This window comes from Hevea brasiliensis, chromosome 8, assembly GCF_030052815.1.
Source record: "Hevea brasiliensis isolate MT/VB/25A 57/8 chromosome 8, ASM3005281v1, whole genome shotgun sequence".
Lineage (NCBI taxonomy): Eukaryota > Viridiplantae > Streptophyta > Magnoliopsida > Malpighiales > Euphorbiaceae > Hevea > Hevea brasiliensis.
This window is the reverse complement of record NC_079500.1, coordinates 79,802,569-79,946,747: the sequence shown is the minus strand read 5'-3', so window position 1 is coordinate 79,946,747 and position 144,179 is coordinate 79,802,569. Positions and strand designations below refer to the sequence as shown.

At 34.7% G+C, this 144,179-nt stretch overlaps 1 protein-coding gene across 1 annotated transcript; it reads left to right on the top strand.

Moving 5' to 3' along the window:
* The first annotated feature begins 59,697 nt into the window (after positions 1-59,697).
* On the top strand, positions 59,698-125,090 carry LOC110657662 (exocyst complex component EXO70A1). The gene is made up of 12 exons (XM_021814972.2): positions 59,698-59,982; positions 60,598-60,693; positions 82,205-82,410; positions 91,836-92,084; positions 98,207-98,345; positions 98,418-98,630; positions 111,863-112,068; positions 122,490-122,690; positions 122,862-122,961; positions 123,718-123,827; positions 123,942-124,088; positions 124,588-125,090. Exons 1-12 carry the CDS (start codon positions 59,821-59,823, stop codon positions 124,703-124,705), a joined length of 1,947 nt encoding a protein of 648 aa, XP_021670664.2. The 5' UTR covers positions 59,698-59,820; the 3' UTR covers positions 124,706-125,090.
* The last annotated feature ends 19,089 nt before the right edge of the window (positions 125,091-144,179 follow it).

Below are 144,179 nucleotides of genomic sequence, written 5' to 3'. Positions count from 1 at the left end.
TACATAACCATAAATCTTCATTATTTACATGAACCTCAAAATACATTACATAAGTTCATTTACATATGAGAAAATAGAAATTTAGTTACAAAATACCAAAATGACACCTAGTTACCAATGCACTGCAGAAGTTGAGGTGACACGGACACTGTGCAAAACTGCAGGATAGACTCACCCAGTCTGCGGTCTACTAGGCTCACGATCTGTATCTCCAGAACCTACGCGTGGCAAAAGCAACGCGCTAAGCAATAATGCTTAGTGGTGCAATAATAAAATAAAAGAAATAGCAAGAAAACAAATATGTAGTGAATGTATATGTTTTATTCGTTTTGAATTTGTACATCATTAACTTTGTCCACTTTCATTCATTTGGTTGCCCAAGTAACCTACACTAGACGACTGGACTGGATAAATGGGTAAACTGGCACTGGATATCAAGTACCTCGGGCCGTCACACCATCGGTCACATATGCATCTCCCGGTGTGCAACAGAATAGCTAACAAGCTGTAAATAATATCAGGCACAAGGCCAAATCTCAATGCAAGGTCAGAATGGCTAAAAGCCATAAAATCATAGAATGGCATATTGCCATGTGCAGTACTGCTAACTGAACCCTATTGGCATGCCAAACTATCCAAACCAATCTTGTTAGGTATACTAGGGCATTTGATACTTTTGAATTCTTAAATTTTTGAATTTCAAGTTTTGGTGTCACTATTCACCTCATTGGTCAACAAAAATGTTGACTTTTGAATAGAAAATAGGTACATTAATTTTAACACTCCCAATGTACCACATTTTACATTTAAAACTTGTTGGAATTGAGCACCCATACCATTTCTAAACTTAAAACCAATAGGGCAGAATTTTCAGTTTTTGAAGCCAAAATTTACTGTTCCATTAAGCACTGTTGAAGTGGGAATTTGAGGAAACGGTAAACATGAAAGTTGTCCCTTATTTTGTCTAGTTGAATTTTCTTTTTTGAATCACTCCATTTGGAGTTTTTTAGCTCCAGATATGGTCCAAAAACCACAGCTGGCCGGATTGGAAAAACTGCAGAATTACCAAATCTACAATACCATGAACAGTGACTATGACTGCCATTTTGGTTAGGTTTTGGTCATAATTTAGGGTAGGTTTCTTCATGAAAGTTGTTTTTCTATGTCTTAACTTGTTGCTGTAAAAATTTCAGGTCAATTGACCATTTCTACAGTGAGTTATGGCCAAATGAACAGTTACTGTTCATTTGGTCATTCTGCAGAATTGGCTTGCAGGGTACCCGGATTGGGGCCAACTTTTGGTCCTCTTGATTTGGTCTTTTGGGCATGGTTTCTTCAGCAAAAATGTGCCATTATAAGTCTAATTTCATGTCCAATTGGCCAAACACCAATTGGACCAACACAGCCAAAGATATGGCAGTCCAAGTGGGCTGGAATCACAGCCATCCTGCTGCACTCACTAGGCAGCATATTCATTCACTTTGCCATGCTATATTTCAGTCCAAATTATGGTCAAATTTCCTCAAATGGTCACTAATTGACCATTAGAATGTTCTTTAACAATTTCATAAGCCAAGTCCACATTTTACTCTCATAACCCTAGTTTCCATTATAAATTTTCACAACATACCTTAATTACTAACTCATTCACTAACCACATGCATACATGCTTTAAACATGATCTCTAATCCACTTTAAGTCCATCAAAACACTCCATCATTGTTCCTTCCTTAGGGCTGCCGAAATTCATGGTAGGAAAACACACAAATTTGGTTCATTTAATTCATAAATTCATGTTGATTTCAAGTCCCTAACATGGAAAATAAGAGTTTTAAGTAGATAGGTGCACTAACCTCTTGTAGGGTAGATTTTTCCCAAGCTTAACTTTACTTTCTTTCCTTTTCTAGGCTGCCAAACACTTTCCCAAGATGAGTGGACAAGTTTTAATGAAAGGGGTTTAGGGTTTAGTGGTGTAATAAAGAGAGAAATAAAGCTTTTTTGTGGAGTTAATGGAGGTTTGGGCAAGGGCTAGGTTTCGGCTGGTTTGGGGGAGAAGATGGCTGCTGTGTTTTTTTAATTTCTTTTGGTCTTATTTATCTCTTTTATTAGTTAATGAATTGGTTGTTTAATTATAATTGGAGGAAACTTTTAAATGACATCATAATGATGTCATATTTGGCATTTTATTTCATTTTTTTTTTCTTTTCATCACTACTCATTTTCAATTTAATTTTTAGTTATGTTTATTCATATTTTATGTCATATTAATTATTTACTTAACTGGACAAGTAGGCCAAAATCGTCTCTGAAGGCGAAATGACCAAAATGCCCTCCGTTTGGCTTAACGGGTCAAAATTGTCTGTACTGATTGAAAACTTTTTCTAAATATTTTCTTGGCATTCTAATGCCATAGGGACCTCAATGACCCTTCTCTGGAGTCCCAAAAATTATTTTATGAATTTTCTCTCGGGTCTAGGGCTCCTAGTTGCGAGAACCGCAACTTCCCTCTGGGTTACCCATCGCTTGGGCACCGGCTCATTTAACTTGGTTGTATTTTATTTCTAAAATTTTTACTAAATTTTTCTTATTAATATTTGAGTTAATTATGGTTCCTCACTTTAGTTTAAATATTTTTTTCCGAACGTTCTAGCTATCCGGACCGACACCGGTCACCGGAACAGTAGAATGTACGGAGTTGCTACCGGGAGGGTGTTACAACTCTTCCCCTCTAATTTAAATTTCGTCCTCGAAATTTACCTGATGCAAACAGTTGAGGGAACTGTTGCCTCATCGTCTCTTCACTTTCCCAAGTTGCCTCCTCGGTGTTGTGGTGCCTCCAAAGCACTTTCACCAGTGGAATCTGCTTATTTCTCAACTCTTTCACTTCCCAAGCCAGAATCCGTATAGGTTCTTCTTCATATGTCAAATCCGGCTGTATTTCAATTTCTTCCCTGGAGATGACATGTGAAGGATCTGAGCGGTATCTTCTGAGCATAGATACATGAAACACATTGTGGATCTTGTCCAGCTCTGGAGGTAAAGCTAGCCTATAGGCCACTGGACCCACACGTTTAATGATTTCATATGGGCCAATGAACCTAGGGCTCAACTTACCTTTTCTTCCAAACCTCAGTACTTTCTTCCATGGTGACACCTTGAGGAACACTTTGTCGCCAACCGCATATTCTATTTCTTTTCTCTTCAGCTCGGCATAAGATTTACTCGTCTGCGAGGCAACTTTCGATTGGCTTTGATTAGTTTCACTTTCTCCTCGATCTGTTTCACTAGGTCCGCCCCACCGCTTTGTTCGCCCAATTCAGTCCAGCACACTGAAGTTCTACATTTCCTCCCATACAGTGCTTCATATGGGGCCATTTGGATACTAGCTTGGTAGCTATTGTTGTATGCAAATTCTGCCAGTGGGAGGTATCTACCCCAACTTCCCTCAAACTCAATGACACAACTCCTCAGCATATCCTCAAGGACCTGACATATATTTCATGTTATTATTATCATTTTAATTCAATATTTGTATCAATTCCATTGGTTTCAATTGTTTACCTGGATTACTCTTTCGGATTGCCCATCCATCTGAGGATGGAAAGCTGTGCTGAAGTGGAGTTGTGTAACCAAGGACTCATGCAACTTCTTCCAAAATCTTGATGTAAACCTTGGGTCTCGATCAGATATGATGGAAAGTGGAATTCCATGCAGTCTAACTATCTCACTGATATACAATTCTGCTAACTTCTCCAGTGAGTAGTCAGTCCTAACTGGCAGAAAGTGTGCTGACTTCGTCAATCTATCCACTATCACCCATGCTGCATCATGTTTCTTCTGGGTGAGAGGTAGACCACTTACAAAATCCATGGTGACCCGATCCCATTTCCATTCAGGTATGCGTATAGGCTGTAGCAAACCCGATGGAACTTGATGTTCTGCGTTGACTTGCTGACATGTCAAGCATTTAGTCACGTAGTCAGCTATGTCTTTCTTCATACCAGGCCACCAATACTGAAGCTTCAGATCATGATACATCTTTGTACTTCCTGGGTGCATAGCATATACACTGGTGTGTGCCTCTTTTAGAATACTGGCCTTCAATTCCCCATTATCTGGAACACACAGTCTTCCTTTGTAATACAGACACCCATCTGCTTTCATCTCATAGTCAGTTGCTTTTCCCTCTGAGATTTTGCTCATAATAGCCATTAGCTTCTCATCTACCTTCTACCCATCTAAAATCTGCTGTAACAGGGTTGGCCTCACTTGTAACTCAGCCAAAATAGCTCCATCTCGAATCAAAGTTAGACGGGCATTCAATGATCTCAAAGTTGTCATGGATTTTCTGCTCAAAGCATCAGCAACTACATTTGCCTTCCCAGGATGGTAGTCAATTACACAATCATAGTCTTTCAGGAACTCAATCCATCGCCTCTGTCTAAGGTTGAGCTCCTTCTGGGTTGGCAAGTATTTCAGGCTTTTGTGGTCCGTGTAAATGTAGCACTTTTCACCATACAAGTAATGCCTCCATATCTTCAGTGCGAAGATAATTGCTACAACCTCTAGATCATGGGTAGGGTAATTCTGTTCATGTGGCCTTAGCTGCCTGGAAGCATAAGCGACCACCTTCCCCTCTTGCATAAATACACACCCTAACCCATTATGAGAGGCATCACTGTAGACCACGAAGTCCTTTCCTGACACTGGCTGTGTTAACACTGGTGCCTCTGTCAACATAGCCTTCAACTTCTCAAAACTGGTCTGACACTTGTCATTCCAGTCAAATCTGACATTCTTGTGTAACAACTTGGTCATTGGAGCAGCTATTAAGGAAAATCCCTTCACAAATCTCCTGTAATACCCAGCTAGCCCCAAGAAACTTCTGACCTTAGTTGTATTTCTGGGAGGCTTCCATTCCATCACTGCTTCTATTTTCTTGAGATCCACCCTAATCCCATCAGCTGACACTATGTGTCCAAGGAATGCAATCTCATTCAACCAAAAGTCACACTTGGACAACTTAGCATACAGCTTCTTTTCTCTCAGGGTTTGCAGAACGATCCTCAAATGTTCATCATGTTCTTCCCTGGTCTTCGAATACACCAAAATATCATCAATAAAGACCACTACGAACCGATCTAAGTATGGATGGAAGATACGGTTCATAAGGTCCATAAATGCCGCTGGTGCATTTGTTAGGCCAAAGGGCATCACTAGAAACTCATAATGCCCATATCGGGTCCTGAATGCAGTCTTTGGCACATCTACATCCTTCACCCTCAACTGATGGTACCCTGATCTGAGATCAATCTTAGAAAATACTCCTGCTCCCTTCAACTGATCAAACAGATCATCAATTCTAGGCAACGGATATTTATTCTTCACAGTCACTTTATTCAACTGCCGGTAATCGATGCAAAGCCTCAAAGTCCCATCCTTTTTCTTTACAAACAGCACTGGAGCTCCCCATATTGACACATGGGGCGTATGAACCCCTTATCAAGCAACTCTTGCAACTGAGTTTTCAACTCCCTCAATTCCGTGGGTGCCATCCTATAAGGAGCAATGGAAATGGGTGTTGTACTCGGCAGTGTCTCAATAGCAAATTCAACTTCCCTTTCTGGTGGCAAACCAGGCAAATCTTCAGGAAATACCTCTAGAAAGTCTCTTACTGTGGGTATATCACTCAAGTTTGGCTTAGCCTGCCTAGTATCCACCACATGTGCTAGGTAGGCTTCACAGTCTTTTCTCATCATTCTTCTTGCAACTGTGGCTGAGATGACATTGGACAAGAAATCTGTCCTTTCACCCACAACAGTGATCTCATTACCCTCTGAAGTTTTCAGAGAAATTATCTTCAATTTGCAATCAACTATTGCCTGATGACGTGACAACCAGTCCATTCCCAAAATCACGTCAAACTCGTGGAAGGGCGACTCAATTAGGTCTGCCAAGAATTCATACCCCTGAATCCTTAACGGGCAACCCTTGTATACTTTGTTCACCACTACACTATGGCCCAATGGATTAGTGACCAGAATGTCTTTGTCACTCTCCCTAACTAGTATCCCCCTTTCTACGGGTAAGTCGATGCAGATGTATGAATGAGTGGATCCTGGATCCACCAATGCATGCACAGGTGTATTGTAGAGGGAGAACGTACCCCTGATGACGTCCGGGGCATCTTGCTCCTCCTGAGCTCTAATGGCATAAGCTCTTGCAGGTGGTCTGCTGTCAAGCCTCTCTCTCACGCTCGAGACGCAGCTCTCGCACGGTCCCATCGCCGATTTGCGATTTCCTACCCTTTGTGGTGCAAGAGCAGTCCATCGCTTGTGTTGGAGCAAACAGAGTAGTTCTGCGTGACGCTTCTTCAACCGATGCTCACAACCCACACCTTAAGCAGCACCAGCCACTCTCCAACACTCCCCTTATGCCATTTCAAACAAAGGTGGACATGCGTAAGATGTTGAGGCTGGTCCTCAACCCCATCCTCGGAGAGCCGCCACCGATGGTGTGGACCGACTCTCTTAGGGGTAAATCGTGGCTCAGGCCTCGAGACCGACTCGACCTTGTGGCTGGCCTGAACTCTGTGCAGATGGACCCTTGAATCTCTTCCCAGATGCAGGAGCTGAACTAGACTGACCTAGGCCCCTCTTCTGCTGTCTATCCCTTCTGGTCTGCTCACTGATTCTTACTTTTTCAACCTTTATTGCAGCTTCCACTAACTTGGTAAATTCTATGATTCCCCGGGCAGTGAGCTGGATCTTTATGTTGTCATTTAGTCCCTCTTCAAATCTCTTACACCTTTCAGCTTCATTAGGGACTATCTCCCTTCCGTAGCGGCTTAATCGAACGAATTCCTTCTCATACTCGGCCACTGACAACTGTCTCTGCCTCAGATTAATAAACTCTCTTCTTCTCTCTTCCAGGTATACAGTACCCACATATTTCTTCTTGAATTCTAAGAGAAAGAAGTCCCAAGTTATAGCTTCTGGCTGCACTTCACTGGATACCGTGTCCCACCATTCATAGGCATCATCTTGCAACAGAGATATGGCAGCCTCTAGGTTTTGTTCAGGAGTGCAGTGGAGTTGTTTTAAGACTCTACCTGTTCTATTCAACCAATTTTCGGCTGCAACAGAATCATCTTCTCTCTTGCCAAAGAAATCCACTGCTCCAAACTTTCTTAGCCTTTCCAGGTGTGATTTCTGCTATGGAGCTGGTGGTGGTGGTGCTGGTGCTGGCATTACCCCAGCCATTTGTCTGAAAAATTCGGCCATTTGCTGGAACATGGCCTGTGGAGGCTGAGCAGGCTCTGCTTGAGCTAGCGGAGCAGGTTCTCCCATACCCCCAGTCTCAGCTGCTACAGGTGGAGCATGACTCTCCACTTCCTCCTCAACTGCTCTCTGTGACGTAGGGTCCATATCCTATTCAAAATAAGAAAGACAAACAGATCTGCATTAGTGTCACCTCGACTCTTACAAATGCAATGCATGGTATGGACTCAATCTAGGCCCAGAAACGCCTAAACCGTGCTCTGATACCACTAAATGTGACACCCCTTTTCCATGTACAGTATACCCGAGTAAGCAATGTCACACGGTGTACCGGCACACTCTAATATACCTTAATTAATTTTTAGCATGCTTTTGAATATAACTTGTGAAATATAATGTATTTGTGCCATTTATCGAAATTTTAATTTATTTGAGGTTCCGAAAATTTTAAAGAAAATTCGGCAGAGTACCGGCTAAAAATGGAGAAAACAGTTCTTCGGAACCTGTGAAAAACGGTTCCAATAACCATATTCAATCATCTCAAACTCCAATATCATCACAAACTCAATATTTTTCAACATCATGTTCTCAATCATCATTTCTCAGGGTACTCATATATAAACAACAAATAAATACTCAAATTACTTCCATACATAACCATAAATCTTCATTATTTACATGAACCTCAAAATACATTACATAAGTTCATTTACATATGAGAAAATAGAAATTTAGTTACAAAATACCAAAATGACACCTAGTGTCCTACCAATGCAATCGCAGGTTGAGGTGACACGGACATCGTGCGAATCGCAGGATGGACTCACCCGATCTGCGGTCTACTAGGCTCACGATCTGTATCTCCGGAACTCACGCGTGGCAAAAGCAACGCGCTAAGCAATAATGCTTAGTGGTGCAATAATAAAATAAAAGAAATAGCAAGAAAACAAATATGTAGTGAATGTATATGTTTTATTCGTTTTGAATTTGTACATCATTAACTTTGTCCACTTTCATTCATTTGGTTGCCCAAGTAACCTACACTAGACGACTGGACTAGATAAACGGGTAAACTGGCACTGGGTATCAAGTACTTCGGGCCATCACACCATCGGTCACATATGCATCTCCGGCAGGCAATGTAACGCCTAACAAGTCAGAATAATATCAGGCACAAGGCCAAATCTCAATGCAAGGTCAGAATGGCTAAAAGCCATAAAATCACAGAATGGCATATTGCCATGTTCAGTACTGCTAACTGAACCCTATTGGCATGCCAAACTATCCAAACCAATCTTGTTAGGTATACTAGGGCATTTGATACTTTTGAATTCTTAAATTTTTGAATTTCAAGTTTTGGTGTCACTATTCACCTCATTGGTCAACAAAAATGTTGACTTTTGGATAGAAAATAGGTACATTAATTTTAACACTCCCAATGTACCACATTTTACATTTAAAACTTGTTAGAATTGAGCACCCATACCATTTCTAAACTTAAAACCAAGAGGGCAGAATTTTCAGTTTTTGAAGCCTAACTTTACTGTTCCATTAAGCACTGTTGCAGTGGGAATTTGAGGAAATGGTAAACATGAAAGTTGTCCCTTATTTTGTCTAGTTGAATTTCCTTTTTTGAATCACTCCATTTGGAGTTTTGTAGCTCCAGATATGGTCTAAAAATCACAGCTGGCCGGATTAGAAAAACTGCAGAATTACCAAATTTACAGTACCATGAACAGTGACTGTGACTGCCATTTTGGTTAGGTTCTGGTCATAATTTAGGGTAGGTTTCTTCATGAAAGTTGTTTGTCTATGTCTTAACTTGTTTCTGTAAAAATTGCAGGTCAATTGACCATTTCTACAATGAGTTATGGCCAAATGAACAGTTACTGTTCATTTGGTCATTCTGAAGAATTGGCTTGCAGGGTACCCGGATTGGGGCCAACTTTTGGTCCTCTTGCTTTGGTCTTTTGGGCATGGTTTCTTCAGCAAAAATGTGCCATTATAAGTCTAGTTTCATGTCCAATTGGCCAAACACCAATTGGACAAACACAGCCAAAGATATGGCAGTCCAAGTGGGCTGGAATCACAGCCATCCTGCTGCACTCACTAGGCAGCATATTCATTCACTTTGCCATGCTATATTTCAGTCCAAATTATGGTCAAATTTCCTCAAATAGTCACTAATTGACCATTAGAATGTTCTTTAACAATTTCATAAGCCAAGTCCACATTTTACTCTCATAACCCTAGTTTCCATTATAAATTTTCACAACATACCTTAATTACTAACTCATTCACTAACCACATGCATACATGCTTTAAACATGATCTCTAATCCACTTTAAGTCCATCAAAACACTTCATCATTGTTCCTTCCTTAGGGCTGCCGAAATTCATGGTAGGCAAACACACAAATTTGGTTCATTTAATTCACAAATTCATGTTGATTTCAAGTCCCTAACATGGAAAATAAGAGTTTTAAGCCATAACTCACTCAAAACAGGTCCAAATGAACATGAAATTTATATTATTGGAAAGCTTAGATATAGGGCTATAACTTTGGTAGAGACCACCAAGCCCAAAAATACCATTAAGCAAGTCAAATTGATTGCCCAATTTGGGTTACAAAAACTACCCAAATTGACTTGGACTTAAAAATGACCTAATAGTGCAATAAAAGTGCAACTTGACCAGCCATAGTAAAATGACCATATCTTGGTCTACACAACTCCAAATGACCTGAAGTATATCCCTTTGGAAAGCTTAGACATAGAGCTACAACTTTGGTGAAGATCACAGAACTCAGAAATGTCATTTACTAAGTCAAATTGCTTGCACAAGTTGAGGTAACAAAACTGTCCAGAATCATTGCAACCCAGAATTTGACCATATGAACAGTAGCCATTCAATTGGCCATAACTCACTCAAAACAGGTCCAAATTACCTAAAATTTATATCAATGGAAAACTTAGACATAGAGCTAAAACTCTTATGAAGAAACCAAAGCCTAGAAATAACCAGAACCAAGTCAAATTGATTGCCTAAGTTAGGGTACCAAATCTGCCAGAATTAAACTTGACCTAAAAATGACCTAAAGTTGCATTGAAAATACAATCTGTCCAGGTTTAGTAAATTGACCATATCATGGTCTACACAACTCAGAATGACCTGGAATCTACGCCAAAAGTTCAATACAACATAGAGCTACAAATTTGCTTCTTTAACTAGAAGACAAAAACCAATGAAAATAGGACATCTAGCTAGATCAATCTAGCATACCAACACTGAAAAATTGACATTATCATGTACTAAGTCTTAGAAATAAAATTGTCAATAAATGCCAACTTGTGAGAATTGTAAATTGCACTATACTGGCAGCATATTGAAATGCGAATTGTGACATGTTGATACTAGAATCAACTGATCTATGATGTATGAAAAGGTCAACATTTTCATTGACCAATGAATTGTGTAATGACCAGTAAACCCTAAAAATAAAGTAGCAAATATTTGATCTTGTGATATGCCCTAGTTGCCTAATTGACTAGTTTGGATAGGTTGGCATGCCAATAGGGTTCTGACAGCTGTATTATAAATGGCTTCATGCCACACTATGTTTTATGGCTCATTATGCCACACTATGATTTTAATAGCCTAACGCTATACAGATTATGTTATGATACTCGGCTTATTGGCTAATTGTTTATATGGCTTTTTAGCCCCACTGTTTACACACCGGGAGATACTTTGTGACCGATGGTGTGGCCCGAGGTACTAGGTACCCAGTGCAAGTTTTCCACTGTTTGCACACTAGAAGATACTTTGTGACCGATGGTGTGACGGCCCAAGGTACTAGGTACCCAGAGCTAGTATATTCGTTTATCCAGTCTGGTCAGTGTATAGGCTACACGAGCAGTCAATTAAAATATTATTCAATTCAGGTAGTTAAGTTAAGTTAAGTATAAGGAAATTTCAGTACAATTAAATTAAGCATTGAATGAAATGAGTAAAAGAGATTAGCAATAAAAACATAAAAAAAAAATACAATTTGCAGAACTGTAGAGACTTAAAATATAATACAGTTAGAATAATTGATTCCTGGATATCCGAATTATGATGTATTTCTTTCTTTATTTGTATATATTATTTCTTGTTATATTATTGCACCACTAAGCAGAAATGCTTAGCGCGATGAAATTGTTTCCTCGCGCAAGTACTTAAACTGAGATTTTTAGAGTCCAGATCTGCAGAAGTGTCAGAAGAGTTCAGGGTTGTCACCTCCTCAGCAATGCATGTAGATAGGGCCCATATTTACACATGTTATGTATTTTGTTCATTCTAAGTATATTGTAAATTATTTGTATATCCTGTACTTGGCAAACTTATGTAATTAGTTGGCAAATTATGTAAGATAATGAAATGTAAGAATTCTGATATATGAGTTAAGTATCTGATCATGATGATTCTGATTGAGAGTGAGTATGAGAAATTTTGAGACTGATTCTGAGTTGTGAATTTGAGTATATATTAACATTGTTTTTGGCAGGTTCAATAGAACTGTTAGTCCAAATTATAGTCGGCACTCTGGTGGATTATCGTTAAAATTTTTGAAATTTCCAAATTAGTCAGATTTTAATAAACAGTAAAAATAGCCTAAACCTTAGATAAAGTTTTTGAACAAGTAAATCAAGAACTGTAATGAGATCAGCTAAGATCAGGTGCTCTGGCACTCCGTGTGACATGCCTTGCTCGGCTATACTGTAGTCGGGTGAAGAGTGTTACATTTAGTGGTAACAGAGCACGGTTTAAGCATTCCTAGGCACAGATAAGTAGAAAGAAGTAGCGTGCATACATACATTGCATTTATAAGAGTCGAGGTAACACTAATGCAGATCTGTTTAATTTTGATTATTCTTAGTTAAGATATGGACTCAGAGTCGCAAAGGGTATTAGAAAAAGAAGTAGAAAACCTAGTTCATGAGGTTATAACGTAGCGACTATGTAATGTTCTTGATTTTGTATTGTAAGCTACAGATTACAGTACTGACATGGGATTATTATGTAGAGCTACGTGCTTCTTCATGGTACAATAAAATAAGAATATTTGTAAGTAATCTATAAATTGATACAGTTACGCCCGAATAGAATACTATTACGAGAAATAAATATGAAAATTTTAGTTAAAAATTTAAAACTTTAGAACTAGCCTATCGAAAGACTACTCTTGTAAGGTAGCTAGAGTCAGTGACTCGGTTACATTAATGTGAACTACCTGTACCATAGTAATTGCTATAACCTTAAAGATATCAGTACGAGTTATCATCCTCAGACGGATGGACAGTCAAAATGAGTAATTCAGGTAAATTCTAAAACTCATTGAGTTCCTGTAAACAATGAAATGAAATGATAATAATAACCTGTAATATGTGATAAGCCCTCGAGAATATACTGAGAACTTGTGTCATTGAATTTGAGAGGAGATGGGACAAATACCTCCCACTAACAGAATTTGTATACAATAATAAGTGTCAAGCTTGCATACAAATGACACCCTATGAAACACTATAAGGGAAAAAGTGCAGAACTCCAGTACGTTGAACTGAGTTGGGTAAAGATATCTAGACATTGATATAGAGTCTTATAATTATTTTCATATTTTTGTCAGAAAACAATGATTTAGGTATTTGAAAATATATTTAGAAGTGGTAGTGTTATTCCCTCTGGAAGCAAGAATAGATACCTTCCATTGATAGAGTTTGTTTATAGTGATATTTATTAAATAAGCATGAAAATACCAAGGTATAAGGTCTTGTATGAGATAAATGCAGAATACCTAGACAAAGGGTAATTTAATAGAATTAGAATTGATAAAAAAGACTGAAGGACTGGTAAAGAATCCTAGTATGAGAGATCAAGAAACTAATGAATAATAGAATTTCATGAGTAGGAATACTAAAGGTAGAGGAAAACAATGATGAGAAAGTGAATAAAATTATGAGATAGTGATAAGCTCAGTTATTTGAATCCGATGAATTTCGAGGACGAAATTCCTTTTTAAAGGGGAAAAGTTGTAACATCCTTACTTGACGTCGTCATATGTTTCACTATTCCTACGGCTAATGTCTGCCCTAGAAAGTCGGAATGTCTAGAACTACACTAAATTGACAGTGAGGAAGCATAAAATAATGAAATATGTGATGAGAAAATTAAGAAAAAATAAAAGAGATGAAATGTGACTAAGTTAAACGAGTTGAACCCATGGCGATGGGTGACTGCACTAGGAAATTACGGCTAGGACTGTTGATTAGCCCTGGACTACGGGAAACCCTGGAAAATATTTTCGGGACATAAATAAAGGCCTACTGAGGTATAATTAACATTAGAAATGTCAAAGAAAAATTAATGAATTAGTATAAAGAAAAATGAAAAATCAAGAAACCAACAAAAAATCGGTGTTACCGAAAAATCAGGAATACAACCCGCAAAGGGGCATTTTGGTCATTTGACACCTAGAGTTGCCTTTTGACCTCAATGTCTATTAAAAATAAGTGGTATTAACGTTTGAAGATGTCATGAAAAATAAAAATGTGGTACATTATATGAATAGTGGAAGAAATGGGGCACAAATGCAAATTATGGAACTTTAAGTAATTTAATCATTTAATCTTAGTTAGTGCTCCACTAACCTCAACTTATGGGACCTATATAAACTATTTTGGACAAAACCTTGAGTCATCTTCAACCTTTAAACACTCCAACCGATTGAATCTCCATTGAAACTCCATAGCCAAAGCTTGAACAAACCTCCATGCACCTTAATTCAAGCCATGTTTCTTCAAACTCCCTTCATTAAAAGTGGTCCTCACATCATGGGCAGTAAGTAGGTAGCAAAAAAGAGAGAAAATATCAAGGTTTAGCAAGCTTCAAAACAAGGTTAGTGCTAGTTTTTCATTCCTTGCTTCATTAAAGTTTGTTTTAAGTTTGAGATGAGTTGAATGGTGAAGAAATTTGAAGGTTTTGATGAGTTATTGATGTGTACAATTTTTGGTAGCCATGGGAGCTCATATTCTTTGAATTTTTTTTCTTACATTAAATTGATGGGAATTAGTGTTGATTGAGTTAAATTGAAGTGCTAGCCAATTAATTCCCATGTATGTGTAAGTAAGTATTGAATTTAGGGGTTTTGGAAAGAAATTTGGAGACCTTAGCAAACTGCCATTTTTGGTAGCCTTGAAGTACATGGATTGGTGCTTGATTTCATGAATTAAATTGATGAATTATGATAATTATGGTTTAAGGGCAGTATATGTGAAGTAGTGGTGGAATTGTATGTAGTAAAAATTAAGTGAATACATGTATATATTGTGTTGAATTTGATTGTGAGAATTAGGGTAGTAATATGTGTATTGAACACTTGTGTATGCTGCCCAAATTGACTAACTTGAGACTTGATGAATGAGATTATAAGTGCTATGAATACTATATTGTAGTTTGGGAGGAGAAGGATTAAACATTGGAAGTGCAATTTGTGTGCAGGTTGTGTGATTGATGAAGGCAGTGTATAAATTAGGTCATAACTGACTTTGTGTGACCCCAATTGGTATGAGGCCAATTGGAAGTAAAACTAGACCTAAATTGGACCAACTTTTAATGTAGAAAGCTTGCCAAAATTCTGTCTAGAAAATGAACAATTCAGTGACCTAATCCGGATTGGTAACTTGAAACCTATAATTTTTGACCATATGAACAGTAGCCAGTATTTTGGCCATAACTCACTCAAAACAGGTCCAAATGACTTGAAATTTATATCATTGGAAAGCTTAGACATAGGGCTACAATTTTGGTAGAGACCACCAAGTTCAGAAATGTCATTAAGCAAGTCAAATTGATTGCCCAATTTGAGTTACAAAAACCGGCCAAATTGACTTGGACTTAAAAATGACCTAATAGTACAATATAAGTGCAACTTGACCAGCCATAGTAAAATGACCATATCTTAGACTATATAACTCCAAATGACCTGAAATTTATCCCGTTGGAAAGCTTAGACATAGAGCGACAACTTTGGTGAAGATCATAGACCCAGAAATGTCATTTACTAAGTCAAATTACTTACACAAGTTGAGGTAACAAAACTGTCCAGAACCATTGCAACCCAGAATTTGACCATATAACCAGTAGCCATTCAATTGGCCATAACTCACTCAAACAGGTCCAAATTACCTGAAATTTATATCAATGGAAAGCTTAGACATAGAGCTACAACTCTTATGAAGAAACCAAAGCCCAGAAATGACCAGAACCAAGTCAAATTGATTGCCTAAGTTAGGGTACCAAATCTATCAGAATTGAACTTGACCTAAAAATGACCTAAAGTTGCATTGAAAATGCAATCTATCCAGCTTTAGTAAATTGACCATATCTTGGTCTATACAACTCAAAATGACCTGAAATTTATGCCAAAAGTTTAATAGGACATAGAGCTACAAATTTGCTTCTTTGACTAGAAGCTAAAAACCAATGAAAACAGGACATCTAGCTAGATCAATCTAGCATACCAAAACTGAAAAATTGACATTATCATGCAATAAGTCTTAGAAATAAAATTGGCAATAAATGCCAGCTTGTGAGAATTGTAAATTGCACTATACTGGCAGCATATTGAAATGCGAATTGTGACATGTTGATACTAGAATCAACTGATCCATGATGTATGAAAAGGTCAACATTTTCATTGACCAGTGAATTGTATAATGACCAATAAACCCTAAAAATAAAGAAACAAATATTTGATCTTGTAATATGCCCTAGTTTGCCTAGTTGACTAGTTTGGATAGGTTGGCTTGCCAATAGGGTTCTGACAGCTATATTGTAAATGGCTTCACGCCACACTATGTATTATGGCTCATTATGCCACACTAAGATTTTAATAGCCTATTGCTATACAGATTATGTTATGATACTCAGCTTATTGCCTGATTGTTTATATGGCTTTTAGCCCCACTGTTTGCACACTGAGAGATACTTTGTCATCGATGGTGTGACGACCCGAGGTACTAGGTACCCAGAGCTAGTATATCCATTTATCCAGTCTGGTCAGTGTATAGGCTACACGAGCAGTCAATTAAAATATTATTCAATTCAGGCAGTTAAGTTAAGTTAAGTATACGGAAATTTCGGTACAATTAAATTAAGCATTGAATGAAATGAGTAAAAGAGATTAGCAATAGAAACATAACAAAAATATAATTTGCAGAACCGTAAAGACTTAAAATACAATACAGTTAGAATAATTGATTCCTGGATATCCGAATTATGATGTATTTCTTTCTTTATTTGTATAAATTATTTCTTATTATATTATTGCACCACTAAGCAGAAATGCTTAGTGTGATGGAATTGTTTTTTCGCGCAGGTACTTCAACTAAGATTTTTGGAGTCTAGATCTGCAGAAGTGTCAAAAGAGTTCAAGGTTGTCACCTCCTTAGCAACGCATGTAGATAAGGCTCATATTTACACATGTTATGTATTTTGCTCATTCTAAGTATATTGTAAATTATTTGTATATCCTGTACTTGACAAACATATAAAATTAGTTGGCAAATTATGTAAGATAATGAAATGTAAGAATTCTGATATATGAGTTAAGTATCTAATCATGATGATTCTGATTGAGATTGAGTATGAGAAATTTTGAAACTGATTGTGTGTAACACCCCTATGTTCGGTAGTGCGTACTACTGTTCCGGTGACCAGTGTTGTCCGGACAGCTAGAATGCCTAGAACTACACTTCGAGATGAGTGAGGAGACATAAAATAATGAAATACAAAAAAAGAAAATACAAGAAAAATAAAGGAAAAATAATAGTAAAGAAATGCAACCAAGTTAAGCGAGCCAAGAACCTAGTGATGGGTGATCGCATCGGGAAGTCACGGCATGGACCGTTGACTAGCCCTGGACCGCGGGGAACCCTGGAAAATATTTTTAGGACTTAAATAGACCCCTATTGAAGTATAAATATCATTAGAAATATTAAATGAAAATTAAATAATTAGTACAAAGAAAAGTGAGAAATCGAAAAACGGACAAAACCCAGTGTTACCGAAAAATCGAGAATACAACCCGAACAGGGGCATAGTGGTCATTTGACATTCCGAGTTGTCTTTTGACCTAAATGTCCATTAAAAATAAATAATATTACACTTGGAAAATATAATGAAAAATTAATTTAGGGGTACCTAATATAAATAGTAAAAATGGAGGGTAAATTGACTAATTAACACATTTAAACATATAATATAGTTTATAATTGGTGAGTGGAGCACTAAGGATTATAATAACCATTAAATGGGCAGATTTCTCCACTAACTAACTCATTTTCTTCAAGCTTCCAACAATGGCCGATTGTCACTCCCAATTCTCCATGGAAAATTTTCCATGCAAAGCTTAATTCTCTCCCATTTTCAACATAAAATCATAAATTCTCTTCATTAAACTTGGTCCACACCTCTTGGGCAAATTATAGGGAACAAAAAGGAAGAAATTTGGTGAAGATTTGAGAAGTCTCATCCATAGGTAAGTTTGAGTTTTTGATTGTTGCTTTGTTAAAGTTTGTAAGGGTGTTGTGGGTGTTTGATTTATGGAGAAATTTTTTAGTTTTGATGTTAAATGGGAATGTGCACTTTTGGCAGCCATGGAAGCACCTTGAAGGTAGTTTAATTGTGCTTGTAAACTGTGAATTAAATGATTGATTAAATGTATATTGTGTAGGAAATTGTTTGGGTAATGTATACTTAGTATATGTAAATGTAAAATGAGATTTAAAGCTTGGAAAGTAATGGAATGTAAGTGTACCGTTATGGTAGTTTGCTAACTCTTGAGGAATGCTGGAATTCATGCTTGGTTTATGGAATAATGATGTTAAAATGTGTTGGTTGTTATGGCAGCTTGAGTGTATGTATGGTGGTGTGAAGTGGGACATGTAAATGAGCATGAATTGGTGATTGAATTGTTACAAATTGAATTGGACAAATTCTGCACTTGTTGGTGCACATTGAATGTAATTGTAAGCTGCCAAAATGACCTATAATATGTTGTAAATTATTTTTAGGTTGTGGTACAACCAGAATTAGTTTGAATGTTAAGTTTGGTGAGTGTTAAAAGTGATGCTTGATGTGTATGCAAGAATTGCAATAAGGCAGTTTGAGTTTTAGGCCTAGAACTTTAATTGTGTGGCTCCAATTGGTATGAGACCAATTGGAGGTGAAACTAGGCACAAAATGTGCCAACTTTCATGAAGGAAGCTTGCCAAAATTCTGCTTACAAGGTAGCTTGAAAAATGACCAAATCCAGATTAAGTGCAAATAAGGCCTGAAAATTGACCATTTGGGCAGTAGTTAGTGTTTAGGCCATAACTCACTCAAAATAGGTCCAATTGACCTGAAATTTTAACCATGAATAGTTAAGACCCATATCTACAAGTCTTATGAAGACACCAAAGCCCAGAATTGACCATAAGCAACTCAAACAGCTTGCACAAGTTCGGGTCCAAAAACTAGCCGAACCTAAAGTGACCTAAAATGACCAATTTTGGTGCAATTTGACCAGCAATAGTAAAATGACCATAACTTGGTCTACATAACTCAAAATGACCTGAAATTTTGCCCCGCGTTCCATAAGACATAGATCTACAAGTTTATAGTTTTGACCGAAATCCAAAAACAGAGGGAACTAGGTCGTCCGGCTAGGTCAAACTAGTATCCCGGAATCCAGCAAATTGCAAAAAAATGCAGTATACACGGAAATGAACTTGGTAACAGGTACCAACCCTAAAATACTATCGAATGTGACATATTAATAACATTAAAACCTAATTTACCTAGAATGCATCGAGGGTCGACATATTAGGTTGACTAAGCAAATATTAGAATTCAGTGAATTACTTATCAAGCATTATCGTTAGAGACAGTTTAACTGAATACTGAAACACTTCAAATTGTGTTTCTCAGTTAGCAAAGACTCAGGAAAAGGGATGGAAACACTGAATCAAGACCAGGAGACAGTTATCAGAGGTTTGTGCACAACAGCTATTTCTTTTGAATTTTTCAATTGAAATGAATTATGACTATTTGTACATTATTGTTTTAAATTGTGGAAATGTGTTTGAATGAATATTTATTGCTTGGAAAGCATTGTAAATGGTTTGAAATTGTGAAAATTTGTTTGAATGATATTGATGGATACTGATTGATTGAAAATCATTGGAAATTATTTGAAACCACAGCTATCATGTATATTGATTGTATTCCTCGCTAGCTTGCCTAGTGGGACGAATTGAATTCCCTCTCTGGCTAAAGTGTTGAGATGTGTGCCTGTTGAGGACGAATCGGATGAGTACTCATATTTTTGCTAGCTAGCTATGTTATACCTCATTAGCCATCGGCTTTTGGGACGAATTGAATACCTCATTAGCCATCGGCTTTTGGGATGAATTGAACTTTGAAACATGATTTCAAGCTGTGTGTGATTTATTGATACGTATTGTAAGATTTTGAAATGGAGTTTAAATTCTTATTGACATTCACTGTCTTTTAAATTTAACTATGTTTTGATTACTGAGATTTATTGTGATATTGTGTTAAATTCCTTATGACATTATTGTCTTGAATTTATCTATGGTTTTAAGTATCCATTATTTATTTAACTTATGAATTGAGATTTAAAGTTGTATTTGGTTAATGTTGTGCACCACTGAGACATTGTCTCAAATGATAGCTTTATTCTTTGTCGCAGGTAGACAGACGGACAGGGCAGCAGACTAGGCTGCTAGTACATCCAGCGAGAGATTATCAGGTATAATGAGTATAACACATTTTGCATTTTGTACTGTAATGTATGTCCACTGTATGTACATAGTGTTTTTGGTTTTGAGCAGTTGTCAATTAAAATTGTACATTGAAGTTGTAAGTAAATTATGAGTTATTTTGACTTGTAAAAATTGTATTATATTTCTTTTATCTCAGTCTTTGAAAAATCACGGTGGATTTGAGTTGAGAAATATGTTGTGCTGAGAAATATGTTGGAGTTGAGATTTGGAAATATATTGAAGTGCTTTTTACAGGTTTTCTGAAGAACTGTTTTATCCAAAATACAGATGGCACTCTGCCAAAATTTTTACAGAAATTCCAAATAATTCAAATGAGTTAGCTGTTTCACTTCAGTTCACAAAAGTTTTTAACACCTGTAAATAGTGCTCACCACTGTAAAAGAAGTAAGAAAAGTTTTTAAAATCCCTTGTAGTGTATTTAATGGGTTATCAGTAGACGGAGTTGGTAATTCATTAGGTATACTACGGGATCATGTTATGCCTTACAGAGAGGTAGGGTGTGACATTGTGAGTTATGAATTTGAGTATATATTGAAATTGTTTTTGGCAAGTTCAGAAGAACCATTAGTCCAAATTACATCCGGCACTCTAGTGGATTATCGTTAGAATTTTTTAAATTTCCAAATTAGTCAGATTTTGATAAACAATAAAAATAGCCTAAACCTTAGATAAAGTTTTTGAACAAGTAAATCAAGAACTGTAATGAGATCAAATAAGATCAGGTGCTCCAGTACTCCGTGTGACATGCCTTGCTCGGCTACACTGTAGTCGGGTGAGGAGTTTTATAGGTAGTCCATACGTTCCACTATTCTGACGACTAATGTTTGTCCGAATAGTCAGAATGTCTAGAACTACACTTAAATGATAATGAGGAGACATAAAATGATGAAATAAATAATAAGAAAATACATGAAAAACTTAGAAGAAATAAAAGACATGAAATGTAATTAGGTTAAATGAGCTGGAACCGTAGCTATGGGTAACCCTATCGGGAAGTCACTACATAGACAATTAATGACCCCAAACTGGTGAGGGACCCCAAGAGATAATTTTCAGGACTTAATTAAAGGTCTACTAAGGTACAAATGATATTAAATATGTCAAAGAAAATTTATTTAATCGATACCGATGAACATAGAAATTAAAGGAACCGTTGGATCAGGAATTTAATCGGTAGTACCGAAAAAGTTGGCCTATGGCCCGAAGAGGGGCATTTTGGTCATTTGGCACCTAGAATTGACTTTTGACCTAAATGTCCATTAAAAATGAGTGGTATTAAAATTTTAAAACCCCATAAAAAGATGAAACCATATGTGTTGTGTAATTAAGGAAAAATGAAGGATTATTTGAAATAATTAAAACCTTTATTATTATTATTATTATTATTTAAATATTTAGTGGGGTATATAAGAGCACATGCAGACAAACTCCACTAATTTCATCTTCTTCCTCAACCTTCTCATCCATGGCCGAATTCCCTTTCTCCTCCATGGCCGTTTCATGCAAGCTTCCTTCCTCCATTTTTATCCATGGCCGTTTCATGCAAGCTTCCTTCCTCCATTTTTATGCCAAGAAAATTTATCCTCACACTTTGGGAAGACTATAGGCAGCTAAAGTAAGAAAAAATTTGGAAGTTTTATAAGGTTGGAAAATTCTTGAATCAAGGTTAGTGCTCAATCTTCCTACTTTTCTTCCTAAATTCTTGTTTTGAGCTTCGGATGAATTGATATGTTAAGAAACTAGATGAAAATTGATGAGTATTTAGGAGCCTTGAATTCAGCAGCCATGGAAATTAAAGGAGTTTGATTTATTTTTACATATAAATGATGGATAGTGATGTTGATTTAGGTAATTAGATGTTCTAGCAAATTGATTTCATATGTATGTGTAGATTGATAACTTGAATTAAGGTTTAATGATAATTATGGAGACTTTGGGTAATTATTGAAATTGGTAATTTGAATTTATTTGATGAGACTTGTGTAATTGCTTCACTTTGGCAGCCTAAAAGCATGGGATTTTGCTTAATTCATACATGTAAATTGAGATTAGTGATGTTAATGGATAGGTAATTAAAGTTACATGTGATAGAAATTTGATTGAATGTGAATTGTTGACTTTGACCATTTGAATTAGGGTTTTGAATTGATTATTGGAGATTTGATGTAATTGCTAGACATTTGATCAAATTGAGATTTGATTGATGATAATTAGAAGTGCCTTATATGCAATTTGAAGTTTGGGAGTTAGAGGAATGCAATTTGGGAGTGTTCTTTTGTGCAGGTTGAGAAATTTTTGAAAACAGTGTGTATTTTGAGCCATAATTGACCTTGTGTGACTCCAATTGGTATGAGGCCAATTAGAGGTGAAATATGAACTAAAACACTCAAATTTCCATGAAGAAGCTATATCCAAATTCTGCCTAAAAAGTGACCTAAACTTTGCCCTAATCCGGATTACCATTTGGTGAACCCAGAAAATTGACCAAACGAATAGTGTTCATTCATTTGGTCATAACTCACTCTAGACAGGTCCAAATAACCTGAAATTTATACCATTGGAAAGCTTAGACATAGGACTATAACTTTTATAAAGAGTACAAAGCCCAGAAATTCCATTAATTAAGTCAAATTGCTTGTCTAATTTGGGGTACCAAAACTGTCCAGAACCAAAACAGCCCAGAATTGCTAGACACAAGCTACTTGACCAGTTTTGGCAAAGAGGCCATAACTTGGTCCATAGAACTCCAAATGCCCTGAAACCAGTGGAAAATTTTTGATATGACATAGACCTACAATATTGGTAATTTGACCAAAAATCAAAAATTAAGGAAACTAGGTCAATTAGCTTGATTAAGTTGGCATACCAATTTTGGAAATTGCATAAGTGACCATTGACTCCAGAATAGTCTTTTAATGATATCTCCCACTAGAAATCTTCAATTGAAATGAGTCGTACCATTCTGGAAACCTAAGAAACAGATCTTCAACTTTATTTTAGACATCTTCCTCAACTTATGAATGTAAGAAGCTTAAATATTGGGTTAAAACTACTGACCTAATTGAAATCCTGTTGCAATAAGATACTTGAGTCCAGTCCAATAATGTAGCTATAATTAATTCTACAAGAATTGAAAAATTGCAACTAGAAATTTTGAGTAATCATAAGACATAGGGCAACAAATCCTATGAAGAATACTAGGCCTAAATGTTGTTACAACCTATCCAAATAAATTGGTCAAAGTATGTTACCCAAACTACCTAGTTAAGGTCCAGAATTTGCAACTAAACAAGTTATGGTTATTTGACCATAACTTGAGTTCTGTAAATTTACATGATTCAAAAAGGGAAATAAAGAAAAGACATAGAAGAACAACTTCTATGAAGGAAATGTGGCCAAACAGTGCCCATAAATTGCTTAATTTGATATGCAAAATTAAGATACTAATACTGAATCTAAAGAAAGGTTCATGAAATAAATTATGACTTATCCATAATAAGTCACCCTATGCTAAATTACATGAAATAGGTATATGGGATCTACTTTCCCACAATACATGGACATGAAAATTCTATTAAATAATTATTAATACTTAATTGCCTATAGTAAACCTTGGCTTATATATATATATAGTTGGATCGATTGGTATAACAATTAGGGATTACAAATAGCAATACTGCCTATATGGAAAATCAATTCTACAGGCTATATGCCTGCCCTTAGGCCATTGTGCCTAATTATATTTCTGGCTTTAAAAGCCTGCTCGCTGGCCTTGTACTTGACATGACAGATGTATACAGGATAGACATATGGCTGTCTAACCAGTATACTCCCGTGTATCCAGCATTGTAATCTGTTATAGGTTACTTGGGCATTAATATAATTAAAAAAATGTCTAAGAAAAGAATAAATGAATAGATAAGATATTGATATGACTTTAAAAAGACAGAGAAGGAAATAAATATACAGATAAGATCCTGATAAGTAAATTATTCTCAAAGTACAATGAAATATATAATTGACCTAGAAATGCAAAATTCTACATAGAGCTATTACTTTTAATTATTCAGTTATTATTCTTTTAAAATTATGCACCACTAAGCAATTTGCTTAGTGCGTTGATTTTTCCATCGCGTAGGTACTGGAGATCAGCAGTGTCACACCTTACCCCTCTGTAACGCATGACATGTTCCCGTAGAATACCTAATGAACTACCGAACTTCACCTACCGATAATTCATTAAGTACACTACAAGGAATTTTAAAACTATTTTCTTACATTTTGGAAGTGGTAAGCATTTTGGTATGAATTAAAATCATTTATTCAAAGCTTAAAAATTAGTAAAAATTTTTGTCCATTTTTATTTTTCCACAAATTTTATAAAAATTTTGACAAAGTTCCGTTTATATTTGAAGAAAACAGTTCTTCAAATACCTGAAAAAAAGCACTTCCAATAATTTTCTCAACTCCCAACCTCCAAATAATCTCAAATCAACATAATTCAAATCATTCCACAGTTCAACCAACAATTTATCAACTTAAGATATTTCATAATTCCATCCACAGTGCATAAAGTATGAAATTCATAAATATAAATCTTAATTTACAGAAGAAAATCCAAAAATAATATTATTACAATTTATTATACAACTGCTCAACTTTACATTGATACATAAAACATTACAATATTTACATCAAAATTAACTACAAGGGTATAAAACAATACCCGTACAAAAAGATCAGTGTAGCCCTTAATTCAATAGCAGCTCACTCTGCTACTTTCTCTTTGCTTTTATCTGCGACAGCAAAATAAGCTATCGCTGAGTATAAAAATACTCAGTGGTGTACAATAAAAATTTTAAATACAATATATAAATCATTCATTAACAAAACACAATTTAGATATTTCTCAATCACATTTCACAAATTATCAAAACTCATAATAACACAATTTAGTCAAATAATTCAATAAACACAGTGTTGCCAAGTCATACACAACTAAAGTCATGACACAAAATTTTCGATCAATGCCGTGTTGTACACCACGACAAAGCTATCTACAACCCCACTAATCGAAATCAATGAGGGAGGCAGCTAGCTAGCTAATGAATACTCATCTGATCTACAACCTCAACTGGTAAACCAGAGAGGGAGAAAAAATAATTAATCTCACCCCATAAATGGAGGAGGAATAATAAGGCCCTGTCATGCTAAGTGTGAATTAGAAAATCAATTCAAAATAATTTAATCAAATAATTTGTGAGAAATCTGATCAATTTCCAAAGTCATATTTGCGATCATAAAATGGCAACACAATACATAATTAATCACAGAAGTCAAATTTTCAAGGATAAAATATTTAAATAAGAATTATTATGCACAGACCTAACGTGAGTCACCTCTAGGCTTTGACTCAGTCTCTCAGACCTTCCAAGTCTTTTTCAGCTGAAACACATAGTTTCACAATGTTTCAATACCATAACTTAGCATAAATCTAAAAATAAATTCAATTTCACTTTTATCTAGCTTATATCTGCTAAACTCGACGTTCTTTAAAATTTGTGTTTCGGGGTTACTATTCACTATACTATTCAAGTCAATTTGTTGACTTTCTAAGGCTTAATAGGTATGGGAACTCCGACTTTACCCACATTGTAACATCCTCCCCGTAGCAACTCCGTACATTCTACTGTTCCGGTGACCGGTGTCGGTCCGGACAGCTAGAACGTCCGGAAAAATATTTAAACTAAAGTCAAGAACCATAATTAACTTAAATATTAATAAGAAACACTTAGAAAAAATTTTAGAAATAAAATACAATCAAGTGAAACGAGCCGGTGCCCAAGCGATGGGTAACCGGAGGGAAGTTGCGGTTCTCACAACGAGGAGCCCTAGACCCGGGGAAAAAATTATAAAATAATTTTTGGGACTCCATAGAAGGGTTATTGAGGTTCCCATGGCATTAGAATGCCAAGAAAATACTTAGAAAAAATTTTCAATCGGTACAGCCAATTTTGACCCGTTGAGCCAAACGAAGGGCATTTTGGTCATTTCGCCTTCAGAGGTGATTTTTGGCCGACTTTTCCAGTTAAGTAAATAATTATTATGATCTAAAATGTGAATAAATATTGTTGAAAATTGAATTGAAAATGATTAGAAAAGAAAAGGAAAGAAAAATCCATAAAAAGCAATTTATGACATCTTTATGATGTCACTTACAAGTCCCCACCAATTGCATTCAAACAAGCATTTTTAAAACACTTAAAAGAGACTAAAAAAATGGACTAAAGGGAAAGAAAAATGTGAGCAGCAGCCATTCTTCTTCTTCTTCACCAAAACGTGATTTTCCCCTCCCTCCATTGATGAGCTTGGCAAGCTCATGAAGCCCTAAACTCCCACCATATTTCCTCAAGTTCTCAACACAAAAATTTATTCTAGAAGCTTGCTAAGGTGTTTGGGAGCAAAAGGGAGAAGAGAAATTAAAGTTGGCAAGCTTGGAGATTCTTCAAGTTGAGGTTAGTGCAACTATAAACATAAAACTCTTAAATTTCATGATTTTGGACTTGAAATTTAGTAAGACTTGTAATTTAAATGAACAAAAACCTATGTGTATGAGCTCTTGAATGTTGGCTGCCCTAGAAAAGGAATATGTAGGAGTATTTGATGAGCTTAGAGTGAAATAGAAACCATGTTGAAGTTATAAACATATAAGCAATGCATTGGTAGTTACTAAGATACATGGCATAAACCATGAATTTGAATTAGGGTTTGGAAAGGTGAAAATGTGACTTGGCTTAGGAAATTATTAGAGAGCATTTTAATGGTCAATTAGTGACCATTTTAGGTAATTTGAACAACAAATGGACAGAAAAATGAGATTGCAAAGTGAGGATTGCAGGCTGCCCTAGGACAAAGATAGGGACTGAAAATTCAGTCCCTTTGCACTGCCATAACTTGGGCTGTGTTAGTCCAATTGATGTTTGGCCAATTGGACATGAAACTAGGCTTATAATGGCACATTTTTGCTGAAGAAACCATGCCCAAAAGACCAAAGCAAGAGGACCAAAACTTGGCCCCAATCCGGAACCCTGAAACTGCCTCTGCAGAATTGACCAAATGAACAGTAACTGTTCATTTGGCCATAACTCACTGTAGATTTGGTCAATTGGCCTGAAATTTTTACAGCAACAAGTTAAGACATATACAAACAACTTTCATGAAGGAACCTACCCCAAATTATGGCCAGAACCCATCCAAACAAGTGGTTCCAGTCACTGTTTATGCACTGTAGATATGGTAATTTTCTGCATAATGCATATCCGGACAGCTTGGGTTTTTGGGCCATATCTGGAGCTACAAAACTCCAAATGGAGTGATTCAAAAAAGAAAATTCAACTAGAAAAAATAAGGAAAAACTTTTATGTTTTACATTTCTTCAAATTCCAACAGTAACAGTGTCCAATGGAACAGTGAAGTTGACTCACCAAAACTGAAAATTCTGCTTGTGTTGGTTTAAACTTAGAAATGGTATTAACACTTAATGCCAACAAGTTTTGAATGCCAAATGTGGTATATTGGGAGTGCCAAAGTCAATGTACATATTTTTTATCCAAAAGTCAACATTTTTGTTGACCAATGAGGTGAATAGTGACACCAAAACCAAAAATTGGCAATTTTGCCAAAATGACCTAAGCTTTGAGAAAGTGACCAAAACTAACAAGTTTTAAATGCAAAATGGGGTACATTGGGAGTGTTAAAACCAATGCACCTATGTTCTATGAAAAAGTCAACTTTTTGTTGACTATTGAAGTGAATAGTGACATAAAAACTTGAAATTCAAAAAAAATTGAAGAATTCAAAAGTTTCAAATGCCCTAGTAGGCCTAATGTGATTGGTTTGGATAGGTTGGCATGCCAATAGGGTTCTGATAGCAGTACTGCGTATGATATATGGCTTCATTGCCATTACAGGATGTGATAGCCTATGGCTATACTGATTATGATGTTTTACTTGGCTTTATGCCTTATTGCTTATATGGCTTATTAGCCATTATGTTTACACACCGGGAGACACATTGTGACCGATGGTGTGACGACCCGAGGTACCTGGTACCCAGTGCTAGTTTACCCGTTTATCCAGTCGGGTCAATTTGTATAGGTTACTTGGGCATGGAAACGTATAACTGTAATTGAACTGATTGTTAAAGAAAATACGAAAACTAAATATCAGGAATGATTACGATAGAATACAAAGAAACTTAAAAATTCATGAAGAAGTTAATATCATAAAACGTAATTAGCCCTCGACTAAACACTAAGTTGGTAATTATTCAGTTCTTATGAACACAATGGCTAAGAAATTATGATTTTTATATTGCATATTATTTCTTTCTATTTTATTATTTGCACCACTAAGCTTTATGCTTAGCGCGTCGCTTTTGCAACGCGTGAGGTATGAAGATTGACAGCGCCAATGAGACCATAGATTCGGTAAGGCGGTTCACGATTACGCATAGTGTCTGTGTCACCTCACTGTCAGCAGTGCATTGGTAGGACGCTAGATGTCATTTTGGTATTTTGTAATTGATTTTATTTTCTCATATGTATTTGAACTTATGTAATATATTTTGATATTCATGTAAATAATGAAAAGTGTGGTTGTAAATGGAAAAGTGAATGTTTATCTATTATATATGCATGGTATTATATGAGATGGATGAATGATTGAGAAATGAATGGTTGACAAATGTTGAGAACTGAAATTGAGAAATATTGATGAGATTTTGATATTGGAGTTTGGAAATGATTGAATGTGAATATTGGAAGTGTTTTTAACAGGTTCCGAAGAACGGTTTTCTCCATTTTTAGCCGGTACTCCGCCGGATTTTCTTTAAAAATTTTCGGAACCTCAAATAAATTATAATTTCGATAAATGGCTTAAATAAATTATATTTCACAAGTTATATTCAAAAGGAAAAATAAAAATGAATTAAGATAAAATAGAGTGCTCGGCACACTGAGTGGCATAACTTGCTCGGCTACACTGTAGTCGGGTAAGGGGTGTCACACACATACCACATTTTGGTCACCAAACTTGTTGGTTTTGGTCATTTTCTCAAAACTTAAGTCCTTTAGGCAAAATTGCAAATTTTCAGTTTTTGTGCCTTACGTTGTACTGTTCCGTTGGTCACTTTACTGTTAGAATTTGGTAAAACTTTCTCCATAGAAAATGTTTCCTAATGTCTTAAGTTTATTCTTATTTTTGAATCACTCGAATTGGAGTTTCGTAGCTCAAGTTATAGCCATTTGAACCATGGCTGCCTGATTGGACTCAACCCAGATTTTCTAGGCAATTTTTTGGTGCTGGCAGTTTTAGGTCACCAATTTGGGGTAGCCAAATGACTTGGTTAATGGCATAATTTGGGTTTGTGTTCTTCGTGAAAGTTTTAGGTCTATATCTCATCTAATCACTGGTAAAATTTCAGGCCATTTAGACCTTCCTAGCTCAAGTTATGACCAAATGAACAAACACTGTTCATTTGGTCAATTTGCACAGGGCAGACTGTGATTTTTCAAGTTTGGTCAATTTGTTCACTAGGTTTTGGTCACTTTTTGTGCATGTTTCCTAAATGAAAATTGTGTCATTTAGTGTCTATTTTCATACCCAATTGGTCTCATGCCAATTGGACTTGTAAAATTTCATTTTTGATCCCTCAAAGGTAACTTGGTCATGCTGCCCACACTCCATTCGAATTTGGCCTTAACTCTAACCATTCCAACACACTCCATTTAGTCACCATTGACCATTTTCCACTTCAAATTAGGTCCAAGACATCATTCAAATCCATCAAACCATACAAATATACTCCCATACACATGTTGGCCGAATTTCAGTCATGGTCCCTCAACAATTTTTTTTCTTTTCATTTAAAGTTTATTTACAAGCTCAATAAGTTAGAAATGTAAGAATCAAACTAAAATTATCAAATTTGCTTACTAACCTTTCTTAGAACTCCAATTCCTTCAAATCTCTATCTTTTGTATTTCTTTCCTCTTTCAATCTTCTTCTCAAGTGACTAAAACAAGCTCTAATGAGGTTTTTATGGAAGCTATTAGGGTTGAGTGAAGAAACTTAAGCTTGAGTGCAAGCTTTAATGGAGGTGTAACCATGGAGAAGTGAGGGAGATGGGAGACGGCACTTTGGATGAGAAGACCAAATGGTATTTTTTTTCTTTTCTTTTCTTTTAAGTATTTTGTCTTATGGAAGACCAAAAAAATCATTTTAATCAAATTATTAATTATGGGATTTATGGCATTATGCATGATGTCATCTCTCTACACCTTTTTCATTTTCTTTTTTTTTCTTTTATTTTTCTATTAGTTCTTTAATTTAATTCCCGACTCCGAAATTTTCTTTTCTCCAATTTTATTTGATAGTTAGATCAGGAGTCAGCTCTCGGGGTCAAATGACCAAATTGCCCCTCACCGGTTCAACCCGGCTTGCAAATAATTCAATATTTCTTTCGGCTCCCTGACCTAATTATTTGACTGGCTTAATAGTTCTTTTTCGTGATTTTCTCTTTTCCACTGTGTTCGTAATGGTCCTAAGGACCGCAGCGTCACATTTTACGATTCGAAATTTGAGTTTAAATTGACTTCGCAGTCATTCCCGAGAAGGTCACCCATCGCTGTGACTCTCGGCTCGTTTAACTTCTTATGTTCTATTTTTCTTGTTTATACTTAACTAATTGGCAATTACTAATTATTTGTGTTTATAGCTTATCTAGTTGTCTTAAGTGTGGTTCTAATCCACTTAATTATCCGGTCTGACTCCTGTCACCGAAATAGTGAAATATACCAGGCTATATAAATGGGGGTGTTACAAGCAGCAGCCACAGTAGTGCTCTGTCTACGTCTGACCAGATCTGCTATAATCAAGAGTTACCTCAGTAGTTTGCATTTTATTTTGGTAGGGCCAGCATTTTGGTTCATGTATAACGAGATGTATGTTAAATTTGAATATTGTAAATAAATGTAGTTATATTTTGAGACTATAAATAAGTTTGTGAACTTTGTATATAAATTTCCATATGAATGAGTGAATGAAATGATAGGATATCACATGTGAAAATATGAGACATATATATGAAATTATTTTTAATAGGTGGCTAGTGGAACCCGTCAGGTGCTAGTAAAACAGAGGAGACTCTGCCCGGGCTACCACAAATAAATTGTGATATAAAAGAAAAAAAAAATTCACCACATATTTTAGAAGAAGTTTAAAATTGACAATTAACAGGACAAGACAAGATAGGGTGCTCTGGCACCGAATGTGCACGCCTTACTCGGCTACACTGTAGACGAGTGAAGGGTGTCACAGTTCGGCTATCCCAAGCTTACGTCCTCTCCTCAAGGCCCTCCTTGAGAGTTAACTCCACTAAAATTTTTCTTTGGGTGAAGAATAAATCCTTTACAATCACCACAAGAGTAAACCCTTGCTCTTTTACAAATCCTTTTACACTCAAGAGCTATTTAAAGCTCTATCACACTCAAAATTATAATAAGTGCTCAAAACAGCCTTGAATGAACTCTCAGAACAAAGAATTTACAACTCAAATATCAAGCTCTCAACATTAACTATGGTAGCTCAAGTTCTAGAAAGAGGGAATGAAGAAAATCTTTAGAACACAATAAATTTCCAAAAAGATTATTGTTGTAAAACTTGCTTCCAGTCATAAATGGTGCCTATTTACAGTTTTTGCAAGAAAATAACCGTTGGGGTGCATTAAATGCAAAACTAGCCGTTCAACCACCCAAAGCTCTATTTTATAGAGTTGCAAAAACTCAAGTTCGGCTGTCGAAGTTATTTACTTCGACTGCTGAAGGTTGAAGTGCCAAAAAATAGCTTTTGAAAAGTCACTTTCGGTTGCAGAAATTCCCACTTTCAACTGCCGGAGTGCTCTCTGGACAAAATAGCTTTCAATGCTCAAAAACCATGCTTTAAAGAATGAGCTTCAGCGGACAAACTTCCCACTTTTGGCTGCCGAAGTGCTCTCTAGACAAAAAGTGTCAAAAGGACACCTAGGCTTTGAAAATGCATAACTTTTTTACCGAAACTCAGATTTTCGATCCGTTTGAACCGTTGGAAAGCTAATTTGATAAAATTTTCAATGAAAACACTTTAAAAAACAAATTTGCATTTCTCAAATGTGAAAATTTCATTTTACTCCCCCTTAGTCAAGAAAAAGTTATAAGTAAAAACATTAAGAAATTAAGAATTTAAAAAACTCATAACTTTTTTATCCGAACTCGGATTTTTGATCCGCTTGAACCATTGGAAAGCTAATTCAATGTATTTTACAACTAAAATACTTTTCAAAATTAATTTTGCATTTTTGAAAAATTTATTTAATTTTCCCTTAATAAAGAATTAGGTGAAAACTAAGTTGAACAATATATTCTTAGTACTACCTAGACTTAAGCCAACGCAATTAATAAAATGAGATTTACTAGATATAAAATAAACAAAAGTTATATTGTAGGGTCCTATAAATATTTACTTCCTTATCTTGCTCTTTCTTAACCTTGATTTGAAGTAATTTGACAATTTTGAATCTAAGGCCTACAAACTCAACACAAACACTTTGAAAGTATATTAATAGCATACTAATTGTTTATTATCATTAAAACATTGGTTAAGACACTTAGGTCCAACATATCATTTCAAGAAGCATAGAAGAAGTGACACACACATAAAATTTCCATACTACAAATTGAAACGCAAAATCCAATTTGTAGAAACAATAAACTTTTGATCTGAAAACTAGATTCATACCATGCTCCTCCGATTAAGAAGAGCTAGATGAAAATTTCACCCCAAAATTTTAGTAAGCAAACTAACTTGCAACAACCCACCACAAACACCTTTTTTTTAACTTAAAATTATCTCTATAACACAATTGACCAACTCAAACTTCAATTATCTAAAAGCTTTTCTAAATTTTGATAAATGAGTTTAGGAGATTAAGAAGCTATCTGAGCATAAATGTACAAATTCAAATTCCAAAAAGAGAGAGAGAGAGAGAGAGAGAGAGAGAGAGATCAAAAATGGAGTTAAACTGAATTGGACAATTAACACCCTATTTATTTACTAAATTGAGAGCAGAAGAAAGGCCAAATTGAAACTCATAAAACAGCAGTATTACAATCCAAAACATATTCCTAAAGTAGTGCACACTTCATCATCTATCATTATTTTAGCAACAAATAAATTTAAAAACAAAATAGAAAAACAAATTTTAAGAAGCATACAATCCACACTTAAAGAAAATACAAACATACAATCCAAACTAGCACTCTAAACAAAATTAAAAAAACTCAAAGCGCAACCCTATTGAACTAGGATTTCATGAAACAACCAAAATTCATGCTCAAACCAAGCCAAATCTATAAAATAGAGAGGAAATGAAGAGAGAGGGAAAGACTAACCCTGCAAGGTCACCCAACTGGAAGTGGTACAAGAAGTAATTCCTTCTGCAGAACTGTTCTTCGTTTCCTTAAACTTGAGTAATAGCTCAAATTTTTCATTTGTTAGCTCCTGGAAATCACTTCCTAGCTCTTGTAGTTTGACTTTCAATGATTTAATCTATCTTATCATAATTCCATAACCTCATTCTATGGAGTCCATTTCTGCTGAATGATGCCTTTGTTTCAAAGATTAAGACAACTTTACTTTCCAACTGATTTTTTTTTTCTTTTCATTAGCAGATAGCTTGCATTTATAATTGTTATACTGGCATGTTACTTTGATTCTAGAACAAACTTGAAGAAAGAGAAAATAAATGATGGTTGAATATTCATCTCCAATAAGTAAATTAACAAGAAATTCTCCACCAATTACCCATAAAATTTATGGTTCAATGTGCCTCAATATTCTTCATATCTTTAATTATAGGATTTTTTTTTTTGTCTAAACGTAATTTAATGTGAAATCAAGGCACAATAAAAATTGAGGTCCCTTGTAGGCTATAGATTTGAAATAGTCAAAGAAAGCTCATTCATACTATTTCTTTGTTGTTTTCATTTTGATGAAGTTGCATGTTCTAAAATTTTATTTTTCATTTTTTTTAATATTATTAATCTTGTAATTATTAGCCATAGTCTAACTATATCATATATAACTCTTACTACTAAATTAGATAGCTATATATGTTTTATTTTTTAGTTGTTATCTTTAAATTCCTTCGACATTGCATACTTATTTTTTTTAATCCATGTAAATTAATTGAGTACAAATTTTTATATACATGCGTTATTTAAGTTATAAATTATGCAGTGCATATTATTTTGATTGCATTTTAATTTTATGTTTGATTAAGCTATAACTTTAAAATAGACCTTGGAGATGCATATAAGCCTATATTTGGCTGTATGTCAATTTGAAATCAAATGCATTTAAATTTAAAATCAAAATTAGATCATAACTTATCAAAATTTAATTGGTTAAAATTGATATTGAATTAGATCAGGATTAAATCATAATTGATCTATTTAATTTTTAGTCAACTTAAAAATTTTATTTTTTTTTAAAAAAACAAAAATTATGTATTTAATTAAAATCGAAACTGAACCAAACTTGAAAATAACTCTCAAATATCAATTTTTGATATCTTGATCGATTATGTATGCTCTGCCTTTTATGTATTCCTCAAACTTCAATTTAATCAAAAATCATTTTAATATTTTTATTAAACATAAATAAATGTATTTTGTTTTAATCATAAACAATTATGTACCAACAGTACCCTGTGCTCTTGAATATTATGAAAATGGCATATACTTCCTTTTAAAATTATACTAAATATAATAAGTACTAATATGGAGTTCATTGCATACTATCAAAGGAATATTTCAAATTGCATTGCTTCTCATTTCCTTTTATTTCAAATGAGAAATTATTATTTTTATAATAATTAATTTTTAATTTCGTAATAAATAGACAAATTACTAAGTTTTTTTTCTTTGTCAATTACTTATTGTGAAGTTCTCCTAATGTTTCTTCTAAGAGTGTCACATTTAAAAAATATAACAAGTTCAAGGAGTTTATATGATTTAAGAGCCAACTAACTAATTGATTAGTTCTAATAGTGTTTAGTTTCCTAATGTTGTCAGTAGTGATGACTAGAATACTTGAGATGTTTTCTTTCATGTTATGTGTTTTTTCTTTTGTAGTTTGAGCATAGCAAGAATTTGTTGCTTTGATTGCATGGAATAAACTTATAATAAATGTGTGCATAACAACTTGTTTAAATATTTTTTTAGAACATGGATATCCCCAGGAGTTGGATGTATGCTAGGAAGCTTCCAGATGAACTATTGAACCTAGAGTTTCTTCGTGGGTTGGAAGCATTTATCAATTTTGCTTGTAGTAAGCCGGAATTCATGGACGGGAGTAAAATAAAATGTCCATGTACGAAGTGCATAAATCGAAAGTATCTACCTGCGGATGATGTCAAATTTCATCTTGTTAGTAAGGGCTTTAGACCTAATTATGTAAAATGGATTGCACATGGTGAATCATCAAGTTCTTCAACATATGCCATTATGGACAATGTTCCAAGGCAAGAACGTTTCCAGGGTGACACTAACCCGTACCGTAATATGGTGTTTGATGTTGCTGGTCCCCATTTTCAAAACATTGCAGCAGATGTTCCTTCACTAGATAATGAAGTTGATAATATGGAAGAACCGCCAAATCTAGAATCACAAAAATTTTATGATATGCTAAAAGCAACTGAAGAGGAACTTTGGCCTGGTTGTGAGAGGCATTCACAATTATCTGCCGTAACTCGAATGTTGCAAATTAAGTCAAAAAATCATTTGTCCGAGAAATGCTATGACCAGATTGTGAATTTTGTGAGAGAAGTATTACCATATGAAAATAAGTTTGTTGATAGTTTTTACAAGACGAATAAGCTTGTACAGTGATTGGGTCTACCTGTGGAGAAAATTGATTATTGCAAGCTTAGTTGCATGATATATTGGGGAGATGATAATATTTTAACTGAATGCAAATTTTGTGGGCAGCCAAGATACAAGCCTCAAAGGGGATCAAATAAGGCAAATGTAGCATGCAAGAGGATGTATTATTTTCCTTTGACACCAAGGCTTCAGAGACTCTATGCTTCTGAAGCAACAGCTACAAAAATGCGGTGGTAGGCTGAGCATAACATGGAAGATGATGTCATGTGTCATCCGTCTGATTCTGAGGCATGGAAGCACTTTAGCCGCACCCACCCAATGTTTACAGCTGAAACTCGAAATGTCAAGCTAGGATTGTGTACTGATGGATTTCAACCATTTAGACAATTAGGACAGCAATACTCTTGTTGGCTAGTAATAATTACCCCATACAACTTACCGCCTAGTATGTGCACGAAGGAGCCATATTTGTTTTTATCGATAATAGTACCTAGGCCATAGAATCCCAAGCACCGATTAGATGTCTATTTGCAACCACTATATGCTGAATCAACTCAGTTATGGCAAGTGGGCGTGCAGACAGATGATGTATCTAAGAAGCAGAATTTCCAAATGTATGCTGCTCTTATGTGGACAATTAGTGATTTTCCCGCTTATTCAATGTTGTCCGAGTGGATCACTACTGGAAGATTAGCGTGTCCATACTGTATGGATTATTCAGATGCATTTTCATTGAGTTATGGAGGAAAAATTAGTTGGTTTGACAATCACAATAAGTTTCTTCCACAGAACCATCCATTTAGACGAAATAGAGTAAATTTCCTTAAAGGAAAAGCATGCACAAATGAGTCTCCTCCAATTTTAAGCAGCGAAGACACTTTTTTACAGGTAGAGGATTTAGGACTTAGGAGGGTAACGGATATTGATGGTGACGCGGTCAATGCTGCTATAGCCAGAAACACTGGTTGGCGAAAAAGGAGCATATTTTGTGATTTACTATATTAGTCTTCCAATCTCATTCGACATAACTTAGATGTCATGCACAGCGAGAAAAATGTCTTTGAAAATACTTTTAACACAGTGATGAATATTGAAGGGAAGACAAAGGATAATGCAAAAGAAAGAGAAGATATGACACATTTATATCGCAAAAAAGAGTTAGAGAAATATGTGCGAACTAGTAAATACCCTAAGGCTTGCTATACTCTTGATAAACAGCAAAAGCACAAATTATGTGAATGGGTGAAAAGCCTTAAGTTTTCAGATGGCTATGTGTCCAACATGGGAAGGTGTGTTGACATGCAGAAGTACAAGCTTTTTGGTATGAAGAGCCACGATTGTCATGTGTTTATGCAGAAATTATTACCAATTGCATTTTGTGAGTTCCTTCCAAATACAGTTCGACAAGCATTGACAGAGTTGAGCTTGTTTTTCAAAAATCTTACTGCTACAAATATTAAGGTGCAAAATATGGAGCGTCTGGAAACAAAAATTCCCATTATTATTTGCAAGTTAGAGCACATATTTCCTCCTGCCTTCTTTGACTCGATGGAACATATTCCCATCCATCTACCGTATGAGGCAAAAATTACAGGACCGGTACAATATCGATGGATGTATCCTTTTGAGAGGTAATAGAAAATTGTTATTTTCCTTTTATGTTGCAAAACTCATCATAAACTTTCTCTAACTCATTTGAATATGGTGTTTTGTATTTTCAAATTTCTAGGACACCTAAAGAAAAATGTAAAGAACAAAGTAAAAGTAGAAGGTTTAATATGTAATGCGTACTTAGTTGAAAAAGCATCTAATTTTTGTGCGCATTATTTTGAGCCTCATGTCATAACAATGGATCGACAAGTTCCCCGCAATGATGATGGTGGGGGTAGTGATGAAATCGAAAGAACTTATCAATATTCTAGTATCCTGGTCGACATATGGCAGAGCTAAAACAAGATGGTTAGGAGATGATGAATATAAGGCTGCCCATATATACGTCCTTCTAAATTACCCTGAAATTGGCATATATTTGAAGTAAGTTTATAAAAACCCTAAATATAAGTTAAATCTCTCGAAAGTCATTTGTGAATTTGCCTTTTCCACTAACAATTGCCCAATTTATTTATGTGTAGGATGTTTTCAGACTGAACTGGAATAAACGTCACGTAATATCAGTGATGTAGAAGTTAATGAATTAGTAGAACAAAGATTTTCAGATTGGTTCAAATCTTATGTAAATCTAGATTTAGATAAGCCATTCCATTGTCTAAATGTAATTAGTAACTTTATTTGTGATAATAAGGATTTAATTCTCTTTAACTTATCAGGCAAGGAGTGCAAACATTGACAATAAATTCATTAAAGATTTAGCACAGGGACCATTGAAAAGGAAGATATCATAGCCTGTGTATTTCATAAATGGATAAAGATTTCACACAATCAATCATGGTGTTAATCAATCCACGATGAATAGTGGAGTTTGCATTAGGGGATCAACATATGGTGACACCACTAATGATTACTATGGTGTATTGAAAGAGGTAATTCAACTAGAGTACCCTGCATTACTAATAAAGAGAGTTATTCTCTTCAAGTGTGAATGGTTTGATATAACTCCAAATGTGGGTATTAAGGTCCACAAACACCATAACTTGGTGGACATCAATCACAGAAAAAGATTGAATAAATATGAGCCATTCGCACTTACTTTATAAGCTGAACAAGTGGTTTACATCCCTTATCCAAGCTTGAGACGAAACAAGGCCGAGTGGCATGCAGTGTGTAAAGTGAAGCCTAGGGCAATTGTTGTCATGCCTCAGATAAATGTAACAGAGCCAATACCTGAACAAGCATTCCAAAATGAGGCAGTACAAGTGTTACAAATTGATACAGAAGTTATAGGTGAACAGATTGGACCCCTAGACGATCCAAGAGGTGAACCACTAGAGCTTGCATCTATTGAAGAAGAGGAATAACCAGATGAAGAAGTTTTACTTTCATCATCAGAAAGTGAAGAAGAAGATGAAGATGAAATTCATGTTTATGACGATGATAGTGATAGTGAATAAATTGCATTGTACTATATAGATAAATTGTTGATGTAGTTAATATTTTGTCATACTAATTTGGCAATGCACTTTGATTTACTAATTTGTATATTGTAGTATTCTTCATTATGTTATTGTTTTATTTTTTATGAACAGTGAATTTGTCATAAAGGAGATGCATATAACAGTTGTACAGGCCAATATGCCAATGTTTTTATTGCAGGTTGTGTTGTTGAAATTTGGAGAAATTCAAATTTGAGGGGAGACTCTACCTAATTTTTAGTGGAAAATAGATTTTTTTTTCTTTCAAATTAACATTTATTCTCATGTTTTTGCGTTGTACAGATATGGTGCGGGACAGACATACTATTAGTGTTTCCCAAACACCATTTACTAATGAGGAAGCTGAGCCTTTGACACCTCATTCACAATGGTCAGTCCAAGCTAACACACCCATGGTTGGCCAAGAGGATACACCTACATATGACCAAGAGCCTTTACCTAATAGTTCACAGGGTTCTCACCCTAAACCAGAATTAGAAATTGATTTAGCAGGGCGAATCCGCCTTCGAATTCGAAAAGGAAATAAGTGAGTTAAACAACTAAATTCTACTTGGTTTATAAATGAAATTGTTACATGTGTTAACTCTCCATATCTTAATTTCATGTGTAGGTTTTCTGTCGGATCTGTAGCGGCTCGAGTGATCATGAATTCCTTTAAGCAGCGGATACACCATGCAGGTGTCATGTGGAAGACTGTTCCAAAAGAAACTAAGGACTTTTACTGGAAGGAATTCAAGGTAACATCTATTTCATTTTTTTTTAATTATTATTTTTGATATTTTTAAATATAGAAATCACCAACAATATGCACTATTACATATTGCAGAAAAAATATTGCTGGACTACTGCTAAGGAACCAGGGGTAAAGGGTTGCTGGCAAGCAAAGGCTGCTAAACGATACAAGGACATGATATCTGATTTCAATGCAAAGAGAAAAAGGCCCCAATATGTTAGTGAAGAAGCATGGGCTCGATTTGAGCAGCACTGGGAGGACCCTTCTGTCATTCGATGATCTGAGACTAATTCGAGAAACCGTCGTGGTGCTATAGATGGTTTAGGGTTATCCACCCACAAAGGTGGATCTATATCATTTTAAGAATGGTCCGATAGAATAGTGAGCTTTTCATAAATAGATATTAGATATTTAATTTTCATCTAAATTTAAATTTATTTTCCTACATACATATTTAGTTCATTAATTATTATATAATAAGCAAATATGATTATTGTTGATGGAATTGTCACAAAATAATTGTTTGGATGGATCTGAGATTGAGTTGTTATATATTTATTGATTTCTGACAGGACAAAATATCAAAAATATGGGGGAAACTCTGTCCGTTTTTTTTTTTTTTTGGAAATAGATTTCTTAAATTTATTATAGTTTATTCTTGATAACTGTTTATTTATATGTTATAGCAGAAAGATTTGGGTCGAAGGCCCAATTGGTATGAGTTGTTTGTTCAAACTCATACTCGCAATCATGACAAAGAAAGATTTGTGGACGAAAAGTCCAAGCAAATAAATGTAGGTACTTAATTATTTATTTCAAATAAATTAATTTTTCTATTGTATCATATCATGAATTAATACAAATTTTTCTATTTTTTACATACAAGAAGCGATAGTGGCTAGAAGGGAAGAGCTCCAACAAACTACATCGAATGCCATTGATGAGAATCAAATTTATTTGGATGTTGTTGAGGCTGTCCATAAGAGACAAATGGTGTATGGGCTTGGATCAGAATAATCTGACATTTATCCTTCACATCGAGCATCTTCTTCTAGGGGGTCGTCATCACATGATCCTCAATCTACTGTTTTACAACAAGAAGTAGAACATTTGAAGAAGCAACTTGAAGAAGAGAGGCAACAGAGGCAAGTAGAGAAGCAAACTATCACGGAGCAATTTGAGACGCGTTTGGAAGACATGAGACAATCAATGTTGGAGGAGATAATGAGATTAGTCAGAAGCTTACCAATACCCCTACCTCCAACTTCGCCTCCACCTCCACCTGATCAGGATTGATGGTTTTGTATCTTAATTTTAACTTATTAAACTTTAATATTTTTATATTCCAAGTTTATATTTATTTTATAACATGTATGAAGTATTATTATTAATAATATTATTGGATTTTATTATTACTATTATTTGCATTTGTTATGCATTATTGATTTTTAAGCCATTAATAATTAAAATTTAATGCATAAAATTATTTTAAAAAAATTTAAAAAATTTTACCGACGAAACAAAATGGTAGGTAAAAATTATTAAAATTATAAATAAAAAATTACCAACCAAAACTATTTGGTAAGTAAATATTTTTTAAAAAATAATAAAAAGTTACCTACCCAAAAAAGTAGTAGGTAAATATTTTTAAAAAATCATTAAAAAATTTACCTACGAAATAAAGTGATAGGTAAAATTTTTTAAAAATTATTAAAAATTATTACCGACCAAAAAATTGGTTTGTAATTCTTAGTCGCTAAACCTATTTTACCTACCATATCTTTTTGGTCAGTAATTAGTAACAAAAAGTTGAGTCAGTAAATGGTCGATAATTCATTTTTGCCTACGACTCTCCCACGAAATTACTTACGAAAAAATCTTAATTTCGTCGTCGGTAAAATTACCTACGAACACTATTTTGTCGGTAAAAATCACATACATGTGAATTTATGGACGAAAAAAATTTCGTCTGTAATTCGTTGGTAATCTTAATTAGCTATGAAATATAAGCAAATTTGGTCGGTAATTTTCGTTGCTTTTTTTTTTTAATTTCTTGTAGTGTTCCTTGCTTTCCACTCCTTGTTTTTACCTTTTTGTCCAAAATTAGGGTTTGGGGTTCCTTATAAAATTTAAAAGAAACGGAGATAAAATGAACAAAGATAAAATCAACTTCAAGAAATTTAAAGTCTTGGGCTGCCTCTCAAGTAGCGCTTGTTTATAGTCTTTAACTTGACTATTCCTCTTGACTTATGATTGTGCAGGTGGGTTGCTAAAGGAGTATATGGCTCCTTTTTCTATTGGCTCTCTCGATAAGTATGGTTTTAGCCTTTGCCCATTGACTTTGAAAGTTCCCAAAGTCTCATTCCATACTTCTACTGCTCCATGTAGGAAGACTTATATAACCTTGAAGAGGCTGGACCACCTAGACCTTAGCTTTCCTAGCAATAGCTTTAGTCTAGAGTAAAAGATTAAGATAAAATCTCCTTCCTTAATTTCTCTTCTCATTATATGCTTATCGTGCCAGCTTTTATTCCTCTCCTTAAAGATCCTTGCATTTTCATAGGCATCTTGCCTAATCTCTTCCAATTCATTGAGTTGTAAAAGTCTCTTCTGTGCAGCAGATTTCAGATCGAAATTGAGGGTTCGAATTACCCAATAGGCTTTATGTTCAAGTTCGACAGGGAGGTGGCATAATTTCTAATATACCATGCAAAAGGGGGTGGTTCCAATAGAAGTTTGAAGGCAGTATGGTAGGCCCATAATGCATCATCCAATTTCAGGGATCAATCCTTCATTGAGCAATTTACTATTTTTTTGAGGATCCTTTTCAATTCTCTATTTGAAATCTCCACCTGTCCACTTATTTGAGGGTGGTAAGGTGTTGCCTGTAATACCCATATTTGCATAGCATGGTATATTTCACTATTCCAGTGACCGATGTCGGTCTGGATAATTAAGGGGATTAGAACCATACTTAAGACAACTAGATAAGCCCTGAACACAAATAATTAGTAATTGCCAATTAGTTAAGTATAAATAAGAAAAAATAAACATAAGAAGTTAAATGAGCCGAGAGTCACAGCGATGGATGACCTTCTCGGGAAGGACTGTAAAGTCGATTTAAACTCAAATTTCGAGCCGTAAAATGTGACGCTGCAGTCCTTAAGACTATTACGAACACAGTAGAAAAGAGAAAACCACGAAAAAGAATTGTTAAGCCAGTCAAATAATTAGGTTAGGGAGCCAGAAGAAATATTGAATTATTTACAAACCGGTCGAGCCGTGAGGGCAATTTGGTCAATCGACCAGAGTGACTCGACCTAATCACAAATAAAATTAGAGAAAAGAAAATTTTGGAATCGAAAATTAAATTAAAGAACTAATGGAAAAATAAATAGAAAAAAAAAAAAGAAAATTGAAAAAGTGAAAAGAGATGACATCATGCATGACATCATGCATGATGCCATAAATACTGTAATTAAAAATTTATTTAATTTGATTTTTTGGTCTTCCTAAGGGATAAATTAATAAAAGAAAAAAAATAAGAAAACATTCATCTTCTTTCAATTGCCGTCCCTCTCTCTCCCAAGCTCTCTCTCTCAAAATCCTCCATGGAAGCTTACCCAAGCTTTCCAAAACCCTAAAAGTAACCATCAATTGTAGACTTTCCTTAACAAAAAATTATCCTTGAGTCTTGATTTGAAGATTGGAAGGGAAAAAGAAAGGGGAAAATTTAAGAATTGGAGAAGATAAAAAAGCTTTATTAAGGTAAGTTTTCTTTTAAGTTAAATTAGTTATGTATGCATGGAAGTGGACTTGAAGATGAGGATTTAAATTTAGAAATCTCAAAAATTATGCATGTCTTGTTAAATATGAATTTCGGTCGACTAGGGTTTTGATGTGTGTATGCATGAATTTGGTGGACTTAAAAGTGTATGTGAGCTTGATTAGGTTGAAGAAGCATGTATATAGGCATTGAATTAGTTAAATGCAATAATTTAGTGAGTTAGGGTTTTGGGCACTTAGGGTTTGAGAGCCAAAAATGTGAGAATTGGTCAAATGTTGTGTTTGACCTTGTTTGAGATGAAAAATGGTTATTTGTGACCAATTGAGATGTGTTGGAAATGTTAGAAATGAGTTTAAATTCGGATTGAAAATGGTCAAGCTGCAGGCAGCAGGACCAAGGTCCCTTTGGAGGACCAAAACTGAAAATTTACCAGTCCAATTAGTATGAGACCAATTGGTAATGAAAATAGACACAAAATGACACAATTTTCATTTAGGAATCATGCCCAAAAAGCGACCAAAACCTAGTGAACAAATTAACCAAATCCAGATTTTTGTAGTCTGACCTGTACAAAAATGACCAAATGAACAGTGTTTGTTCATTTGGCCATAACTTGGGCTGGGCATGTCTAAATGACCTGAAATTTTACCAGTGGATAGTTGAGATATAGACCTAAAACTTTCATGAAGAACACAAACCCAAATTTTTCCCTTAACCAAGTCTTTTAGCCACCCAAAATTGGTGACCTAAAACTGCCAGAACCAGTTTGGTGCCCAGAAATCTAGGATAACTCTAATCTGGCAGCCATGATGCAAATAGCTATAACTTGAGCTAAAAAACTCCAAATGGAGTGATTCAAAAAGGAGAATAAAGTTAAGATATTAAGGAACAATTTCTGTTAAGAAAACTTAGCCCAATTATAGCAGCAAAATGACATATGGAACAGTGCAACCTAAGACACCAAAACTAAAAATTTGCAATTTTGCCTAAAAGGCCTAAGTTTTGAGAAAACAACCAAAACCAACAAAATTGGTAACCAAAATGTGGTATGTGGGTGAAATTGGAGTTCCCATACCTATTAAGCCTTAGAAAGTCAATAAATTGACTTGAATAGTACCATGAATAGTAACCTCAACACGAAATTTGCAAGAATATAAGTTTAAACATATTGGAATTAGTTATTGGAATTGTTATGAAGTAAAGATACTGAGACACTATCAATTTTGTGTTTCAGCTGAAAAAGACTCGGAAAGTCTAAGACACTGAGTCAAGGCCTAGAGGTGACTCACATCAGATTTGTGCACAATAAACCCTATTTAAGCATTTTATCATTGAAAAATGGATTTAGTATGCATTATGAGTTTTAAAACTTTTGTGTTGCCACTTTGTGAATAAAAATGTAACTTTGGAAATTGATTTGATTTTTGTATGCAATATTTGAATAAAATTGATTTAAATTGATTTTGGATTCATACTTAGCATGACAGTACCATATTATTCCCCCATTTATGGGGTTGAGATCGATTATTTTTCCTCCCTCTCTGGTTTATCAGTTGAGGTTGTAGATCGGATGAGTACTCATTAGCTAGCTAGCCACCTCTCTCATTGATTTCGATTAGTGGGGTTATAGATTGCTTTGTCGTGGTGTACAACGTGGCATTGATCGGAAATTTTGTGTCATAGCTTAAGTTGTGTATGATTTGGCAACACTGTATTTATTAAATTATTTGATCAAATTGTGCTATTATGAGTTTTGATAATTTGTGAAATGTGATTGAGAAATATTTAATTTGTGATTTATCAATGAATGTTAAATGTACTGCATTTCAAATTTTTATTGTGCACCACTGAGTATTTTTATACTCAGCGATAACTTATTTTGCTGTCGCAGATAAGGGCAAGGAGAAAACAATAGAGTGAGCTACTATTGAGATAGTGGACTTCACTGATCACTTTTTTACGAGTATTTATTTATACCCTTGTAGTTAATTGATGTAAATATTATAATGTTTTATGTATCAATGTAAAGTTGAGCAGTTGTATCATAAATTATAATAATATTTTTTCTGTATTTTATATCTGTAAATTAAACTTGTGAATGTAAATTAGCATTGTTGAATGAAATGATGAAATATTTTGAGATGACAAACTTGGATTAAATTGTGGAATTATTTTAAAGTGGTGTGATTTGAGAATTGGGATTAATTGGAGGTTGGGAGTTATGGAAAAAATTATTGGAAGTGTTTTTCTCAGGTATTTGAAGAACTGTTTTCTCAAAATATAGACGGTACTCTGCCGAAATTTTTATAAAATATGCGGAAAAAATAAAAATAGACAAAAATTTTCACTAGTTTTAAACTTTGAATAAATGATTTTAATTCATACCAAAACACTCACCACTTCCAAAATGTAAGAAAATGGTTTTAAAATCCCTTGTAGGATACTTAATGAGTTATCGGTAGGTGAAGTTCGATAGTTCATTAAGTATTCTACAGGATCATGTCATGCCTTACAAAGGGGTGAGGTGTGACAATGCTTAGAAATGGTTATTGTAGAAGTGACTTCCCCCATCACTAATAATTGCCCATGGTGTGCTACATCTTGTGAAGATATTTTTCTTGAGGAACTTGATCATTACCCTGGCATTGTTTATTAGTGAGGCTATTGCTTCTACCCTCTTTAATACATAATCGACACCAACTAGGATGTACTTATTACTAAACAAGGATGGGAATGGACCCATAAAGTCTATGCCCCAAACATCGAACAGTTTAACTTCAAGTATACCATGGAGTGGCATCTCATTCCTCCTTGAAATGTTTCCTGCTCTTTAGTATTGATTGCATATCAGCACAAAGTTTTTTACATCTTTAAATAAGTTTGGCCAATAGAATCCTGCTTGTAATATCTTTGTTGCTATTTTGGTTATGCTGAAGTATCCTCCATAGGGTAATGAATGGCAATGCTATAGCACATTTTTTATTTCCTGCTCCGGTATGCATCTTCTAATCAGCCCATCATTGCATCTCTTGTATAGCAAAGGTTTTTCCTAGGTGTAGTCTCTTATGTCATGTAAAAATTTCTTCTTTTATTGATAGGACATGTTAGATGGTAAAACCCTACATACAAGATAATTAACAATATCAGCATACCATGGGGTTTGGGAGATCGCTAACAGGTGCTCGTCTGGAAAAAGAGTTATTAATTGGCAGGTCTTTGATAGAGTCCCCTATGTCTTCTTACTTGAGTGTGGAGAGGTGGTTAGCTACCACATTCACAGTCCCCTTTTTGTCTTTGATTTTAAGATCGAATTTCTGTAGAAGAGGAATCTACCATATCAACCTTAGTTTTGGTTCTTTCTTATTTAAAAGGTACTAAATAGTAACAGTCTGTGTATACAATGACTTTGGAACCACACTAAATAAGATTTGAACTTGTCCATTACAAACACTACTACTAAGAGTTCTTTTTCTATGGTCGCATAGTTGACCTGTGCGTCATCGAGTTTCTTGATTGCATAGTAAACAGCATAAGCTTTTCTATTCTTCCTTTGTCCAAGTACTGCTCCAACTGCACAGTCACTTGCATCTCACATCATCTCAAATGGCAGCTTCTAATTTGGTGGTTGCATTATTAGTGCAAAAATTAAGGCCTCCTTTATCTTGCGAAATGAATTAAGGCAACTTTCATCAAAGTCAAAAGGAATATCTTGATTTAACAGGTTGGTTAATGGCTTAGCTATTTTTGAGAAGTCTTTGATAAATCTTCTATAAAAGTCTGCATGTCCCAAAAAGCTTCGTACTCCTTTAACTGATGAAGGCGGTGGTATTTTGTCAATTATCTCAATCTTTGCCTTGTCCACTTCAATTCCTCTTTATGATACAAGGTGTCAAGAACTATCCCCTCTTTTACCATGAAATGACATTTTTTCCAATTTAGAACCAGGTTTGACTCCTCAAATCTTTGTAGCACTTTAGATAGGTTAACTAAACACTTATCAAAAGTGATTCCATAAACAAAGAAATCATCCATAAAAACTTTCATTAGATTTTCAATAAAATAAAAAAAAATGACTATCATGCATCTTTGAAAAGTGGCTGGGGCATTACAAAGACCAAAAGGCATTCTCCTGTAGGCAAAAGTACCATAAGGACAGGTAAATATAGTTTTTTCTTGATCTTCTAGGTGAATTGGGATTTGGAAAAATCCTGAATACCCATTTAAGTAGTAGAAATAGGAATGTTTTCTGAGCTTTTCTAGCATTTGGTCTATGAATGGATAAGGAAAATGGTCTTTTTTGCTGGCACTGTTTAGTTTTCTATAATCAATGCACATCCACCAACCAGTGACTATTCTAGTAGGGATTAGCTCATTGTTTTCATTCTTTATGACAGTTGTCCCATACTTTTTAGGCACTATGTGTATCGGACTAACCCATTTAATAGTAGAGATTGAGTATATTATCCTTACATTTAATAGTTTCAAATTTTCCTTTTTAACTACCTCTTTCATGTTAGGATTCAGTCTCCTTTGATGTTTGATGGTAAGCTCACTATTTTCTTCCATAGGTATTTTATGCATGCAAATGGAAAGGCTAATTCCTCTAAGGTCTTCTATTGTATACCCTATAGTTTTACTATGGGTCCTAAGCTCCCTTAAAAGGATTTCCTCTTCTACACTAGTTAGGCTAGCATTTATTATAATAGGATATTTTGAGTTTGAGTCCAAAAATGCATATCTTAGAGTAGAAGGAAGAGGTTTTAGTTCAATCTATTTTTTGGCTTCTTGTGATTCACCCTTGGGTTGTGACTCCTTTAGCTCTTCCACTTATAGTGCTTGAGCTAAGGGTAGAGGCAGGCTAGCTTCCAAAGATAGTGCATAGGCTGTAATTTCTTTATTGTCATAATCTACTGTATTGCTGTGTACTATATATGCTTCAAGAAGATCTTTAGGATGTCTCTTTTAGAATTCCTCTTCAACTAGGTTATCTATTATGTCAACCCTTAAGCATTTAACAGGATCAAATTTGTGTTTCATTGCTCTGAATAGGTTGAATTCTACTTTCTCTTCTCTTACTTTGAGAGTTAATCGCCCATTTTTTATGTATATGTAACACCCTCACTTTAGCTAGTCTGCACATTCTACTGTTCTGGTGATCAATGTCTGTCCAGACAACTAGAATGACTGGAACTACATGTAAACTAGAGTGAAAATTCATAAATAATTGAAATAATGGTGAGGAAAAATTTAGAAAAAATTAAGCAATGAAATACAACCAAGTTAAATGAGCAGGTACCCTAGCGATGGGTGACATTGACGGGAACTTGCTGTCTTCACAGCTAGAAGTCCTAAACCCGGGAAAAAATTCATGAAATAATTTTTGGGACTCCAAAAAAGATTGATTGAGGTTTCGATGGCATTAGAATGCCAATAAAAATGTTAGAAAAATTTTTAAGATCAGTACAGACAGTTTTGGCTCATTAAGCAAAACGAAGGGCATTTGGGTCATTTCGTCCTTAGAGATGATTTTTGGCCAACTTGTCCACTTAAATAAATAATTATTATGATATAAAATATGAATAAATATTGCTAAAAATTTAATTGAAAATGAGTAGAAAAGGAAAGAAAAGAAAATGAAATAAAATTTAAAATGTGACATAAGCATGACCTAAGATGATGTCATTAAAAATTTACTAGCCAATAATAATTTAACAAGACTAATTAAAAAGGTAAAAAGAGTTAAATTAAAGTAAAAATCAGCCACTTTCTTCCTCCTTCCTCACTTGGCCGATTCACTCCTCTATGGCATCTTCCATTGATGCTCCACTAAACCTTCAATTTCCCTCAAATCTCTTCATATTTTTTTCTATCTCCAAACACAAAAACTTAACCTTGGACTTTGCTAAGATGTTTGGCAACCTAGAAAGTGAGGTGTGAAGAAGTTTAGAAAATCACCAAAAGAGGTTAGTGCTCAATTTTCTCTCTCTTTCTTTGGATTCAATTTTAATAGCATGAAGTAAGCTAGAAATTTGGGAATTTGAGCAAAGATATGCATGTTAAGGTAACTTTTAACTTTTGGCAGCCATGGGTGTGCTAGGGTTTTGATGTTTTCAATTGAATTAAAATGGTATCATGATTGCCTTTGATGAGAAAATAAAGATTTGAAGATCAATTTCTATGTAGAGTGTTAAAATGAAACTTTGACAAATTAGGGTTTGGAGCAAAATTTGGGTTTTGCTCATGTTTTAGTGAATGGAAGTCCTAATGGTCAATTAGTAACCATTTGGCTATGTTTGATGAGGAATTGAAGTGAATTGTGGCTTAGGATTTGAGGTTGGGTATGCTGCCTCATAGAACCTGCAGGGTTGGATGTGAGTCCAACAGGTTTGGACAACTATAACTTGAGTTGTGTAGGTTCAATTAGTGCAAGACTAATTGGACATGAAAATAGACACATAATGCCACAATTTTGATGAAGAAACCTTGCCCAGAAAATAAACTTAGATACCCTAAAAATTGACCAAATTCGGGTAACCAATTCTGGACGTGGTAAAAGTGACCAAATGAATAGTGTTTATTCATCTGGCCATAACTCAGTGTAGAAATGTCCAATTGACCTGAATTTTATATAAATAGAAAGAGTAGACAATTTAGAACAACTTTCATGAAGAACATAACTCTAAATTTTGACAAGAACTTAATGAAATTATCCATCAAAGTCAGGACACCAAAACTGCCAGAATTGGTTTCTGCCCAGAAATTCTGGGTAGATGCCAATCCGGCTAGCCTTATTGAAATTTGTATAACTTAAGCTAGAAAACTCCAAATGGAGTGATTTAGAAAGGGAATTAAAGAAGACACGTAAAGGAACAACTTTAATGAAGAAAAGTTTGTCAAATTCTCACTGTAGAATTGCCTACTAGAACAGTAAACTCTAGCACTCAAAACTGAAATTTTTGTTTTGTTTCATATTGGTTTGAAGTATTGATCGGCAACCAATGCCAACACTTTTGTGAACCAAAATGTGGTAATTTAATGTGGTTAGAACCCATATAACTATTATGAATTAAAAAGTTAACCTTTGAAGGGGAATGGTCAAGTGAATAGTAACCTCAATAATATTAATGCAAAAGACTAAAACTTAAATTGTAAATGATAAGTTATATAAATAGTGTAATGAATAAATGGATCATGTTAATGTATGAATGAGACATTAGTTCTCATTATTGTAGAAAGGAAAAGTACTTTGAGTACAATGGTATAGAAGGATAATTGATGCGAATTGTGATCATATGAATGATCAAATGAATGTATAAATTATAATGATTGCATAAATTATGTAGAATTGTATTTTAGAAATTTATACTTCTGTTAGTAATAGAATTGAGATAATATAAATTATTATTAGAGCTTATAATGAAATAATGAAATAATAAAATATAATAACACTTAATGGTATTTATGTGCCTATGTATTGCCTTGACACGTGTGTCAGATTGGATAGATTGGCATGCCAATAGGGTATTGTTTTAGCAGTACTACGTAAAGTTTTATGCCTGTATTCATGGCTTTATGCCCGCACTCATGGCTTTTATGACCGATTATATGTTATCATGGCTTTTTTTCCATTCTGACTACATACGTGGTTGATGTTCCACATTTCACATCCCATAGTATGACGGCCCGAGGCACCACGATGTCCAGTGCTAATGACCCGTTATCCAGTTTAGTCAGCCTGTCATAGGTTACCTAGGCAGTGTAAATTATTGAAATTATTTAAGAACATTAGTAATTAAAAATATTAGAAAGTATTGAATGAAATGAGAAAAAAAAAAGATTAGCAATAGAAACATAAAAAAAATACAATTTGCAGAATCATAGAGAGACCTCAAATACAATACTCTTAGAATAAAATGTATATTGAATATTATTACTGTAAGGCTATAAACTCAGTACTTCCAAAAAGGAACGAATTAGCATATAAGATAGTTAATACTAGAAATATCATTTTAAATCAAATTGATACTTGAATATTTAGAATGCTTGATTATTTCTTTATTTGTATATATTATTTTCTTATTATATTATTGCACCACTAAGCAGCAATGCTTAGCGCGATGGATTTGTTTCCTTGCGCATGTACTTTGACTAAGATTTTTAGAGTCTAGATCTGCAGAAGTGTCAGAAGTGTTCAAGTTGTCACCTCCTCAGCAATGCATGTAGATAGGGCTCATAAAAGTTATTTTATGTATTTATAATTAGTTATTAATTGTAATGTAAATTATGGTATTGTAATTAATTTGTACATCAAGTAAATTATGAAGTTTGAGAATTTTGATACATAAATTAAGTATGAATGGATATGTATGCAAATGAGTTGCAAGAATTGAATGTGTGATGAGATGATTATGAAAATAACTGATGATTTTATTGTGAAAATATTATTGAAATTTCAAGCAGGTAAATAGTGAAATACGCCAAATGGTAATAGAAACAAAGGAAACTCCATTGGTTTCTCCATAGAAAAATAGTTGATATTAAAATATAACGAGAATAAATTATTAAAGGAATAAAGTAAGATAAGTTAGGGTGCTTCGGTACTGAGTGTGACATGCCTTACTCAGCTACACTATAGACGGGTGAGGGGTGTTACAGTATATGATAGCTCCGGTGGTTGCCATGAAAGGCCTTCCTAATATAATGGGAATCTGAACATCTTCTTCCATCTCAGGACAATGAAGACAATAGGAATAAAGAACTTGCCAACTTAGATGGGGATGTTCTCCAAGATGTCAACTGGGTACTTGATAGATTTGTCTACCAATTATAATGAAATTATTATTGATCTAAGCTCTCCAACATTCAGCTTTTGGCATATTGATAGAGGCATCAGACTTACACTAGCACCAAGGTCACAGAGGGCCTTGTCTATGTTCATGTTGCCAATGAGATAAGGTATAGAGAAGCTTCCAGGGTCTTTGAGTTTTGGAGGTAGCTTGTTTCGCAAAATGGTGCTGCATTCTTTTATTAAAGCAACAGCCTCATAATCCTCCAACTTTCTCTTCTTGGAAAGGATTTCCTTCAAGAACTTAGCATAGGATGGCATTTGAGATAATGCTTCTGTAAAGGGAATGTTAATATAAAGTTTCTGTAAAATTTCCAAAAACTTTATAAACTGCTTGTCCAACTTGACTTTCTGAAATCTATGAGGAAAAAGTAAAGGGGGCTGGTATGGTTCAAGTAGCTTCTTTTTCTTGTTCTCCTCCTCTTCCTTATCCTTTTTAGTTTTCTTCTTTTTCTCTTTTGGTTGGTTATTAGAATTTCCAGAAGTTTCCTCTGTTGGTTTTTATTTTTCTTCTACTGTTTGATCTTGCAAGATTTTACCTCTCCTCAAAGTAACTGCCTTGCAATGCACAAAGTAAGAAAAGCACTAAAAATGATAAAGTGGATCCTCTGCAGGTGAACCTCCAAATTGAGTTTGTTGAATCATTTGGAGCTATATCGGTTTGAGTTTAAAATTGTTGGCCTCCACTGTTGACCTGGTAACACTAGATTGAAATTCTTAGATAGTCAGGGCTCCATAATCCCCTCAAGAGTCTTGGCCTGTTATTGTTGTTGGTGTTAGTAGTATGCCCTAGAGCATATCATTTAGTATGTATCTTGTACATATTTTTATTAATAAAAGGCATTTCCACTTTTCCGTTTACATAATTTATTTATGTGTAATAGAAAAGGTCTATTGATATTTTGTTAGAAATTCTATTCTTAAGTTGTTAAGAATATGAGTGATAATATTTCTAGTACAAAGTATCATAAATAGGTTCACAATCGAGGATACTTTATAATAAGGACATGATTTATCCATAAAGATTGTATTCATGTTTGTCACCAAGTTATTTATATGAGATATAAATGAGATGGAATGGTGAGTCTCATGCCATATAGCAAACATGATATGTACTTATAAATGATAAGTAGGCCGAACCAGTGACACTTATGAGAAGCACATAGAGTTTACTCTTATCAATGTTTTGTCATAAATCATATCAGTGCATATAATCTTTAGACCTGAGATAGTACAGTTATCTTGTATATAGGTAGTTTGAGTTTGATACTGCTTTCATACTTGTACTGTGTATGGGTATATGGGCATGTGTTGGCTCCTACTAGTTATATATGGAGGTAAGTGTTGATCAATATGGAATCTGTTCCTTTAAGTAAATAGAGATAAAATCCTATGTTCATTTAATTATTCTTGATGTTTCAAGTTCCTGGCCAGGACAGATAGATTTATTCAGAAAAGAGTTTCTGATGAGAAAATCTTTTTAATCAAGAACTGGAATTTAAAAAGAATATAATATTCATAGCAAATGGAGTTTGACATAAACCATGACTCCAGCTTGAGTTGGGATTTTGTAACAGAGAGATTCCAGTGCATGGTAACATATGATTATAGGTTCATTTAAGGTAAACCTTATTACTAATTGGGTGGCCATGGCATGCTATGCTAGGTGTTAACCATGGTCAATGAGATGCATAAAATGATTTAGAGAAATCATTTATAGTAAGAAAGAGTTCTGATGATACTAAGAGTTGATATCATATCCCATTGTCAATTAGTGATGAGCCTAATAAGTCACACACATACACAAGTTATCACCTAATTAAATATGATTTAATTAATTAATTAAAGAGTTTAATTGATTAATTAAATATGTTTGGTTTGCAATTAGATTGCAAAGTCCATAGCATGACTTGAAACCAAATCTAGATTATTGGATGTATAGTATAAGTTAAATTTATATTTAAAGTGTTTAAATATAAATTTAATTAATGAGAAATTAATTAATTTATTTATATTTGATATAAATTGATTAGAAGAACAGAAATAATTATTTTAGATTAAGAACTCAAAATTAAGAAACATGGGCATTTTGGTCATTTCACAAGGTGACATGTGGCACCATGAGATGGTGACACATGGCATTACACATAAGCTTGCCAAATGTTTTTAATCATGTAAGATGATTAAAATTAAGATTAAATATAGGTTTGATACTTGGCACAATATGATTGGGTCACTTAAACCTAGAGCTAATCAAAGGGTGACATGTGGTAAGGGTTTAATGTGTTGACCTAGCTATATAAGTGTTGTTATGAATTAAAAATAACACAACCAGCAGCCACTCCTCCTTGGTCACGCCATTTTGAGGCTATCCATCTCTTCTTCTTCATCTCTCATCAATTCAAAGAGATTAGCCATCAATCTCTTAAATTAAAAATTCTAGAAATCATTTCTAGTGTCCTGTTTACATGTTTAATCTCTTAAAAGGCAGAACTTGATTTTCTAAATAATAGAAAAAGCTTTAGAAGCTGTTCAAGGGCTGCCATAAGTGTTCTTGGTATGGAAAAGCTAGAGGGATAACATCTGGTGTCTTGAAGACACATCTCAAAGGCGCAAATACACTGCAGTACATCAAGAGATTAATGTGTTTGTTCTTGATTTAATCTAGGGTTCTAAAATAAATCTGATTAATTTTAAAATCTTAAATGGCAAATACAGATCCAAAAACATATTAAAAGAGCTTTAATATGTTGTTTATCATTGAAATCAAATAGATAAAAATAAATCTTGCATAATGCATGTGACCCTAGGTGAAAATTTTTGAATTCAATGGTATAAACTTGTATTTTTCACGCTTCCGTTCCTTCAGTTAGCCATGACTGGAGTATTAAAAACTGCAGGTTCTGGTTCTTAATGTCTCTTTCCTCTCTTGATGGCTCTTAGAGTCTTATTTATTTCAGGATCCAATTCAAGCAATTCTTCTTCAGGCTTCGTTCTGATCATAAACTGAACAGAGAACCTTGAAAAAAAAAATAAAAAGTAAAATTGAATTAAATAGATAAAATAACAAAAATAATTATCTAAATCAGCTAAATTGCTTATTGCTTGATATTAGTAAAAAATCTTGGCAATGACACTAAAAACTTGTTTGCTGGTTTATAACCTTACATGTGCATTGATCGCGAACAAGTAATACAATAGTAAGTAGAGTATCATTTTCACTAGGAATTTATAAGCCTAAGTACTAAGCTAGACAATAATTTTGACTGTTTAAACTACCAAATCTGTTAGAGATTAATTCTAAATGACCACTATAAATGCTGAGAATTAGAAAAGACAAAGCTATAAATTAGAAGTCAATTGACTAAACAATTACAGAATTAAAATTTCACACCTTAACCTTATTATAGATCTAAATTCACTTATTTAATAGATTGAGAATTATTACTTTGATGTAAATTAATCCTAAGATATCTTAGGTCATCTCTCAAGGCATCTAAGGTGTATTTTAATTAACCTGAACCCTACTTTCGTGACAGTAAATCTTAATTAAAATCCTTTAAACTCTTTTATAAATTATGAGCTTCACTGAGGATGTTAGCCTACCTCTAGTTTAGATTTCCTATGTTCAAAATTTTGATTTCAAATACTAATTTTCACTTTTCAGTTATTCAACTAGTATCTTATATCATGCCTAAATGGGTACCAATACATTGTATACATTAAGAACACAAAAGATTGAATTAAAGAATGAAATTCAAATCCATTAAATAAACTTAGTATGTATCCATAATAGAAAGTAAAAGTGCTACTAGAGTGCTACTCCCCTAATTATAGAATTAAACAAACTACTCACTCATAGTGAGTTTAACAAAAATATTATAATTGAAATAAAAGAACATAAAGCAATTTGAAGAAATAAAACAAAAGAACCCAGAACAAAGATTCTGTAGCCTTGAACTTTTGAAACTTCAGCTGAGAGCCCTTCTCCTTGATGCTGATGCAAATTCTCTTCAAACGACTTAGAAAACTAGGGTTTGCTAAAACGAAAACTAATTCTAACTTGAAAGACTTCTTGTGAAGGGGCTTTTTCTCCTTGTTTGGTCTTTTTGTATTTATATCAAGTGTCTCAGAGTCATGTTTTAGAGTTCCATGAGTCTTAGAAGTCTATTCAAAATGTGTGAAATGGAGTTAGAGTTGCATCAGAAATCAGCATGCTATAAAAGTGTACGGCTTGTGTGGTACTACACGGCCCTTGGCCATGTAAGTTTTTGGATAAATTTGAGCTTCATTCAAGTGGTGGCAGCATGTTACACTGGGGTATTGAAGTTTACATGGGTTATAGTACACAGCTCGTGTACTGTCACCTCTCTTTAGCTTTCCATGTTTTGGTTAGTAGAGACTTATACTAGGGCATGTGAGATACACAGGGTTAGTTACATGACCCGTGTACTATGGCTTCTCATTTTTCTTCAATTCTCCTTGGCCAGAGGGTTACATGGGTTAGGCTTTATGCTTACATTACTTGTGTAATGTTGTGCAGCAACTTTTCTTGTTTCTTCCGCTTTCCAAACTTGTCTAATCAACTTTCATGCCTTGATTATTTGTCTCAAGTTATGTATATTCAGTACTTGGTTATTCGTTATTCACCTCTTGGTATTATTTTAGTGGCTGTAGTATCAATAACACATCAGCAATTTTTTGTTTCACGTTAGCACCTTTCGATGGAGAGAAGACGGAAAGTGTTGTTTGCTAACAATGTGAAATCTCATGTACTATTTTGTTACAAAGTAAACCACAGATAAGTAGTAATTTCCCATTCTCTTAAATATTATGCTAATATTCATGGAATAATTAAAAAAAATAAAAAATCTCAATCATTTGACAAGTTATGATTTCATTTTCTTTCTTTGGTTGACTTTTCTTTTCGAGGCCTTGCCTTAATTCTTTTAAAATTAAATCTTTTATATTTCTTATTATTCACAAATCTTCATTATTTTTCAGTATGATGTTTTGAATTTTTTAAATGACACACTTCTGTATTTTGATTGTTTGATAATTACAATTTTAATCAATTTACAATTGCAATGGGAATACTTCAAAATTTTAAAAGTTTGATTAATTTTGAAAATTTGATTATCTAATGGAACAAGTATGAAAACCTTCAAAATTTGCAAGGCCTGGGAAATTAATCTTATTATTATTATTATAAATTAGTAAATTGGCGATTTTACTGTGAATAGATGAGGAATGACATTGTATTTTTAGTCCAATTGTTGAGAAAATCCTTATATTAGGAAATTTATAAAGTTGAGAGTTAGATATGTATTTTTTTAAAAAATAAAAAATATATCATTTAATTTTAAATTTTAAAATAATTTGATTAATGGGTATTTTTTAATTTTTTAAAATTATATGCCAAGTGAAAATTTTTGAAGCACTATCATTAAGTTAAGTGGCTTAATTTTATAAGTCATTTTCTAAGTTTATGTCACGTGATGATTTTTTAAATACTGTTATTAAGTTTGGTAGCTTAATTTTGATAGTATTTATCTTAACTTATAACTTAATTAAACTAGTTTATAATATCTAAAAATAAACTTACATGTTTATTAATAACACTTTTTTTGTTTGCAAGTTAAACTTATAAGTTAAAAAAAAAAAATTAAAAGAGTCTATCTTTTTATTTTGGTGCTTATAAATTAGTTTGATCAAATATTTTACTATATTATTTTTATTTAAACTTTAAAATTTCACAATAGATTACATTTAGTATTATTTTTTATCATTTTAATAATAATTATTTTTATAAGCTATTTTTATAAAACACATCAAGTACTTGTATAAGAACTTTAATCGAAACTATTTAAAAGTTATACTTATAAGTTCAACGCCTATAAGTACTGAATGCTTATAAGTTAATTTTTAAAAATTAAGCCAAACACTATCTTTATAAGTCACTTTTTAGAGAGCAGTTAGATAAAAGACGCTAAATCTTTTCATCAATTTGTAATTTTATCTTAATATTTCAATTTTAATTTTAGTATTTTATTATTTGACATTGAATGCAGTTGTATCCGATTTTTAAAATCAAATTTGTAATCGGACAACTAAACTTTTTACTATAATTTGTAATTATATCTAAATATTCTAATTTTGGATCATAAATTTAAATATTTGAGAATTATAACCAAAGTGTGAAATTGATTCAGATAAATTTAAATTTTACTCACTAAATTCCTAAATTTTAAACTTTATTATCCAAATCTACAAAAATCCATTTATATGTATATTTTAATGAACTGATTTTACTCTTGTAATTGATAGTCATAATTTTTAAATTAATGAATTAACTTAATTACCAAAATAAAAAATATTTTAGAGTATTTGGTTACTATAATTATAAATTTAAGGCATTTTATTATCATAATATAAGTTTAATGACAAAATTTAAATTTGTCTAAACAAATTTGGGGTTTGACTATAATTATACTTAATTTCAAAGTTGTGATTAATTTTATGTAAAACTAAGAAGATTTGACTAAAATTAATAATAAATATTTGACTTTCATTCTAATTATAAATTTTATTTTAAAAATACACTTAATATATTAAATTAAATATAAGATATTAAAATTAAAATTAAAACGTTAAGATAAAATTACACATTAATTAAAAAGGTTAATATTCTTTTTTCTAATTTTAAGTTTCATATATATTTAAATAGATATCGATAATAGATGCAGATTTATTATTCTATAGATAATAAATGGATAGATATAGGCTTGTTATATTTTGTTCCGGTTACCACTTTTCAATTTTGAAAATAATTCGATTTTGTTTTTTTATTTTAATATTCAAGTAGTCCAATCCAAAATTATGGAAACAGGTAATTAATGAAATTGTGGAAAAAAAAAAATCCATTGTCGGTTTAGATTTTTGGTATAGAATTTGCAGGCAGAAAAAATTACTATGGGAAGACTTCCAAATTGAAAAATGAATACTCGTACACCCTGTCAAAATACTCTCTCCTATATTCTCAAAATAAAATAAAAATAATAATAATAAAAAAAAGACCCTGTCCTACATTTGTCAAACTGGCACTGCCCCTCCTTCTTCTCAATTTCCTCTTTCGCCTAAATTCTCTCCTCTCTCTTTCTTCTGCTGACCAGGAGCAGGCAAGAGAGAAAGAAACATGGTTGTTTCAGTGACGGGCATGGATTCACTCGGCGACAGAGCGGCAAAGATGAGAGAGGCTCTTCAAAAGAGCCAAACTATTACTGATAACGTTGTCTCCATTCTTGGGTCCTTTGACAGCCGCCTTTCCGCTCTCGAGACTGCTATGCGTCCCACTCAGGTAGCCATCATCCCTCTTTCATTCTAGGCATAGATCACTCTCTGTTCGTTTCTCAGGAAGTTGTGAGAAACTATTGAAATCTGGGTTTTTGACATTTCAATGGGAACCTAGATGGGGTTCAAGATTGAGTCAACTTTTTTTTTTTTTTTTTTTTTTGGTTTTCAAATAGGAAAAACGCAAGTCTTCTGCTTTAAGGCATTATCTTTAATATTCTGTGTTTGCTTACACAGAACTGGATCCAGCCATTAGTGTTTAGTTTGATTTTGTTATTGCTTTTAGCTATTGTTATTGTTTTACATTGTTTTCTTATTTTGCTGTTTGATTTCCTGGAAACAGGAGGAAAATTAAAGGAATCTGATTTTGAGCATTAAAAAATAAGCCCTAGCCTAAAAGAATACTGAATTAAATGAACAAAGTCGGCTACTCTGTCCAGATTTCTTCCTACCCCCAATCCCTTATGGTTAATAGATATCTGAAAAGTATAATAGAAAAATAAGATTTTGTTATCTTTGTACTTTCCTTTGTCATTAAACAGAAAATTTATGCCATTTGATCAGTTGATTTTATGAAGTCTTTGAATCAAATATCTTAGTATATCTGGTCTTGTTTTTGTAGATAAGAACACATTCTATAAGGAAAGCTCACGAGAATATTGACAGGACTTTAAAGGCTGCGGAGGTTATATTGGCGCAATTTGATATTTCTCGGCAGGTTGGCTCCATAGGGTACCAGAATTTTGCATTATTGTCTTGTTTCTAATGGATTGCTTATTTGAAAGCTGTTCTTTTTTTTTTTCTTTGAAATATGTTTAGTTATTTCAATGACTTTACTCTAATGCAACTTATATCTTACTTGCCATTGAGATTAACTCAACGTTGTCAAAAGCACTAGGTGCCCTTAAGGCAAGAAAGTCCTCCATCGTCCGAGACACTCGCTTGTCCAGGCGAAATGAGGCACTAATTTGTTCTAAAATAATAAATAATTAAATATATCATGTAAAAAATTCTAACATATTACACAATCAATAAATTGCCAAATTTCATATTCATATTTCAATTTTCATAATATATCATGTGTTTTAACATTTAAGATCAAAAGCATTCCTCTGATAACATAAAATGTTATAGCAAAAATCATAAAGTACATAATATAATTTAAAATTCTAGATGCATTGCTCAATTTCATTTATTATGTCATGCAAACTCAAAATCCTGATTCTCTAGTTATTGTGTGGATGTCAGAAGGTGAAAACAAATCATATTAAGTTTTTCCTTTCTCAACATTTTTTTTTTAATTTCTTGCCCTTTTCTCACCTAGGCAGCGCTAGTTGAAGGGGCCTCGCTTGGAGGCTTCCCATGAGAGGCGCTGGAATTTGCCTTGCCCGAGCGCCTAGGCGAGTGCTCGGGCGCCTCTTGACAATACTGGATTAACTTGGTCAAAGAGTTCCTATTCTTCTCTGTTTGAACATTCTCTCTTCTCTTGTTCGGTTGCTAGAACTTTTGCTTCATTCAATCAATAGTGTTATTTCAAATGTATGTTAATGTAGAGAGTAAGAAGTGTTCAAGGGTGTAGGTTATAGTCTTGATAGCAGCCACTTTATGGAAAAAAAGGCTAAAAGACATGATTATCTCCAAATTCTCTAAATTCTTTAATGTGCTTATATAGGCATGAAAAATGAATATCTTTCCCACATAGAAAAAGCGTCAAATAAGATTTGTGATTTGAAAAACTTAGTAGTACAAAAATTTAATAATTAAAGTGCTTAGTTTTAATATGCTTTGAATTTGATAACTCTTTCTGCTATACTTGTGAAAGAATATATGCTATTAGATTTTTTTTTCTCTTTTATTGGTTATGTTGGAGTGCTTAGGTAGAATGATAAAGCTGACACATGTAAGTTGCATAGTTTCTCATCCTTGACTGCAACTTGTTCTTGTTCAATATGTTATTGATTTATTTAAAATAATAAAATTAAAATATGAATTGCACCTAATTTTCATTATTTTTTTGAGTTGCACCTAATTTTCATTATTTTTTTCTTTCAATTTCATCATGTCTAATGTGGTGCCTGTTTTGTTCCTCTTGACATGATATTGGCTTGATTTGAGAGCTAGAAAACGTAGGAATTGCATGAAGAGTTAATACATGGAAAGAAAGGTTTTGGAGACTGTTTAGAATGAAGTCTAGCTCTATGAACTGTATCTGTGTACACCACTTCAGGCTCGAAGCAAGCGATTAATAATATTATAGGGTTTGATGGAAGGGAATTTGGACCTGAATGATATTGAAATTTCTTGTGAACTTAAGATAAATAATAAGGTTCTAAGCTTCTCACACCTAAAACTACTTTAGTATCAAATCTAGGTGGAGTTGCATTGCATAATCCATTTATTTATACTTAAAACAACTTAACCCTAAACTTTATACCTATGTACTTGTAAGCTTGTTGTAAGCCTATAAGGATTTAGACTTATGTGGAGCTAAAGGATTAATGATTTAACGGACCAACAAGGATTCAAAATCCTTGGGAAAAGGAAAAATAAAGTAAAGAACCCTAAATCGATTCAGCAAGCTATAAAATTAGGCTTACTGACCAAAATAAGCCAAACTTTTGCTTGTTTTTCATTGTTGTCCAAATCATAGTTGCCAAATATAGATTTGGATTGAGAATCAAAATCCTCAAATTGAATCGTAAGATTTGGTAAGAATTTTAGAAATTGATTAAAAATGATATATAGCCATATAAAACAAACACTGCAGGAAAATATGACATTTTGAAAAGCACATTGCTCTTTTTTCTAAAATAAAGCATTTTAAAGTTTAAAATATTACTTGACACTAGTGGCTAATCTAGTCTAACCTAAATTCTAGTTGATAGTTTATTATAAGAAATGCATAATAAAACTAAACAATGGAAAAAGATACTAACTCTTTATAATGTAATAATACAATATAAATTATAAGATTTAGGGTAGATATTTTATCATTTTACATGGTGAATTGATAGAGTTAGGAATCCCTAACAGCGAAAAATTATAAATAACTAGCAATATGAATCAAGCAGAGAAAGATGAGATGGAATGAACCTTGCTGCAATTTTTTTTTTTTTTTTTATAGAACAGAAAGAAGAGACGAGACTAATGCAAAGCAACAATATTTAGATATAAGGAAACACTCAAAGAGAAACTTCCCCACAGAGCTGAATGCTCTGCCCCAAGCTACTCAGCGGGAGAATACAAAATTTTTCCATGTCCCTTTTCATTCCCTCAAATACTTATTTATGCTATTTCTTGTACTGCTGCTTCACATCAACCACCTTTTCACCCTTCACCTTTAATTAGTTGCATAACAGAATTTTGACCCCTTTCCTTTTCTGCCCCTCCTGGAGTCTTCTTGTAACTCCTGGAATACACATGCCACCCTTGAGGTTTTGGCTCCTTTCTTCTCCTTGCTTCCCCATTTGTTATCATGTGCCTATCATTGCCGCCCTGAGAAAGAACAGTCTTGTCCTCAAGACTGAAAGTGGGAAATTGGCCACGTATGTCACTAGAATCCATCCAAGTTGCTTCATTAATAGATTTCCCTTCCCACTGAATGAGGACCTAAGAAACATACTGTCTCTTACGCCAAATATTACATCGGTGAATCACAGCTTGGGGAAAAACCATTGCAGAATCATCGACAACTAATTCGGAGGCAAGGTAGCTATGCCAGGATGATCGCCAACTGTTTTTTCCAACTGAGAGATATTAAATACAGGGTGGACTTTAAAAGTGCAGGGAAGAACAAGGCGATAAGCAACAAGACCTATTTTAGCTGCAATGAGAAAGGGCCCATAATATCTTGCAGCCAGCTTCTGATTAGTACGAGAAGCTACTGATTGTCGCCGATGAGCTCATAATTTGAGGAAAACTTTATCACCCACTTGGGATTCAATAAAACTACGGTGTTTATTATGTTGAACGACCATTTGTTGCTGAGCTTGGTGGAGATTACTTTGGAGTTGGCGGAGATTACTTTGGAGTTGGCGTAACATGGCATCTCGATCTTTCATGGCTTGAGCAACAGTCTCAACACAAATTTCCCCTGGTAAAAATTTCAAAAGAGAGGGAGGGGGTCTGCCATAGACAATTTCAAAAGCAGAATATTTGGGAGCGCAATGATAACTGGTATTATACTAGTATTTAGCCCACGGAATCTACTGGGACCAAGTTCGTGGCTGATCAGAAGCATAACATCGTAAATACAGCTCCAAACTTCTATTGATGACTTCAGTTTGGCCATCCGTTTGAGGATGGTGAAGGAGCGAAAGCATGAAAAATACAAGTTTAGATCATTGAATTAAAAAACTTTTCATTTAGGGTCACATGCATCATGTAAGATTCACTTTTATCTATTTGATTTCAATGATAAACAGCGTATTAAAACTTTTTTAATATATTTTGAATCTACATTTGCCATTTAAGATTTTAGAATTGACAGATTAATTCTTTAGAACCCTATATTAGATTAAGAACAAGTGTACTAACCTTTTTGATGCACTGCAGTGTGTTTAGCACCTTTGGAATGCGCCTAGGACACTAGATGTTGTCCCTTTAGCTTGTCCACACTAAGATCACCAATGGCAGCCTCTTGAACAGCTTCTCAAGCCTTTCCAATCAATTAGAAATTTAGGTTTTGCCGTTTGAGAAATTAGAGATGTATGCAGGACACTAGAAACGATTTCTAGTATTTTTAATTCAAGAGATTGTTGGCAAATCTCTTTGAATTGATGAGAGATGAAAAAGACGAGAAGAAGAACACTCCTAGGGTGGCGGCACCAAGAGAATACAACAGCTTGTATTTTTTGTTCTTTCATCTTTACACTTATATAGCTAGGTCACCACTTAAAACCCTTGCCATATGTCACCTTCTAATTGGCTTTAGGTTTAATTGACTCAATCACATTGTGTCAAGTGTCAAACCTATATTTAATTTTGACTTTGATCGTCTTACATGATTAAAAGACATATGGCAAGCTTATGTGTAGTGCCATGTGTCACCATCTCTCATCATGGTGACACATGTCAATCTGTGAAATGACCAAAATACCCCTGTGACTTAATTTTGAGTTCTCAATCTAAAACAATTATTTCTCTTCTTCTAATCAATTTACATCAAATATAAATTAATTAATTAATCTCTATTAACTAATTTCTCATTAATTAAATTCATATTTAAACACTTTAAATATAAATTTAAATTATACTATACATCCATTAACCTAGATTTGGTTTCAAGTCATGCTAGGGACTTTGCAATCTAATTACAAAACAAACCTATTTAATTAATCAATTAAACTCTTTAATTAATTAATTAATTAAATCTTATTTAATTTGGTGATTACTTGTGTGTGTGTGTGACTTACTAGGCTCATCACTAATTGCAATGAGACATGATATCAACTCTTAATATCATCAGAACTCTTTCTTACCATAAATGATTTCTCTAAACCATTTTATGCAGCTCATAGACTATGGTTAACACCTAGCATAGCATGCCATTGCCACCCAATCAGTAATAAGGTTTACCTTAAATGAACCTATAATCATATGTTACCATGCACTAGAATCTCTTTATTACAAAATCCCAATTCGAGCTGGAGTCATGATTTATGTCAAACCCCATTTGCTATGAATATTATGTTCTCTTTTAATTCCAGTTCTTGATTTAAAAGATTTTCTCATCAGAAACTCTTTTCTGATTAAATCTATCTGTCCTGGCTAGGAACTTGAAATATCAAGAACAATTAAATGAACATAGGATTTTATCCCTATTTATTTAGGGTAACAGATTCCATCTTGATCAACGCTTACCTCCATATATAACTAGTAGGAGCCAATACATGCCCATATACCCATACACAGTATAAGTATGAAAGCAGTATCAAACTCAAACCACCTATATACAAGATAACTGTGCTATCTCAGGTCTAAAGATTATATGCACTAATATGATTTATGACAATACATTGACAAGAGTAAACTCCATGTGCTTGTCATAAATGTTACTGGTTCGACCTACTTATCATATATAAGTGCCTATCATGTTTGTTTTATGGCTTGAGACTCACCATTCCATCTTATTTACATCTCATATAAATAACTTGGGAACAAACATGATTAAAATCTTTCTGGATAACTCATGTCCTTATTGTAAAGTATCCTCGATTGTGAATAAATTTATGATACTTTGTGCTAGAAATACTGTCATTCATATTCTTAACAACTTAAGAATAGAATTTCTAATAAAATATCAATGGACCTTTTCTATTACACATAAATATATTATGTAAACAGAAAAGTGAAAATGCCTTTTATTAATAAAAGATGTACAAAATATATACTAAATGATATGCTCTGGGGCATACTACTAACAATCTCCCACTAGCACTAGAGCCATTCATTACAATACCTTAGACCCATCTTCTCAAGATGTCGGTCTAACTGAGCTTGTGACAAAGGCTTAGTGAATGGATCAACTGGATTTTTCAGCTGATACTATTTTCTGCATGGCTTTATCGCCTTGTCCAACTATTTCTCTGATAATGTGGTAGCGCCTTTCTATGTGTTTGGATTTCTAGTGAGACCGGGGTTTCTTATATCCAAACAACTTCTTTTGTAGCATTTGATGCAGCAATATACTTGGCCTTTGTAGTGGAATCTGCAGTTGTACTCTGTTTGGAGCTCTTCCAACTGACTGCACCTCCATTACAAATAAACACATACCCAGAGGTAGACTTTCTATCATCGATATCTGATTGGAAATCAGAATTAGTATAACCATCCAATTGCAAGTCTCCACCTCCATATATCAAGAATAAATCCTTAGTTCTTCTCAAGTACTTAAGGATATTCTTGACAGCTATCTAGTATTCCAAACCTGGATTGGATTGATACCTACTAGTCAAACTAACAGCATATGCGATATCCGGCCTAGTACACAACATTGCATACATCAAACTTCCAATAGCCGAAGTATATGGAATCCTGTCTATCTTATCTCTTTCTTCAGGTGTCTTTGGAGACATCTCTTTAGAAAGGTGGATACCATGTCTCACTGGTAACAATCCTCTTTTGGAATCAAGCATGCTAAACCTCTTTAACACCTTTTTCAAGTATAGATTTTGGGATAAATTAATTATTCTTTTCGCTCTATCTCTATAGATGCAAATCCTAAAAATATAGGTTGCCTCCCCTAAGTCTTTCATGGAGAATGTATTTGACAATCATCCCTTTATAGTTGTCAACATAGCTGTGTCATTACCCATCAACAAAATGTCATCCACATATAAAACAAGGAAAGTGACAGTACTATCACTAACCTTCTTATATACACATGGCTCATCCTCATTTTTTGATAAAACCAAATGACTTAATGGCTTCATCAAAACGGATGTTACAACTTCTCGAAACTTGTTTCAACCTATAAATGGATCGCTTTAGCTTGCATACTTTGGAACCATCTTGGGATTCAAAATCCCTAGGTTGTTCCATGAAAATGTTTTTTTCAATGTATCCATTGAGAAAGGCTGTTTTGACATCCATCTGCCAAATCTCATAATCATAGTATGCAGCTATTGCTAATAGAATCCTAATTGATTTAAGCATGACAACAGGTGAGAAAGTCTCCTCATAGTCGATTCCTTGCCTTTGGCGAAACCCTTTCGCTACTAACCTTTAGGTCTCTACCTTTCCATTAGAACCAATTTTCTTCTTGAAAACTCATTTGTTTTCTATAGGTACAATACCTTCAGGTGAGTCAACAAAATCCCAAACTTGATTCTTATACAAGGAATTAATCTCGGATTTCATAGCATCAATCCATTTTGAAGAGTTTATATATGATATAGCTTCTTCATAGGTAAGTGGATCATCTCCATGATCTACTTCTTCATGAGTAGACAACTCTTGTTCTTCTTCATGAAGGAAACCATATCTCACTGGTGGGTGAGATACCCTGATTGTTCTACGAGGAACATATGTAGATGTTTCATCAATAGGTGTAGGTTGACGAGATGGATTTATATCTATCTGATCTGTTGGTTGGTCAGAATTCTCCAATTTCAGCTCTATTTGCCTTCCTTTGCCTCCTTGAACAAACTGTTGTTCAAGAAATGTAGCATTTTTACTTATCACAACCTTTTGTGATGTAGGCAAATAAAAATAATATCAAAAATTATCTTTTGGATATCCAACATATTGACCCTTTTCTGATTTTGGTTTTCAATTTATCAGTGTTTAGCTTTTTGATATAAGCTGGACAACCCCAAATCTTAACATGTTTAAGACTTGGTTTTCTTCCATGGCATATCTCATAAAGTGTGGAAGATACTGATTTTGATGGAATCCTATTTAGAATATACAAAGCTGATTATAATGCAAATTTCAAAAGGAGATTGGCATATCAGTATAGCTCATCATACTATGTACCATATCCAATAGGGTACGATTTCTCCTTTCAAATACACCATTCAGCTGTGGTGTTCTTGGAGGAGTCAGCTGGGAAACAATGCTATGCTCTCTCAAGTATTCATCAAATTCAGTACTCAAGTATTCACCTCCACGATCTGATCGAAGAGCTTTAATACTTTTTCCTATTTGATTTTCTATTTCAGATTTAAATTCTTTGAATTTTTCAAAGGATTCATGTTTGTATTTCATCAAATACAAATACCTAAACCTTGATTTATCATCAGTAAAGGTAATAAAATAATAAAAACCGCCTCTAGCCATTTCTTTAAATGGACTACATACATCACTATGTATTAGCTCCAAAATATTTTTAACTCTTAGCTTTTGTCCAACAAAGGGTGATCTAGTCATTTTGCCCTGAAGGCAGGATTCACAGGTTGGAGTAGGTTCAGAACCCAATGTGGATAAAATCCCCATTTTCTCTAGTTTTGTAATCCTATCTTCTGCATCATGACCTGACGTTAAGTGCTAAATATATTTTGAACTTGAGTTGATTTTCACCATGGCATTGCATTCATTTAGATCACTTGCATTTATTTTGTGTTTGTCATTATTATCCAAATAATAAAGACCATCATTCATATAACCCGAACCAACATTTATTTCCAAAATAAAACATCATCTGTGAACTGAAATTTATAGCCATTTCTAGTCAAACTAGATATAGAAATGATGTTCTTAAAAGCATTAGGTACATATAAAATATTATCCAAACACAAAACACGTCCAGACTTGTAAAAAGATTTAGATCCTATGGCTAAAGCTTCAACCGTTGAGCCATCGCCAATCCGGAATCTAACATCTCGAGAACGCAAGCTGCTACTATTTGTTAGTTCATGCATATCATTAGAAATGTGAGAACTGACACCAGTATCTAAAACCCAAGCTGTAAATGAACTATGAGCATCATTAGAATCTAAATAACAAGATATGGACATACATTCCGAAGGTGTATCTTTCTTGTCCTTCAGAGAAGCAAGATACTCTGGGCAGTTCCTTTTCCAGTGCCCATCCTTCTAGCAGTGGAAACACTTTTTTTTTTGCCTCCATCAGTTTTAGTCTTCCATTTCTGTTTAGCTATTGTTTTGGAAGGACTAGGAATATGAGGTTTCTTTTTCTTATTGCCCTTCGTCTTGTTGGACTTTCCAGCAGAAGAAGATGCAATCAAAGCTACCTCTTTTCCTTTATTGCCCGGCATATTCTTTTGAGCAATAACCAGCATATTAAGTAAACCAGCCAAGGTGCATTACTGCTTAGTCATATGAAAATTTGTCACAAAATTCCCAAATTATTCAAGAAGGGACTAAAGGATCAAATCCGTCTGCAATTGGAAATCCATGTTAATGTCAAGATGTTCCAGTTGCTCAATCAGCCGAATCATCTTGTGGACATGATCCCCAACTTTGTATCCCTCAGACATCCTCATGCGGAATAGTTGACTAGATATCTCATACCTAGCATTCCTACTATGCTCACCATACAACTCTTGTAGGTGAAGGAAGATCTCACTCGCACTCTGCATGTAATATAAGATATTCAATTTAATTTAAGTTTTTAAATTTGTTTGAATGTGATTCAAATATGAATTTTTAAATTTGTTTGAATGTGATTCAAATTTGAATTTTTAAATTTGTTTGAATGTGATTCAAATCTGAATTTGTTAAATTTGTTTGAATCATATTCAAATCTGGATTTTTAAGTTGAATATGAGATATTCAATTTATTCTTAGTGTGTATGTTTTATTTAATTGAGGCAATTAAAGTAATTATAACATGAGTCCTCCATTGAGGCAATTATTTTAAGAAATTTTAAATGCTTGCATAAGATGCAATTAATTTAAGAGATTTTTTTAAGAATAATTATTAAGCATGAGATGTTGTAAATATGTAAATGGTTTGGTGGCCAATATTGGATGTACCTGAGGACATTAAAATTATTTACATAATTACTGGCTCAATGGGATCAACTTAACTAATGCAAGATAAGTCAATAATGGATGTACCTGAGATTTTGAGCATTAGGGGCTAGGTAAAGGATTGAACCTCACATGAGATGTGATGGGTAAGGAGTTGCTCACTTATAGTTTATTGTAATTCCAATAATGGATGTACCTGATGATGATTAATAGAATTATAAGAATTCAATCACCCACTAGAAATCCATCCAACTAGGATTTTTGTTTTCTACTTTGGAAGTGTAGGATTCGCTAAGTTAGTGGGAGGACCAATTTGATTAAAAGACCATAATCATTTTGGTTAAATACATGATATATTTATTAATTAATCTGGTTATTTTCTGCAGTTAATTTTTTGATAATAATGAGCACAGAATAACCACCACCATCCAATATCCTTGCAAGCATACTTGATCGAAATAGGTTGACAGGACCTAATCTATCTGATTGGCTAAGAAATTTGAAACTTGTCATGAACCTTGAACATATAGGATATGTTCTAGATTCAAATGTTCCTGGTCCCTTACTTCTAGAGGCCACACAAGAGGAACATGAAACTTTGGACAAGTGGAAGGAGCATGATATGAGAGCTAAGTGTTACATGCTTGCTTCTATGAGTAATGAGTTACAGATGGTAGGTAGAGCTTAATTTTAATTGAGTGCCCATGCTTTGAAAGTGCTTAGTCCATAAATTAGTGATAAAAATTGGATCTACATCACTGAGAATAGAAGTAGGAAAACCATGAAGGTGAACAATCTCTTGAATGAATAAATTAGCCACCCCATAAGCTGTGTAGAGATGTTTAAGCAACAAAAAATGGGCATATTTGGATAAGCGGTCCACCACCACAAGAATGGAGTTTATGCCCTGAGACTTAGGAAGTCTGGTGATAAAGAGAAATGTTCTCCCACACATTTTTTGGAATCGGCAGAGGGTGTAGAAGGCCAGTACGGGCAAGAGATTCATACTTATTTTTTTGGTATAGCAAGCAAGAAGCCACAAAGTGCTGGATGGATTTCATCATACCTTGCCAATAAAGGCTGAAAGCCAAGTGACGGTAAGTGCGTGGAGCACCAGAATGACTACTCGTTGGAGTGGAGTGAATGTCAAAAATCAAGCGAGAGACCCAAGGAGATGATGTCGGCAATACCAGGCGGCCCTTGTAAAATAAATGGCCTTGAATGAGAGTATATGGTGGATGAGAACTCGAATTAAAAGTAAAATATGAGATAATTACTTGAAGAGAAGGGTCATTATGGACGACATCCTTAATTTTATCCAAATCCAGCCATTGAGGATGACTAAGTACATGTAATTGGAGTTCCTCTTCTTCATGGCATTTGGACAGTGCATCTGTAGCGTGATTGGTACGCCCAGGTTTGTAGTGAATAACAAAAGAATATCCCAATAACTTGGAAATCCAGACTTGTTGGGATGGAGTGACAATCCATTATTCCAACAAATGCTTGAGGCTACGCTGATCCGTGTGGACAACAAATTGATGTCCTAGGAGGTATGGGCGCTAATGATGCATTGCCATAACCAGGGCCATTAATTCCTTCTCATAAGCTGAATTTGAGAGAGTCTTTGAGGAAAGGGCCTTGCTAAAATAAGCAATTGGTTTGCCTTCTTGTATTAAGACAACACCCACTCCTTTGCCAGATGCATCACACTCAATGACAAAGGGCAATCGAAAATTTGGCATAGATAAGACGGGCAGAGACAATTGCTTGTTTCAATTGTTCAAAAGCAGAATGTGCTGAAGAGGTCCACTAAAATTACAGGTGGGCATCTTTAGTGGTAAGAGCTATTAGAGTCGAGCAATAAGGCCATAATGATTGATGAAACGACGATAATATCCCATTAACCCGAGGAACCCCTGAACACCTTTAACTGACTTAGGAATAGGCCAATGCAACACAGCGGAAATCTTAGAAGGATCCATGCCAATACCCTTTTGAGAGATAATGTGCCCCAAATAATCAATTGAGGAACACCTAAATGAACACCTAAATGAACACTTCTTTTTGTTGGCAATAAAAGATGTTGCTGTAGTGTTGTTAAAATCAGCTCCCAATGTTGAAGATGCTAGTGCCAAGTTTTACTGTAGACCAAGATATCATCAAAGAACACCAAGACAAAGTGGCTGAAATAGGGTCTGAAAATATCATTCATTGTAGCCTGAAAGGTAGCAAGCGCATTGGTTAAGCCGAACGGCATTATCAAAAACTTGTAATGGCTTGAATGTGTGCGGAATGCCGTTTTTGGAATATTGGCCTCAGCGACCTGAATTTGATGGTACCTTGCAAACAGGTCAATCTTAGAGAAGAAACAAGATCCATGAAGTTCATCTAAAAGCTCTTGGATCACAGGGATCGGATTCTTATTAGAAATATTAGTCCGATTCAATTGCCGATAGTCCACACAAAATTTCCAGTTGCCATCCTTTTTTCCGAACCAATAAAACTGGACTCGAAAAGGGACTATTGCTTGGTCTAATGACACCAACAGTCAACATTTCAACCGCTAATCTTTCAATTTCATCCTTCTGGTGGTTACCATAGCTATAAGGGTGCAATGAAATTGCCACTGTGCCATGTCGAAGAGGAATATTGTGGTCAGTAGTTCGGGTAGGAGGCAGAGTAGTAGTATCAGAGAAGACCCCAATATAGGACTGGAGGAGATGATTTAATTGGTCTTGTTGAGACGGTGTAAGTGATGTAGGTGAAGGCATCGAAGTCATTGTTGAACAATCCCACAAAATAGCACAATATTCAACATCTTGAATTTTAAGAAGAGAATTCAAAGGCACAGGGTATCGCTGTAAAGAAGAATCGCCTTGGAGAGAGACTACTTTCCTATCTATAAAGAAATTCATGGAAAGCTTCTGCCAATTCATCTTGACATCACCCAGTGTTTCTAATCAAGAAATTCCCAAAAATAACATTTACACCACCAAGAGGGAACACAAAACAATCAGGGCTAATGGTAAGAACTCCTAAATCAATTGGTAATTTGCGGCATAAGCTGGAGGACATGTTATGTCGTCCATCACCCAAGCAAACGGCAAAAGAAGTAGGTTCCATTTGGAGAGAGAGTTGCTTAACAAGAGAATCCAACACAAAACAGTGGCTAGCACCACTATCAATCATCACAACAACCAATTGGTTAGCTAGAGTACCAGTAATTTTCATAGTTTTAGGACGAGAGATACCTCCAACAGAAAATAAGGGAAGAGCCACAAGTAAAATGAGCCTTAAGCAGTTCTGAAGCTGTACCCCTTGTAACATCTCCCTCCACCATAGCTAAATCTTTAGGTTCCATAGTTGAATCGTCCTCTCCTGCAATTATCATGCAAAGAGTTTTATTAGGGCAATCATGCAACGGCGAATAAGGCTGCTTACAACGAAAACAAAGGCCCTTAGCACACAATTCCTGAAATTCCTTCTTAGAATATAGCCTGGTGTCCTTTGATTTAGCTGGCAAAGAAGGATTGCGTGAAGAAGCTACTGATGCAGTGGGCATCTTTTTAGAAGGAAGAAGAGAAGAGCGAGCATCTGCTTTGGAATAAGTGGATTTGAGTAGTAAACTGAGAAGGAAATGGGCCTGAATATTTAATGGCAGGTTGAAGCCCATTACGAGGACCCAACCCAGAAAATTGTTGTTTAGAGACATCCATTGTGGGACACAGAGGATGATATCCGCCTGTGAGGAGAAGTTCTCGCTCAATTTCACGAGCAATAGACATGGTGTGGCAAATATCAGTGGCATCATGATTCCGAATGCGGATTCTCAGCTCCTCATGCAAGCCATTCAGAAAATAGCTTAAGTAGTAACGATCTGAGAGATTTGGAAATTGGGTAGCCTTAGCAACGAAATCATCTATGTATTCATTGACAGTAGCCTGTTGGTGTACTGCTGTGAGGTGCTCAAAGGGACTTGCCATCAAATTAGACCATTAACGACTGACAAGTTCAATGGAGAATTGTTCCCAAGATAAATCTGATATACGTTGCTGCAATTAGCATAACCGGTGTAACGCACCACCATCCATGCAAATAAGGGCAGTAGCCAACTTTGATTCAGGTTTGGTGGCATGAATCTCAAAATATTGGTCCATTCGAGCGAGCCAACTGAGGGGGTCGGACCCATCAAAAGAGGGAAGTGCCATTTGTTTGCTAGTATCAATAGAATAATTTGGAGGAATCATGGCAGGGCCAAGGCATGAAGAGGTGTCTTCTACAGTAGGGATACTAGCAGAAGGAGATTCATTAGGGAGAGCACCAACTTCTATCGATACTTTGCCTTTAGCGAGAGTGGTGAGCAAATTTTTAATAGTGACCAGATCAGAACGAATTTGTTCATTATCAATAGTTAATTTGGAAACATTATCTTCTAAGAGAGTGAGATTCCTCTCTGTCGTATCGATGTGAGAATCCATGTGAGCGTTAGACATTGGCAGGTTGGACCACTTGATAGAGTTAGGAATCCCCAACAGTAAAAAATTATAAATAACCAGCAATATGAATCAAACAGAGAAAGATGAGATGGAATGAACCAGCAATATATATATATATATATATATATATATATATATAGAATAGAAACAAGAGGCAAGAGACTAATACAAAGCAACAATATTTAGATATAAGGAAACACTCAAAGAGAAACTTCCCTGCAGAGCTAGATGCTCTGCCCAAGCTACTCAGCTGGAGAACACAAAATTTTTCCCATGTCCCTTTTCATTCCCTCAAATACTTATTTATACAATTTCTTGTACTGCAGCTTCACATCAACCAGCTTTTCACCTTTCACCTTTAATTAGTTGCATAACAAAACTCTGACCCCTGTCCTTTTCTGCCTCTCTTGGAATCTTCTTGTACCTCTTGGAATACACACTCCAACCTTGAGGTTTTGGTTCCTTTCCTCTATCTGCTTCCCCATTTGCTATCATGTGCCCATCATGAATCACCATTAGCTTGGGGGAGTACATTTTGAGCTTAATAAGAGAGCAAAAGTTGATTCTTGAGCAGAGATCGAACTTCTTTTAAAGACAACATGAGGGAGAACAAATTGTATGCTGCTTCACTAGAAAATTCATTATGGGTTAACAAGATGAGGGATTTCAATGTGCAAAGTTTGTTGAATCTAGGGATTGGATTTGAGAAATAGTTTTTAGAAAAACCGATGGTTCTAAGGCCATCAAGTTGTAATATGTAATCCTTCACTTAAAGAGGGGCCGTAGGTGGAGAGAGAGGGTGGGGGGGGTGGGGGTGTTATTGTTGGGTGGGAGAGGAAGGGTGGGGGAGAGAGGAGAGATTTTTTTTTTTTTTAATCTCAATTTTAACTACTTTGACAATTGACATAATTGAAACATAGCACTGTTTTGAGATCAGACCAAAATTGACAAAATTAAAAGGTTCTAAGGTTTTCCTTCTTTATATTTTAACATTGTGCTCTGTCGTTTGCCCTTGGGTTCAAAAAAAGTGATCTTGTTGAGCTAAATGCATGGACCTATCATGAAGTTCCACATTTAAGCCATGGTAATTCCTTCTTAGTGATCCATGTGCATCAGATTGTGGACAATCCACTCATTGTCTAAGGAATTTTGTATTTGTAGCTTTAGGTAGTGATCACTAGATGATCAGGAAGTTCTATTTATTCCTTAGGGAGGGAGGGAATAGGTCAAGTAATAATAGCATTATCATGCACATCTTCATCATTACCAATTGACCATAGTACAATATAAGATCTTCAATATTGAAGACATTATTCATTCTCATTTTATTTGGTAGATCAAGAACACAAGCATTTGAATTGATTTTGTAGAAAACTTTACAAGCAGCAACACTCCTTGATTTAAAATTTTACTAAGCACTCTTATGAAATCTTGAGATCTTTTGGGCACCATTGTTATGAAACAGGATTCTAAATTCCAGGGAAGGGCATAAATTAGAGAGAAATAGAGAGAAAAGGGAAGGGAAATAGAAGGAGAAGAATTATGGAGAGAAATAGGGCTTAGAGAGAAGAGAATAGAGAGGATTAGAGGGAAGAGCTGACTGAAATCTTTATATTTCTTGGATAGGAATCTGTTACAACTCTTTAGTTATTTATACAACATATTTTCTACTAATTGTTCCCACCAACCATAACAACTACTCTAATGACTCTAATAACTTCTATAACAACTATCAGCTCATCTCAATTCTCAACTACATCTTATTATACTCTCTTCACCAGACAATTACAACCCCTTATTCTCTTTATTAGTGTTCATAACATTCCCCACTTCTTGAAATCATTTTTGTATTTAAGAATGAATAAGGAAAGCTGCAAATGTAAAACTGAAAGGAAAGACCAAAATCTTGAATTGGGAGATGAACATATGCCTATATATGAGTAGTTTCCTTGCTAATTTGTCTGTAATACTGTTGCCCCCATATCCAGAAAATGACCATATATTGCAGCAAAAAATGACCAAAAAGAATCAAAATGTTCAAGTCATTTTTTTTCCCTTTGTCCCCTATGAGATGATTTCTTTCTTTGCCTTCTTTATATTCCCATTTATCTTCCATAGAAATTAAGAAATCACAAGAAAAGAATCCCCACTTTCCATTTCAACTAAAGATATGTTGCAAAGCTTTGTTTTTGACTAAATTGCTCCTTATCAAAATACCGCAAAAGAAAATCTTTTGCCTCACTAGCACCCTAGAACTAAAGAACAATAACCCACTAGAGAGCTTTATCAACCCTTCTCTTGCTTTCTGCTTGTCAACTGATGCAGATAATGTTGTATGTAATAGAATAGTAACTTCTTCCTCTCCATCAGCCTTGGATGTTTTACCCATAAGACTTTCATCTTTTAATCTTTTGTCCGTCAATTTCGTATCTCCACTATCCTGCAAAATTTTTGTGTCGTCAAGAAGGATAGTCTCCTTCTTAGCATTGAAATCCTCTTATCTTCTCTTGAATTGTTAATACCAATTCACTGCCACTACTCCAAGAATCTTTAGATATATGGATGTTGGTTCTTCAAGCTTGTATAGATTCCAGCATCTTACCCTTTCGCTCTTGAGCCAAACTATCAAATCTTTCCACTTTTTGATCTAATTTTTCCAAATTTCGCTCCCATTTTTCTTGCAACTCCTCTCATCTTTGAATCCATCTCTCGACACCTTCAAAAATATCCAGCAATTTCTTTTGTTGCCAAGGTAGTAGGTCAATGATTTGATGATCTAATTGTAATTTTTTCTAAGACAATTGAGAAAGAAAATTTGAGGAAGCAAATAGTGAAAGAAAACCAACTGATAAAAGAGTCTAGGATTGTTCCTTAATTTTGAAATTTGGAGAACTTCAAGAATAAGAAATCTGAATAGAGGAAAGGGAAGTGAAATTGAAGAAAAGGAAAAGAAGAAAGGAAGAATGTAATCAGAGAAGGAAGAAAAGAAGAAGAAGAGTAGAGAGAAGAGTAGTTTCAGAAAGAACTTGGAATTTAGGGCTTGCCATGCATCGAGCCATAATTGCAACTCCCCTTAATAGATTTGAAACAATGCCTAATCGAAATCAAGCTCTGATACCATCTGCTTTGAAACACAATTCTCAATTCTAGAGGAGCAGAAATTAGAGAAATAGAGAAAGAAAATGGAAGGGAAATAAAAGGAGAAGAATCATAGAGAGATAATTATAGAGAGAGAAATAGAAGGAGAAAAGAATAAAGAGGATTAGAGAGGAGTTGATTGAAATCTCGATATTTCTTGGATAGTAATCTGTTACAACTCTTTCGTTATTTATGGATAACTTTCAATAATTGTCTCTGAACTTTAGTGGTTGTGACAGAGCTGTATCTTAAAAATAACATAAACGCCTTGAACTTTGAAATTTTGTACTGTTAAATTATTTTGGCTTTCAATGGCCCGCTTATGCAATTCAGAGTGGTGGTGACATGGACAATTCTCTCTCCTCTATGTGATAGTAGCAAAATTAATTATAATTTTCTTCACAAATCAATCATGAAAAAATTTTAACTGTACGGGATAATGAAGTGTTAGATGTATACCAGTTGATTAGAGGAATTTAACCTCTGAAAAATCACAGCAATTATCCATGTTGTCATCACTATGGATTGTCTACAACAGTTTGTTACTTATAAACTGGCATTGATGGTTTTAAGGATTTTACTGTACATAATGTTAAAGTTCATGGGGTTTTATATTACATTTTAAATTCAGGGACATTTTTGTTACAATCCTTAAAGCTCATGGATAATTATTAAAATTTACCCATTATTTATAGAACATATCTTCTCCTAACTATTCCCACCAACTATAACAACTACTACAACGACTATAACAATTCCTATGACAGCTATAAGCTCATCTCAACTGTTTGTTCTTATTCTACTCTCTTCATCATACAATTACAGCCTCTTATTCTCCTTATTAGTATTCATAAATAACCGTAGTTCCTTGAACTTCAGCAATCTGTGCCTTAAATCATCATGTGCTTTGTATTTTCTAACTACTTGTGGCAATTCATAATTGAATTTTGTCATTTGTATAACAAATATGCTTGCTGAAGGCATCTTTGGTCTACGCTATGATAGGTCTCAAGTCTTAATAGGCACTGTGATAGGTCCATAGTTATTAAAGGCTCAAGGTGCACTAAGGCGCCAAGGGGTCCTAGAGCCTAAGCGCATGGCGAAGGCGTGCACCGAACAAGGTGAGGTGCAAAAAAAAATTCAACTTAAAATAAATATGAATATTCCATCAAACTTCAAATAACATAAAACTAAAAATAATAATAACTAATAAGCATTCAAGTACTAATATATTAAAACTTGAATAGTGTTATAATGTTTCATAATTAAAATCAAGCAATTATAAAATAATTACTCTTTAATCTTTATCAAGAGTAGCGTCATAATCTTCATTATCTTCTTCTACACTTTCACCCTCTTAATATTCATTTTCAAAATTAATATCTTCATCATGTTCCTCATCTTTAAGAACTAAAGTAGTATCAACTTTTTTTTTTTTTTTTGAAAAAAAATAATAAGTGGTAGTGTTAAAAATGAAAAAATGGGAGGTTTGTGATTCTGAGTATGTTAATTTGATGAGATTTTGGTGACTAATTATTACCAACGATACTAATTTCAAAAACTTCTAGATCGATAAATTTCGAGTTGAGTGGTAGTGCTTTTTGTCAATGGAAGTACTTGCCGAATGTGAAAATAAAAAAGGCGCATACCTATGGGCATAAGGCAAGAGCCTGGTGAACGTCGCCCACCTTTCTACTGTAGAGGCGCTAGGGCTGGAGCCTAATGAGCCTAGAGCTTGAGGCGCGTCTTTAATAACTATGGATAGGTCTTAACACTTAATAGGTAATGGAAGCAAATCATTGGATATCTAGGAAGCATGTTTAACGCAATTCTGAAGGACTTTGTCTAGTGTTACACTTTATGGAATTACTGTGAGTAAATTCAGCTTCAGGGTTAATAACATGAGTACGAACATGACAATGGTGGAGGTCACTCAAACTTTGATTAATGGCTTCTTTTTTCTTATTAGTTTTGGATGAAAGGATGAAGAAAATTTTGCTTTTGTATTCTACATTCTTTACAAAGATTGCAAAAAGTAACTCATGAACATTGCATAACAATTTGAAACAATTGTTCTACGCAATCTATGAAGTCAAATAACTTCATTAAACAAATGTTTAGCGGTTGAAGAGCATAACCTTTCCAATGCTCTTGTGTTACTGTTATTAGCAATGGAGAGTAGAACCATTATTTTGCTCTTGTATATTCAACAAATTGTTCTTGCAACATCTCTTTTTAATCTTGCCCAACTAGGTTGATTATCATTAGAATGATCTTATCTCTTCCAAAATGACTTGGTATGATGTTGATAATCACTTGAGTTATTTTTTTAATAATTGATGTATAAAGCTGATAATTACTCAAGTTACATTTGATTAATAATTGTTGTAAATGGTCATATTACAAGAATAAAAAGTCTATAAATTATAAAGTTAACTCTCTCTCTATACATTGAAAAGATTCGGTTTTCCCTCCTCTTTTTTTAAAAGAATTATGTAAAATAAATAATTAATAATTTTTGGCACGTTTTGACAAACAATATACCATATCAGATGAGAACATGAAAAATCCTATTAGCAATTTGAGAGTTTTAACATATGCCCCTTTTTTTATTTGTCACAATTGACACCAATGTGAAAGATTTTGTTTACAAGATTGAAAGAGGCTAGAATTGCAAATTTGACCAAAGATTTGGACTTTTTTTTTAATCATTAACCCAAATGTTAAAAGCAAATGTCAATGGGGTCAAGGAAGATATTATTTGGTTGAACTTGCTTTGATACCAAATGGATGTAGATCCAGTTCAAAGAAAATATTAATATGCTCGTTATTTATGTATACTAAAGTGCCAGATACTGTTCCTGGAGCAGTGCAGGAACTTCTCCTTTCACTTTGTTTTGTTTTTCAGTTTTAGCTTCTAGATTTTTTTGGGTTCATTTCTTAACTGATGTGCTTTTTTTTGCTTTTTATGGTCTTTAGGCTATCTAATTAATAGAGTCATTACTACTACTATTATTTTTAAAATCAATAATTAAAAAATTCTTCATTTTTTTTTTCAACTTATACTTATAGTCAGCCTTTTGTATTTTTTTGGTATTAATATTGATTATAGTCAAAGGCAATATAAAATTGACAATATAACATGATATTTATTAATATTTTTATGTTAGCATCTAATATATTATATTTAAGTGTTAAACTTCTGTAAAAAATTAATTATAGTTTTAACATTTGTAATTGTTATTTAACTCAAAAATTATAATTTATAAAATATAAATGCTTTCACCATTTCTTTATTCCCTTCCCTCTTCTTAATTATGTTTATATGAAATTGTCATAAAAAATCATATAAAATTGACAAAATTGAAAATAATATTCTCTATTTGCAATTTTTACCAAGGTTTGAACTAAACTCATATTTTCTAGCAATATTTGTATGAAATTATCAATCTTTGAACAAGAGAATACCAATTAAATATTTAATATTACAAAAATTCTTAAAATTTAAAGTAATTCAATAAGATAATATTATTGCCCTTTGCCTGCCTCTAAGGAAAGCAAGGTTTTAAATATGAGAATTTGAAAATTCAAGAATAAATTTAGGCGAATTACTGAGTTATATTATTTTTTTTTTCCTTCAAGTCTTTTTTTAATGCATTTTTATTGTATTAATGCTGCTTCTTATATTGTTATGTTAACATTAAATTTAACAGTATCATTATAACTTATTATTAGTGTGCAGCAAAGCATGAGTACTTTAGCCTGTTGATACTCTAAATTCCAATTGTTTATTTACCAAGAACAATTTCAAAATAGGAAAATCCACAATCCTAATAAACATTTTCATCCTAATGTAATTATAAAACTCAAACCTTTCATACACGGAAAAACTTAATATAGAATTCTTAATTATTAAAATTTACAAGAAAAACCTAAAAGATCAAAATTAATAACTAGATAGAAGTAGTTCCAAAATTTCCTTTTCCCAGTTTATACAACTCTGTGCCTTACTTGGAATTTTTATTCTAGCAACCTGGATCTATGAAGACATTTTGCGATATATGAACTTATTCTTTTTGAATATTTTCTATAAGTTTTTATTTAATAAGGATTATAACCATACCTTTGTTTTGGTTGCTGCTGTTGTGATCATTAGGCAGAGGCTAAAATACTTAGGGGACCTCATGAGGACTTGGAAAGTTATCTAGCAGCAATTGATCAACTAAGAAGCAACATTCGTTTTTTCAGCAGCAACAAAAGCTATAAGAGCAGTGAGGCAGTGCTCAATAATGCAAATAATTTACTTGCTAAAGCTATTTTGAAGCTAGAAGAGGAGTTTAAGCAGCTGTTATCATCTTACAGGTATGGACTGTGCTATGTTGCTTTTCATGCCATATGTCTGGTACTTCTCATGTTTCTTCTGCTTCTTTAACCTTCAACCAACTGGAACTTCATTTTCATGATCCTTCTGTTTAAAGTTGTAGAAAGAGATGATTCTTATTGATTTCAATTAATCTGTACATGGGTATATATATACAATTGATTCCTATAATTGTGTTCTACTAATTAGGAAGAAATCCTAAATAAGAAATCCTAAATAAGAAATCCTAAATAGGAATACAGAATACAAAATATACAGAAAAATAATATAGTTATTGACTTTCCATAACATAGTGATTGACTTTCCATAACACTCCCCCTCAAGTTGGAGCATAGATGTTAATCATGCCCAACTTGTTACAAATGTAGTTAATCCTAGCTCCATTCAGAGTTTTTGTGAAAATATCTCCTAACTGCTCTCCAGTTTTGATGTGTTCTGTTGAGATGATCTGTTGTTGAATCTTTTCACGAATAAAGTGACAATCAATTTCAATATGTTTGGTTCGCTCATGAAATACCGGATTAGAAGCAATATGAAGAGCAGCTTGATTATCACACCACAATTTCACAGGCAGGGAGGTCTTAAAACCTGTCTCATCTAGTAATTGAAGTATCCACATTACCTCACATACTGATTGTGCCATGGCTCTGTATTCGGATTCAGCACTAGATCGAGAAACTACACTCTGCTTCTTGCTTCTCCTAGACACCAAATTTCCTCCAATAAAAACGCAATATCCAGTAGTTGACCTCCTGTCAACCTTAGATCCAGCCCAGTCGGCATCTGAAAAACATTCAACATTCAAATGCCCATGATTACCATATAGCAAACCTCTTCCTGGAGCGCCCTTCAGATAACACAAGATTTGTTCCCAGGCTTCCCAATGAGCAACAGTTGGGGAAGACATAAACTGACTTACCACACTAACGGCATAAGCAATGTCAGGACGAGTGACTGTAAGGTAGTTCAATTTTCCTACCAATCTCCTGTATCTCTCTGGATCTTCAAACAACTCACTATCCCCTGCTAACAGTTATAAAGTTGGAGTCATTGGTGCGCTAAAAGGCTTAGCACCTAATTTTCCTGTCTCTGTCAATAGATCGAGGACATATTTTCTTTGAGACAAGAAAATATCCTTCTTACTTCTCATAACTTCGATACCCAAGAAATACTTTCACAATCCCAAGTCTTTGGTCTGAAACTGAGTTTGGAGGAAGGTTTTAAGAGATAAAATACCTGCAGAGTCACTCCCAGTGATGACAATGTCATCCACAGACTACCAAGAGAATTAGACCAGCCTCAGATTGCCTATAAAATACTGAGTGATCACACTTACTCTTTTGCATACCAAATTCCTGTACTGCTTCACTGAATCTCCCAAACCATGCTCTAGGACTTTGTTTCAAGCCATAAAGAGACTTTCGAAGCCTACAAACTTTACCCAACTCTCCCTGAGCAACAAACCCAGGTGGTTGCTCCATATACACCTCTTCCTGAAGATCACCATGAAGGAAAGCATTCTTGATATCCAATTGATGCAGGGGCCAATCATATGTAGCTGCTAAAGAGATAAACAAGCGAATAGAAGTAAGTTTAGCTACAGGAGAAAAAGTATCAGAGTAATCAACCCCATATGTCTGAGCATATCCTTTTGCTACAAGGCGTGCTTTTAACCTAGCCACAGAACCATCAGGATTTACCTCATCAGATATACCCATTTACAACCAATAGCTTTCTTACCAGTGGGTAAAGACAATAGTTCCCATGTACCATTAGCATCTAAAGCCTCCATTTCCTCTTTCATAGCATCACACCAGCCAGGATGAGACAGTGCCTCATTAACAGTATTAGGGATAGTAACAGAGTCTAAAAAAGTAACAAAACACCGAGAACAAGAAGACAATTGATTATAAGAAACAAAAGAAGAGATAGGGTAAGTACATGAACGTTTACCTTTACGAAGAGCAATGGGTAAGTTTAGATCAGAATCATGATCAGTATGAGGTACATGATCTCCCAACGAAGTAGCTGGTCGAGGATCTGAGTCAGGAATCTCCAATCTCCTGGAATAAACATGAACAACGGGAGGTCGAGTAGGTCTAGAGACAGAAGGAACAGGCTGTGGGAGAGTACTAGACATTGGTTGGACAGTATATATTAAGAGATCATCCTCCTCCCCCTGACTCTCATACACAGATGAGGGAGGAAAAAATGGAGTGGACTCAAAAAATGTGACATCTGCAGAAACAAGATAACGGTTAAGAGTAGGAGAGAAACAACGGTACCCTTTTTGGAGCCGGGAGTATCCAAGGAAGATACATTTGAGAGATTTTGGATCCAATTTAGTAACTTGTGGACGAACATCACGCACAAAACAGGTACAACAAAAAATACGGGGTTCAATAGGGAACAAAGATTTTGTAAGAAACAAAGTAGTATAAGGAATATCCCCATTAAGGACAGAAGACGGCATACGATTGATCAAAAAACATGTCGTGAAAACTGTATCCGCCCAAAAGTGTTTAGGTACTTTCATCTGAAAAAGAAGAGCACGAGTTACCTCAAGAAGATGACGATTTTTTCTTTCGGCCACGCCATTTTGGGATGGGGTATCCACACAGGAAGACTGATGAAGAATGCCATTTTGTGTCATATAAGGCTGAAATTGTGCTGAAAAGTATTCTTTGGCATTGTCACTTCTTAATATGCGCACAGAAATATTAAATTGAGTTTTGATTTCATTATAAAAGGCACAAAAGATAGAAAACAACTCAGAACGATTTTTCATTAAATATAACCAGGTAACACGAGAGTAATCATCAACAAAAGTAACAAAATAACGAAATCCAGTTTTAGATGTAACAGAACAAGGACCCCAAACATCAGAATGAACTACCTCAAAAGGAGATGAAGCCCGTTTATTGACTCTAGACACAGAAGGCAAACGATGATGTTTTGCAAACTGACACGACTCACATTCTAGTACTGATAAAGACTGAAATTGAGGACACAGCTTCTTCATGGTAGACAAAGAAGGATGACCCAATCTACAATGAGCTTCAAAAGGTGTTAAGGTACTGGAGCAAACAAGTGACCGCGGTACATGATTTTCCAGAATGTAGAGACCACCTGACTTGCGTCCTCTACCAATAATCTGCTTCGTCGTAAGATCTTGAAACAAACACTGGTCAGGAAAAAAGGAAACAGAACAATTTAAGGTACGAGTAAGTTTACTAACAGAAAGTAGATTAAAGGAGAATTTTGGTAGACACAAAACAGAGGACAAAGAAATTGACGAAGTCGGGTTCGCAGTTCCAGAACCCATGACACAAGAAGTAGAACCATCAGCTAAAGTAACAGTAGAGGAAGTGAGATTAGACTGAAAAGCAGATAGAAGACTAGAATTACCTGTCATGTGATCTGTCGCACCAGAATCAATAACCCATTTGGATGAAGAAGACACAAGGCATGTAGTAGATTTACTCGACTCGTGATCGCGATGTGAGGAACCGGTAGGCTTTAGAGATGCACGACATCGGGAAAATTGTGCAAAATCCTCTGCAGATACCAAAATAGTTTTCTCGAGGAAGATATCAGAGAATTCTCTCACGCCATATTTGCCATCCGTGATCGCTGATTTTTTCTCAGAAGGTGCTGACTATTATCTTTTGTATGTCCTGGCTCATGGCAATAATAACTAATGACTCATCTTGAGTCCTGATTAGACCTAGCCTCTCCATTACGCTGATTACTTCTGTTGCCTGTAATTGCTCATATACTTACTCTTCTATTACCTTGTTGTCCATTTGGATTACGGCTAATAAGAGCACTACCGATGTGTTGTGAAGATTGAGTACTCTGCACGAAGGACCCGTGTGAACGTTTCATGCAAAGAGGAAATCTCGATCTTGGAGAGAATCGAGATTTAGCAATCTCATACTCTGAAGGAAGGCTGCAAGAAAACTCATAATCGATTTGCTCCGTTGGGCCTGCTGAACTTTCACATCAGGATTAAAAGGCAACAATACATTAAGTTCCTCATATACCCGTTTAAAATCCATAAAATAAGCCGTGAGAGACTTATCCTCTTTCTCAGCACGGTAGAATGCCTTACAAACATCATAAATACGAGAGATATTCACTTTACCGAATCACGTAAAATCTAAGTAATCCATCAATTCCTTAACAAATTCACAGTGATTAATTAAACTAATTACCTCACTATGAATCAAGTTCCGAAGCTGCAAAAACAATCGAGCATCCTCCCTTAGCCAAGTTTGTCGTGTATCATCAGTGGGTGGATCTTTAGTAAGGTGATCATCCTTATCAATGCTACGCAAATAGACCCTAACAGTCTTACTCCACTCCAGGTAATTCGAACCATTAAGTTTGTGTTCTGTGATCTTAGTCATCACCGGAATCACATCAGAAATAATATTCTTATTGTCTGCCATTTGTTGAGACAAAGAAAACTAACCGAAACGCTAATCCAAAGTGCTTATAGCAGCAAAATGACCCAAAATCACAAATCAAGCAAATACCGAAATAGGATCTGAGAGCCAAATCTCAGAAGTCCTTTAATGGTTATACTGGATCAGGCAACAGCACACGGTGGTGGAATGAGGGGGGTTGAGACGACGCCGGCAATGTTGATCGGGGTTGAAACGGCCGGTCAGCGACCAAGGTCTCTCCTGAGCTGGGTAGTGAGAACAAATAGTCACCCTAGATTGATGACCTGCTCTGATATCATGTAGAAAGAGATGATTCTTATTGATTTCAATTAATCTGTACATGGTATATATATATAATTGATTCCTATAATTGTGTTCTACTAATTAGGAAGAAATCCTAAATAAGAAATCCTAAATAGGAATACAGAATACAAAATATACAGAAAAATAATATAGTGATTGACTTTCCATAACTTAGTGATTGACTTTCCATAACAAAAGTGTCTATTTTGTCTAATCAGATCATCATGGACACAGTTATCTGCTTTAATAACTACCAAAGAAACTGGGTCCAATGGGATGTTGCATGCTTGGGTATCTCTTATTGGGGCTAAAAAACTTCGTATATTTCTTAAGAAACAGTTCAGGGTCCACTTGGTTGTTGTAAGGATATTTAAGATAACTGTAGAAAGAGATGATTCTCCTTAATTTCAATTAATCTGGACATGGGTATATATATACAATTGATTCTTATAATTGTGTTCTACTAATTAGGAAGAAATCTTAAATAAGAAATCCTAAATAAGAATACAGAATATACAGAGAAATAATATAGTGATTGACTTTTCATAACACTCCTCCCTCAAGTTGGAGTATAGATGTTAATCATGCCCAACTTATTACAAATGTAGTCAATCCTAGCTCCATTTATAGTTTTTGTGAAAATATCTCCTAACTGCTCTTCAGTTTTGATGTGTCCTGTTGAGATGATCTGTTGTTGAATCTTTTCACGAGGACAATCAATCTAAATATGTTTGGTCCGCTCATGAAACATCGGATTAGAAGCAATATGGAGAGCAGCTTGATTATCACACTAAAATTTCGCAGGCTGGGAGGTCTTAAAACCTGTCTCATTTAGTAATTGAAGTATCCATATTACCTCACATATTGATTGTGCCATGGCTCTGTATTCCGATTCAGCACTAGATCAAGAAACTACACTTTGCTTTTTGCTTCTCCAAGACACCAAATTTCCTCCAACAAAAACGCAATATCCAGTAGTTGACCTCCTGTCAACCTTAGATCCAGTTCAGTCGGTATCTGAGAAACATTCAACATTCAAATGTCTATGATTACCATATAACAAACCTCTTCTTGGAGCGCCCTTCAGATAACACAAGATTTGTCCCAAGGCTTTCCAATGAGCAAGTTGGGAAAGACATAAACTGACTTACCACACTAACGGCATAAACAATGTCAGGACGAGTGACTGTAAGGTAGTTCAATTTTTCCTACCAATCTCCTATATCTCTCTGGATCTTCAAACAACTCACTATCTCCTGCTAACAGTTGTAAATTTGTAGTCATTGGTGCACTGCAAGGCTTAGTACCTAATTTTCCTGTCTCTGTTGATAAATCGAGGACATATTTTCTTTGAGACAAGAAAATACTCTTCTTACTTCTCATAACTTCAATACCCAAGAAATACTTTAACAATCCTAAGTCTTTGGTCTGAAACTGGGTTTGGAGGAAGTTTTTAAGAGATGAAATACCTGCAGAGTCACTCCCATTGATAACAATGTCATCCACATAGACTACCAGGAGAATTAGACCAGCCTCAGATTACCTATAAAATACTGAGTGATCACACTTACTCTTTTGCATACAAAATTCTTGTACTGCTTCACTGAATCTCCCAAATCAGGCCCTAGGACTTTGTTTCAAGCCATAAAGAGATTTCCGAAGCCTACAAACTTTATCCAACTCTCCCTGAGCAATAAACGCAGGTGGTTGCTCCATATACGCCTCCTCCTGAAGATCACCATGAAGGAAAGCATTCTTGATATCCAATTGGTGCAGGGGCCAATCATATGTAGTTGCTAAAGAGATAAACAAGCAAACAGAAGTAAGTTTAGCTACAGGGGAAAAAGTGTCAGAGTAATCAACTCCATATGTCTGAGCATTTCCTTTTGACACAAGGCGTACTTTTAACCCAGCCACAGAACCATCAGGATTTACCTTTATTGTAAATATCCATTTCCAACTAATAGCTTTCTTACCAGTGGGCAAAGGCAACAGTTCTCATGTACCATTAGCATCTAAAGCCTCTATTTCCTCTTTCATAGCAGCACACCAGCCAGGATGAGACAGTGCCTCACCAACAGTATTAGGAATAGAAACAGATAAAGAAGTAACGAAACACCGAGAACAAGAAGACAATTGATTATAAGAAACAAAAGAAGAGATAGGGTAAGTGCATGAACGCTTACCTTTACGAAGAGCAATGGATAAGTCTAGGTTAGAATCATGATCAGTATGAGGTACAGGATCTCCCAACGAAGTAGCTGGTGGAGGATCTGAGTCAAGAATCTCCAATCTCCTGGAATAAACATGAACAACGGGAGGCCGAGTAGGTCTAGAGACAGAAGGAACAGGCTGTGGAAGAGGACTAGACATTGGTTGGACAGTATATATTAAAATATCATCTTCCTCCCCTTGACTCTCATACACAGATGATTGAGGAAAGAATGGAGGGGACAAAAAATATGACATCTGCAGAAACAAAATAACGATTAAGAGTAGGAGAGAAATAACGATACCTTTTTTGGAGTCGGAGTACTCAAAGAAGACACATTTTAGAGACTTCGGATCCAATTTGGTAACCTGTGGATGAATATCACGTACAAAACAGGTACAACAAAAAATATGGGGTTCAACAAAGAATAAAGATTTTGTAGGAAACAAAGCGATATAAGGAATATTCCCATTAAGGACAGAAGACGGCATACGATTGATAAAAAAACATGCCGTAGAAACTGTATCCGCCCAAAAGTGTTTAGGAACTTTCATGTGAAAAAGAAGAGCACGAGTTACCTCAAGAAGATGTCGATTTTTTCTTTCGGTTACGCCATTTTGGGATGGGGTATCAACACAGGAAGACTGATGAAGAATGCCATTTTTGTGTCATATAAGACTGAAATTGTGCTGAAAAATATTATTTGACATTGTCACTTCTTAATATGCGCACATAAATATTAAATTGAGTTTTGATTTCATTACAAAAGGCACAAAAGATAGAAAATAATTCAGAACGATTCTTCATTAAATATAATTATGTAACACGAGAGTAATCATCAACAATAGTAACAAAATAACGAAATCCAGTTTTAGAAGTAATAGAACAAAGACCCCAAACATCAGAATGAACTAGCTCAAAAGGGGATGAAGTCCGTTTATTGACTCTAGACACAGAAGGCAAACGATGATATTTTGCAAACTGACACGACTAACATTCTAGTACTGATAAAGACTGAAATTGAGTACACAGCTTCTTCATGGGAGACAAAGAAGGATGGCCCAATCTACAATGAGCTTCAAGAGATGTTAAGGTACTGGAGCAAACAAGCGACTGCGGTACATGATTTTCCAGAATGTATAGACCACCTGACTCATGCCCTTTACCAATAACTTGCTTCGTCGTAAAATTCTGAAACAAACACTGGTCAGGAAAAAAAGAAACAGAACAATTTAAGTTACGAGTAAGTTTACTAACAGAAAGTAGATTAAAAGAGAATTTTGGTAGACATAAAACAGATGATAAAGAAATTGACGAAGTCGGGTTCGCAGTTCCAGAACCCATGATACAAGAAGTAGAACCATCAGCTAAAGTAACAGTAGAGGAAGTGAGATTAGACTGAAAAACAGATAGAAGACTAGAATTACTTGTCATGTGATCTGTCGCGCCAGAATCATTAACCCATTTGGATGAGGAAGACACAAGGCATGTAGTGAATTTACCTGACTCAGCGATCGCAGTGACGGGAGAACTGGTAGGCTTTAGAGATGCTTGATATTGGGTAAAGTTTGTAGACTTCGGAAGTCTCTTTATGGCTTGAAACAAAGTCTTAGGGTCTGGTTTGGGAGATTCAGTGAAGCAGTACAGAAATTTGGTGTGCAAAAGAGCAAGTGTGATTACTCAGTATTTTATAGGCAATTTGAGGCTGGTCTAATTCTCCTGAGCTGGGTGGTGAGAACAAATAGTCACCCTAGATAGATGACTTAGGGTAACAATGGGTTTTAGTCCAGAAACAGACAGGAAAGAAATTCCAGATTTAGATTTTTTAATGAACCTGCTTTGATACCATGTAGAAAGAGATGATTCTTCTTAATTTTAATTAATCTGTACGTGGGTATATATATACAATTGATTTCTATAATTGTGTTCTACTAATTAGGAAGAAATCCTAAATAGGAATACATAATATACAGAGAAATAATATAGTAATTGACTTTCCATAACAATAACCATTGTCGATGTACAATGTGCACATGCATAATGTGCCTCTTAGCTACATTGGTAATACAGTATCATGGAATTCATTTGGTTATTAACTATGGCATTCAGGTCTGGCAAAAGCAATCAAGTTGAACTTCATTTATGTTTTTATTAGTTTCCTTTTTAAGCACACATGTATTTGTCTTCCTTTTTTTTTTTTTTTTGGCTTACGCATTTACACGTATGATATGATGTATGGTTGATAGTAGATTCTTTAATTTTTCCTGGTAGGATGTGTGGTACTCTGTGGTGTTTGTGAATAGGATATCTGGTTGGTTGTGATTTGTTGATGCGCTTAGCCTTGCAAGTAGCAAGCCAAAATGGTTTATTTAGTCACCTCTTTATTATTATTATTATTATTATTATTATTATTATTATTATTATTATTTTTAAATTTCAGCAAGCCCGTGGAGCCTGATCGCCTTTTTGAATGCCTCCCTGAGTCCATGCAACCATCTACAGGATCACCTGCAAACCATGATGGTGGCAAAATTCATTCCGCTAATAATCATTCTGAGCTGCAAAATTCTGAAACTGTGGGTTTTAAACATCTTACTCTCATACCTCCAAGGATTCTACCTTTGTTGCATGATTTAGCCCAACAAATGGTTCAAGCTGGGCACCAGCAGCAGTTACTTCAAATTTATGGGTAAAGTGCATCTTTTTGGTCCTTATTTTTTTAATATTCACTGTTTTGTTTTATTTGTGTTGTCATCAAGTACACTTGTCTTTATGAAAATGTACAAGTCTGCTCTCCCTATTTCCACATTCCCTCTTTTTTTTTTTTTTTTTGGGTGAAAACAAGCTGCATTTGTGAAATTTAACTGCTGTACTCAAAACTACTCAATCTACTGGAATCTGGTTCCAGTGTGTCTCTTTCTCCTCTGCCCTTGTTCCAATTTTTCTTCTTCCTCTTCCTCCTTTTATCTAGACAAGATAAGGCTACAAGTTTTTCCTTAGAATATAGTTCATAATTCTCCTAAACGAATGTTCACACAATATTTGTTACTTGTGTTATAGTCATTGTCAATTGCATATGTTTCGTTTTGAAAGTGTTGTCATTAGAATAAGTGAATGAGAAGATTAATGCATTATATTCAAGTCTGTATGTGTATTTTCTTGTTCATATTTATATTGTTCAATTTATATTTGATGCTTTGAAGATTCATAACTCGGTCAATTTGGTTAAAAAGTGCTAATCTTGAAAGTTGTTGCACAGTCTTGATTCTGAACATTTCTTGCAAAATTTATTAATTTTTTCCATCTGACTCTCTTAGGTGTGTGCTTGTATCTAGGTTCTAGAACGTAGTAGAAGTAGAACTTCTATAGCTTGCATATGACTCATAGTATTGTTTTTCTCCTGTTCTTGAGCTGTTTCCTCCTCTCTTTAAATGTGGTTTTCTTTTAATGTAATAATAAGGCTATATGACCAAAAAAATGACAACTTTTTCATGAATTGCCAATTTTAGCAAATTTTTATTTGTCAATTCTATCCCCCATAGTTTATGGTTATTTTTAATTTTAGCGGTTCAATTCAAATTGCCAAAAAATTCATAACCTTTTTGTGAATTATTAATTGTAACTGATCTTTTTAATTTTAGAAATATATTAAGAGAATGTAGAAGTTGTTTTTGGCATGAAAGGTGTGAGAACATAAATCAATTTTAGTATTTGTGGAACATGCATCCTTAGTGATCCATATAATTGAAAGAAAAATGCACCAAAACAAGCTTTAAGGTGCAAAGTTAGCAATTTAAAAATTTATAACCCTAGGTTTTATACAACATGCATAAACACTTTATACTATTATAAAAACACATAGTTTTGGTCATAATCAATTGCTAACATGCCTAATTAGCTATTAGGAAACAAAATCCCCAAAATCAACAAGTTAGGGTTTTGGAGAATTTCTTACCCCTAAGGCACAGAATCACAATTTTATCACTTAATCCGGGGAGTGAAGCCATCAAGTGTTGGCTCTTTAGCTTGTCCACACAAGCATTTGATCAAAGCATACTTTAATCAGCCAATAATCTTCCCTTACTCCTTTAGGATCGACCAAGATGGAAGAACTAAGCGAGAGTGTTTCTTTTAGGTTTGATTGAAAGAAAGTAGTGAGAAATACTTTCTCAAGATTTTATTCAAGATCAACAATACTTGTTTCTCTTGAATTTCAAGCAAGGAAGATGGAAGAAACTTGAACTTAGAGAGAGAGGAGGTGGACGGCCAAAGGAGGAAGAAGATAGATAATCTTCTCTTTTCTTTCTCCTTTATATTTAAGTTAATTTTCTCTAAGTAAAATTAAGATGACAAGTGTCAACTTTTGATTTAAAGACCAAATGAGTTTTCTAACTCCGATTGGTTAATTTGTAACTCCGATTGGTTAATTTGTCACGCCTTTAATTTTAATTAAGAAAATTAAACTTAATTAATTAGTATTCTAAGTACTAATTAACCAATCAATTAACATTTTACCTCTCATTTTTTACCAAGTCGAATGATCAAATTGTCAAATTTTGACTTAGTCAAATTATTCAAAATTTGATTTCTTCCGTAAAACATAATTTTCCATATGCTTGATTTTTTAAGTTTATATTTAAATACTTTAAATATTAACTTGAACACTTCCATTGGTAAATTTAGTTTCAAGTCATGTTAGGGACTTTATAATTTAATTGCAAACTAAATTTATTAATTTAATTAATTAATTAAACTAATTAATTAATTAATTAAACCATTTAATTAATTAATTACATTAATTTTGCTTTTATCATGGTGCTCTTATGTGTGTGACTTACTAGGTTCATTATTAATTGGCAATGAGAATAATATTAACTTCTTAGTATTATTGGAATCATTCCAAACTTAAAATGAAATTTCCCTTTTATTTAAGCTTTCATAAATCATGGTTAACATCTAGAATAATGTAGCATGGCTACCCAATCAGCGATAAATTAATTGCTCTTAATTCATGAACCTTGATCATACGTACCATGTACTAAAATCTTTCAATTACAAAATTTCAATTCTAGTTATAGTCATTGTTCATATCAAACTCTTTTGCTTGGAATCATATGTCATTTTTTAATCCTAATTCTTGATTAATAAGACTTTTCTGTAAGAAATTTTTTTTCTAACCAAGCCTATCTGTCCTGGCCAGAAACTTGAATTCATCAAGAACAATTAAATGGACATAGGATTTTATCCTTATTTACTTAGGCTAACGGATCCCATCTTGACTAACACCTATCTCCATATATAACTAGTCAGAGCCAACACATGTCTATATACCCATACATAGTACAAGTATGAAAGCAGTATCAAACTCAAACTACCTATATGCAAGATAATTGTGTTATCTTAGGTCAATGGATTGTATGCACTATTATGATCTAGATGACTTTGTATTGATAAGAGTAAACTCCATGTACAAGCCATCTTGTGTCACTGGTTCGGCCTACTTATCTTATAAGTGCCCACGATGTTTGTTTTATGGCGTGAGACTCACCATTCCATCTCATTAGTATCTCATACTAATCCATGAACACAAACATAAAGTAACAATCTATCCGGATTAATCATGCACAATGAGGTATCTTAGATTGGGAACCGAATTTATAATATGTTGTATTATAATATTCTGTCACTCATATTCTTAACAACTTAAGAATAGAACATCTAACAAGATATTAAAAGACTTTTTCAATTAAATTTAAACCATTCAAATTTAAAAGAAAAAAATAATTGCCATTAAATGGGAATAAATGTTTACATGATACAATACAATGATATGTTCTAGAGTATGCTACTAATAATACTCAACTTAACTAAGCTTTTATCCCAAGAATTTGAGGTCGGCTATATGGATTCTCTTTCTCCATTCTAAACGATTTTGGGTTAAATCCTCGGAAATGTGTAATGCTTCTAGGTCATGTTGTACTACTCTCCTCCAAGTCAGTTTAGGTCTATCATTTCTTTTCTTTCTATCCTCTAACCTAATGTGCTTTACTTGTCTGACTGGAGCCTCCGTATGTCTACGACCACCTCAATCTCCCTTCTCTCAACTTATTCTCAATTGGCACCACTCCTACTTTTTCTCTAATACTCTCATTACGAACTTTATCTAGTCTAGTATGACCACTTATCTACCTTAACATTCTCATCTCCGCAACTCTTATCTTAGACACATACGACTCCTTTAGTGCTCGACACAATACAACTCCTTCAGTATCCGACACATACGACTCATTCAGTGTCACTATCATATAACAAGGCCGGTCGTATGGTTGCACTGTAAAATTTTCCTTTCAACTTATTGGGAATCTTGCGATTACATAAAACTCCAGTGGCACTTCTCCACTTTAACCATCCGGAAACTCCAGTGGCACTTCTCCACTTCAACCATCCGGCTTTAATCCTATGATTAACATCCTCCTTACATCCCTCATCTACTTGAAGGATTGAACCGAGATATTTAAAGTGATTACTTTGGGGGCAGTACCACTCTATCTAAACTAACTCAGTCCCTATCACCAGTTCGACCTTCACTGAACTTGCAATGCATGTATTTTGTTTTCGTTCTATTTAACTTAAAACCCTTTGACTCTAGAGTACTTCTCTAAAGCTCTAGCTTTCTATTGACTCTTCTCGCGTCTCATCTATCAGAACTATATCATCCGCAAATATCATACACCAAGGGATACTCTCTTGTATATATTTTGTCAATTCATCTAAAACTAATGTAAAAAGGTAAGGGCTTACAACTGAATCTTGGTGTAATCCAACTGAATCTTGGTGTAATCCAACTGAGATCGAAAAATCTCTTATGTCCCCTCTCGCTGTGTGCACAATAGTAGTTGTTCCTTCATACATATCTTTCAACATTTGTATGTATCTAATAGATACCCTCTTTTGTTCTAACACTCTTCATAAAACATCTCTTGGAACACTATTATAAGCCTTCTCCAAATCGATAAAAACCATGTGTAGTTCTTTCTTTACATCTCTATATTTCTCCATCAAGCTTCTAATGAGAAAGATCGCTTCCATAGTTGAACGACCGGGCATGAAACCAAATTGATTGGGAGAGATAGAAGTGTCATGACGTAGTCGACGTTCCACAACTCTCTCCCACAACTCCATAGTATGGCTCATGAATTTAATTCCCATATAGTTTGAGCAACTCTGTATGTCTCCCTTATTTTTAAAAATAGGTACTAAAATACTCCTCCATTCATTAGGCATTTTTTTTGAGTTTAAAATCTTATTAAGCAATTTAGTTAACCATGTCACTCTCAAATCTCCCAAACACTTTCACACTTCAATTAGTATTCCATCGGGTCTACAGGCATTACCCACTTTTATTCTCTTAAGTGCTTCCTTTACTTCTAAAGATCTAATTCTTCTAGTATAATTCACATTCTTTTCTATTACTATGTAGTCTATATTTACGCTATTACCATTTTGACTATTGTTAATGAGATTATCAAAATAATTTCTCCATCTTTCTTTAATGTCCTTATCTTTCACCAACACTTTTTCTTCTTTATCCTTAATGTACCTAATTTGATTGAGATCTTGACATTTCTTTTTTCCTCCTTGCTAATCTATAAATATCTTTCTCCCCTTCTTTAGTTTCAAGTTTCTCATATAACTTTTTAAAGGCCTGCGCTCTTGCTTGGCAAACTGCTTTTTTGCCTCTTTCTTTGCTATCTTGTACTGTTCATATGCCTTATTATTATCACACTTAGGTAATTTCTTATACCATTCCCTCTCTCTTTGCTGCCTTTTGAGGGTGGTCCATGTCCTCTAGACTCTCCAAGTACTTTTCTAGCTACTTCTCTTATCTTTGATGCCATCTGTCTCCACATATCATTGGCCTCCACATCCAACTTACATGCTTCGGACTTGAGAAGCTCATTTTTGAACTTCACTTGCTTTACTCCTTTCAACTCCGATCACTTTATTCGAGCTATACTATTTCTTCTAACATTACTTGAACTGTTCCTAAACTTGACATCCAAGACCACTAACCGATGTTCACTTGTTAAAACCTCTCCTGGAATAACCTTGCAATCCTTGCATAGAGCTCTATTTGTCTTCCTGGTTAAGAGAGTCAATTTGGCTTATATGTTGCCCACTTTTAAAAGTCACTAAATGTGACTCTTTTTTTATAAAGTAGGTATTTGCTAATATTAGGTCTTATGCCATAGCAAAATCCAGGATGCTTTTTCTCTCTTCATTTTGGCTGCCAAAACCAAAACCTCCATGAACGTTCTCATAACCTTGCCTATCACTTCTTACATGTCCATTCAAATCTCCACCAATGAAAACATTCTTTTCATTTGGTATGCTTTGCATTAGATCATTCATATCTTCCCAAAATCTTTGTTTACTCTCACTATCTAGCATACTACTAATAATAATTCCCATAAAAGCTTCTATATTATCTCAATATATTTCTAAAATTATGAGGATTAGCCAAAATTGGTACTTTTGACTTTTTTTGGTAATTTCATATTCTTTTGACTTGAATGGTTAAAATTGAAATCAGTTCTAAAGTTTGGGATAGAAATTGATAAAATTAAAAGGATTGGCTGAAATTGATAATTTACGAAAATGTTGTGGCTTTATTGGTCGTTTGGTATAACAATAACAATATTTGCCAGGTCCGATTGACCCGGTTATTGTCATCTAGACAATTATTTAGTCATGCAAGATAAATGTAACGTCATTTGCTTCTAGTTTATCACTTTGTTACTTTCCATTCAGGGATACCCGATCTTCAGTTTTGGAAGAAAGCCTTCACAAGTTGGGGGTTGAAAAACTAAGCAAAGAGGATGTGCAAAAGATGCAATGGGAGGTGTTAGAGGCAAAGATTGGAAATTGGATTCATTTTATGCGCATTGCTGTAAGGACTTGCTAAACTTGCACATTTTTTTGTATATCATTCTACCTATTATCTAATTTTTTTATTGTGTAGGTCAAAGTCCTTTTTGCTGGAGAAAGAAGAGTTTGTGATCAAATATTTGATGGGTTTGATACACTGCATGATCAGTGTTTTGCTGGATGTACCACTAGCAGTGTCTCAATGCTTCTTAGTTTTGGCGATGCAATTGCCAGAAGCAAGAGATCGCCAGAAAAGTTATTTGTACTTCTAGACATGTATGAGATTATGCGAGAACTTCACTCAGAGGTAAGATTAATGCTACAAGTTTAGAAGGGATGCAATTTGGTTACTTGTACTTGAAGGCAGATAGCAAAACTATACCTGATGATGTTATTTATTTTGGTTTCTTTTGGATGGTGGCATGAAAGTTAGAAGACTTTTCTATACTAGAAAAAGATAAGGATGTATTAGAAGTAATAGATGAAAATGCGTAATGTTGAACCTTTTGTATGATTTTCCAATTCATTTTGGCTATAATGGTTTTTCTGAGTTTTGAAATCTCATTCAACATATGAAGCACTTAGGATGTCAATCACTTCTGCTTATACACCGACACTTCTAAACATTCTCATATGGATTTATGCTTAATTCTTACTTCGTTATTGGGGGAAAATTTTTGATTTATCTGAAGTTACTCCTTTTTTCTGTTTCAAACTCATCTTCAAACAAGCTCTTCACATTAATTAATCAATTAATCAAAGAAACCTACGTATAATTATTGTCATTCAGTTAATTTAACTAAAAATGACATTGAGATTCTCCATTCCAAACCTCTTCTTTCCAAATGTAACTTCATGGAAAACATAACTTTGGGCATCGATGAGTTGATAAAGCACGTCCAAAAGAATACTAGGTTATAATGTCTGCAAATGATGTAGCCTTAATAGTGAAGCCTGATTTGGTGTTAACAAGAAGTTGGAGTTAGGGAGAACCCTAGGGCCTAGAGTTTAAGGGCTTCAAGTTTTATAGAGCCAAAATAGAGTATACGAATTGCAGTTAGTAATGGAAGAGGAAGTGATCAAAGTGGGGTTAGCTACTTAGTCTAGATGGTGTACAGCTCCCTATGAAGCTCACACTCCAGATAGCTAGGATCTACTGTACAAAAAGATGGGAGAAGAATGTCAACGATAGGATTGAAGCAGGATGGTTGAGGTGGGTAGTGTGATAGAGTTCTAATTGATTGCAAAATGCTAGCTAAGTTTTTAATAGGACATTTATTTAATCATCTCTGATGTATGTCAGCAAATGTTGGCTGGTGAAGAAATGAAACATTCACAAGATTAGTGTGGCAGAAATGTCGATGCTAAGATAGAGGTGTGGAAATTGTAAATGCAAGGATGGATTGGATAAGTGTAGAAAGAGATGATTCTCCTTAATTTCAATTAATCTGTACATGGGTATATATATATACAACTGATTCCTATAATTATGTTCTACTAATTAGGAAGAAATCCTAAATAGGAATACATAATATATAATATATAGAGAAATAATATAGTGATTGACTTTCCATAACACTCCCCCTCAAGTTGGAGCTTAGATGTTAATCATGCCCAACTTGTTATAAATGTAGTCAATCCTAGCTTCATTTAGAGCTTTTGTGAAAATATCTTCTAACTGCTCTCCAGTTTTGATGTGGCCTGTTGAGATGATCTGTTGAATCTTTTCACGAATAAAGTGACAATTAATCTCAATATGTTTGGTCCGCTCATGAAACACTGGATTAGAAGCAATATGGAGAGCAGCTTGATTATCACACCACGATTTGGCAGGTAGGGAGGTCTTAAAACCTGTCTCATCTAGCAATTGAAGTATCCACATTACCTCACTGATTGTACCATGGCTCTGTATTCGGATTCAACACTAGATCGAGAAACTACACTCTGCTTCTTGCTTCTCTAAGACACCAAATTTCCTCCAACAAAAACGCAATATCCAGTAGTTGACCTCCTGTCAACCTTAGATCCAGCCCAGTCGGCATCTGAAAAACATTCAACATTCAAATGCCCATGATTACCATATAGCAAACCTCTTCCTGGAGCGCCCTTCGGATAACACAAGATTTGTCCCAAGGCTTCTCAATGAGCAACAGTTGGGGAAGACATAAACTGACTTACTACACTAATGGCATAAGCAATGTCAGGACGATTGACTGTAAGGTAGTTCAATTTTCCTACCAATCTTCTGTATCTCTCTGGATCTTCAAACAACTCACTATCCCCTGTTAACAGTTGTAAAGTTGGAGTCATTGGTGCACTACAAGGCTTAGCACCTAATTTTCTTGTCTCTGTCAATAGATCGATGACATATTTTCTTTGAGATAAGAAAATACCCTTCTTACTTCTCATAACTTCGATACCCAAGAAATACTTTAACAATCCCAAGTCTTTGGTCTGAAATTGGGTTTGGAGGAAGGTTTTAAGAGATGAAATACCTGCAGAATCACTCCCAGTGATGACAATGTCATCCACATAGATTACCAGGAGAATTAGACCAGCCTCAGATTGCCTATAAAATACTGAGTGATCACACTTACTCTTTGCCATACCAAATTCCTGTATTGCTTCACTGAATCTCTCAAACCATGCCCTAGGACTTTGTTTCAAGCCATAAAGAGACTTCCGAAGCCTACAAACTTTACCCAACTCCCCCTGAGCAACAAACCTAAGTGGTTGCTCCATATACACCTCCTCCTGAAGATCACCATGAAGGAAAGCATTCTTGATATCTAATTGATGCAGGGGCCAATCATATGTAGCTGCTAAAGAGATAAACAAGCGAATAGAAGTAAATTTAGCTACAGGAGAAAAAGTGTCAGAGTAATCAATCCCATATGTCTGAGCATATCCTTTTGCTATAAGGCGTGCTTTTAACCTAGCCACAGAACCATCAGGATTTACCTTTATTGTAAATACTCATTTGCAACCCATAGCTTTCTTACCAGTGGGCAAAGGCAACAGTTCTCATGTACCATTAGCATCTAAAGCCTCTATTTTCTCTTTCATAGCAGCACACCAGCCAGGATGAGACAGTGCCTCACCAACAATATTAGGGATAGGAACAGAGTCTAAAGACGTAACAAAATACCGAGAACAAGAAAACAATTGATTATAAGAAATAAAGGAAGAGATAGGATAAATACATGAACGTTTACCTTTACGAAGAGCAATGTGTAAGTCTAGATCAGAATCATGATCAGTATGAGGTACAGGATCTTCCAACGAAGTAGCTGGTGGAGGATCTGAGTCAGGAATTTCCAATCTCCTGGAATAAACATGAACAACGGGAGGTCGAGTAGGTCTAAAGACAGAATGAATAGGCTGTGGGAGAGGACTAGACATTGGTTGGACAGTATATATTAAGAGATCCTCCTCCCCCTTGACTCTCATACATAGATGATTGAGGAAAAAATATAGTGGACTCAAAAAATGTGACATATGCAGAAACAAGATAACGATTAAGAGTAGGGGAGAAATAACGGTACCCTTTTTGGAGCCGGGAGTACCCAAGGAAGACACATTTGAGAGATTTTGAATCCAATTTAGTAACCTGTGGATGAACATCACGCACAAAACAGGTACAATAAAAAATACAGAGTTGAATAGGGAGCAAAGATTTTGTAGAAAACAAAGCAGTATAAAGAATATCCCCATTAAGGACAGAAGACGGCATACGATTGATAAAAAAACATGCTGTAGAAATTGCATCCGCCCAAAAGTGTTTAGGAACTTTCATCTGAAAAAGAAGAGCACGAGTTACCTCAAGAAGATGTTGATTTTTTCTTTCGGTCACTCCATTTTGGGATGGGGTATCCACTGAGAAAGATTGATGAAGAATACCATTTTGTGTCATATAAGACTGAAATTGTGCTGAAAAGTATTCTTTGGCAGTCACTTCTTAATATGCGCACAGAAATATTAAATTGAGTTTTGATTTCATTACGAAAGGCACAAAAGATAGAAAATAACTCAGAACGATTCTTTATTAAATATAACCAGGTAACACGAGAGTAATCATCAACAAAAGTAACAAAATAACGAAATCCAGTTTTAGAAGTAACAGAACAAGGACCCCAAACATCAGAATGAACTAACTCAAAAGGGGATGAAGCCTGTTTATTGACTCTAGACACAGAAGGCAAACGATGATGTTTTGCAAACTGACACGACTCACATTTTAGTACTAATTGTTATGAAAAGTCAATCACTATATTATTTCTCTGTATATTTTGTATTCTGTATTCCTATTTAGGATTTCTTCCTAATTAGTAGAACACAATTATAGGAATCAATTGTATATATATACTCATGTACAGATTAATTGATATCAATGCGAATCATCTCTTTCTACATGGTATCAGAGCAGGTCATCAATCTAGGGTGACTATTTGTTCTCACTACCCAGCTCAGGAGAGACCTTGGCCGCCGACCGGCCGTTTCAACCCCGATCAACATCGCCGACGTCATCTCAACCCCCTCATTCCACCACTGTGTGCTGTTGCCTGATCCAGTATAACCATTAAAGGACTTTTGAGGTTTGGCTCTCAGATCCTATTTCGGTATTTGCTTGATTTGTGATTTTGGGTTATTTTGCTGCTATAAGCACTTTGGATTAGCGTTTCGGTTAGTTTTCTTTGTCTTAACAAATGGCAGACAATAAGAATGTTATTTCTGATGTGATTCCGGTGATGACTAAGATCACAGAACACAAACTTAATGGTTCGAATTACCTAGAGTGGAGTAAAACTGTTAGGGTCTATTTGCGTAGCATTGATAAGGATGATCACCTTACTAAAGATCCACCCACTGATGATACACGAAAAACTTGGCTAAGGGAGGATGCTCTGTTGTTTTTGCAGCTTCGGAACTCGATTCATAGTGAGGTAATTAGTTTAATTAATCACTGTGAATTTGTTAAGGAATTGATGGATTACTTAGATTTTCTGTATTCTGGTAAAGGGAATATCTCCCGTATTTATGATGTTTGTAAGGCATTCTACCGTGCTGAGAAAGAGGATAAGTCTCTCACGGCTTATTTTATGGATTTTAAACGGGTATATGAGGAACTTAATGTATTGTTGCCTTTTAGTCCTGATGTGAAAGTTCAAAGAGCCCAACGGAGCAATCGGGTGTTATGAGTTTTCTTGCAGGCCTTCCTTCAGAGTATGAGACTGCTAAATCTCAGATTCTCTCCAGTTCTGAGATTTCCTCTTTGCATGAAACGTTTACACGGGTCCTTCGTACAGAGAGTACTCAATCTTCATAGCCTGCCAGTAGTGCTCTTATTAGTCGTAATCCAAATGGACAACAGGGTAATAGAAGAGGAAATAGAGGAGGAATTACAAGCAACAGAAGTAATCAGCGTAATGGAGAGGCTAGTTCTAATCAGGACTCAAGATGAGTCATTTGTTATTATTGCCATGAGCCTGCCAATACAAAATATAATTGTCCGTAACTTCAGAGAAAAAACCAGCGATCACAGATGGCAAATATGGCAGCAGAGAATTCTACAGTATCTTCCTTTGAGAAAACTATTTTGGTATCTGCAGAGGATTTTGCAAAATTTTCCCAGTATCATGCATCTCTAAAGCCTACTAGTTCCCCTGTCACTGCGATCGCTGAGTCAGGTAAATCCACTACATGCCTTGTGTCTTCTTCATCCAAATGAGTTATTGATTCTGGTGCGACAGATCATATGACAGGTAATTCTAGTCTTCTATCTGCTTTTCTGTCTAATCTCACTTCCTCTACTGTTACTTTAGCTGATGGTTCTACTTCTTGTGTCATGGGTTCTGGAACTGCGAACCCGACTTCGTCAATTTCTTTGTCTTCTGTTTTGTGTCTACCAAAATTCTCTTTCAATCTACTTTCTGTTAGTAAACTTACTCGTACCTTAAATTGTTCTGTTTCCTTTTTTCCTGACCAGTGTTTGTTTCAAGATTTTACGATGAAGCAGATTATTGGTAGAGAACGCGAGTCAGGTGGTCTCTACATTCTGGAAAATCATGTACCGCGGTCGTTTGTTTGCTCCAGTACCTTAACACCTCTTGAAGCTCATTGTAGATTGGGTCATCCTTCTTTGTTTACCATGAAGAAGCTGTGTCCTCAATTTCAATCTTTATCAGTATTAGAATGTGAGTCGTGTCAGTTTGCAAAACATCATCGTTTGCCTTCTGTGTCTAGAGTCAATAAACGGGCTTCATCTCCTTTTGAGTTAGTTCATTCTGATGTTTGGGGTCCTTGTTCTGTTACATCTAAAATTGGATTTCGTTATTTTGTTACTTTTGTTGATGATTACTCTCGTGTTACTTGGTTATATTTAATGAAGAATCGTTCTGAGTTGTTTTCTATCTTTTGTGCCTTTTGTAATGAAATCAAAACTCAATTTAATATTTCTGTGCGCATATTAAGAAGTGACAATGCCAAAGGATACTTTTCAGCACAATTTCAGCCTTATATGACACAAAATGGCATTCTTCATCAGTCTTCCTGTGTGGATACCCCATCCCAAAATGGCGTGGCCGAAAGAAAAAATCGTCATCTTCTTGAGGTAACTCGTGCTCTTCTTTTTCAGATGAAAGTACCTAAATACTTTTGGGCGGATGCAGTTTCTACGGCATGTTTTTTTATCAATCGTAAGCCGTCTTCTGTCCTTAATGAGGATATTCCTTATACTACTTTGTTTCCTACAAAATCTTTGTTCCCTATTGAACTCCGTATTTTTGGTTGTACCTGTTTTGTGCGTGATGTTCGTTCACAGGTTACTAAATTGGATTCAAAATCTTTCAAATGTATCTTCCTTGGGTACTCCCGGCTTCAAAAAGGGTACCGTTGTTTCTCTCCTACTCTTAATCGTTATTTTATTTCTGCAGATGTCACATTTTTTGAGTCCACTCCATTTTTTCCTCCATCATCTGTATATGAGAATCAGGGAGAGGAGGATGATCTCTTAATATATACTGTCCAACCAATGTCTAGTCCTCTCCCACAGCCTGTTCCTTCTGTCTCTAGACCTACTCGACCTCCCGTTGTTCATGTTTATTCCAGGAGATTGGAGATTCCTGACTCAGATCCTCCACCAGCTACTTCGTTGGGAGATCCTATACCTCATACTATGTGGTAATCTATGTGGATGACATTGTCATCACTGGGAGTGACTCTGCAGGTATTTCATCTCTTAAAACCTTCCTCCAAACTCAGTTTCAGACCAAAGACTTGGGATTTTTAAAGTATTTCTTGGGTATCGAAGTTATGAGAAGTAAGAAAGGTATTTTCTTGTCTCAAAGAAAATATGTCCTCGATCTATTGACAGAGACAAGAAAATTAGGTGCTAAGCCTTGTAGCGCACCAATGACTCCAACTTTACAATTGTTAGCAGGGGATAGTGAGTTGTTTGAAGATCCAGAGAGATACAGGAGATTGGTAAGAAAATTGAACTACCTTACAGTCACTCGTCCTGACATTGCTTATGCCGTTAGTGTGGTAAGTCAGTTTATGTCTTCCTCAACTGTTGCTCATTGGGAAGCTTTGGAACAAATCTTGTATTATCTGAAGGGCGCTCCAGGAAGAGGTTTGCTATATGGTAATCATGGGCATTTGATTGTTGAATGTTTTTCAGATGCCGATTGGGCTGGATCTAAGGTTGACAGGAGGTCAACTACTGGATATTGCGTTTTTATTGGAGGAAATTTGGTGTCTTGGAGAAGCAAGAAGTAGAGTGTAGTTTCTCGTTCTAGTGCTGAATCCGAATACAGAGCCATGGCACAATCAGTATGTGAGGTAATGTGGATACTTCAATTACTAGATGAGACAGGTTTTAAGACCTCCCTGCCTTTGAAATTGTGGTGTGATAATCAAGCTGCTCTTCATATTGCTTCTAATCCGGTGTTTCATGAGCGGACCAAACATATTGAGATTGATTGACACTTTATTCTTGAAAAGATTCAACAACAGATCATCTCAACAGGACACATCAAAACTGGAGAGCAGTTAGGAGATATTTTCACAAAAGCTCTGAATGGAGCTAGGATTGACTACATTTGTAACAAGTTGGGTATGATTAATATCTATGCTCCAACTTGAGGGAGAGTGTTATGGAAAGTCAATCACTATGTTATGGAAAGTCAATCACTATATTATTTCTCTGTACATTTTGTATTCTGTATTTCTATTTAGGATTTCTTCCTAATTAGTAGAACACAATTATAGGAATCAATTGTATATATATACCCATGTACAGATTAATTGATATCAATGAGAATCATCTCTTTCTACACTGATAAAGACAGAAATTGAGGACACAGCTTCTTCATGGTAGACAAAGAAGGATGACCCATTCTACAATGAGCTTCAAGAAGTGTTAAGGTACTGGAGCAAACAAGCGACCGCGGTACATGATTTTCCAGAATGTAGAGACCACCTGACTCACGTCATCTATCAATAATCTGCTTCGTCGTAAGATCCTAAAATAAACACTGGTCAGGAAAAAAAAGAAACAGATCAATTTAAGTTACGAGTAAGTTTACTAGCCGAAAGTAAATTAAAAAAGAATTTTGGTAGATATAAAACAGAAGACGAAATTGACGAAGTCGGGTTCGTAGTTTTAGAACCCATGACACAAGAAGTAGAACCATCAGCTAAAGTAACAGTAGAGGAAGTGAGATTAGATTGAAAAGCAGATAGAAGACTAGAATTACCTGTCATGTGATCTGTCGCACCAGAATCAATAATCCATTTGGATGAGGAAGACACAAGGCATGTAGTGGATTTACCTGACTCAGCGATCGCAGTGACAGGAGAACTGGTAGGCTTTAGAGATGCCTGATACTGGGAAAATGGTGCAAAATTCTCTGCAGGTACCAAAATAGTTTTCTCAGAGGAAGATACTGTAGAATCCTCTGCTGCCATATTTGCCATCTGTGATCGCTGATTTTTTCTCTGAAGTTGCGGACAATTATATTTTGTATGGCCAGGCTCATGGCAATAATAACAAATGACTCCTCTTGAGTCCTGATTAGAACTAGCCTCTTCATTACGCTGATTATTTCTGTTGCCTGTAATTTCTCCTCTACTTCCTCTTCTATTATTTGGATTACGGCTAATAAGAGCACTACTGGCAGGCTGTGAAGATTGGCTACTCGCTGTACGAAGGACCCGTGTGAACGTTTCATACAAAGGGTAAATCTCAAAACTGGAGAGAATCTAAGATTTAGCAGTCTCATACTCTGAAGGGAGGCCTGCAAGAAAACTCATAACAGCCAGTTGCTCTCGTTGGGCCTGCTGAACTTTCACATTAGGATTAAAAGGTAACAATACATTAAGTTCCTCATATACCCGTTTAAAATCCATAAAATAAGCCGCGAGAGATTTGCCTATAAAATACTAAGTGATCACACTTACTCTTTTGCATATCAAATTCCTGTACTGCTTCACTGAATCGCCCAAACCAGGCCCTAGGACTTTGTTTCAAGCCATAAAAAGACTTTCGAAGCCTACAAACTTTACCCAACTCCCCCCTGAGCAATAAACCCAGGTGGTTGTTCCATATACACCTCCTCCCGAAGATCACCATGAAGGAAAACATTCTTGATATCTAATTGGTGCAGGGACCAATCTTATGTAGCTGCTAAAGAGATAAACAAGCGAACAGAAGTAAGTTTAGTTACAGGAGAAAAAGTGTCAGAGTAATCAATCCCATATGTCTGAGCATATCCTTTTGCTACAAGGCGTGCTTTTAACTTAGCCACAAAACCATCAGGATTTACCTTTACTGTAAATACCCATTTGCAACCAATAGCTTTTTTACCAATGGGCAAAGGCAATAGTTCTCATGTACCATTAGCATCTAAAGCCTCCATTTCCTCTTTCATAGCAGCATACCAGCCAGGATGAGATAGTGCCTCACCAACAGTATTAGGGATAGGAACAGTCTAAAGAAGTAACAAAACACCGAGAACAAGAAGACAATTGATTATAAGAAATAAAAGAAGAGATAGGGTAAGTACATGAACGTTTATTTTTACGAAGAGAAATGAGTAGGTCTAGATCAGAATCATGATTAGTATGAGGTACAGGATCTCCCAACGAAATAGCTAGTGGAGGATCTGAGTCAGGAATCTCCAATATCTTGGAATAAATATGAACAACGGGAGGTCGAGTAGGTCTAGAGACAGAAGGAACAGGCTGTTGGAGAAGACTAGACATTGGTTGGACAGTATATATTAAGAGATCATCCTTCTCCCCCTGACTCTCATACACAGATGATTGAGGAAAAAATGGAGTGGACTCAAAAAATATGACATCTGCAGAAACAAGATAACTATTAAGAGTAGGAAAGAAACAGCGGTACCCTTTTTGCAGCCGGGAGTACCCAAGGAAGACACATTTGAGAGACTTTGGATCCAATTTAGTAACCTGTGGAAGAACATAACGCACAAAACAGGTACAACAAAAAATACGGGGTTCAACAAGGAATAAAGATTTGGTAGAAAACAAAGCAGTATAAGGAATATCCCCATTAATGATAGAAGACGGCATACGATTGATAAAAAAAATGCCGTAGAAACTGCCTTCGCCCAAAAGTGTTTAAGAACTTTCATCTTAAAAAGAAGAGCACGAGTTACCTCAAGAAGATGTCGATTTTTTCTTTCGGCCACGCCATTTTAGGATGGGGTATCCACACAGGAAGACTGATGAAGAATGCCATTTTGTGTCATATAAGACTGAAATTGTGCTGAAAAGTATTCTTTGGCAGTCACTTCTTAATATGCGCACAGAAATATTAAATTGAGTTTTGATTTCATTTTGAGGCACAAAAGATAGAAAACAACTCAGAACGATTCTTCATTAAATATAACCAGGTAACACGAGAGTAATCATCAACAAAAGTAACAAAATAACGAAATCCAGTTTTAGAAGTAACAGAATAAGGACCCAAACATCAGAATGAACTAACTCAAAAGGGGATGAAGCCCGTTTATTGACTCTAGACACAGAAGGCAAATGATGATGTTTTGCAAACTGACACGACTCACATTTTAGTAATGATAAAGACTGACACTGATGACATAGCTTTTTCATGGTTGACAAAGAAGGATGACCCAATCTACAATGAGCTTCAAGAGGTATTAAGGTACTGGAGCAAACAAGCGACCGCGGTACATGATTTTCCAAAATGTAGAGACCGCCTGACTCACGTCCTCTACCAATAATCTGCTTCGTCGTAAGATCTTAAAACAAACACTGATTAGGAAAAAAGAAAACAGAACAATTTTAGGTACGAGTAAGTTTACTAACAGAAAGTAGATTAAAAGAGAATTTTAATAGACACAAAACAGATGACAAAGAAATTGACGAAGTCGGGTTTGCAATTCTAGAACCCATGACACAAGAAGTGGAACCATCAACTAAAGTAACAGTAGAGGAAGTGAGATTAGACTGAAAAGCTGATAGAAGACTAGAATTACCTGTCATGTGATCTGTCACACCAGAATCAATAACCCATTTGGATGAGGAAGACACAAGGCATGTAGTGGATTTACCTGACTCAGCGATTGCAGTGACAGGGGAACTGGTAGGCTTTAGAGATGCCTGATACTGGGAAAACTGTGTAAAATCCTTTGCAGATACCAAAATAGTTTTCTCAGAGGAAGATACTGTAGAATCCTCTTCTGCTATATTTGCCATATGTGATCGCTGATTTTTCCTCTGAAGTTGCAGACAATTATATTTTATATGGTCAGGCTCATGGCAATAGTAACAAATGGCTCCTCTTGAGTCCTGATTATAACTAGCCTCTCCATTAGGCTAATTACTTCTGTTGCCTGTAATTCCTCTTCTACTTCCTCTTCTATTATTTGGATTACGGTTAATAAGAGCACTACTGGCATGCTGTGAAGATTGGGTACTCTCTATGCGAAGGACCCGTGTAAACGTTTCATGCAAAGAGGAAATCTCAGAACTGGAGAGAATATGAGATTTAGTAATCTCATACTCTGAAGGGAGGCCTGCAATAAAACTCATAACAGCTAGTTGCTCCCGTTGGGCCTGTTGAACTTTCACATCAAGATTAAAAGGTAACAATATATTAAGTTCCTCATATACCCGTTTAAAATCCATAAAATAAGCCTTGAGAGACTTATTCTCTTTCTTAGCACGGTAGAATGCCTTACAAACATCATAAATACGGGAGATACTCCCTTTACCAGAATACAAAAAATCTAAGTAATCCATCAATTCCTTAACAAATTCACAGTGATTAATTAAATTAATTACCTCACTGTGAATCGAGTTCCAAAGCTGTAAAAACAACCGAGCATCCTCCCTTAGCCAAGTTTGTCATGTATCAGCCGTAGGTGGATCTTTAGTAAGGTGATCATCCTTATCAATGCTACGCAAATAGACCCTAATAGTCTTACTCCACTCCAAGTAATTCGAACCATTAAGTTTGTGTTCCGTGATCTTAGTCATCACCGGAATCACATCAGAAATAACATTCTTATTTTCTACCATTTGTTGAGACAAAGAAAACTAACCAAAACGCTAATCCAAAGTGCTTACAACAGCAAAATAACCCAAAATCACAAATTAAGCAAATACCAAAATAGGGTCTGAGAGCCAAACCTCAGAAGCCCTTTAATGGTATACTGGATCAGGCAACCGCACACAGTGGTAGAATCAGGGGGTTAAGGTGACGCCGGCGATATTGATCGGAGTCGAAACGGCCAGTCGGCGGTCAAGGTCTCTCCTGAGCTGGGTGGTGAGAACAAATAGTCACCCTAGATAGAGGACCTGCTCTGATACCATGTAGAAAGAGATGATTCTCCTTAATTTCAATTAATCTGTACATGGGTATATATATACAATTGATTCCTATAATTGTGTTTTACTAATTAGGAAGAAATCCTAAATAAGAAATCCTAAATAGGAATACATAATATAGAATATACAAAAAAATAAAATAATGATTGACTTTCCATAACAAGATGGTTTTGGTATGTTTATTGTAGACCAACAAATGCATCAGTACAGAAGGTTGAGTACATTGAAGTTGTCGGAGATAAGAAAGCGAGGGGTAGACCTAGGATAACATGGGAGTATTGATAAATTATTTTGTATCTCTAAATCTTTTTGAAGATGTTATTCTAAATAGAGTTGAATGAGGAAACAGTAGTTGAATTGAGTATAGCCATTTACTTTTACGCTAGTTTTAGATTAATTTTGCTGGATATTTTTCTCTTTAAGTTTGGGCAAGGTGAGTCAACCATTCATATTATATTTTCACCTCACACGTTGATTTCCTATATGCATTTATGTTTGAATAATATTGTGAATGCAAACTATATGACCCATGACATGTCTCACCATGTGTAGGTAAGTATTTGAGCCTAAGCTATCTTCAGGATGATTATTTTGTTCGGAACAGGGATTCAAAATGTACGGCAGGGTATATATTTATTTGGAATTTGTATCCTTTTGTAGATTGAGGCAGTTTTCAACGGTAAAGCTTGCACTGAAATTAGGGAATCTACATTTGGTTTGACTAAACGGCTCGCACAAACTGCTCAAGAAACATTTGGTGATTTTGAAGAAGCAGTTGAAAAAGATGCAACAAAAACTGCTGTATTGGATGGAACTGTTCATCCTTTGACAAGCTATGTGATTAACTATGTGAAGTTTCTCTTTGAGTAAGTTCAGCTGATAATGCTTTCAATCCTCAGCCCATGTATAACACTAATTTCTTGATGCATGTGATATGGTTCCCCATCTCTTAATAGTTATCTGGCCATTGACAAATACTCTGGGAACCTGTTAAATGAACATGTCTTTTTAAAATCATGATAGAAGATTTGAAATAATTGCAAGGATAGATAATGATCCTCCTGTTTTAAATATTTCATATGAATAATAATTAAACGATACCAAAAAAAAAAAAAAAAGATCACGAATCTTGTAATTTCAAGTTGTTTCTATTTGGCCTCCGTGCTTGCAGTAGGTACCAAGAATTGTACCAAGCAGAAGTCTTTACCTGAGAGGGTACCCCCAGCATTTTCAAATGGTATATGCAGAAGGAAATGGTATAGATTTGGAGAATGAAACATGAAGGCTTAATAAACTTGCACAAAAAAGGTTCCTAAAAAATCAAATTTCTTTATTCTTTTGTATTGTTTTCTGTAGCAATAGCAGAACCAAATTGAGCAAAGAGAAGATTGGTTGTTTATCTATTATTGAGATATCTCAAGATATGAAAGTTATGAGAAATATTTCTCGCTGTAAGTGTAAAACTAGAAATTTTAGTGGTATGAAACTTGTAATGTGAACTGAATGATAGAATCATCCTGAATCTTTATACTCAATTCAACTCAACTCAACTAAGTCTTTATTCCAAAAATTTGAGGTCGACTATTTGAATTCTTTTTCTCTACTCTAAACGATTTTGGGTTAAATTCTTGGAAATGTGCAATGCTTCTAGGTCATGTTGTATACTCTCTTCCAAGTCAGTTTAGGCCTATTCCTTCTTTTCTTTCTATCCACCTAATGTGTTCTACTTGTCTAACTGGAGCCTTCATATATCTACGCTTCACATGACCAAACCACCTCAATCTCTCTTCTTTGAACTTATTTTCAATTGGCACTACTCCTACATTTTCTCTAATACTCTCATTACGGATTTTATCTAGTCTAGTGTAGTCACTCATACACCTTAACATTCTCATCTCTACAACTCTTATCTTAGACACATGCGACTCCTTTAGTGTCACTGCCATATAATATGGCCGGTCGTATGGCTGTACGATAAAATTTTCCTTTCAACTTATTAGGAATCTTGCGATCACATAAAACTCCCGTGGCACTTCTCTACTTCAACCATCCGGCTTTAATCCTATGACTAACATCTTCTTCACATTCCCCATCTACTTGAAGGATTGAGCCGAGATATTTAAAGTGATTACTTTGGGGCAGTACCACTCCATCCAAACTAACTCCTTCCCTATCATCAGTTCGGCCTTCACTGAACTTGCAATGTATGTATTTTGTCTTCGTTCTATTTAACTTAAAGCCCTTTGACTCTATAGTACTTTTCCAAAGCTCTGGCTTTCTATTGACTCATTCTCGCGTTTCATCTATCAGAACTATATCATCCGCAAACATCATGATCTAAGGGGTACTCTCTTGTACATGTTTCGTCAATTAATCTAAAACTAATGTAAAAAGGTAAGGGCTTACAACTGAATCTTGGTGTAATCCAACTGAGATAGAAAAATCTCTTATTTCTCCTCTCACTGTGCGCACAATAGTAGTTGTTCCTTCATACATGTCTTTCAACATTTGTATGTACCTAATAGATACTCTCTTTTGTTGTAACACTCTTCATAAGATATCTCTTGCAACACTATCATAAGTCTTCTCCAAATCGATAAAAATTATGTGTAGATCTTTCTTCGCATCTCTATATTTCTCCATTAAGCTTCTAATGAGAAAGATCGCTTCCATAGTTAAACGATCGGACATGAAGCCAAATTGATTGGGAGAGATAGAAGTGTCATGACGCAGTTGACGTTTCACAACTCTCTCCCATAACTTTATAGTATGGCTCATGAATTTAATTCCCCTATAGTTTGAGCAACTCTGTATGTCTTCTTTATTTTTAAAAATAGGTACTAAAATACTCCTCCATTCATCAGACATTTTTTTTGAGTTTGTAATCTTATTCAACAATTTAGTTAACTATGCCATTCTCATATCTCCCAAACACTTTCACACTTCAATTGGTATTCTATCGGATTCACAGGCTTTACTCACTTTCATTCTCTTAAGTGCTTTTTTTACTTCTGAAGATCTAATCTTTCTAATATAATTCATATTCTTTTCTATTGCTCTGTAGTCTATATTCACGCTATTATCATTTTGACTATTATTGAAGAGTTCATCAAAATAATTTCTCCATATTTCTTTAATGTCTTAATTTTTCACCAACATTTTTCCTTCTTTATCCTTAATGCACCTAACTTGATTGAGATCTTGACATTTCTTTTCTTTTCTCTTTGCTAATCTATAATTCTTCACTTCTTTAGTTCAAAGTTTCTCATATAACTTTTCAAAGGCTTTTGTACTGTTCATATGCCCCATTATTATCACACTTAGGTAATTTCTTATACCATTCCCTCTTTCTCTTCACTGCCTTTTGTACTTCCTCATTCCATCATTATCTATCTTTTGAGGGTGGTCCATGTCCTCTAGACTCTCCGAGTACTTTTCTAGCTACTTTTCTAATCTTTGATGCCATCTGTATCCACATAGCATTGGCCTCCACATCTAGCTTTCATGCCTTGGACTCGAGAAACTCATTTTTGAATTTCACTTGCTTTACTCCTTTGAACTCCAACCACTTTGTTTGAGCTACACTATTTCTTCTAACCTTACTTGAATTGTTGCTAAACTTGACATCCAAGACCACTAACCGATGTTGACTTGTTAAAGCCTCTCTCGGAATGATCTTGCAATCCTTGCATAGAGCTAGTCTTCTTGGTTAAGAGGAAGTCAATTTGGCTTCTATGTTGTCCACTTTTGAAAGTCACTAAATGTGACTCTTTTTATAAAGTAGGTATTTGCTAGTATTAGGTCGTATACCGTAGTAAAATCCATGATGCTTTTTCCCTCCTCATTTCGGTTGCTAAAATCAAAACCTCTATGAATATTCTTATAACCTAGCCTATCACTTCCTACATGTTTATTCAAATCTCCACTGATGAAAATTTTCTCTTCATTCGGTATGCTTTGCATTAGATCATCCATATCTTCTCAAAATCTTTGTTTACTCTCACTATCTAGTCCTATTTGTGGGGCATAAGCACTAACTACATTTATTGTTTCTCCTTCTAGTACTAGCTTTACTAGTATAATTCTATCTCCTACTTAGGGATGAGCATTCGGTTCAAATCAAACCGAACTGAATTAAATTATGAAAATCGAATTACATATTTTAGAAACCGAATCGAACTAAAATGAATGAAAAATCGAATCGAACTGAACTGTTCTATTTTGGTTCAGTTCGGTTTAAACCGATCGGTTTTGATTTTTAATTTAGACTTGATTTTTAAGTTATTTGGTCTAATTTTGACTTTGGTTTGAACCTATTAAACATTAATCAATGAAATTAAATAATTTTTATATATAAAATTAAATATAATTCATAAATTCCCTATAAAAATAAATCAATTCAAAAATCGATTTGGTTCGATTTGAATATTTAAAATTACTATTTAGTTCAGTTCGGTTTAATCGATTTTTTCTCTTTAAAACCGAACCGAACCGAACCGAAATAACTGAAATTTTTATAATATAAAACTGAATCAAATCGATTAAATTGTAAAATCAAACCGATTAAATTGAGTTGACTTGATTCGGTTCGGTTTTTGGGTTTAAATCGAAATCTGCTCACCCTTACTCCTACTCTTTTCTCAGCTATTACAACATCTTTTAATGTCCTGTCTATGATTATGCCCACTCCGTTCTTGTTCCTCTCCTTTCCGGTAAACCACAGTTTGTACCCTGAATTACCTACTGCCTTACTTTTTTCTCCTATCCATTTAGTCTCCTGAATGCAAGCAATATTCACCTTTCTCCTTTCTAAGGTATCCACAAGCTCCATTAATTTTCTTGTAAGTGATCCAACATTCTAAGTAATAATTCTGATTCTCCTCCTATCCTGTTACTTCCTAATTGATCTCCTTCTATGAAATCTTCTATTGCTCTCTATGCCTATCTTGTGTTCTGTTCCACTATCTGTTCTACTATCTGTCATATGGACTAACTTCTTTATCCACACCCGTCCATGATGTGGGAACCCTTGCTCGTTTAACATCACACTCGGGCGCCGGCATGGCACATCGCTTTCGGTGAACGCCTTATATCCTTGCATATTTCTCATTACACTCGAGCTCCGATATATCGCGTTGTAAGTAGAGGACGCCTCAACGTTTATATCATTTGAATCCATATCATAAGGTGTGACGAAATTTTTACGCTAGTTGTCACCCATCGCAACCCTTATTCTTTATCCGGGATTGAGATCAGCTAAACACATACTACTTAGGCAGAGTTATCATTAATCTTTATAGATGAGGAATAATTGGCGGATAAATTTCCGCAACAGTTGTTTTGGCCTGAATTTATGTTGCACGGTTAATAAAATTTGTAGTAAAATTAGATATAGAAAAACAGAGAATTTGAAAAATTTTCTTTTATATTTCTTCATATTCAAATGATTTATAAGTATTTTAATTTATATACAAAGGTTAGGACTAACTAGAAAACTAATAATAGCTAATAAATGCAATGATTCCTAATTATATTCTAATTTATGGCTAATTTACACTGATTAAGGGATTTACACTAATTGAGGGATTCTAACACTCCCCCCTCAAGTTGGTTCATGTATGTTGGACATGCTCAACTTGCAAATAAATACAATGGTTCCTAATTATATTTTAATTTATGGCTAATTTACACTGATTAAGGGATTTACACTAATTGAGGGATTCTAACACTCCCCCTCAAGTTGGTTCATGTATGTTGTACATGCTCAACTTGCAAACTAGGGTATGAACCCCTTACAACTTAATCCCTTAGTGAATACATCAGCTAACTGGTCTTTCGACCCTACGTAAGAGATACTTAAGGAACCATTGATAACATTTTCTTTTATTAAGTATCTGTCAATCTCTATATGCTTGGTCCGATCATGCTGAACTGGATTGTGAACTATACTGATGGCAGCTTTGTTATCACAGAACAGCGACAAACCACTAGTTTCCAGTAATTTTAATTCCTCCATCAACTTTCGTAACTATAATAGTTCACAAATATCTTGAGCCATTGCTCTAAACTCAGCCTCTGCACTGGATCTAGCTGTCACATTTTGCTCTTGCTGTCACATTTTGCTCTTGCTTCTCCAAGTGACTAGATTACCACTAACAAAAGTACAGTAACTAGATGTCGATCTCCTATTATCAAGAGATCCACCCCAATCTGCATCTGTAAAGGCCTTAATCTGAATATGGCCATGCTTTGAGAAAAGAACTCCTTTCTCAGGTGCAGATTTTAAGTATCGCAAGATGTGGAAAATAGCCTCCAAATGAGGTTCACAAGGATCATGCATATACCGACTCACTAGACCCACTGCATATGCTATATCTGGTCGGGTATGCGAAAGGTAAATCAGTTTGCCAATCAACCTCAGATATCTCCCAATATCCACGGATTCCCCAACTCCAGCTTGCAATTTGTGATTTGCCTCAATGGGAGACTCTGCTGGTTTACAACTTAGCATTCCTATTTCCTTCAACAGATCTAGTATGTACTTCCTTTGAGAAATAAAGATTCCTTTATTTGATCTGGCAACCTCTATTCCAAGAAAGTACTTTAGCCTTCCCAAATCTTTGATTTCAAACTCCTGTGTTAGTTGTTTCTTTAGATGAAGTATTTCTTCCCTATCATCACTAGTTACCACAATATCATCCACATAGACAATAAGCAGAGTAATCTTATCCCTTTAGTGTTTTGTAAACAAGGTGTGATCAGCATTGCTTTGGCATTATCCAAAAGAAACCATAGGCTTACTAAACTTGTTAAACCATGCCCTAGGTGACTGCTTTAAACCATACAATGCTTTCTTCAATCTGCAAATTTTTCCTTTGGTCTTCCCATTCTCAAACTCTGGAGGGATTTTCATAAATACTTCTTCCAAATCACTATGTAGAAAGACATTTTTTACATCAAACTGCAGCAAATCCCACTCAAGATTTACTCCACATGATAGTAAAATTCTGATGGTATTCATTTTAGTAACAGGAGCAAACATTTCTTGGTAATCTACCCCATACGTTTGTGTGAAGCCTTTTGCTACCAGCCTAGCCTTATACCTTTCAATTGAACCATCTGCTCTATGTTTCACAGTGAACACTCACTTGCATCCAACTGGTTTTTTCCCCGGTGGAAGAGTAACAAGTTCCAATGTCTCATTATTTGCTAGAGCTTTCATCTCTTCTACCATGGCTGCCTTCCATTTTAGATCAAGACATGCTTTCTTCCAATCATGCGGAATAGAAACAGAGGAAATAGACAATAGAAATGCTCTATAGGATGGAGACAAAGAATCATAGGAAATGAAGTTAGAGATGGGATGTTTAGTACATGTTCTAACATCTTTTCTGAGAGCAATAGGAATATAAAGATCATTATTAGAAGAAGGAAGAGTACACTGAGAATTTAAATTAGACTCTTTAAGAACCAAAGGAGACTCATTACATACCTCAGGATGTTCATGAATTAAATCCAGAGATTCCGGTTGATCAGCAGTCTCTTGCTCCTTCCATTTTAGATCAAGACATGCTTTCTTCCAATCATGCGGAATAGAAACAGAGGAAACAGATAATAGAAATGCTCTATAGGATGGAGACAAAGAATCATAGGAAATGAAGTTAGAGATGGGATGTTTAGTACATGTTCTAACATCTTTTCTGAGAGCAATAGGAATATAAAGATCATTATTAGAAGAAGGAAGAGTACACTGAGAATTTAAATTAGACTCTTTAAGAACCAAAGGAGACTCATTACATACCTCAGGATGTTCATGAATTAAATCCAGAGATTCCGGTTGATCAGCAGTCTCCTGCTCGATGGCTGTATCTGTCTTGTTCCGCTGAGTATAGATTCTCAAATCTGGTCCATTCAGTCTCCCTCAAGATTTAGGTGACTCCCTTGGAGTATCATTATTAGGTATAGGTTTTAGACTCAGATTTTCCCTTTGAAGTTGAAAGTTGGGAGAGCACAAAGAAGAAGGGAAAGGGAAAGACACCTCTTCTTCCTTCCTATGCTCCCCCTGAAGAGGTGGAAGGAAATAAGAGATTTAGATTTCCTAAAAGTAACATCCATACTTACAAAATATTTACATGTAGGAGGGTAGTAACACTTATACCCTTTCTGAGTACTGGAATAACCAACAAAGATACACTTGAGGGCTCGAGGTTCTAACTTCCTCCTCTTAGGCCGATGAACAAAACAAACACAACCAAAGACCTTTGGAGGAACAGTATATAAATTTTTACCTTGCAAAACCTCTAAAGGACTCTTAAACTCCAAAGTTCGGAATGACATCCTGTTAATAAGGTATGCAGCAGAAAGAATTGTATCCCCCCAGTAAGGCTTGTGAATATTCATTGTAAATATAAGAGACCTAGCAACCTCAAGTAAATGTTTATTTTTTCTCTCAGACACTCTATTTTGAGCACTAGTGTTAATACAACTAGTCTGATGCAAAATTCCGTGTGACTTCAAATATTTCTGAAAAACTCCATTCATATACTCTGTGTCATTATCAGTTCTCAGTATTTTAACATGAGCATCAAATTGGGTACTAATCATTTTGTGAAACTGCTGAAAACATGAAAATACTTCATTTTCCCCTTTCATTAGATATACCCAAGTTAACCTACTGCAACAATCAATTAAGGTCACAAACTATCTATAACCTGATAAAGACACAGTTTGAGTAGCCCCCCACGCTTAAGAATGGATAGTCATAAAAGGAACTGAAGCCTTATTATTTATTGCAGGATAAGATTGTCTAGTATGTTTGGCAAACTCAGTTTTGCATTGCTTAAACAACAGAGGATAAAGTTTCTCTAAAACAGTAAATGAAGGATGTCCAAGTCTCCTATGCCACTGAATAATTTCTTCCTCAGCACCCACAGACTGTCCCAACATGGCCTGATCAACATAATCATTCAATAGATATAGCCCATCTTGCAGTCTACAACTGCCAATCGTTCTTCCTGTTATCAACTCTTGAAACACACAGTGTGGGAAAAAAAATTCAATTTTGCAGTTGAAAGCTTTTGTGATAGAACTGACAGACAACAGGTTAATAGAAAAGCTAGGCACACGTAAGACAAAACTAAGACTTATAGTAGGAGTGCATTTAACAGAACCTGTTTCAGAATCATTAGATAAGAATCCATCTACAATGTGGACTTTTTTTTTGCCTGAACATGGAGAATAGGATATGAATTTATTCGAAGAGTCTGTCATATGTTTGTTTGCTCCAGAATCTATAACTCAAAATGAATCTATAACTCAAAATGAATTATTATGATTGACAAGATAAATATTACCTGAGTTGACGAAGTTAGAAGAGGCAACTGTAGTGGATTGTGATTCAAGCTGTGATAGGAATTATCTCAGAGTCTGTACCTCTTTATTGGAAAACATCCCAGTGATAGCAGTATCTTCAGAAACACTCACAGCCTCAGATGCATTTGCTTGTGATCTAGCAGAGCCCATCCTTTTTCTTCTACGCCCTTTAGTTGGGTGGCCGTGCAACTTTCAATATTGTTCTTTGGTGTGCCGAGATTTCCCACAGAAGTCACAATGCAAGTGATTCTTATCTGATGGACCATATGATTGTTCTCGTAAGAAGTTAGCAGCCAGCTCAGCCTTATCAATAGCTGTAGAATTGATCATGACACTCCTTCTGCTCTCCTCTTACAGAACATAAGAGTATGTCTACCTTAAGGTGGGCAAAGGAATCTTACTAAGCACTTGGACTTGAATCTGATCATACTCCACATTTAGCCCAGCAAGAAAATCATATATGCGCTCATTCTCAACCAATTTGTGGAACTTAACTGCATTAGCTAGACATGAAGCCTGAAAGTCCTGATAGAAATCCACTCTTGCCATAGACCACTCAGTTCTGCATAATACTGAGCAACAGTCAACTTGCCTTGTTTCATTCCATGAACCTTGTTCCTAAGCTCATAAACTCGTGCATCATTCCCAACTTGAGAATAAGTCTGAGAAACAGCACTCCAAATGGTAGCGGCACTGTCCAATGGTAAATACCACGAGTTATATGAGGTTGCATAGAATTGATGAGCCATGACAACAAGAGAGTTCTCCGACTCCACTGGCTGTAAGTAGAACTAGTACTTTCTGGCTTTTTTCTATTTCTAGTGATATACCCCCGCAATCCTCTAGCCTAAATGAACAGTAAACAAGATCTAGACCATGCCAAATAATTAGTTCCATCCAACTTTACAGGATTAATTTGTAAGGAGGGATTATCACCAACAAATCCAGCCTTTGTTTCAGAGGTTTTCTTTTTTTCATTAGTCATTTTCAATTAAATAAATAGGTACTGAGACAGAAAGCAAGAAACTGGGCAACAGAAGGTATCAAAAAAAAAAAGAAGTGCAAACTAGGTGTGAAAACACGTTGGTCAGAGGCGCGTCGGACAGGGAAGGTTATTGGCAAGAGGCACGGTCGGAGAAATCACTGAAAAAAAAGGGTGCATGCGTCGGTGCGTGAAGAATGACGCGAGACTTCTGGAGGCGCGTGAGCTCACGCGCTTCACCAGATTGCGGCGGGACTCCGGGCGTAGGTCGATCGGTTGGTATCCTTCCTCCTCAAGTGGGTGGTGACTCCCTTCCTAGAACGACATAGAAGCTTGACAAAAAAAAAATTACCTAGAACTACACTGTTCACGCTAATAAATTTTGGCACTGCTCTGATACCATGTAGAAAAATAGAGAATTTGAAAATTTTTCTTTTATATTCCTTCATACTTAAATGATTTACAAGCATTTTAATTTATATATAAAGGTTAGGACTAACTAGGAAACTAATAATAGCCAATAAATACAATGATTTCTAATTATATTATAATTTACAGCTAATTTACACTGATTAAGGGATTTACACTGATTGAGGGATTCTAACATTAGACCTATAAATACTTTGGTGACAATTTCTGCATTTATTTCACACTGTATTTTTTTATTTATGTGGTAACTTTGTCAGTTCCACTTGTTTGTATTTATTGTTGTATGGTATTCAACTTAAAAGTATAAATAGTTAAGCTAGCCCACCCTATCGACATAGTAGGCCATCATTTTTTTTTTCAGTGGCAGAATGAAATAAGTATTTACATCAAGCAATATATTCCTCCTTCCTCAGTCATTTTTTTAGTTCACATATCATCTTTGGGGAGATTTAACATTAGTTATATTCACATATTGACATGAAATGACTTGCTAAACTCATGCAGCTACCAATCAACCTTGGAACAACTCTTCCAAGAATTTGAAAGCGGAGCTGAATCAAATTCGCAATTAGCTTCTGTGACAATGCGAATAATGCAGGCTCTTCAAACTAATCTTGATGGGAAATCTAAGCAGTATAAAGATCCAGCTTTGACGTACTTGTTTCTTATGAACAATATTCACTACATGGTCAGATCTGTGCGCAGGTATCTAACTAATGTTAATATTCTCAGAATCCTCTTAACTCTTCCACCTCTCCACCACCCACCCACCACACTCTCTTCCCCCTCCACCAACACACACCCCCATCCCTCCTTTCCTTTTTCTCTCTTTCCTCTCCTTCTGCTCTTGTTGATGCTTCTAATGTTTGTTTCCAGATCTGAAGCCAAGGACTTGTTAGGGGATGATTGGGTCCAAAGACACAGAAGGATTGTGCAGCAATATGCAAATCAGTACAAAAGGAATGCTTGGGCAAAGGTTTTCTTCTAATTACCCAGAAATGAAAACAACTAGATAACAAACAAATCCTAATTTGTAGCTTTTGTTTATGTTACCTATTCTGAGAATTTTATGTTTGTCAGTTGAGGTAGTTAAAAATGAAAGTAGTAAGCCACTTGGGGTGTCAAAGTTATTAAGTTGATTTATTTGATATGCTAGAAACTTTAGAATACTAGACAAAACTGAAGTTAACAATGTTTAAATTGACCTTGAAGCTGCAGATAGACAGTATGATGAATTGATGATGCATGTCAATAAATTAGAGGAGCTATAACATTAAATTAGCATGAAAGTTTGAGCAAAAAGGAAAATATTCATTAAAAAGAAAAATGTTGAAACATTTGACTTCTATTTTCCCTTATTGCACTTTATTTTAATTATTTCTTGTGTCTTAGGTGTAAAGTGGCTCCTCTCCTGTCAGGGGTTATGTGACTTGGTTACTGTTACTGTGATTTCTTCATGCCAGTGTGAATAAATTGTGTGCAATTCATTTTCAATTATTTGAATGATGATTTTTCAACTTAATGTTTTATTGATCATTTCTTGCTTAAGTAGCCTAGTTGATAGCTACACACCTCTCACTCTAAGAAGAGGTTAAAAGCTCCAATCCCCCTCTTATGATCATCAGAAGAAAAAATAAATTGTTCGAAGCAATTAGAAGCTTTTGCATAATCTGTGAAGATGTCTATATGTAAAAGAACTTATTCTTTGGCTTATTAAATATTGTGCTTTCAGATTCTTCAATGTCTCTCTGCACAAGGCCTAACCTCTTCTGGGGGTGGTAGTCAAGTACCTGGTGAGGGAGGAAGTGGAAGTGGAGCTTCAAGAGGATTGGTTAAAGACAGGTCAACATCAACTTGTGTTCTTGAAACACAATTTCTTGTTTCGTTATTGTCATTTCCTCATTATTCTTGTTGGAACTTTCTTGACCTTAATGGAGAAGTGTGCTATATTATCAGGTTCAAGACTTTCAATATGCAATTTGAGGAGCTTCACCAGAAACAATCTCAGTGGACTGTTCCTGACACTGAGTTGCGAGAGTCACTAAGGCTTGCAGTTGCTGAAGTCTTGTTACCTGCCTACAGATCTTTTGTGAAACGTTTTGGGTATGTTTTCTTATCATTTTTAGCTTATCTAGAGATGCATATGCTTCTTATAGAAGAAAGAAGAGGGGGAAAATTTATCAAACTCAAGTTTTGATTTGTTCGGATAATGGTGTAAGGGATTCTATGTGGCAGTTGGCTCAACTAGTGCTGCAGGATTCAGATTGTTTTGCTTGGCTATTACTAGTACCTTGTTGATTTCCTCTCTCTCTCTCTCTCTCTCTCCCTCTTTCTCTCTTATCAGGTCTCCCAATCTTCGAAGCATGGGTGGACCCTTGATATCATTGATATTTCTTCTTTTTATTTTAATTAAAAAAAATAAATAAAACATGATTGGTTTCTTTACCCCTGTATGGTCCTTACCTAGTTAGTTTCAAGGTGCTAGTGCTGCCTCTACACATGATATCTTTAGGATAGAGTAATTTCTAAAATCCCTTGGCAAAAACCAATGGCATCTAACTTTCTATTAATTGGCCTCGTATTCTTTTCCCTTGCATGGCAGGCTTCTAGTTGAGAACGGGAAGAACCCCCAGAAGTACATTAAGTATTCGGCAGAAGATCTGGAAAGGATGTTAGGTGAATTTTTCGAGGGGAAGACCTTAAATGAACCGAGGCGATAGATTTGATCTCTAATGAAGGATAGTGCAATAGTTGACTTTGTTCTGAACCATTGCATCACTCCGTCTGGTAAGTTAAAACTGGTTCGGTTCCTTCACTCGAGGTGGCATTCCCGTTATAAGGTGGCAGTGGGTGATGGCAACTGTGGTGTTATGGTGACTTGTCAATCGGTACTAGCCGTTGATTGTAAAGGCTCTGCGATGTGTATGCTTAAAAGAAAAAAAAATTGGTTTGTCTTATTGTCTGTTTTTTTCCTAGGTAGTTTGAGAAGAAAAATAAGGCAGCTATCTTGACCATAGTTTGCCAGTGGTGGTGCTATGTGTATGTTTTTGTAATCTAAACTATTTTTCTTCCATTCTATAGACAATATGGACTTTTTCTTCTGTACTTTCAGTGCATCATGGTGACAAAATGTATCATGCAATTTATAAGACCTGAGCAGGAATAGACTTTGTTCTTGACTTTTTCTCCCTTTCAAATTTGACAATATACTTAGAAAAATAAAATTGAAAAAAAAAAATTGTCGCCTTTAGTCTCTTCTATAAGGTTCATTTTGTTTGTAAATGGCTTGTATTAATGCTAGTTTGGATACTAAAAATTAAAATAAGAGGTCTGCATTTGATTTTAGCATAAATTATTGATAAGTTATATATTTCAAATTATTTTATTTATTAATAACTCTTTTAAAGTGGATTTCAAATACTTCTTAACAAAAAAATAAATTGCAAATGACACTTTTATCAAATTTAAAGGTAGTAGGGGTTATTTATAAATTGAGGGAATCAATGAAAATAATTTAGAATTGTTGAAGCCATATTAATTTAATGTTAATTTGTAAATTATAGCAGATTTGATAGTAACTGGTTTAAAAATTTTATGCAAACCAAACATGGAAATGGAAATCATTTTTACCGAGGGAAGCAACTTTATTTATAGTTGATGGTAAATATTTTTGTTAACATCAAAATTTTAGAAACTAGCTGGCTATATCAATCAGGAGTCTTCATGCGTTTTTATTTTGTACCTTGTCGTATTTGGAAAATTACATTTCCCCCTCTTTCATCCACGTTCGCAAACACAATTTATTGGGCATTTGATACGACATTAACAAATTTTAACTTCTGATTAATGTTGTTTAAATGCTAATAAGAGGATTTTGAGGATTCAGTCATGCTCGTAAGACATTTTTTTAATTTTTTTCTTTTATATTTTGTGCCGTAAAACTTTCAAATTATATTTCGTCTTATTTAACATATTTATTAATATATTTTTTTATCAAATTGCATCCAGACGCATAAGTGGACAACCCAATTATAAAGTATAATATATTATACTCTAAAAATGAAAATAATAAATTTTTTTAAAAAATAAATTATTTATGAATAAAAAAATAATTGTAATATTTGTTATTAAAATATAATAATAATAAATGTTTATATGCTTTTTTATTAATCTCCATTATATCATTAATTATTTTAATTTTGTACACTTCCTTAAAATCATTAAAAAATATTTTAGTGCAAACAGTAGCAAATCTAAACTCTTTAACTTGTAGGGGTGAAAATATATTTAAAATCTACTGATAATTTTCAATGAATTGGTAAACAATTCATCTTCTTGTTACGCAATTTTGTCTTAATAATTGTTATATATATATATATATATATATATATATATACATGCGCGCGCGCTCTATTATTGCAATAAACATAAGTTAAGTTAGTGTGAGGCATAAATTTTGTATTTTCATGTTTTTAGTAAGATTGGATATTTGAAATTATTAACACCTTTTGGAAGTATATCTTTGATTAGCAATGAATCTGAAAAAGTCAAATGTATCATATTTTGCCTAAAGGAATCTTTACAATATTGAATTTAACTAAGAACAAGTAATTCGACTAAGATTTTTACTTGTTTAATGCTCAATTTCATGCTTGTATTTATTGGTTTAATGCTCAAATTAAATATAGAATCAAAGATTCCTGTATTTTAATTGGGTATGCTTAATTTAATTATTTTCAACTTTCAAATAAAATTAGCCGTCAATGTAGTCTAAAAATGAAGCAATTGAAACTCACGTACTACATAAGTTGATTTGTTTTAAATATGTTTTTAATCTTAATTAATTATAATTAATTTTATTTTTGTTTTTAAATTTTAATTAATTTTATGAAACTACAAACATTATATTTTATATTTTTTTAAATTTTTGTTATATATAAATATAATTTTTAATTTTATGAAATATAAGAAAATATATTTTTATTATGATTATAATTATTTATTTATATTTTTAATTTAATAAATTTTATTTTTATAATTTTATTTGGCGCTTATTAAGCTCATACCTCAAACCATTCATAACTATGAGAAGGCACATAAAGGATTGCTCCGAAGATATGAAGAGCCTTTCCCTATTGAGAAGAGGTTAGGCAAACCTGCTTACCAAGTGAAGCTACCTTCTTAGTTAGAATGTCATATAGTATTCCATATGAGCTTTTCGTGATCCTAGTCAAGGCAAGTCTCATTGGGCCCATCCTACTATTTCCACCACCATAGAGAAGGAAGTCGGAGAAATATTAATTCATCGGGTGGTGCCTAGAAGGGGTGCTCATTCAGGCTACAAGGAGTACTTGTACGTTGGAAGGGACTACCAAATGAGGAAGCTAGTAGGGAGCATGAGCTATCCTTATGGAAATTTGAGGATGAGGTGCATGAGTATTGGCAAGAGGAGGAAGAATGTAACACATCATCATGAGAATCAAGCTACATCCATGCCAAAGGATTTCATCCAAGGTCCAATTATTAGAGCTAGAGCTAAATCACTTTAGAATTTAATTTGTGAAATCTTAAGGAGCAAGGATTACAAGCTGAAATGGCATGAAGAAAATTATAAAGGATTAAATTTGGTGAAAATTAAGCTTGGAAGTGATCAGGTATCATGTGGAGCATTAGGTTACATGGAATAACCTGTGGACATGCATGCACCAGATATAACCCATGTACATGCATCTGCTGAGATCTTTTTGAAGGAATATTCTTTGCTGTTACAACCACCTCTCTTTTGGACTTAAATGCCCTTATTTGTTGCTGTATTAAATTTACTTTTTGTTGGGAGTTTTTAGTCTTTTAATAGATTAATTTTTATTTGGACTTAAAGCTCCTTGCAGCTGTTACTAAAGTAGGGATATTTTTGTCTTTAGCTTTGGAGCCAAGAGACTATAAATACAAGTGTAATGAGAGAGTGGAGGACAAACTTTGAATATTAATGAAAGATTGTTTCTGCTCCATTAGTGAGTAAATTGGCTGTTGCCTTTGTTCTTGTGAAGCTCATTAACTTGCTGAGATTTCTATCTTGCAAGGTTTAATGTGCATAATATTCTTGGTTTATTCATTCTCCATATGAATTAGGTTAAGAATCCCATTTTTGATATTTTCTTTGAATTACACAGCAATCTGATTGTGCTTGTTTAAAGAATCAAATTCATACATCTTGATTTGGTGCTTTCCATATTGTTCCTTTAATTATTGAATGTGGGTTTTCAAGTTACCAATTACTTGAGGGTTCACATCACATCAACCCCAATCTCCTGTAGAATCCAAAATTTTCTTCATGGGACTGTTGGCTAGCTAGTTTGGTTAGGCATAAGTCTTGTAGGTGAAGGGGAAGAAAAGTGTTGCATGGGGCAAGCAACGTAAGTGGCTAGCATGGATGTTGGCATTAGAGCATCTACGGGCCAATTGGTCGAGCAGTTTGTCACGCCTTACCCCTCTCTTGGATGTAACATGCCTCTTGTAATATGTTTAACAGATGCCGAGATCGAATCATCGGAACCCGGTGAACACATTAATAGGGATTGGGTGTAAATTTAAAATAATTTTTAAATCATTTTATTTTAAACATAATATAGTAAGAAACATTTAACTACTAAATTTTAGACTACAAAAAGATTTTCAAAACAGTTGTAAATCAGAAATTCTCTGTTACTTATTTTAATCTATTTTCAAAGTACTTTGTAATTTCATATTTTGTTTTAAAATCAGTTGCAGTACACCTTCCTGAGAAAATGATGTAGTTTCAAAATATAAGTTTCCCTATAGAAAAGCTTTAAATCAGATAACTTGAAAATTTAAAACTGCTATATTTCAGCTAAAAGAGTTTAAATAATACTTTAAAATAACACCTGTGGAAACTTGAGGCAAGTCCATAACTCAACAGTCCCATGGGTATCAGAAATCCATATTAGTTTTCTCTGCTCAATAACTTATAAATCATTTCATTAAGTTTATATTTATATACAGATAACAAAATATTATTCTGCTCTGCTTAGATATTTAAATAAGAATATCCTATTGTACATCGTTAACATCATATATATATATATATATATATATATATATATATATATATATATATATATATATATATATATATATATATATATATATATACGCAAAAATCAAGGAATCAAGTCGCCTACATCAAGTTGGCTCCTGATCACTGTAGTAACGGGTGCTACTCCTACTCGCCTGAATCCTTTTCCTTTCCTTTATCTACATTAGTTAGAAAATAAAAAACGCTGAATACAAATGTACGTGGTAGTGTACGACAAATATTAAACCATAAACTAAAAAAATCATCTAATAAGTCATGAAAACAATATTCAAAATAAGTCATGAAAATAGATATTCAATTATACTCACAAGGTGAATATATAAGTATGGGTCACATATAGAAATTATCTTCTTATAAATCATTTACTCACAAAGTACTATCTTTAAAACACATTTGCACATTTCCAATTCCATTTTTAATCTCACCAGCCTAATGCAAGACCAATTTGAAAGGGCCATTGTAATACCCCTCACCCGTCTACAGTGTAGTCGAGCAAGGTGTGCTACATTCGGTGTCGGAGCACTCTATCCTATCTTGTCATGTACAATATTATTTCAATGTCTATTTAATTATATTATCTTACGTATAAAATTTTTATTTTTATTTCCATTTCATCACATCATGTCTCATGTCAATTATTCATGTACCATATCATACCATTACTCATAAAATTTTCAAATAAATAAGATACTTCATTACATTCATATAAAACTAAGTACAATATTTATAATTTTTATTTACAGTCACTAAATGATTTACATCATCTAAATTACAAACAATAACCAAAATGCAAAAACCTAAATATACATGAGCCCTACCAAAATGAATGATGAGGTGATAACCTACACTGTAACAGATTTGATGAAAATCCTGTCTAAGCTCTATTGCTGCTGTTGCCGCTGTTACTGGTACTGGTCTTCCATACCTACGCATGGTAAGAACCAACGGGCTAAGCATATTGCTTAGTGGTGCATAAATTGAAATAAAAACAGCTAAATAATCGAAGTAATCATTCAACATATAACTTTATAGAGAAATATAGATTTCATAAGTTTATAATCTTTTGCATGTTTATAGAACTTTGGAAACAATTAAGTTAATCAGGATCTTTTCTATTCGATTATTTCATGTTCAGTCTCAGTACTTATACCTATGATCTTTTCATGTACTTATTTAAAATTTTGAATTAACTACTTAATTATGACACTTTGGGAGCAAACAATTTATCGGGATCTTTTTATTCATATATTACATATTCAACTTATTATACCTATACTAGTACTTTCATCGCATATTTATTTAAACTTAAAGTGTATTATACATATTTGTGCCCAAGTAACCTATGATAGACTATAAAAACTGGATATACAGGAGCATACAAGTTAGACATCCATATGCCTATCATGTATACATCTGTTATGTCAGGCACAAGGCCAGCGGGCAGGCATAAAGCTAGAAATAAAATCAGGCATAATGGCCAACAGGCAGGCATAAAGGCTGTAGAATAATCATATCAAACATATATTGTCTATCAATGATTATTTCTATGGGCAGTACTGAAGGAACGGAAGCGTGAAAAACACAAGTTTATACCATTGAATTCAAAAATTTTCACCTAGGGTCACATGCATCATGCAAGATTTATTTTTATCCATTTGATTTCAATGATAAACAACATATTAAAACTCTTTTAATATGTTTTTGGATCTACATTTTCCATTTAAGATTTTAAAATTAATCAGATTAATTTTAGGACCTTAGATTAAATCAAGAACAAACACACTAACCTCTTGACGTACTGCAGTGTATTTGCGCCTTTGAGATTCGTCTTCAGGGCACCAAATGTTGTCCCTCTAGCTTGTCCACACCAAGAACGCTTATGGCAGCCCTTGAATAGCTTCTAAAGCTTTTTCTATTATTTAGAAAATCAAGTTCTGCCTTTTAAGAGATTAAAGATGTAAACAGGACACTAGAAACAATTTCTAGTATTTTTAATTCAAGAGATTATTTGCTAATCTCTTGGAATGAATGAGAGATGAAGAAGAAAAGAAGGAAGAGGCAGCCAAGGGGTGGCGGCACCTTTGGGAGCAGTAGCTTGCATGTTTTATTTTTTCATAACAACACCTATATAGCTAGGTTAACACATTAAACCCTTGCCAAATGTCACGCTTTGATTAGCTCAGTTTTAAGTGACCCAATCACAATGTGCCAAGTGTTATACCTATATTTAATCTTAATTTTAATCATGTTGCATTATTAAAAAACATTTGGCAAGCTTATGTGTAATACCATGTGTTACCATCTCATGGTGCCACATGTCACCCTGTGAAATGACCAAAATGCCCCTGTGTCTTAATTTTGGGTTCTCAACCCAAAATAATTATTTCTCTTCTTCTAATTAATTTATATCAAATATAAATTAATTAATTAATCTCTATTAATTAATTTCTCATTAATTAAATTCATATTTAAAAACTTTAAATATAAATTTAACTTATACTATATATCCAATAATCTAGATTTGGTTTCAAGTCATGCTAGGGACTTTGCAATCTAATTGCAAACCAAACCTATTTAATTAATCAATTAAACTCTTTAATTAATTAATTAAATCATATTTAATTAGGTGATAACTTGTGTATGTGTGTGACTTACTAGGCTCATCACTAATTGGCAATGAGACATGATATCAACTCTTAATATCATCAGAACTCTTTCTTACCATAAATGATTTCTCTAAATCATTTTATGCACCTCATAGACCATGGTTAACACCTAGCATAGCATGCCATGGCCACCCAATTAGTAATAAGGTTTACCTTAAATGAACCCATAATCATATGTTACCATGCACTGGAATCTTTCTGTTACAAAATCCCAACTCAAGCTGGAGTCATGGTTTATGTCAAACTCCATTTGCTATTAATATTATGTTCTCTTTTGATTCCAGTTCTTGATTAAAGAGATTTTTCTTATCAGAAACTCTTTTCTGAATAAATGTATCTGTCCTGGCTAGGAACTTGAAACATCAAGAATAATTAAATGAACATAGGATTTTATCTCTATTTACTTAGAGGAACAGATTCCATCTTGATCAACACCTACCTCCATAAATAACTAGTAGGAGCCAACACATGCCCATATACCCATACACAGTACAAGTATGAAAGTAGTATCAAACTCAAACCACCTATATACAAGAAAACTGTGCTATCTCAGGTCTAAAGATTATATACACTGATATGATTTATGACAAAACATTGACAAGAGTTCCATGTGCTTGTCATAAGTGTCACTGGTTCGGCCTACTTATCATTTATAAGTGCCTATCATGTTTGTCATATGGCATGAGACTCACCATTCCATCTTATTTATATCTCATATAAATAACTTGGGAACAAACATGAATACAATCTCTCTGGATAAATCATGTCCTTATTGTGAAGTATCCTCGATTGTGAACCTATTTATGATACTTTGTACTAGAAATACTATCACTCATATTCTTAATAACTTAAGAATATAATTTCTAACAAAATATCAATGGACCTTTTCTATTACATATAAATATATTATGTAAACGAAAAAAGTGGAAATGCCTTTTTATTAATAAAATATATACAAGATACATACTAAATGATGTACTCTAGGGCATACTACTAACAATCTCCCATTAGCACTAGAGCCATTTATTACAATATTTTAGATCCATCTTCTCAAGATGTCGGTCTAGCTGAGTCTGTGACATAGGCTTAGTGAATGGATCAACTGGATTTTCAGCTGATGCTATTTTCTGCATGGCTACATCGCCTCGCCTCGCCCAACTATTTCTTTGATAATGTGGTAGCACCTTTCTATATGTTTGGATTTCTGGTGAGACCTTGGTTCCTTAGCCTGTATGACAGCTCCATTATTGTCACAGTGTAGTGGAACTGCTGACTCAATGGAAGGAACTACTGTAAGTTTTGTCAGGAACTTCTTTATCCAAACAGCTTCCTTTACAGCATCTGATGCAGCCATATACTCAGTCTCAGTAGTGGAATCTGCAGTCGTGCTCTATTTGGAACTCTTCCAACTGACTGCACCTCCATTACAAATGAACACATATCCATAGGTAGACTTTCTATCATCGATATCTGATTGAAAATCAGAATCAGTATAACCATGCAATTGCAAGTCTCCACCTCCATAGATCAAGAATAAATCCTTAGTTCTTCTCAAGTACTTAAGGATATTCTTGACAGCTATCCAGTGTTCCAAACCTGGATTGTATTGATACATGCTTGTCAAACTAACAGCATATGCGATATCCTGCCTTGTACACAACATTGCATACATTTAAACTTCCAATAGCCGAAGCATATGGAATCTTGGCCATTTTATTTCTTTCTTCAAGTGTCTTTGGAGACATCTCTTTAGAAAGGTGGATACCATGTCTCATTGGTAACAATCCTCTCTTGGAATCAAGCATGTTAAACTTCTTTAACACCTTTTCCAAGTATAAACTTTGGGATAAACCAATTATTCTATTTACTCTATCTTTATAGATGCGAATCCAAATAATATAGGTTGCCTCCCCTAAGTCTTTCATAGAGAATGTATTTGACAACCATAGCTTTACAGTTGTCAACATACCTGTGTCATTAACCATCAACAGTTTGTCATCCACAATAAGACAAGGAAAGTGATAGCACTGTCACTAACCTTCTTATATACACATGGCTCATCCTCATTTGTGATAAAAACCAAAGGATTTAAAGGCCTCATCAAAACGGATGTTCTAACTCCTCCAAGCCTGCTTCAACCCATAAATGGATTGCTTTAGCTTGCATACCTTGGAACCATCTTGGGATTCAAAACCCCTAGGTTGTTCCATGAAATTGTTTTCTTCAATGTATCCATTGAGAAAAGCTGTTTTGACATCCATTTGCCAAATCTCATAATCACAGTATGTAGCTATTGCTAATAGAATCCTAATTGATTTAAGCATGGCAACAGGCGAGAAAGTCTCCTTATAGTCGATTCCTTGCCTTTGGCGAAACCCTTTCGCTACTAGCCTTACCTTATAGGTCTCTACCTTTCCATCAGAACCAATTTTCTTCTTGAAAACCCAATTGTTCCCTATAGGTACAATACTTTCAGGTGGGTCAACAAGATCCCAAACTTGATTCTTATACATAGAATCAATTTCAGATTTCACAGCATCAATCCATTTTGAAGAGTCTATATCTGATATAGCTTCTTCATAGATAACTGGATCATCTCCATGATCTACTTCTTCATGAGTAGACAACTCTTGTTCTTCTTTATGAAGGAAACCATATCTCACTGGTGGGTGAGATACCCTGGTTATTCTATGAGGAATAGCTGTAGATGTTTCATCAATGGGTGTAGGTTGACTAGATGGATCTATATCCATCTGATCTGTTGGTTGGTCAGAATTCTCTAATTCTAACTCTATTTGCCTTCCTTTGCCTCCTTCTTGAATAAACTGTTATTCAAGAAATGTGGCATCTCTACTCACCACAACCTTTTGTGATGTAGGCAAATAAAAATAATATCCAAAACTATCTTTTGGACATCCAACAAATCGACCCTTTTTTAATCTTGTTTCCAATTTATCAGTGTTCAGCTTTTTGATATAAGCTGGACAGCCCCAAATCTTAACATGCTTAAGACTTGGTTTTCTTCCATGCCATATCTCATAAGGTATGGAAGAAACTGATTTTGATGGAATCCTATTCAGAATATACAAAGCTGATTCTAATGCAAATCCCCAAAAGGAGATTGGCATATCAGTATAGCTCATCATACTACGTACCATTTCCAATAAGGTATGATTTTTCCTTTCAGATACACCATTCAGCTGTGGCATTCCTGGAGGAGTCAGCTAGGAAACAATGCCGTGCTCTCTCAAGTATTCATCAAATTCAGTACTCAAATATTCACCTCCACAATCTGATTGAAGAGTTTTAATACTCTTTCCCATTTGATTTTCTACTTCAGATTAAAATTCTTTGAACTTTTCAAAAGATTCATATTTTTATTTCATCAAATACAAATACCCAAACATTGATTTATCATCAGTAAAGGTAATAAAGTAATGAAAACCGCCTCTAGCCATTTCCTTAAATGGACCACATACATCACTATGTATTAGCTCCAAAATATTTTCAGCCCTTAGCCCTTGTCCAATTAAGGGTGATCTGGTCATTTTTCCCTGAAGGCAAGATTCACAAGTTGTAGTAGGCTCAGAGCCCAATGAGGATAGAATCCCCATTTTCTCCAGTTTTGCAATCCTATCTTCTGCAGCATGACATAACCTTAAGTGCCAAATATGTTTTGAACTTGAGTTGGTTTTCACCATGGCATTGCATTCATTTAGATCACTTGCATTCATTTTGTGTTTGTCATTATTATCCAAATAATAAAGACTATCATTCATATAACCTGAACCAACATATTTATTTCCAAAATAAATATTGCAAACATCATCTGTGAATTGAAATTCATAGCCATTTCTAGTCAAACTAGATATAGAAATGATATTCTTAAAAGCATCAGGTACATATAAAATATTATCCAAACACAAAACATGTCCAAACATGTAAAAAGATTTAGATCCTATGGCTAAAGCTTCAACAGTTGAGCCATTGCCAATCCGGACTCTAACATCTTGAGAACGCAAGCTGCTACTATTTGCTAGTTCCTGCATATCATTAGAAATGTGAGAACTTGTACCAGCATCTAAAATCCAAGCTGTAGATGAACTATGAGTATCATCAGAATCTAAATAATAAGATATGGACATACCTTCCAAAGGTCTATCCTTCTTGTCTTTCAGAGAAGCAAGATACTCTGGGCAGTTTCTTTTCTAGTGCCCATCCCTCTAGCAGTGGAAACACTTTCCTTTGCCTCCATCAGCTTTAGCCTTCCCTTTCAGTTTAGCTATTTTCTTGGAAGGACTAGGAATCTGAGGTTTCTTTTTCTTATTGCCCTTCTTCTTGTTGGACTTTCCAGCAGAAGAAGATGCAATCAAAGCTACCTCTTTTCCCTTATTGCTCGGCATATTCTTTTGGGCAATAACCAGCATGTTGAGTAAACCAGCTAAGGTGCATTCCTGTTGAGTCATATGGAAATTTGTCACAAAATTCCCAAAAGACTCAAGAAGGGACTGAAGGATCAAATCCGTTTGTAGTTGGAAATCCATGTTGAAGTCAAGATGTTCCAACTGCTCAATCAGCCGAATCATCTTGTGGACATGATCTCCAACGTTCTGTCCCTCAGACATCCTCATGCAGAACAGCTACCTAAATATCTCATACCTAGCATTCCTACTGTGCTCACCATACAACTCTTGTAGGTGAAAGAAGATCTCACTCGCACTCAGCATGTTCTCATGCTGCTTCTTTAACTCATTACTCATGGAAGCAAGCATGTAACATTTAGCTCTCATATCATGCTCCTTCCACTTGTCCAAAGTTTCATGTTCCTCTTGAGTGGCCTCTGGAGGTAAGGGACCCGGAACATTTGAATTTAGAACATATCCTATATGTTCAAGGTTCAGGACAAGTTTCAAATTTTTTAGCCAATCAGAGAGATTAGGTCCTGTCAACCTATTGTGATCAAGTATGCTTGCAAGGATATTGGATGGCGGTGGTTGTTCTGTGCTCATTATGATCTGAAAATTAACTGCAGAAAATAACCAGATTAATTAGTAAATGTATCATATAATTATCCAAAATGATTATGGTCTTTTAATCAAATTGGTCCTCCCACTAACTTAGCGAATCCTACACTTCCAAAGTAGAAAACAGAAATCCTAGTTGGATGGATTTCTAGTGGGTGATTGAATTCTTATAATTCTATTAATATCCTTAGGTACATCCGTTATTGGAATTACAATAAACTATAAGTGAGCAACTCCTTGCCCATCACATCTCATGTGAGGTTCAATCCTTTACCTAGCCCCTAATGCTCAAAATCTCAGGTACATCCATTATTGACTTATCTTGCATTAGTTAAGTTGATCCTATTGAGCCAGTAATTATGAAATAATTTTAATGTCCTCAGGTACATCCAATATTGGGCATCAAACCTTTTACATATTTACAACATCTCATGCTTAACAATTATTCTTAAGAAAATCTCTTAAATTAATTGCATCTTTTGTAACTATTTAAAATTTTATAAAATAATTGCCCAATGGAGGGCCTATGTTATAATTACTTTAATTATAACATTTTCAACTTAATCATTTGTTTGGAAGATTTTATGGTCATCCTAATTACTATTTAGGTCTCACTTTGCACATTATCTATTTAGCATGCATATATCATATAATTGCATACATTCCCATACATCTTATGCAATCATGGATAAGCACTAAATATGGTATGATCATGGACTTTCTAAGGGATTCAATTCTGAGCCACCAAGAATTGAATCAGGGCATTCCTAGGTGCATTTCATTCATTCATTTTACAAGAGTTGCTGAAGGAGTACATAATCAACACTTGATCTTGAATTCCTCCCACTGGTCCCACCAATGCTCTTGACCTCCTTGACCTTCTTGCAATCCAATTACATAGTAATCCTTGGCATATCAAAGCAAATTTACAAGAACTTAAATAAATGAAATTACAACCCAAAAATTATTACAAACTTAATAATACATGCCCAAAATAAATTAAAATAAATAAATAAATTAATTTACAATCCCAAAGAAACATAAAAGAAATAAATCCAATCACATTGGTCTTTTATAGTCCATGATCATCCATCATGCATATCACTATTTAACAATTAAATAAACATACATTACTTAAATTAAATTGAATATCTCATATTCAACTTAAAAATCCAGATTTGAATATGATTCAAATAAATTTAAAAATTTAGATTTGAATCTCATTCAAACAAATTTAAAAATTTAGATTTGAATCACATTCAAACATTTCTTAAAAAATCAGATTTGAATCACATTCAAACATTTTTTTAAAAATTAGATCTGAATATTATTCAAACAGCTTTAAAAAATCAGATTTAAATATGATTCAAACAACTTTAAAAATTCAGATTTGAGTCACATTCAAACAACTTTTAAAATTCAGATTTGAATCACATTCAAACAATTTTTAAAATTCTGATTTGAATCATAATTTAATTGTGTGATTAAAACTACTAATTAAACACTTTAATCAGTCAAGGAATAGGCCTTAGATCATACAACAATTGCAGAATTAAAAGCCAAACTTTGAACCACCCATGGAAGCCAAACCATGCGCACCGTTGATGGTGTTTTTCAAGCATGCCGCCACACCTCCATTGCAACCAGCAATGGATAAATCATCTCATGATCAAAACACACAATTAAATCATATAATCAGCAATCTAAATGGAAAATATAGTGGCTCTGATACAAATTGAAGGAACGGAAGTGTGAAAAACATAAGTTTATACTATTGAATTCAAAAATTTTCACTTAGGGTCACATGCATCATGCAAGATTTATTTTTATCTATTTGATTTCAATGATAAACAACATATTAAACTCTTTTAACATGTTTTTGGATCTGTATTTTCCATTTAAGATTTTAAAATTAATCAGATTAATTTTAGAACCTTAGATTAAATCAAGAATAAACACACTAACCTCTTGATGCACTGCAGTGTATTTGTGCCTTTAAGATTCGTCTTCAGGACACCAAATGTTGTCCCTCTAGCTTGTCCACACCAAGAACGCCTATGGCAGCCCTTGAATAGCTTCTAAAGCTTTTTCTGTTATTTAGAAAATCAAGTTCTGCCTTTTAAGAGATTAAAGATGTAAACAGGACACTAGAAACAATTTCTAGTATTTTTAATTCAAGAGATTGTTTGCTAATCTCTTGGAATGAATGAGAGATGAAGAAGAAAAGAAGGAAGAGGCAGCCAAGGGGTGGCGGCACCTTTGGGAGCAGCAGCTTGTATGTTTTATTTTCTCATAACAACACTTAAATAGCTAGGTTAACACATTAAACCCTTGCCACATGTCACCCTTTGATTAGCTCTAGGTTTAAGTGACCCAATCACATTGTGCCAAGTGTCAAACCTATATTTAATCTTGATTTTAATCATCTTACATGATTAAAAAACATTTGGCAAGATTATGTGTTATGCCATGTGTCACCATCTCATGGTGCCACGTGTCACACTGCAAAATGACCAAAATGCCCCTGTGTCTTAATTTTTAGTTCTTAACCCAAAATAATTATTTTCTTCTTCTAATTAATTTATATCAAATATAAATTAATTAATTAATCTCTATTAATTAATTTCTCATTAATTAAATTCATATTTAAACACTTTAAATATAAATTTAACTTATATTATACATCCAATAATCTAGATTTGGTTTCAAGTCATGCTAGGGACTTTGCAATCTAATTGCAAACCAAACCTATTTAATTAATCAATTTAAACTCTTTAATTAATTAATTAAATCATATTTAATTAGGTGATAACTTGTGTATGTGTGTGACTTACTAGGCTCATCACTAATTGGCAATGAGACATGATATCAACTCTTAATATCATCAGAACTCTTTCTTACCATAAATGATTTCTCTAAATCATTTTATGAACCTCATAGACCATGGTTAACACCTAGCATAGCATGCCATGGCCACCCAATTAGTAATAAGGTTTACCTTAAATGAACCTATAATCATATGTTACCATGCACTAGAATCTCTGTGTTACAAAATCCCAACTCAAGCTGGAGTCATGGTTTATGTCAAACTCCATTTGCTATGAATATTATGTTCTCTTTTAATTCTAGTTCTTGATTAAAAAGATTTTCTCAACAGAAACTCTTTTCTGAATAAATCTATCTGTCTTGGCCAAGAACTTGAAACATCAAGAACAATTAAATGAACATAGGATTTTATCTCTATTTACTTAGAGGAACAGATTCCATCTTGATCAACACCTACCTCCATATATAACTAGTAGGAGCCAACACATGCCCATATACCCATACATAGTACAAGTATGAAAGCAGTATCAAACTCAAACTACCTATATACAAGATAACTGTGCTACCTCGTGTCTAAAGATTATATGCATCGATATGATTTATGACAAAACATTGACAAGAGTAAACTCCATGTGCTTGTCATAAGTGTCACTGGTTCGGCCTACTTATCATTTATAAGTGCCTATCATGTTTGTTATATGGCATGAGACTCACCATTCCATCTTATTTATATCTCATATAAATAACTTGGGAACAAACATGAATACAATCTTTCTGGATAAGTCATGTCCTTATTATGAAGTATCCTTGATTGTGAACCTATTTATGATACTTTGTGCTAGAAATATTGTCACTCATATTCTTAACAACTTAAGAATAATATTTCTAACAAAATATCAATGGACCTTTTCTATTACACATAAATATATTATGTAAACGGAAAAGTGGAAATGCCTTTTATTAATAAAAATATGTAGAAGATACATACTAAATGATATGCTCTAGGGCATACTACTAACAATCTCCCACTAGCATTAGAGCCATTCATTACAATATCTTAGACCCATCTTCTCAAGATGTCGGTCTAACTAAACTTGTGACAAAAGCTTAGTGAATGGATCAGCTGGATTTTTTGGCTGATGTTATTTTTCTGCATGGCTATATCACCTTGCCCAACTATATCTCTGATAATGTGGTAGTGCCTTTCTATGTGTTTGGATTTTGGTGAGACCTTAGTTCCTTAGCTTTGTATGATCGCTCCATTATTGTCACAAATTAGTGGAACCGCTGACTCAATGGAAGGAACTCATGTAAGTTCATCACGAACTTCTTTATCCAAAGCGACTTCCTTTGCAAAGATCTCGATGCAGAATATACTCGACCTCTGTAGTGGAATTTGCGATGCGTGCTCTGTTTGGAACTCTTCCAACCGATCGCACCTCCATTACAAATGAACACATATCCAGAGGTAGACTTTCTATCATCGATATCGATTGGAAATCGAATCGGTATAACCATCCAATTGCAAGTCTCCACCTCCATAAATCAAGAATAAATCCTTAGTTCTTCTCAAGTACTTAAGGATATTCTTGTGACTATCCAGATGTTCCAAACTGGATTGGATTGATACCGCTAGTCAAACTAACGAGATATGCGATATCTGGCCTAGTACACAACATTGCATACATTAAACTTCCAATAGCCGAAGCATATGGAATCCTGGCCATCTTATCTCTTTCTTCAGGTGTCTTTTGGAGACATCTCTTAGAAAAGATGATACCATGTCTCACTGGTAACAATCCTCTCTTGGAATCAAGCAAGTTAAACCTCTTTAACACCTTTTCCAAGTATAGACTTTGGGATAAACCAATTATTCTTTTCGCTCTATCTCTATAGATGCGAATCCCAAGAATATAGGTTGCCTCCCCTAAGTCTTTCATGGAGAATGTATTTGACAACCATACCTTTATAGTCGTCAACATACCTGTGTCATTACCCATCAACAGTATGTCATCCACATATAAGATAAGGAAAGTGATAGCACTGTCACTAACCTTCTTATATACACATGGCTTATCCTCATTTTTGATAAAACCAAAGGATTTAATGGCTTCATCAAAACGGATGTTCCAACTCCTCGAAGCTTGTTTCAACCCATAAATGGATCGCATTAGCTTGCATACCTTGGAACCATCTTGGGATTCAAATCCCTTAGGTTGTTCCATGAAATGTTTTCTTCAATGTATCCATTGAGAAAAGCTGTTTTGACATCCATCTGCCAAATCTCATAATCATAGTACGCAGCTATTGCTAATAAAATCCTAATTGATTTAAGCATGGCAACAGACGAGAAAGTCTCCTCATAGTCGATTCCTTGCCTTTGGCGAAACCCTTTCGCTACTAGCCTTGCCTTTTAGGTTTCTACCTTTCCATCAGAACCAATTTTCTTCTTGAAAACCCATTTGTTCCCTATAGGTATAATACCTTCAGGTGGGTCAACAAGATCCCAAACTTGATTCTTATACATGGAATCAATCTCGGATTTCATAGCATCAATCCATTTTGAAGAGTCTATATCTGATATAGCTTCTTCATAGGTAAGTGGATCATCTCCATGATCTACTTCTTCATGAGTAGACAACTCTTGTTCTTCTTCATGAAGAAAACCATATCTCAGTGGGTGAGATACCCACAGTTGTTCTACGAGGAACAGTGTAGATGTTTCATCAACGGGTATTGGTTGACTAGATGGATCTATATCCATCCGATGCTGGTTGGTCGAATTCTCCAATTCTAACTCTATTTGCCTTCCTTTGCCTCCTTCTTGAACAAACCGTTGTTCAAGAAATGTGGCATCTCTACTTATCACAACCTTTTGTGAAGTAGGCAATAAAAATAATATCCAAAACTATCTTTTGGATATCCAACAAATCGACCTTTTTACGATCCGTCTCCAATTTATCGGTGTTCACTTTTTGATATAAGTGGACAACCCCAAATCTTAACATGCTTAAGACTTGGTTTTCTTCCATGCCATATCTCATAAGGTGTGGAAGAAACTGATTTTGATGGAATCCTATTCGAATATACAAAGTGATTCTAATGCAAATCCCAAAAGGAGATTGGCATATCAAGATAGCTCAAGATACTACGTACCATATCCAATAGGGTACGATTTCTCCTTCAGATACACCATTCACCGTATGCGTTTCTAGAGGAGTCAGCTGAGAAACAATGCCATGCTCTCTCAAGTATTCATCAAATTCAGTACTCAAATATTCACCTCCACGATCTGATCGAAGAGCTTTAATATTCTTTCCTATTTGATTTTCTACTTCAGATTTAAATTCTTTGAACTTTTCAAAAGATTCATGCTTGTATTTCATCAAATACAAATACCCAAACCTTGATTTATCATCAGTAAAGGTAATAAAATAATGAAAACCCCCTCTAGCCATTTCTTTAAATGGACCACATACATCACTATGTATTAGCTCCAAAATATTTTCAGCTCTTAGCCCCTGTCCAATAAAGGGTGATCTAGTCATTTTGCCCTGAAGGCAAGATTCACAAGTTGGAGTAGGTTCAGAGCCCAATGAGGATAGAATCCCCATTTTCTCCAGTTTTGCAATCCTATCTTCTACAACATGACATAACCTTAAGTGCCAAATATATTTTGAACTTGAGTTGGTTTTCACCATGGCATTGCATTCTTTTAGATCACTTGCATTCAATTTGTGTTTGTCATTATTATCCAAATAATAAAGACCATCATTCATATAACCCGAACCAATATATTTATTTCCAAAATAAATATTGCAAACATCATCAGTGAACTGAAATTCATAGCCATTTCTAGTCAAACTAGATATAGAAATGATGTTCTTAAAAGCATCAGGTACATATAAAATATTATCCAAACACAAAACATGTCCAAACATGTAAAAAGATTTAGATCCTATGGCTAAAGCTTCAACAGTTGAGCCATTGCCAATCCGGATTCTAACATCTTGAGAACGCAAGCTGCTACTATTTGCTAGTTCCTGCATATCATTAGAAATGTGAGAACTGGCACCAGTATCTAAAACCCAAGCTGTAGATGAACTATGAGTATCATCAGAATCTAAATAACAAGATATGGACATACCTTCCGAAGGTGTATCCCTCTTGTCCTTCAGAGAAGCAAGATACTCTGGGCAGTTCCTTTTCCAGTGCCCATCCTTTTGGCAGTGGAAACACTTTCCTTTGCCTCCATCAGCTTTAGTCTTCCTTTTCTGTTTAGCTATTTTCTTGGAAGGACCAAGAATCTGAGGTTTCTTTTTCTTATTGCCCTTCTTCTTGTTGGACTTTCCAATAGAAGAAGATGCAACCAAAGCTACCTCTTTTCCTTTATTTCCTGGCATATTCTTTTGGACAATAACCAGCATGTTGAGTAAACCAGCTAAGGTGCATTCCTGTTTAGTCAGATGGAAATTTGTCACAAAATTCCCAAAAGACTCAGGAAGGGACTGAAGGATCAAATCCGTCTGTAGATTGAAATCCATGTTGAAGTCAAGATGTTCCA

Coding starts and splice junctions, on each gene's coding strand:
- LOC110657662 (XM_021814972.2), top strand. CDS start 59,821: ATGGTTGTTTCAGTGACGGGCATGGATTCACTCGGCGACAGAGCGGCA. Junction 122,691..122,861: donor ATGGTCAGATCTGTGCGCAG/GTATCTAACTAA, acceptor GTTTGTTTCCAG/ATCTGAAGCCAAGGACTTGT. Junction 123,828..123,941: donor AGAGGATTGGTTAAAGACAG/GTCAACATCAAC, acceptor CTATATTATCAG/GTTCAAGACTTTCAATATGC.